The 134,918-nt window shown below is 41.0% G+C and overlaps 1 protein-coding gene across 1 annotated transcript; it reads left to right on the top strand.

Moving 5' to 3' along the window:
• The first annotated feature begins 36,255 nt into the window (after window positions 1-36,255).
• FER1L6 (fer-1 like family member 6) lies at window positions 36,256-102,428 on the top strand. The gene is made up of 41 exons (XM_077781566.1): window positions 36,256-36,290; window positions 44,093-44,175; window positions 44,860-44,986; window positions 45,597-45,651; window positions 45,747-45,878; window positions 46,599-46,661; window positions 51,180-51,258; window positions 52,816-52,972; window positions 54,006-54,192; window positions 55,762-55,954; window positions 56,971-57,320; window positions 59,971-60,079; window positions 61,825-62,005; window positions 64,953-65,073; window positions 66,393-66,493; window positions 67,162-67,252; window positions 68,052-68,171; window positions 69,225-69,377; window positions 70,662-70,848; window positions 71,393-71,517; window positions 73,449-73,583; window positions 74,122-74,271; window positions 77,633-77,743; window positions 78,359-78,520; window positions 79,501-79,684; window positions 79,871-80,055; window positions 80,612-80,734; window positions 80,858-80,897; window positions 82,621-82,736; window positions 83,772-83,903; window positions 84,836-84,961; window positions 86,007-86,134; window positions 87,440-87,610; window positions 88,771-88,931; window positions 91,788-91,930; window positions 92,518-92,606; window positions 94,507-94,605; window positions 96,089-96,330; window positions 96,645-96,808; window positions 97,998-98,098; window positions 102,242-102,428. The coding sequence occupies exons 1-41, from the start codon at window positions 36,256-36,258 to the stop codon at window positions 102,426-102,428; spliced, it is 5,598 nt and encodes a 1,865-aa protein (XP_077637692.1).
• Window positions 102,429-134,918: the final 32,490 nt, after the last annotated feature.

The raw sequence follows: 134,918 nt of genomic DNA, 5'->3' as shown, positions 1-134,918 counted from the left end.
GGTGCCTTACCTGTTTGCTTTGGCTAATGACATTTTTGACTAGGGACTTGAAAGAAATGAAACAAAAATTGCTTATGTAAGGTAATGCAGGCTGGGGATTAATTTTAGCAGTATAACTGCAATGAATGAATCTGATGGTGAAAGAAATCAAATAATCTCCTCCTGTGTTTAAACATTCCTTTATTCTAGCCTGGATTTTCTTGAGAATGTGTATGTAACTATCTTTTTATATGTTTTCCTCTTCACCATATTTTCCACTTGATCACTCCCAATATGTGTCTCTAGCTTTGTCTTTGTGATAGACCTCAGGCTCTTTTTGGACCACAAAGAAATGCATCTGGTTTTATTGTGCATTAAATGCATCTGGTTTTATTAGCATTAAAGCTAATGTTAATCCTTCCCCCAATTCCCTGGAACAAAGGCAAGCTTCTTAATGCTTCTTGGAAATGGCTTTGGGGGACTGATAATCAAGTTTGCTTTCTTAGGAGCTACTTGGTACAAAAAAAATGCCTTTTGGAAGTGGTCCCCTTGGTGAGGGCAGGTTGGGGCTGGGCAAGGTTGGAGGGGTGGGCTACACGGTGTTAGGGCTTTGGGGCTGCACGTCCCTCCTCGTGTGCACACTCATTTGTCCTTGATTCTGCAGAGCTGCACAGAAGTGAATCAAAAGTAGCACACTAAATGGGGTGATAGTGGCATTAGTTTGTGACAGCTTTAATATATTATTGTATTCAACTGGGAAAAAATAGAAATGAGAAGAAACTAATGGTGTTGAGGGGGAAAGAAGAATAATCTCGAAAAAGTGTTGGGAGAAGCGGGGGAAGCATCTTTCTGATTTATGTCCTAGAGCTTGCTCTTAACAGAATAAAGAAATGGAAATACATTTCTTAATTACCAGTGCTCAGAGACCCTTCCCTACCAAAACAATAAGGGAAAGAAGCTAGTGGCAGAAATGAGAAGTGCCAAGGTTGTGAGCAGAGTGAGAAGGAGTAAAAATGGAAGTGGAAAGTACTTCTATAGCTTATTTTTCCAGCTTTCTGAGCTTCAAACAATCAGCATTAATTGGCCTGGATTGTATATTCACGAGATGTATTAAACAAAAGTTGAAAAAGTGTATGAAGTATTACTCAAGTCGTCTGTAAATTAATTCTGATCGAGTAGCTGTTGAACTCTGAAGCCATCTGCTTGTTTAACTGTGCCACAGTGTGAGCGATGTAGGCCTGAACCAGAACGGGTTTCTAGACACACAAATGCCCTGTAGGTGTCAGCACTTCTCTTGCTATTTTCCTGACTTGGAGTAGCAGGAAAAAAACGGATTTTTTTTTTTTTTTTAAAATTAAAAGTATTCAAGCAGATATTCTTTTCTAGTGAGCACTATTGAAGCAAAGTTTTGTATAATTAACAGGCAGGGATCTGGATAAAGAGGCTTCAGAAAATTGACTTGGTTAAAATGCTACTTGCAGAATATCATATAGCTGTTTATAAAACTGTCTAAATAATAGGACTAAGCCTTTGGTAAATATTGAAACAAATGAAACTCACGAGTTGGAATGTGCTCTGCCGTATGTGACAGCATCTCTGAGGTTAAGCATTAGCTCCAGGTTGGCAGAGTTCTGACTTCTGAAGCAGTCATGAACATGGAATGAGACATAGGACTTACATGCAACTGGTCCGCATTCATGTTTGTTCATCTGCTGTAAATCCAACAAGGGCAGGCTTACACCAGCCCAGCCTTTCTGGAGCACTGAAGGGTAACTCAGCAATGAGTAAATTTGTGTGACTCAAGTGTCTGAGCAATGTGGGGAACTTGGGTGTGAGACACCTGGGAAGCAGGAGGAGAAACATGGTTTAGCCCAGTGCTGTTTACAGAAGATTTATTTTATAATCATGGTTGTGGAAGGATGGATTACCTGATGGATTACCTTAATTTAAACAAACTTTTTAATGTGTAGGAAGAAAATAGGCATGGAGCACCCTCTGTCTTGGACTTGGTACTCTCGGCAGCCTGGCAAATCTGATGATATTAGCATAGCCATTTGATTCAAAAAGAGATTTGGGATTTGTGTTTAGAAGACTGCTAAGTTCAGTTTTGTAGTATTCCATGCTTTTCTTGCTCTACATTGAGCCTGGTTAGCAATTTGTCTAGGTTGTCTCTGTATTTACGATCTCATGAATTACTAAAGAGCTCTTTTCCCTGACACTTGTTTCCAAGGCAGTCCAAGAAAGTATTAATAGCTGAATTTCCATATGGCTGTTTCTAAAGTATTGGTTTCTTTGGTTGAGGAATGTGATTTTGTTGGCTCATATTCTTCATTAGACCAACACTTCTTGCCCTCTTCCTAGAGAGCTGATGTCACAACTATGCAGAATATGTTCTGAGAGGACTGAGGGGATGTCAGTGACAAAACTGAGGTTTATCCATGGTAGCATATGTGATAATATTTCAGAAGGGGAAATTATCCTGAATTTTCATCTCTAATCTTCAGGACAGATGCATCTGAGATCCATTATTGAACACATGGCAAAATCTATAATTCAAGCATTCAGTGCACTTGTCTTCAGGATGCCTGTACAGGAGGTGAAGGTGCTGTGAGGTCTAAGTGAAGCTAGATAAAATAGAGCCAGTTCCTCTGGACAAGATGGTCTGGAGATTATCTTTGTGCTTACTTATGCTGGAAATAATTAATTTATCTTTGTCAAGCCTGCAGATTGAGTTGGTGAAGCCAGCAGTTCCTGAGGAGGTCAATAAACATGTTTTCAGTGAGGTAGGTTGAGCAAAGGCAACCAGCCCTGTGCAAAGCCAGCAGCAGTGAAGAGCTTGGTCTTGGCTACAAAACAGACCCATGAGGCTGCATAAATACATGGAGTGCCCAAGCCAACTTTTACAAGCAGTGCTCTACATAAAATGCTGATTTTCTAAAAGGGAAGAACTACTTGGGCCTGAGATGCCTGGATGTGTGCAATGAATACTTTTGATTGATGATCATCCACTGATGATCAGACTTAGTCTCTGCTCTGAACCAGGTGTGCCATTACTCTGAAGTAATATCATCATCTTTGCTGTAACTGTTACAATTCATATAAATAGCTGCATATTATGGAATAAAACTCTGAAGCAAGAAATTAGAAAAAAAATCAGCACGCCACAGAAGAGAATTGTTTATAGTCCTGACTCTGAGTTGGGCAGAATAGCTGCTTTGTTTATCAAGGGGAAAAATCTAGCTAGTGCTTTCTTAGGATGCAGAACAAACCTACTTTCTTCATAAACTGATTTTTAACTCCCAGCCAGTGGGACCAATGTGCTGCTGATACTGGAAGAGCACCAGTTGCTGCCTGATAGGCTTTTAAAAGGTTGCAAACAGCAGGCAGGACTTCTCCAGTCCTACAGAGAGCAGCCTTGCATTTAAAAAATAAGACTAATCTATTAGAGAAGTGTTGTTGTGTCTGATTCTCCTAGAGTAAAAGTCAAGAGCAGTTATCCAGGAGCTCCTGATTTTTAGAAAAATACTTGTTTTCCCTCTAAACACACCTTCTGCCCTCCTAGCTCTCTATTAATGACTCAATCTCCATCTGCAGAGAGTGGATGAGCTTGGTGTGGAGGTTTAAACGTCTGACTGCAGCTCCTGGCTTGGCTTTTCTTCGCCTTGCTTTTCCTTCATCTGCCCAAGTGCCCGGGGCTGCCGCGGGCCCGGCTGTGTGCTGCTGAGTGCCCGCAGCCCTGCTCCCTCGGTGCCCCCGAGGATCCCGGTGCTGTGCCTGGCAGCCTGAGCTGTGCCCCACCTGGCCAAATGCCCTCTCTGAGAGTGACAAGTCCATGGTGTTCAGAGTCCAGCTACCAACAGCTGTGTGTGCTTGTGGGTGGTGTTTGTACCCCCATGGGGGGAGCACCATCGCTCCCTTTGTGCTTAAAGGGGACCCCTGGACCATCCCCCAGCAGGATTCCCAGGGCTGGATTCCCTGCTGCCTGTGGCAGTGGGGAGGAGGTTGGCTGGCTCCCAAACCCAAGCTGGGGCCATAGCTGATGGATTACCTTAAGTAGTTTGTAGACAGCTGTCCCCTGGTTATGCTTTGCTTTTTTTGTGGGCTGACAGGCAGTATTTTGTGGGAGGGAGGAAGGAAGGAGTGAGATGGGAAGAAATGCTTCTTAGTGCATGGATCTTACTAGGGAAAAAAACCCAAGTATTTAATGCTCCTAATAGATTTCCATTTGCTTGAGTAGAGAACAGCTCAGGTGGATTTCTTAAAATACTTAGATGATAAGCGTAGTTTGATTAAATGCTATGTGGTCTGCTGAAGCTTTGCCATGATGGAAAAAATCTCCCCTTCTGAGAGCAATTAGTCTGTACTGAGATCAATCAGTTTGTACTGACATCAATTAGCAGCACTGGTGAGATGATTCAAGAAAAGGAGCCTAACACAGGAGTACCTCTGGGTTCTTAGCAGGGCCACAGGAAAGAAGCTTATAGATGGTACAATGCAACTGAGGAGACCCACAGGAATTTTATTGCTGATGCATTCTGTGCAGGGACTGTAGGACCAGCACTGCTTTTGCAGATGTTTCCACTCCATTTCGTCTGTCCCTGCTGTCAAACCCATGACTTGCTCTGTGCTGGTATTCCAGCACATAGCAGCTCTTTGGGAAGGGCTTTTCCCCACAGCAGAGCTGTGCTGTGTCTGTCAGCTGAGGCTCCTGCCTGTGCTTCACTTCCCACCTCCCTGTGCCACTCACAGGGCCTTGACCATGCTTGACAAGAAGAGAAGGAGAGCAGACGTGTCCCAAACTGCTCCTGAGCACCTTGGGGTCCTGTGGCCTCCAAAAGGTCTGTGCAGAGACCCACGGCTGGAGGGGCCAGCTGGGCACTGGGCAGCTGTGGCCCAGTTTTGTTTGAGAACCAGCAGAGAGGACTCAAAGGAGTGTAGTGTCTCTGTAAGAAGTGGTGTGCACTGAGAACAGAGGTTTCAGAGCTGCAGAGCTTATGTAGCCATTACATTTGGAAAGATTGCTCTGTGCACTACAAAAATTAAAAGATTGATGTTGTCAGAAGCCTTGCAAAGTAACAGAAGGGGGTTATATGCATGGGGAAAATGCAGCAAGCTTATTTTTAATTCTGTGGAGCTTTTTTCGTTCTTGTATTTGTGTCCCTGAAATAAATCTTTCCAATCATAGCCACTACAAAGATTCAATTTTTCTGGAGCAGGGAATTGAGTGGCATTTCAGGAAAAGGGTAATTGTTCTTGAAAGAGGAGACATAATTCTGAAATAGGGTTATTTTTAACCTGGGATTAGGTGTCCCCATGGAGTGTTACATGGCCATACCTGAGCCACTGGTTGTTCTACTGAAGCATTGCTTGCCCCTTCCTCTGTTCTCATGTCTTCTTACAGGTTTCAAATGCTTAAATTTTGCTTTGTCATACATTATGGTCCCTGAGGTTTTAAAGTGGAGCTAAATTAATAGCAATCTTCAAACTGGCTATCCAACTTTACATGCAAATGGAGGGGAAAATGACAGAAAATTTCAAGTGCTTCAAAGAAGTCATCAGATGAGCTTATCTGTCAAGGGTGTTTTTAATCTCATACATGTCTGGTAAAGACTGTAGCTATCCTCCAGGGTCAGGCTTGGCTTAGGAAAAAAAGAAAAAAGATTTTGCAGAACCAAGCTCCTACCTCCAAACTAGTTTGGACTTCTGCAGATAAACATATTGAAATGTACTGACATATGGAATACAACCACCTCTTCTTGTCTCCCGTCCCGTGTTCCTCAGTAAATGTCTGCCCCTGGGAGCTCTGCAGAGGTTGGACACCCTGCAATTTTCTCACTGTGCAAAGCTGCTCCATGGAGACCCATCTCTCTGCAGAGAGTGGCCCAGCTCAGCTGATTTCAGCCTGATTTAAGGGATCATTAAGAATGAGACTTCAGCTTCTGGGCTCACCTGGTTGTGAGTTAAAGAAATGGACAGCCTGAAATGGAAACCATACAGTTTGTAGGCAATGGCTTCATGGAGAGCGTGGTAACAGGTGACTTTTGGGGTTGAGATGTGCAAGCGTTGAGATGTAGCTTGTTTGTGTTCCTGTTCCTTCAGTTTTTATGGTGTTTTCTCTTAAAAAGTGTTTAAAAGAGGAAGGAGCGAATGGTAATACTGAAGTAATGGTAATACTGAAGTAATACTGGAGATCATGTCCCACTTGGGAATATTTCCTGGAGGTTTTGGATTTTTATAACAGCTCTAGTGAGCCAGTTTGATGTCTTCACTTCTCTGACACCCAACGTGCACACAGCAGGGAGATGGAAGTTTCCTCTTGGGTTTCATCAAACTCCCTGAGGAATTTGTGTATCCCCATTCTGAGCATGGTTTAGATACATATTTAAAAGGTTCACTGTGAGGATAAATATCTATCATCTCCTTGCCATGATCCTGTAACCAGATACCTAATGGTCCCCTGGATTCAAAAGTCAGTCCCAGGAAAGTGTGGTCTTGAATTATCTGGCGCTATAAAGCAATTACAGCTTTAGCACATTTTACCTTGACAAAATGGTCAAAATGTGCATTTGGGGAATGTTGTGCAATTTTAACTTGCCCTGATGTGGATGACTGACACGGGTGTTTTATACTGGAGGTGAATTAGATTCCTTTGCTGATTTACTTCTCTGTATAAAAATGAAAATATTGTCCCCAGAGTGGATTTACTTTTTCATGCAGTGGGTAGAGGGAGGTTGTGGTCCTGCCTTTGGAAACATTAGCCAGGAGAAAAGGAGACTCAGGGGTGACCTTATCACTCTCTACAACTTCCTGAAGAATAGTTGTAGTCAGGTGGGGTTGGTCTCTTTCTCCAGGCAGCAATTGACAGAACCAGAGGACATACTCTCAAACTGCACCAAGGGAAATATAGGTTGGATATCAGGAAAAGTTGTTCATGGAAAGAGCGATAAAGTACTGGAATGGTGGTGGAGTCACCATCCCTGGATGTGTTTAAAAAAACTGGATATGGCCCTTGGAGCCATGGTTTAGTTGAGGTGTTATAGGGCATGGGTTGGACTCGATGATCCTGGAGGTCTCTTCCACCCTAGTGAACCTGGCTGTTAGAGACAGCCAGCCCGTGGCTGCAGTGATCTTGCATCCTGTTCAGCTGCTCTTGTGTTGCCTGACTGATAAACCATCCCAAACTCTGGATGCAACAGGCAAGCACAGCCCTTTGCAGGAGCTTTCTCACTCTGCCACCCTGAGCTGCAGTGCTCTCTAATGTGCCCCTGCACACGCCAGTTATGATTGTGGAAGGGAAGCAGCAGTCTTGGTGCTCGAGCTACCATTCATTACCCTCATTTTTCTGCATCTCTATCATGCTAATGGTGAGCTACAGTGGCATGAAAGAAAAGAACCATAGTTGGCTTTGAATATTTAGAAATTGGAGAAGACTATTAATGTCTGTCCCTGGGATGTCCCCAGTCTCACCTGTACAGAACAGGAAGCATGCTCTGGAATTTCACAGCACCTCCTGTAGCTGTCTGTGCCCAGCCCTGATATAGATGCTAACATTTCTGTAGGTAATGAGTACAGTAACAGGATCCCAGCAGGCTTTTTATCTCCTCCAAACACATCTAAATTCCCATGTAATAATGAAGCCATCATGCTAATTACAGCTGTGGGAAAAGGTTGTCCCTATCTGCCAACAGTTCATCTGTATTGCGGAGGCACAGGTCAGTCTTGGGAAGAATTGATTTCATTGTATTCTAGGTTTTATTATTACAACAACACAGACACCCTCTATTAACTCACTATGTGTGTGTGTGTGATTGTGTGTGGGCTTGGGGCTCCAGGGCTCAGTGGCTTCTTGGGCTATGTGCGGCTGTCTGTGAATGGGTGATGTGGGGAGCAGGCTCAGGACAGCGATTACAGTTTTGAGGGAAGGAAAACCAAATGAAAATGGATGAAGGGCTTCTGTGGTTTGGGATATCTCATTAATGTTTAGAAATAGAGCTCCTAGCTCCAAAAGTTACAGAACAATGCTGTGTATCAAGTAATTTTGCTGCAGGCTAATCTTTGCCTCAAGTGGAACAGAAGACAATGACTGTGACTGCATTGTGCCTTTTTATTTTGAAATAAAAATAGTTAGGCCACCAGTGACTTTGCTATAAGCAATATATAACTTCTTATTAATATTTTTTAAAAAATGCTTCACCCATGAAAGTGGCATTTTTAAGGAGTTATAAGAAGGTCAGATAGATCTTCCAGCTGATAGTGTGATGTTTGCAGAGTACCTGCAGAACAGAGTGCTGCTGTTCTAGAATTGATGGAGACCTCTTCCCCTTGACTTACCCCTTCCCTGGGCTGCTGCCAGAGCTCTTGCCAGGGCTTGAGTCAGCAGGAGGTCAGCTGTGGGTGAGCGGAGGGAGATGAGTCAGGAGGTGTTCAAGCTTTGCCCTGCCTCTATGCTGGGCTGTGTCTAAAAAGCACCAAGCCTCAAAGGAATGAATTTGCTGTAGATTGCAGACTTGGCTGAACTTTTAATTGGCCAGAAAGCTGCTGGAAGGTTGTTCTGCATCCGGCATGGCAGACAAAGCCTTGTCTGTGGTGTGAAGAGCTCCCATGGATTGTCGCCTGCTGCTACTGACACCTGGGAGTCTAATGGATAGTTCTGGCAAGCTGGTAGGGAAGCTGTGTGTGATCTGTGCAGTGTGTGCACACAGAGCCACACACGTGCTCCTTTCCTCCACGCCTGCTTTCCCTTCTCTGAAGTGTCCCCCTGCCTCAGGAGGAAATGCTCTCAGGTGAGTCTCTGTGTGAAAAGCAGAAAAGCCTCCTACGTTATCACCCACCAGAGACCCTCCCAAGGGATCCACATTGTCTCTGTCTGATGCTGTTAAGAGAGAAATCTCAAGTATATAAATTCACAGCAAAAAATCATCTTTATCTCACTTGATAAGCTGATTAAAACTCCTACACTGAAATGCAAAGCAAAAAGAGGTGTTAATGAATAGATTTGAGCTAATTAAATCTAAATGTGGAAAAAGCACATCTTTCTATTCTAGGTTCTGTCTCATTTCATGGCAGATGAGTCTCATGAAGTGACTAAATAATTACCAAAGTGGTAATTATTTCAAACATTATCAGACATACAGCATTTACCTGTTCAGCCAGCATGAATTTCCCCAACCTAAAAAAGTTGTAAAGTATTTTAAAAATCCCTTTATGTTATGGAATTTTTGTCTTTGACTGCAAAATCATCAGTATATGCTCACATCATGGACAACAAGTAGGTTTTCTAAAACACAGAGATGAGAATCAAGCATAATTACATGGCTCCAGGAGGAAATACCAAAGTCCTTTTCATCTGTGGCATCAATTATGCTGCAAGACAGCTTTCTGAATTTTTCAGCAATAAAAAGCAGTTAATTGCATTGCAAACTCTATAGACTATAAAACATCAATTCACAGTCCATATCCTCTTTTCTTAATTTCAAAGAATACAAATTATTTTAAGAAAAGGAGAACTGACTTTTGAAGGCAATCTTTTCTCCACCACATTCCCCAGAACTTTCTCTCACAAATTCTTTAAATACTTTGCACAGTCAATTAAAATTATTATTATAACAATTTATTATGGTTCCACAGCAAAATACATGAGTGGGCATTTGACCAAGTGGGATTGTAATGGCATGAAACATGCAATTATACTTGGAAGAAACAAGTGAAAATTTGCAAATATGTCTTTGTGATATTCCTAAAGAGGCAGGTCAGGGACACAGCCTTTGAGCTTTTGAATGGATTTGGTTGAAAGCACTCAGGGAGGTAGCCAGGAGATTACCAAAACTGAACTGGGGCTGTCCAGGATGAAGAACTGTGTGAATTCTCAAAGCACAGAGCAGATCTGAAACACTTGTCTGAACATGGGACTGAGGCTACATTGAGGAACAGTATTTTTGTCATTGTATTTTGAAAGTTTACCATGGTGTCTGCAGATGTCAGCTGAGCTTCATGTAATTTTGCTGTCATATTTAATATTTACTTTTTTACCATAATTTTTAACTTCTTAGTGTGATTTTGTGAACCAGGTGCCCTTCACTTAACTTGATATTTTTATCAGACCATCCTGGTGGAAGACTAATGGGAAATGAAACTCAACACAAATATGTATGAAGCACAGTCGTACCATAATAATTTATATATTTTGACTGTTGTAGACAGGGACTTAGTGTGGCTTGTATGTTTATTTTATGCACAGGAACATTAACTGGTGTTAGTTGTTTTAGAAGCTCTGGGTGGAATTGCACCTCTGAGAATGTAATGCAGAAAGGATTGGAGGGTTTAGTATCTGCCTGCTAAAAGAGTTTTATTTAAGTGACTGTCTTCCCTGGCATTTAATCCCTGCCTAACACCTGCTGCCCTGATGCTGGTGTTGTAGTTCTCTACAAAGTATTCAGGATTTGTACAGGATGCTGGGATGTCTGTAAATGGATTTTAGTTATCTGTTCTGAAGAGGTTGAAAAGGCACCGAATTAGACTCTGGAAGAGCTACTCTTAATCTTACAGATCATTTGAGCGTGACACTCGCTTTTTCCAAAAAGGAAGTAACCTGAGATGAAAATTAATAAAGCAATGCAGTTTTCGTATTTTGAACAAACATTTTCAATGTAAAAAATCAAAATAATATTTTTAAGTTAGACACAAACTTTTCAATCTTTAGAAATTTATTGATTTGTGATTGCAAACTTATCTTATGCTTTCTTATGTGTTTGAAGCAGATAGTGCTGAAAACCTAGAAATATGTTTGTGAACCTGAGTTGCAGTCGATGCTCTATTGGCAACAGTGATACTTTTATGTTTGCTGCCACTGAGTACTGAGGTGAGAAAGGCCATTTTCAGGTTTTCTGTGTGTATTTACCTCCGTGCACGTTGTGCCTTGAGCGGTGATGTTGGAAGGAAATCCACCACGATGGTTCTGTTAGAGCCGCTCGCCGTGGGAGCTGAGCTGGGGCAGTGCTGTGCTGCCACTGAGAGCTCAGCCCTGGGAAACTAAACTAAAACTAAACTAAACTGCAACTAAAACATGCCCAGGCTGGGCTGCCAGGCTGATGTGGGTGTTTCATGCCATGGCCAGAGAGGAAAGCACGCAGCTTTCCAGGTCAGCAGTGAGGCATAGGGGATGGCAGGGCTGGTGTCTGGCAGGGAACAGAGGAGGCACCCAGGAGGTTTTCCTGCTGGGATGGGGCTGCTCTTTCTCTTCCCTTGTACAGGCAGGGACTGAGACTGTTCCTCCGTAAGATAAAATGTCCTGTTTTGTCCCTCTCGGGGGATGCCACGTGTTATTTTCTGGCTCTTACTTTGAGCTCAGTTCAGCCCTCACCTGCCAGAAACAGCAGCAAATCTGCAGTGAGCCTGGGCTGCTGCCTGCCTTGGGCAAAGCCAAGGGGAAATCAACTTCTCTGGTGGGTTTTGGAGCAAAACACACAAATATTTTATTGGCCAAGATGTTGGTGGCCTTTTGCTAGTGTTGTCTTTGAGACCTTTGGGGTTTTTTTAGCATCCTCAGTTGAGAAAGAGTAGTGGCTGGAACAGCATCATGTACATGCATTATCTGGTTTATGTTTTAACAGTGATTCCTCTCTGCAAAGCTCCCTACCTAGGGAGTTATGGCTGAAAAAAGTTTAGGAAAAATTCAGTAGACGGTTTGTGCTTAGGAGTATCAGAAGTTTCATTTCAGTGTGCTGTGAGCCCTGGGAAACAAAAATCACTTGAAGGTCTTCCTTTGATCATATTCTATTTATTCTGAAATAGGTAGAATTCCACTTCTGCAGTCTGTCATCTCAAACTCTGAAGACTGGAATAGTTTTTGTGGCTTCTTGGCCAGATATTGAGGAAGAGATCCAGCAGCCATGCCCTACATATCTTCTGCTGTGCTGCATACCTCTCCCAGGTGTCCTCCACAGGCCTGCCTTTTGGAAGCTCTTAATAATGATGAACACAGACAGTAGGACAAAAAATTGATTGTGTTCTGCTGCTAAAATTTATCTTGAGATTTCACATTCACCCAATTAAAAAATTTGCAAAGCAATTTGCAGTTGTGTGCAAGTAATAGGATGGCAGAAAGATTCATGCCTGCACCAAACTCTAATTTGTTTTTATTGCTCGCTTCAAAGAATACATATATGTGGTATTTTCTAGGGAGATGGATTTGATCTTTTCCTGCATCAGGTATAAACCAAAAGTAAACAGAAAATTGATAAAGACTTTTTATCTAAGGAAAAAAAATGCTTCAGATCATATATTTACAGAGGAATATTATGGTTTATGATCATCCCTGAAAGAAACATCATAGTTTTTAAAACATCAGGCTGAAGGGTCACCCCATTTCTTTCCTGATGCAAACAAGCCAGTTAAAACTGCAGACTAGAGCTGAGACACTCTATTTAAATGATTTTATTTGACAAATAGTTTGCCTGTTGAAAAAATTCAAATGAAATGGGCTTCGTTTGCTGAACTATTTTCAGATTTAATCTAAATGTATGCCATTGTGAGATATTTTGCCTATGTTTAAATTCTGGGGAAAAAGCCCCAAACCAACAAAACCATGCTAAAACAGGTGTTTGACTCAATTACAAACTGACCAAGGTTATATTTTTCATTTCACCCTCAGAACCAAGCTGCTCCTCTCCTTTTGGTTAACAGCACAGCAGGGGACAGCTGTGAGGCTGCTGTGTGTCCCCTGAGGATGGCAAAGTGCTGCAGTGAAGCTGTAACTAAGTCAATAGATTAATCTATTGGAGAGATGTAAAGGGCAAAGAGGTTTTAACTCCGTTTAATGCCTCAGTTTTCTTGGCTTGCTAAGCAGCAGTGCTGTGTCTATGTGGCTAATACCTGAAGCAATAGTACTTCAGAATAAGAAGGAAGAGCTGGATAAAAATAGAAGGACAGAAGTGATGTCCTAATTACAATGGTCCCCACCAGCCTCTCAGGACTGACTCATCAGCTTCACCATCACAGCAGTGTTATGGATTACATTGTGGTGGTCAAACGTTCCTTTTGTTCAGAGGAAAAGACCAGAGATCTATATCATTAAAATAGAGTGAAGTGAAAAACATTGTTTATTTCCTAATTGTGCCGAATGCAAGATTGCTGAAACATTCCAAAGCCAGTATGGTTACCACAATAGTTCATCAGGAACAACCCACCTAATCTGATCTGTGACAGTAAAAGAGGTGAAGTGTCCAAAGTGTCTTGGCTTTCAATGCACTAGATTAGTTCTGAAAATGCCAGGCCAGTTCCTGCATTGGGTAGTTTCAAATACAGCTGGCTTTGTGTACCTTGGAATGGCTCTTTGGCAGAGAGTATTTCTAAACAGATGCAAAAAATGCATAATGTTCTGCCTTTCTGGCAAATATTTGGTTAAATGTTATGTTTTTGGGAATGTGCCCTGTACTGCTGTTGTTGACACTAAGGATTTGTCATTGCAAGTTAGAGGACAAAATTGTGGGGTGGTTTGAAATTGTCAGATCACAGAGTGGTTTAAGTTGGAGGGGGCCTTAAAGATTATCTAGTTCCAGACCTTTGCCACAGGCAGGGACACTACCAAGATCCACATACCTGTCCCCAGTTGTGGTTGAAGTCGTTTTTTCCCACTGTCAGCCAAAATGGGAATTTTATTCCTGCTGTTTTCTTGAATTAGGGTAAAACCCCCCACAAATATTGTTGAATTTGCTGCTGCAGTCATTGCAATATAACCAGACAGATAACAGAAATACAAGGTCTGACTTTATGCCCCTCTGACCTGTATCTACAGGGACCTTTGTAGTCCTGAGTTATTCAGGCATCTCTTGCCAAGATTCAAACCTGAATTTGTCTTAGAAATCTGCTGGAGCTTTTAAAACCTCAAGCTACCAGGTAAGAGAGGATGAAGTAAATCTGGAAAGAGGACTGGGCAGGCAATGGCTCAAGGTTTTCCAAGCCAAGGGTTTGCTTTACAGGAACAGCCTGTATTTAAATACATCTGCAGAGTTGTACTAGTAAAAGGGAACTAGAATTGTGCAGTGGGAAAGCTCCAGCAATGTGGGAACTGCTCTCAGTAAAAATAAAGATGCTTTTATCGTTCTTACAGGCAAATGGGTTTTGAGGGTAGCTGACTTGAAAATAAAATAGAAAACACTTGAAAACAAAATATAAAACACTGACACCATCCCTCAAAGTCTTGCATTTGCTCTGCACTCATCCCCTGGCTGCCATTCTGTGCTCTGCTGCCATTGCCCTTCCTGGGCTGCCCAGGGCGGGCGATCCTGCGGCAGCCCAGCACTGGGGGTGGGTTTGGCAGAGATCTGAGTTCTGTGCTCTGGTTTGGTCTGTTTGGAGAACATGTTTGTCTGCTGGCCCTGAGACCCTCCCAGACTCAGCACAGCGAGGGCAGGGACAGTCACAGGTTGTACCGTGGGTGCGATGGCTTGAGGAGCCCCTCCCTGTGGCACATCAATAGGGGAGATGCTTTACAGAATGCAGAAGAACAAGGCCAGGAGGGACCAAGACTCATGTTTTGTGTTTACTGTCACTGGAAAAGATTGTCCAGAGAAGCTGTGGCTGCCCCATCCCTGGAAGTGTTCAAGGCCAGGCTGGATGGGGCTTTGACAACTTCTCCTAGTTGAAGGCATCACTATCAATGGCAGGGAGCTGAAACGAGATGATCTCTCAGTTCCCTTCCAACCCAAACAATTCTTTGACTAGTTACTGGCTTTAACCAGCCTCTGAGCAGTGGATATTTGGCTCCTGAATAAATATATATATAGATAGTGAACAAATAGAGATATGACATTATTTGCAGCTTACGGTCAGAGCTCTGCGTGTTCCTGATGCTGCAGCTGAGTTTCTGTAGCTGTGGTGGAATTGGATCTTTCCATTGGGAGTTCTGCTGCTGCAGCTTTTGAGGGGAAAGGGAGAGAGCAGGAGGGCTTTGGGCTCTGCTTGCCAAGGGTTCTATACCAGGAAAGAGAGAAATTAAGTGACAAAGGATTTTGGTTTTCCTTTGCAAAAAAGCATCAAGCTTTCTTCCCTCCCCTTCTGTGTTTTGGTGAAAATGTAATAGCACTTAAATGAGCTTTGCTAAATCTTTCATAAACCATGCTAGCTGTGGAGAAAGCAGAGGAGTTAAAAAAAGTTGAGTGTTTTCCCTGCAGACTTTCTTTCAGAGACTCCTACAGATACTGAGGTCTGCAAGTCCTAAAGTCCTAAATGCAGTTGCTCTTTTTTTCACTCAGAAATTCATACAAGTGACTCTTTTCAGAGAAATCTCACAGATCCTGAATTTTCCTCTATTCTATCTGCAGTCATTTTCACCCAAACCAGTTCCATCTGAAGTTAACTTTGTTAAATTTTCTCCAGCTTTAAAAAAATGCTGATTTTTTTGGGTAGATGGAATAGTATTTCTAGGTGCACAGTTCTTTTCATGAAGGATCAGCTAGTTATTTTAGAAGGAACCACACAGAGAAAAAGCAGACTTTTGGGTGCAGCTATAAATTTCTTAAATATTCCCATTTCCTGAGTATAAGTGGTTTGATAAACTACCCCTGCATATAGAACCCTGTATGAGAGCAATCCAGGTCTCTGTTTTAGAGAGATTTTGAAAAAAAAGCAAAGGCAGTATATGCCCAAATCTGGTGTAATTTATATTGCAGGTGACAGAGTTGCATTTCCAATTTTCACAGTTTCACAGTGCTGTTTGGGTTTGTTTTGTACTAATTAAATTTTATTACATCTGAAATTTCTTTTGTCTTTTAATTATAATAATATCTAAATTCATATTGAAACATGTGTCTTATCAGCCCACACAATACCTTTCACAAAACTGAATTAAATGTCTTGAAAAAAATTGTAATTCACATTTATCGAGATGAATGACAAAAGAGCTTATCTCCTCTCTCTCTGCTTTTTTGTATTTATATTCCTAGATGTTTATTTTATTCAGCTTTCAGGTTGCCAGTGTGGTGGATTTTTCCTGTTTAAAATAGAGCTATCCCTTTACAGGCAAATAAATGTTTTTCCAAATGAGAAAGAGAAGTATTTGGCTTTTGTGCCTTACTCACCAGAGCTGGTGCTGTGAGGAGGCTGGGCTGTTTTTGTGTTGATCCTGGCAGTGTTACTGTGTTCAGTAACTGGGCATTTCTGCTATAACTTATATGCAGTTCATAATATCAAATATTATCCCTAACTTCATTTTCTGCAGAATAACTGCCATGAAGCAATGCAGCTTTTTGTGTGCCTCCTTGTTTAACCAGGGCTATAATTTCTGCAGCATGTGTTTGGTGTGGGAAGACAATTTAATGGAGACATATTTCCTCCCATTTACAAATCAAACCCTCCTGATAAACAATGAGTCAAGTCACAGGGAGCTTAGGTAGATGCCTCATCTCTCATGTCATTTTCTCTTTGCTGGGTCATGGGTGATTTGAGGCAACAGCTACATTTTCTTCTCTGTCAGATGGAGCTCAGTGGAGTGTTGGCTTGAACATCTCATGGAGTGATATAAAATGAGCATAGATGTGGTTTGTATAAAAAGCATAATCTACTTTTATATTTGTTTTTGTTTTTACTGTCTTTTTAGTATAGTATGAGACAGTGATCTTAATGAAGATGCCAAACTTGCACTGTGAAATCACTTCATCCTTCAATCAGACTGTGTACTTGGTGTGTGGAGAGGGATGTGTATCCATATTCAAACTCCTTTCAACCCTTGGTTTGGGTTTAAAATTCTTAATTAAAGTCCTGGGACTTTAAAACTCTAAATTAAAGTCCTGAGACTGAAATGCTCTTGTCCATTCTTTGAACTCTTGGTAGGGAGAAGATGCTGCCACAAACAGAACTTGTGGCACATTTCAGCAAGCTCTGTTCAGGCAATTAAAGATCATCATCACCAGTTGAGAGAACAAAATCATGCAGGTGTGAATGAACAGGAGTCTGGTTATTACAATTATCCCTATTAAGGCTCAGGGTGCCCTGGGGCAGGTTTTGGGTAGTGCAAAGCAAGGGGACAGTCTGTGCCTCGCTGTGGTCCCACTGTCCATGGGTCACAGCCTGGGTTCAGCCCTTGCTGGCACCTCCAAGGCTTCAGCAGGGCCCTGCTGAAGTTGCTGCCTTGTTTCTGGCATTTCTAATGCTTCTGCTTTCTTCTACAGCTCAGCTCTGGGCTGCCTCATTCATTCTCTAAAGTGGGAGTTGAGAGCTCAGAGCTCAATCTGTGTGACTGTACCCCCCTCCTGTTCTCTTGAGCTCATATTTTTCCCAGGTTGTCATTTTGTCAATCAGTTTTATACTTAAGTGATATGAAAATCACAGTCAGTGAAGAGAAGGCCATGCCTTAGGGTCTGTTTATATGGCAGTGCACTTTCTTAAGCAGGCTCTGTTTGCTCACATTTTTAAGTTTTTTGGGAAAGGAACTATTCCCCTCTATAGGTCTGAATTGGTGTTAACATGGTGACACCCAAATTTTGAGTGCGGTCTTTAAGGAGTTGTCACTCTTGCTACAACTCAGACACTCTCCAGAACTTAGCAGTTACTGAGGCTGCTCAGGAAGATGAAAAATGCTTGTGTTTGGCCAACAGCAGCATCTTTCTGGGAAAGAGGTTTGTGTGACCAAGGAAAAAGGTATGAAGTGCAAACATGGAGCCAGGAGGTACCCACCAGGGGCAAGGCTGGTGAGATCCACAAGGATGACTCTGTTGGGTTGTGTTTGCCAGCCTTGCCATCTCCTCTGTGCCCTGATAAGGAAAGTGGGTTCTCAGAGTCAGAGAAACCCCCATCCTGGATTTGCACAATCCATTCTGAATTTGCACCTGAAATCCTGACTTTGTAAATATGCAATTTGACAAAAGCACAAGGAAAATTCTCATAACGGTGGCACTGAAATAACAAGATACTTCCTCAAATTTAGCTCCTTGTTCAATATTGACTCACCTGTGTCACAACACACAGTGTACAGGGGTGTTGACACACCAAACAACTTGGCAGAATTCCATGTTATAGCCCAATTTTATATTTTTACCTGGCCTACATTTTGATACCTATTATGTCTGAAAATTTTATGATAATTGTGTCACAGTCTCTGATGTCTTAGGACTTTACATGACATGTGGGAACATTAAAAACTGCACATCTCCTGGAATGGACTCCCACAATGGGTAAAATTTGGAGTTATTCCTTGATTTCTTAACCTGCAGGTGGTTTTGGTGACTTGGACATGTGGATGGATTTTGCTTTGCAGCCAAATCATACTAGAGGTGGAGAGGGGTATTTAAGAAAAGGCTGAGATTCTTGGGTGATATTATTCCAGAAGCTCAGGCTATTTTAAAAAAACCCAAATCCAAACCCAAACCCAAAAAGATGCAAAAGGAGGCTACAATACTTTGTTAGACCTTGAATGAGAAAACAATTACAAAACAAAGATAAACCCAGTCATGGAAATACTTGTGAAAAATGTGTAGCATTGATCCTGCCCATGTAATGACCTTGTGCCCTACCCACTAGCTAAAAAAATGCTTCCAACTTGTTGCTTTGATATCAGAAAATGTGACATTTGTTCATCATTCTCTTTAACTGAATTAAGCTAGAATTGGCCAAGTGGTTTTCAAGAACTAATGAGAGCTGAACACCGTCTGGGATGCCTAAATCAGGGCCAGGTTGTCAGATCTTCAGAAGTGCCAGTGTGGCTGTTTGTGAAGGTGTTTGCCATGCCCAGAAGTTGACAAAATCATTTGGAAAGCTTCTTTGGAGAGATGCTCAAGAGGCAAAGTTGGTGTTTCCTGGCCCAGGACAGGCAGTACCTAAGCTGAGCTCTTCATGGTGGGGTCTTTGCCTCCTTACAAAATCAAATGAGGGGGACAGTGGCACATCATATTGGTAAGTGGGGCCACACATGAAAAGTCTTTATCAGCAGGTATTGTGAAATATTTTTGGGGCTTTAAATCACAGTGTTTGGGTGACTGGGTATTTTAGGGACTGTAGTGCTTGTCCTCGAGGCTGCTCTTCAGACAGTCCCTCTCTGCAGCTGACCCTCTGCTGTATTTTGATTTCTGGAGCTGGTCTGCAAGGATTCAGGAACAGAGGCTACCTATTGCTGCTGTGAACTCTTGTTTAGCTGCAAGCAGGTTTGAAGCAGAGCCATATGAAGACATCACCATTCTGGTCTCATCCTGGTTTGAGACATCACAGAAGAAAATTAAATAAGGAGATAATGTGAAAACTGTTTTACAAATTATACCACTAGTATTTTGAAGGCAAAGAAATGCAGATAAAATACACAGAGCAATTCCAAATCCATTAGCAGTGGATGTGCTTAGAAATCCCATGCCCATTATGGAAATTTGTGGGCAGGTGTCCATAAATTGATAAAAATGCATTCTCTAAGCAATGCTCACAAAGCTGAGGCAGGAAGACTAATAGGGAAGTTGTGCAAGGCATCAGCAATAACTATCCTTAATAGCTATACACAAAGAGAAAAATTATAAAGCTGGTAAAATCAGAATTAATGTCAATCTAACTTTACAACGAGAAGTGAATGTCTCACAAGTGCATATAGAAGAAATGAAATCTGTTTAATACATAAATTGGGAAATAAAAAAAATCATTGGGTATAATCAGAGGCTTGGTCTGAATCACACCCAAGTGAAAAGCATTTCAAAGGTATGGCTGTCTTTGCCTTATCAAGCCTGTGCCATAGAATAAGGTTTAAACAAATAAAGAAACACGTGATGTTACAGGTGCAGTAACTGCAGTCTTGCAGAAGGGGAGAAAGTATACAAATAATTATAAGGGCAATGTTAGCTTTAAAGTAACTTGTAGAAAATTAGGTTCAGGATCAGCAGAGGACAGTAGCATGATAAATTTTGGAAAGGGGAATGGAAGACTACTGTGGGTAATGCTGTGTGAGGTTTTAAAGCACAGAATACATCCTCCTGCCTATGACCAAGCCACTGAGGCTTAGAAGCTTGCCTAGAGGTGGGATTTGAATTATGGACACTGCTGAAAAAATTCTGTATAAATTTGTTTCTGTTGAAGAGAAAAAAAACAAACCCAAAACAGACATCTGCTGACATATGGGCATGAAAATGTCACCCACAGGATTTCAAATTCAATTTAAATGAATAAGCTTGTTGTGGATTAAATAAACCAACAGAGCATATCTGTATGAAATATTAAGAAGTGCACATATTAAAAAAATATTCTTTCCCTTTTCTTGTGCAATATATCTGAGGAAGGAAGCAAACCAACCATACCATGTTTTTAATTACAGTTGTGAACACACAACAGTTTGAATGGTTTATACCGAATTGTTTCACAGAGAGATCCTAAAACATCTATAACTGAGTGCAGGGGAAGCTGTAAGTATATAAACCAGGAGAATTTTATTTGATTCACACGGGCAAAATAAATTCCAGTCTCTTCAACCTATATATAAGAGTGAGAAATGGATGCATATGAAGCAGAGATGTCTCTTTGTATGTTACTTTCAGTAGAAACTGCACATTTAAAGAATTGGAGAATCCAGGTACCAGCCTTTTTAAGCTGCTTTTGATTTTGTTATATAAGACTAAGTAAAGGTCATGGCTGAAGCTTTGCCTGTGGAGCAGGAGGATAAGGTGTTAGTGGCCACACTGCAGGACAGGTCAGTCTGGTGTGTATTTATGTGAAGTCCTTTCTACTTGATACCAGAATCAAACATTGCAGACTTCCTGGGAAGTGCCAGCTAAGATGGTGTGGGGACCTCACTGGTAGTAAGACTAGGGTGTTCTGATGTTTTGAGCGTGAAGGGGGTATAAAACAGGAGCTAATAATTAACACCCTTCATGGTGTTAATTATTAGCTATATCTTCTATGCCATTGAGTGTAATCTCAGTGCCACATGACTGGGAAGGATCTTTTATTCCACCCTCTATGCTGGGCCAAGGCTGCAAATGTTAAGTCTGAACCTGACAGGAGAGCTCAGGGGGGTTCCCTTGCTGGATGTCCACACCTGCATGAGCTCTCTGGAATGTGTTAGGTCAGCTAAGTCTCAAAATGTTCCTTTACTTCCACTGACCAAAAGGTTCTAGTTGACTATTTCACACATCAACATTTAGTCTGCAGACATGTGGAGTTATGAGAGATGTTATGAGTTATGAGTCTTCTCTGTCAGCCACATCAGGTAGATCATGACCTAGAAAACTGTGTCACTTCCAGCACAACTCCCTTCTCAGAGGAAAGAAGTGAGGAAACAACAGAAGAAAAGTAAGAAATCTGACAGCAGGTTCAAGTTCCTCCTTTTATGTTAGGGTTGGATTTTGCCTGACTGTCTTCACTTTGCAGATTTTTATTAGGTTAGAGGGTAAGAGGGGAAATGGATTCTTTTAAGATGGGATAAACTGATAAATGAAGTAAAAATGAAAGAGAGCCTCCCAGTCTCCCAGTTCAGCTGCTATAGACTAAGAAAATCCATCTCTGGGGGGGGGCTTGGCCCCTTGTCAGGGTTTCTCAGGAATGTGCTCTGCCTCTATTTCCCAGCAGATATTCCTCTTGCTGCTGTCTCTGTTAATTCAGAGAAAAGCAGGGAAGGCTTGGATCTCCAGATCTCATGCCTGAGCAACTTCCAGCACAAGCAGTTTCAGGAGAGGATGCCACAGGCTGATGCTTTGCCCAGGCTGTGGTTGGCCAGGGATGGGCTGCAGCCTCCCTGGTATGCTCCAGACTTCACACCAGCTTTGCTTAGCCAGCATAAAATTTTATCTGTGTGCCTCAGGGGGGTCCTGTTCTGAAAGCAGAGAGAAAGGGGCCATCAAAATTTTATGGCAGGGTGTAGTTAATTTACATGAGAATTTTTCTTCCATTTCAGAGCATGGAAAATGTTTTTATAGTAGCTGTGCATGATGTCTATTCCAATTCTTCTACATCAATAACCATCATTTCAGGACTGAATTTATTCATGAAAACTCAGCAAATTTTTCCAAGAGGTGTGAACTGCTAGAGAAGCCAAAGATGATGATCTATTAAATGTGAATTCTTTAAAACTGACCCATTATTTAAAAACTGACTGTATTTGAGAACCTTGTACTCTGTGCTCTGAATGGAGCTGCTTTACCCTTAATTTCTTCTGGTATCTCAATGTTACATGGTCATGTGCTAAGTAGCAGCAGCTGAATGGCTTTATTTGTTCCACACTGTAGCAGTGTCACTTCTTCAGTGATAAACTGTGAACAAGTGTTTCCTGCCCATCTTTGCCATTCCACTAATGATTTTAGATGCCCTAATGTATCCCACTCATTTTTCAAGCATCAATGTCCAAGCTGAAACTTGTCTGGAAGGCACCCCATGCCCTTGGTGACCTCAGTCACTCTTCCGTGTCCCCTGACAACTTCTATTGTCTTCTTTTGAGAAAACTGCACAGACTCAGAGTGTAAAACTAGATGTTTAGTGTGGCATAATCCTGTTTGTCACAAAATGAAGAAATGATGAATGCTTCATCCACAAAAGGGACTCTCAGACATGGCCACTGCATGAATAAAATGTCCTTGTAATTAAATCCCTGAGTGAATATTCTCAACAAACATCTTAATTTTTCTTTCTTTCCCCTTCCTTTCTGAAGTGCATAAGAAACTCTGCCAACTTTACATCTGCCTAGGTGGAGCCCTTTTCCTCATTGCCTGTTTTTCCCATTTCTGTCCAGCAATGTGCTTTACCCAGACTTATTCTCCTCTGCATTTTAGTGCACTACATTGCATTACCCAAACCCTCCCTTGCAGGTATAATGGCACTGTTCAAATTAATAATGAGAACCATGTACTGAGAACCAGCCACACCTTGTGGCTGCTCTCAGCTAAACTCAGCCAAATTGCCTTGTCAGAGGTTTGGGATGTCGGTGGGTAAACATTTCTGAGTCACAGTTTCTGAAGACAGCTGCCTGGGAAGCAGGAAAGTGCCCACATTTATGTAATCCCTCAGCCAGGGAGGTCCCTCCAAAGAGCAGCACACTGCTGGTGATGGGTCCAGACAGACTTGCTTTCATCTTTCCCCCCACTACTGAAACACAGCCAAGTTTTCCATGTTTGATCATTGGGTAGAAAAGTCAGGATTGGTAAATCTGGAGAGAGGGTCTATGCATGCAGAGAAGGAACAGAAGTTGTGTTAGTGCAGCAAATACCTTGACCACATGAAGCCTCTGAAAGGATATACACCTCAAAACCCCAAAAAGCCCACCCCAGTATACCCCATGTTGGCATTGTTGCACCCCAGAACATCAGACTGTTGTGCCTCTGGAGCTGTTTTGTGAGCCAGAACACTTGCTGAGCCAGGAGCTGATCCCACCCAACTGCAGCAGCGTGGTAGGAGGAGGAAAAAATGTCTTTGTAAAGGAGCACTATGAGCCAAAACCACAGACTTTTGTTAGGCTTCAGTAAGCAGCTAACAGCCCTTGTACACTTCAGTGCTTTGGGAAGCCTTATCTGCAATAACCATCATGGGTATAATTCAGTGTTTAAACAGCCTCACCCTGCTGTGGAGGATCTCTTGGTGGGTTAATCATAAACACAGGCAGAATCCCTATGGCAGCCAGAGGAAGAAGACTGGAGAGTCTGACATATGTGGGATGAGTTGCTGAAGGCCAGCTTGACACCAGAGAACAGGAAGGTGTAGGAGATGGAAGGAAAAAAGCCCAGGTAATGTCTCTTCTTGGCAGTGAAAACAGAAGACATCTGCAGTTAGAAAAAATAAGGTTTTGGAATACCTAGAGACCTAGAATTTCAACATTAAGGTGCTTGCATGAGTGTTTCATTTAAGTCAGCAAGTTTTGTATTATTATTTTTTTGGTTTGAAAGTCTTCAAGGGAAACTGGTGAATTCTAGTGAACTACAAATGGGAGGAGATGAATGTCTCTGGCAAGTGTATTTTCTCGTATCTTTAGGTCTTTCTTGACCACTGTTTTCTATAATTTTAGCATATTCAGGATCACTCTGTTTCACACTTGGTGTGCATTGACCCAGCAGTGCAAGTTAAGAGAACAGAGATCCCTTGGAGAACCCTGGTCCAGGGCTGTGGGGCTTGAATGTGTGAGTGGTTTCTGTGGCTGCATCAGCTGGCTTAACAGAGCTGTTATCTCTCCCTGTAATTTTGTGATTCTGACCTGAAGAAGTATTCAGAAACAGCATTGCTGTGTTTTGTAGGTAGATATATAGGGAGATACATAAAAGCATCAGTTTATCCATTGAGAACATCTTTTGATTGCAATAGGATGCATCTAAAGGCAAAATATGGCACTTAAATCTTTTAATGCTCAGGTGCAGCAGCTGGAAATAATCTACTTTTGTGAAATTGATCTAATTCATGAGCTGGGGATTAGTTCTATTTTTTGAAGTGCTTGTTTTTCATAAGGAAACGTCACTGGCTTTTTGCTGAAAGAGAACAAAGGAATATGTGGTTGTGTCTGAGCATATGCAAATATATATATGCAAACACCATGTTTATTCATATGTTTCTGTATTTCTGTTAACAGTAAGATTATTTAAATAGGATATCCTGCTTGTAGCATATATTCTTGTTTCTACCTTCTTTTGCAGTAGAGCTGAATGTGGATCTAGAAAACAAATTTTGCCTTGGCTGTAGAACAAACCCAGAATTTTTTCATGGGTTTTATAGCATCTCTATAGACTCAGAGGTATGGAACTGAGACCAAAGCTTGGCCAAAGTTCTTAGAGAATTTGCCTTAGAATTTTATATAGGTTATATAAATAGTAAATAGATGGTAGTGATTAAATAAATTTAACATAGTGTCTCACCCCAAATTCTAGGACAACCTCACAAGGTTTTTCTGTGTGTAAAGAGAAAGTCATGTTTTGATTTAATGATATGCTTCCTTCATTGAAACAATATAAGAATATCTTCCTAAAACTAAACTAGCATTAGCAATTTCTCCTATGGAACTGCATTTGTTCTACTGATATATATATACACACACACACGTGTGTGTGTGTGTGTGTGTGTGTGTGTGTGTGTGTGTGTGTGTGATTTTGGAGTCCAAGTTATTTAATATTCTGTGGGACTGATCCCACAGACAAGGGATATCTCCATCAAAGAAGAAAGAATTTCTTGTTATTATCACACAGATATTTATTCTGCATTACTGTGGAATACCTTTAAAGTTAACAAAAGGGTTTGTCACAGAAGAATGGCAAGAGGAAGCTGTGTGGAATTATTTGAATTAATTTTAGGTACTATGTTGTATCCAGGCTGCTTGATGTCTTTGAGGGAAGTGTTCCTCCTGAAAACAATTCACATAACACCACATACACCTTTGTGGCTAAATGCCCTCTGGAAAAGCCTGTCTGTCCCCACTGGTCTTCTAGGAGGATCCTGCCTGCTAATATGCAGTGGGACCAAACCCTGGCTCCCTCCCTCAATCCGAGCAATGGTGAACATAGTGGGGGCCTTTATTTCTAACTTGGAGGTTTATTCCTGTTCACCACAGCTCAGCAGCTCTGTTAGGGACTGCAGCACAAAGCAAAGCAGTTGTGCTAGGGGTGAAAAGTTTTTGAAATAGTGAATATGGAAAATTACTTCAGAGATATATTGCTTTCCTCTTTGAATCATGCAAATAAATTCAGAAAGTTTGCAGACAACACAAAGCTGCAGCTGATTCACCTGAGGGAAGGGATGTCATCCAGAGGGGCAGGCTTGAGGAGTGGGTCTATGTGAACTCCATCAAGTTTCAGCAAGGCCAAGTGCAAGGTCCTGTGCATGGGCTGGGGTAATCCCAATGTCAGAATTGCAGAATGAGTGGGTTGAGAGCAGCTCCAAGGAGAAAAACTTGGAGATCCTGGTTGGTGAAATATTGGACACGAGCTGGCAATGTGCACTTGCAGTCCAGAAAGCCAAGCATGTCCTGGGCTGCAGCAAAAGAAACATGGCCAGCTGGTGATTCTTCCCCTCTGCTGAGCTCTGTGAGAGCCCACTGGAGTCCTCTGCCCCCACTGCCTCCAGCTCTGAGGTCTTCAACATAAGAAAGACTCTTGGAGAGGGTCCAGAGGAGGCCGTGACAATGATGGGGGCTGGAGCACCTCTCCTGTGAAGAACAGCTGAGAGAAGTGAGGTTATTCAGCCTGGAGAAGGGAAAGGTCAAGGGAGACCTTATTGCAGCCTCTCAATACACAGAGGGCACTTAGAGAAAAACAGAGAAAGACTTTTTACCAGGTCCTGTAGTGGCTGGACAAGGGCCAATGGTTTTACACTGAAGGTCAGTAGGTTTAAGCTGGACATAAGGAAGAATCCTTTGGATGAGGGCAGTGAGACACTGGAGCAGGTTGTCCAGAGGAGTGTTAGATACCCCAGACTGGGAAGTGCTCAAGACCAGGTAGGATAGGGCTTGGGGAAATCTGGTCTGGTGAAAAATGTCCCTGTCTGTGGTGGAGGGTTTGGGCCGAATAATTTTTGAAGTTCCCTTTCAATCCAAATCAATCTACTATTCTGTGATTCTGTGACTAGAAGATTAATTATTCCTCTGTAATTTTATATACAAAGAGGCATATTAGTAATTCCTCTATCAATCTTTCTTCATGTAATAATCAGTATCTTCTTTCATGTTTGTTTGCTTTTCTTCTTTATTAAATAGTCGTGGAAAAATATTAATTAAATTTGATGCAGACCTGATTCCTCACAAAAGGATCAATTTTTATGTGGAGGCAGACTCCTTGCTGGACTGCATGGACAGGTATTTTTGACCAGCCATTTCTATCTCTGACACTAACAAGGCTTGTGACAATTGCAGTGCTTCCAAACATCTTGAGAAATAGTGCAATAACCAGAAGAACTTGGTTCAACCAAATGTGCTTATTTTTGATAAAGTGTGACTCACACCCCCAAACAGCAAACTCCTTTGCGTTCCACCCTGTGAAGGGAGGATGCTCTCAAGGACATTGATGAGATGGAAATATTGGCACATAAAGATATTACTGTAGGCATTAGTAGTGTTCTAGACATTTTATACAGCCTTTATTTGAGCAGCTTCCCTCTAGCAACAGCGAAAGAAGTGAGTAATACTGATAAACAATGTTATATTGATGGCTGTGGTAAAAGGTGAGAGAAAAGATATTTGTCCAGAGCTTTCAGGCCCTCTTCTTTGAAAGATAAAACTGTCTTTGAATTAAAGGGTGATTTTGTGGAAAATCTGGACTGGTCACACACGTTCTTTTTACAAGTTTGGATTTTCTGGTAGCAAATGGAAACTGAGTTGCTGCAGCACCAGAGAAGACCCATTTCTAGTCCAGTTTAAAGGCATTTTGCAGCATCAGTGTGAAGCACATAGTCCTGGTTTCAGCTGGGATACAGTTAGTAGCTGGTACAGCGTTGCAAGATTAGTATTTAGGATTGAGAATAATCTTGTTAACACACTGATTTAGTGGTTCTTGAGAAGTACTTACACTCTGCCAAGGACTTTTCAGCTTCTCTCACTGCCCTGCCAGTGAGGAGTCTGGAGGTGCACAAAAAGTTGTGAGTGGACACAGCTGGGACAGCTGTCCCCAGCTGATCCAAAGGATACTCCATAGCATATGGCATCTTGCTGAACAATATACTGGGGGAACTGACTGCAAGTGGTGACCTGCTTCTCAGGGACTGGCTGGGCATCAGTCAATGGGTGGTGAACAAACTACATTGTGCATAATTTGTTTTGTAAATAACAACAACAATTATTATTATTATTAATTATTTTTATTATTTCCCCTTCATTTTTGTCCTATTAAACTTCTTTATCTCAATGAAAGAGTTTTCCCTTTTTTTTCCTGTTCTCTCCCCTGCTCCACTGAGGGGTGGTGAGTGATTGGCTTTGTGGTGTTACCCTGCCAGGGTAACCCAGAACACATGTGTAGTGTGGCACTGCTCAGCACTTCCAGAGGGTCACTTGGGGCTGGGTGGCAGCAGCCCTGTGTCCCACTCATTGCCTTTGGAGGCTCCCTGGGGTTTCCACAGGCAGTTACCCTCACGCTCTGTAAGTAACTGTTCAAGGCATTATTATTTTTCTCTCTCTCTTATGACTGGTTTGGGACTGGAGAATAAAGAGGTTTATTTGCCTGGCGGGGCACAAGCTATCCATAGTGAAAATCAAATCACCTTGAAATGATTGCTGTCTGGACCAGAACACAATTACTGTGGCAGCTATTCCATAAAATATTCCCTTTAAACTTGATATCTATAAGAATGCTGAAGGCACCATCCACTCTTCTGGTTTTCAAAAAATATGTCTGTTATGAAGATAATCCTCTAAAATCATACTGAAGATTAATTTGAAAGTTTTGCAGAACAGGAGGTTATTCTGGAATATGTGACTGATAAGCTCTAGCATTTCACAGCCCTGCTGAGCCAGAAATAAGAGTCCTTTGCACTTTAAGATAAGTGAGATACTCATCCTGTTTCAAGAAATGTCAGAATCTCAAGCTGCTTGCCTCTTCATCTAGGAACATCTTTTACGTTTGTCAATAATGGTCCTTTCACATTTTTGGGCTGAAACTGAGGAAGGGACAATAAGAACAGATTTATAATGGAAAAAGGCATCTAAAAAGAAAAGAGATCTAATGTTGATAGTGTGGGATCACAGGGACATAGGAAGTGAAAAAGTGTTGTCAGCCTGTGGACAATGCAGAAATCATAATCTCAAACATAGGCATTTGTTAATAGAGAACTGTATTATGTGCTCAAGAATTGTCAGTAGCTTTTGGTAAAACTCTGAGAGGTCAATGTACATTCCTTATCCTCCACATTTGCTCACCAGGACCCCTGCTACTGGATGTCTGTACTCGTCTTGGTAAGGTGAGATACAACCTTTCTGAGGTGGGAATAAAGAAGCAGCTCTGTGCTAGGTGTAGTGACTTCAGAGCTGCTTTGTGCTCACAGCTTTTTGTTTATAGAAACCAACCTGCTTGTCCTCCTGAGCAGTGTTTGAACTTCATGTCTGCTTGGTAGAGAATCTCAGTGTATGTGGGATAAACTGAGATGCTTAGCACTTCCCTCAGCAAACAGTCTGACTTTATTCCTGTGTCAGAAAGGATTTATTTAACAGGGATTAATACTTCCCTGCCCACTAGTCAATGGTTATGTTCCAGTGCAGTCTTCTGATAAAGCAGAAGCATCTTTCCAAATGTCACTGTTTAATTGACATTCACAGTATATTTTATGTCATCACTAGAGGGAGCTGACCCAGGCAGCAGTCTCGGGGCTGTATTGGTGGGCTGCATTTTTTGGTGATAGCTGTACTGGGCAGAAGGCAGAGCTTTGTTTCCCCATCACAGAATGTGAGAGCTCGCAGCACTGCTGTTGGCATTGACAGGGTTTGGTACAAAATAGGGCAGCCCTAAGTGTGTTTCATATCCATGGCCCAGGCAGCCTTCTATAACCAGGAATGCAAGGCAGGGAGAGGAATTAAACCACTGGGATTTAACTCATACCTTGACAAGAGACTACCCTCTGACTTGGGATTGACAGCCACATCCAAAGCATATATAGTATTGTGGGCCAAGTGCACCCAGATGGGATTTATGATTCCTCTCCTTTTCTAGCTCCATAATAATTTGGTGACAAATCTTGGTAATGGACTTTGGTGTGGGAATCCAGAGCTTCCCTCTGGCTGCCCTGGAGGGCCTGGGACCCTGGCAGGGGTCAGGAACCCCCCTGTACAGAGCCCCCAGAGACACTGTCTCTGATCTCTGTCCATGGAAAAGTGTTTTCAATCTTACAGGATTAATTACAAGCTCTGAGTGTTTGATATAAGGAATAATTAAGTGTGGCATGGGTGCAAAAGTAAAATTTTAGGTTTCTAGATTAGGGGTTCAAAGGGGACAAGATGGAGGAAATTGGGTGTGTCTTGTCCTTTTTCTCCTTCTTCATGCCCTCCATGTTTCACTGTAGTGTTGGCATTTTTCTATTGGTTTGGGCTGGGGACACACTGTTCAACATAGATAATAGATAAAGGCACATTATTATAAATACATCACAGGTAGTTTCTGGTATTTAATGTTTGTAACATCCCACTGAGGGCAGAGCCCCACATGCTGCCCTGCAGGACAGAGCTGTGGCAGGGCAGCAGAACATATTAGAAATAAACAGAATAAACAACCTTGAAACCAGCACAGACGAATTATGGCTTCTTCTTTGGCAACGGGGCAGAAAAACAGAGACTTTTTACAAACTCGGAATCATCAATACCACGGATTCCGACACTTCGGAAAGTCAGAGACTAGGTATATTGTGAGTACTGTAAATAACAAGCCCCCTTGGAGAGGTAGATTGCACAGCTGAGCTGCAAAGCCTGGGATGAATACTGAGATCTGGCATGGCCTGGGAAGGGTTGAGCCACTGCCTGTGAGAAATGGCTCAGCAAGTGATGCTTGTCTGCCTGGCTCCACAGAGCAAAGCACAGAACAGTTCCTGCCCCAGGCTTGTTTTAACACTCCAGGGCACTAAGGTATCACCACTGACCATAGGCTGATTGCAGACCCTCCTGGCTGAGCTGGCACTGAGTCTGCTCTGTGACCTGGCTGCTGAGCAGGTTTCTTTTGCAGACCAGCACAGCCCTAAGTCTGTCACTGATGCTCCATTGCTTCTGCAGATACAGTAGTTTTCCTGACTGCAGAAGTAGAACCAAAGGCATTAGTGGGGTCTGAGTCTCTTTGTGCTGCCTGAGCCACGCTTCAATACCTGCTGTACAGCTGGAAGAGGAAGCGGGGGCACAGAGACCTTCCAGCAGCTGCTCACCTGCCTTGAGCAAAGCTGGGATTACAGTTCAGGGCTCTTCAGTACCACTTCCTCTGCCCTTTTGCCCTTTTGTATGTCTTTATCTCCCTGAAAGAAAAGTTTTTAGTAAAGCAGGTGCTGAAATATTGAGTTAGGGATGGTATCAGAACACAGAGGTACCCCTGGGCAGGGCCCTGAATGTAATACTTCACTTCCACAAGCACTTATATTTCTCAAATTTGAAATATTTTCTTTACATCAAAGCATCCATGTGACATTCACATTCTCTGGACAGAGAGACATAATTCTGTCTCTCAGGAGAAGAACAGAGAGAAGAGAAAACAATTTTTATCTCTGCTCCTTTGTTTTCCCCATGTGGAATGTGGTATGGAGATTGTTTACCTGAAGTGATTGCTGGATTGGGTTCTGGTGAAGGTTGTTTGGGTTCAATGACCAATTGGATCCAGCTGTGTCTGGGACTCAGCAGAGAGTCATGAGTTTGAGTTAGGTAAGGAAGAAGTAAGTATGTAAAATAGTATAGTATCTCTTTAAATAGATATTAATGTAATATAGCATAGTTTTGATAAAGCTATCCTTCAGCCTTCTGATCTGGAATCATAATTTCTTTCCTGAGCTGGGGTTCACCGCATTTTACTACACATCCATGTGTTCAATATTCAGGAAGAAATACACTCACTGAGGGTAATCCAACAGCATTGTCCCACACCAGCCAGGTCTTGCAGAGGTTGGCAGGTTCTGACTCTTCTTCCCTGTGTGACCACCTTGCAACCTGCTCCCCAAAGCTGTAGGAAGCACTGGGGAAATGCTCTTGCTGTGGCTCTGTACAGCCACTTCCATATCTGCACCTCTCTTGGCCCTTGACCAGCTTTGCATCATCACTTACAAAAGCCAAATTCTGCTCTTTACACTTGGCTCTATCAAACCTCTTTATTTCTTTTCAGCTGTATCATTAGTTAGATGATTCTGTATTATTTAAAAATTAGAGAAATTCCATTTATAGGGCTATGCAGTCACTGAGAGAACACACCAATTTACACCTGCTGAGTGGACAGCCTATTTAATGTCTTTTTCTAACCAAGTATCACTTTCTCCAAAAGAGGTTGTTCCAATGCTTTGAGGACTCCCTGTAAGCAATTTATGCTTCTTGTTCTCTGACTTGCCACAAAATGAAGTCACAACTGTTTATAGCTGTTTGCATTTGGCAGCAGCACGCCCAGTTTGGTCCCATCTGGAGCCATAGCATGGCTTGAGTTGAAAGAGATCTTTAATGGTCATCTGCTCCCAGTGCCCTGCCATAGGCTGGGAAACCTTCCACTAGATCTGGTTGCTCAGGGAATGCCCAGCCTGTCCTTGAATGTAGAGATGGGGCATCTACCACCTGTCTCAGTGGAACAAATGACACCAGGTCCCTCAGGGTCACAGAAATTATTGAGAGCAATATTCTGCACCCATTAAAGAAACAAACACAAAACATGTGGATCACTAAGTGCCTGAGGTGCTTGGGAGGAACCATCTTGTCCTCAGATGCACCAGCCCATCTCTAGAAATGGTTTGATCAGAGCACTTTTCAAACCACTGAAGTCTGACGCTCCTCCCATGGGACAGGTAAATCTTTTAAATCCATCAACTGAAGAGACCACTCACAGCTACACAACTTTATTGATATGGCAGGAATGAGGCTGGAAATAGACTCTGTATCTTGACTTTCTTCTCATCCCTGGCCTTCCCCTGGAGGCTGGCCTTAGCCCAGGTCTGGTCTATGTTTTTTTTTTTTTTTTTTATGACAGGAGAGGAGCTGAGTCACTTTTTAACATATTGACTTATTGAAAACCTCCCCTTATGTAAGCTTTCTATTTCTTGACACTCCTAAGTTGCCAAGTATGCTATAACTTGGTGCTGGGTACAGCCCCCACCTTGATTTATCAGACAGCTCAGAGAAACACCCACTCTGCAAATACAAGGGAGTTTCTGTTCAGCCTCAGATTCATAAAATGAACAAGCCAGAACTTTCTTTCCTTCTGTTCCTGTGGCACAGAGCAACCCATAAGGCAGAGAGACTACTGTCCTGTACTGCCTGGTGGGTGGGTTGGTGCTCACAGCTGGTGCAGGCCTGTTCCTGTTGAGTGAGAGTGGGAGATGCTGCTGCTTTCCTGAGTGAACACCCCAGCTGGAAACTGCCCCCTTTGTCTTCCACCAGTTTTAATAGGATGCTGTTAATCACTTGCTGATGAAAGTTTCAGTTTTGGCTGCCCCCACCCTGAAGCCTGTTCTCCAATCCCCAGGGATGGTGCCCTCACCCAGCACTCACTGTGTGCCACAGCAATCAGCAGAATTATTGTGGTGACCTGTTTCCCTGTCTTTGATACAATGGCAGGTAAAGACCAGCACCCCACTGTGTTTGGGTCAGGGTATGTTCACAGAAAGTCTCAGAGAGTCTCACAGCATCTCTGGAAGTCTCTGAGGAAGCCTTGAAGAGTTTTTAGTTTCATTAGCAAAGGGTGAGAGGAATGGAATTGTCAGAACTGTGCTCATACAGCTAGGAAGGATCACATGGTCTGATTTCACTAATTTAATGTCTAGCTTCTACATGGCACCCATGGCTTTTCTAGTGAGTAGCAATAAATGGAAAGGGTTGTTCCTAGAAGAAGACTCTCCATTGTACCGTGTGCTCTGCAAACATGGCTTGATTTCAGAGTATGCACAGATACACACACAGAGTCTGCTCCTGCCCTACTTGTTGCACAGCAGTTCTGGAAACATAAACTTCAGAAAACATGGATTGAGTTTGCATCTGGAACATGGTCTTTACAGCAACAAGAACAGGAGATACCACCCTCACAGCCTTTCCCTGCTGTTACAGGGCTCAGTTATAAAACAATCTGTGGGATTTCTTGCCAGCCCTGCCAGTCTGGAGGCACATAGACTGAGGAGCAGTGTACATGTTTACATCCACTTTAAAAACCCTATTGGCAGCTCAAGGCAGGCATCCCATATGGCCTGAAGGCTGCTTTACACCTCTACACAGTGAATCTTAACTGTTAAATTTTGTAAGTCTGAAAACATATCCTATAGAAAATGAAGCAGTCGAGACAGACTTACTCTTTACCTTCTCCTTCAGCAAAGAAAAAAGAAAAGAAAAGAAAAGAAAAGAAAAGAAAAGAAAAGAAAAGAAAAGAAAAGAAAAGAAAAGAAAAGAAAAGAAAAGAGAAAAAAGAAAAAAGAAAAGAAAAGAAAAGAAAAGAAAAGAAAAGAAAAGAAAAGAAAAGAAAAGAAAAGAAAAGAAAAGAAAAGAAAAGAAAAGAAAAGAAAAGAAAAGAAAAGAAAAGAAAAGAAAAATAATTAGGTCAGGGCAGCTGCCTCAGCTTTTGCCGCTCAGGTGTTGAGTCCTCAACACAGAGCCACCATGTCCAGCTGAGCAAAGGCTATTGGATTATTTGGATGCTATTGGATCAGTTCAGGTCTTATGGGAAGCTTTGTCCAGTCAGAAAATAAGCTTTTTGAAACCTGGATGGTGTAGGGGCCTTGCAGCCTGGCAGAGAAGCTCACTGAGAGGTGAGCAGAGTTTGGTTGCCTGACAGGATGTTGGTGAACAAAACTGATCATCCACTGAGTGTACTTGGGTTCCCAGGACACTCCCTGACAGCTTTCTCCTGCAGAGCTGTCAGTTCTGCATACTTGGTTGCAATTTCTAGGACAGGGTAGTGAAACCATTCTGTGCAGTCATGAATAGTTTCTCAATTCAACCCAGCAAGAAAGAATTTTACAATTTTTTTTAAATTTTAGCAGACCATGAGCAACCCCTCCACTGAAAGGACTCACTGGCCTCTCCTGATGTTTAGGATTTCATCTAGGAACAGGGTGCTTTAAAACCTCACTTTGGTGAAAATGCTTTGGAATGGCTGTGCTGTGTGGGGTGTCCCAGGGGACCACACCATTCTGCTGTCAGCCCAGTCTGACTGGTCTGGGTGTGCTGCTATCTGCAAAAACGTAAGAAAAGAAATTGAAGAAGAGTATCCCCAGTAAAAGCCAGCACAAGAACTCGGGGCTAATTGCAAAATTCAGGAGGATGAATGAAAAAAACCCATTTATTTTTCTGCTCCAGTGGAGAAAAGGGAATTCTGCATGTGCTTTCTAAAGATACAGGAGCATATGAGATATCTGATTTAATTACGATTTCTTCTTTGAGCAGAGCTATGCTCAATCACTTGAGTGTGATGGACAGCTTCTGGACAGCTAGGCTGGAATCTTCTTGAACTGAAGAAAAGCAAATAATCCTTACCTTCAGAGGTAGCCATCTCCCCAAATTCCACTGAAAAAAAACATAAGGATAGAGAATTTTGACCCTTATTGGCCACTTGGGTTAAGCTGCCTATTGCAGTTTAATTTCTCTGCATTTTTCACTCCAGCAAAATTACTGATACCTCACGTGGTACAGGTGCTTAATCACTGCAGAGATCTTAAGTATGTATTTTGTGAATAATGAATCCTCCTTTAGGGGTTCAAATATTTAATTCCAAAGGTGTCCTTAATGAGATGTTTGCCTCACAGTAATATAGTGTCCTCTTTAAAGGCCAGCTGCCATCAGACAAGGTTTAGAACAATGTGAAAACTGTCTGTGAGAAGTGCAGAACAAAAGTGGTTTTGTGCCTCTGTAATTTGGTCTCAGGGAGGGCTGAACTATGTCCAAGAGGAAATGTCAAGGAAGTAGATGTACTTACAGGACTGGAGACAAGAACTGTGGCTAATAACAGATATGAAGCCTTAGAACTGGGGAGGTTAGAGGAGTAGAAGGGGGAACCACAATCCAGAGCCTTGTACATTGAGCTGCAATACTGCAATAGAGAAAAGTTAGGCAAGATATGGGTGGAAAAAGAAAATAGAGAAAAAGAAATTATGTCTTTATTAAAAAAGAAGTGAGTGCAAATACAAAAATAATTTAGATAGGCATATTTTCTCAGAGAGTGGTTGGTTACTAAGACTGAAATCTAAACTTTTCTAGGTGTCTTGGTGGGTGTGCTAAGCCTGGTGGACTTTTAGCTCGGAGCTGTTGTTCAAGAGCAGTGCATGGCTGCCAGACTGGCTCCTGCAGATCTCTACAGAGCAAGAGGAGTTCATGTTTGCACTGAGATAAGTCTTTGTTCTTGTTCAGTGTTTACCAGATTGACTGAGGCACCACATTTGCTACCAGCAAGAAGCAAACTTAAATGCAAATAGAGCAAGAGGACACAACCTCAAACATAATCGGGGAGATTTTAGATTGGATATTTAAAAAAAATTTCTTCACTCAAAGGGTTATCAAGCAATGAAAGAGGCTGCCCAGGAAAGCGGCTGTGTCACCATCCCTGGAGGTATTTAAAAGACGTGTAGATGTGGCACTTAGGGACATGGCTTTGTGGTGAACTTGGCAGTCTCAGGTTAATGGTTGGACTTGATGGTCTTGGAGGTTTTTTCCAGCCTAATGGGTTCTATAAGCTTGGAGAGCCTGTTCACAATGTAAAAGGTAGAGACTGAAAGAAAAACAGCAGGATGGAGCCCTCAACAGTGGTACCTCAGGCCCACAGGTATGTCTAATACCCTCAGGAAATTCTTCCAAGGTTTAAATTAAATCCAGCTAATTACAGCTAAAGACGTTTTCTTGAGGGAAAAGAAAACAAGTCCTTTAATGCTTGTTTTAGCTGCTCCTGGGGGGAGGGTGATTATTATTCCTGATAAGATCTAGTCTATAATGCCTTGTGCTGTCTTTAATTATTTCTAACTGCACAAAGTCATGGGAAGTCTTTCACAGTTCAGCAGGTGAGGGGTCAAGATCACTGTAGAGGGAATTAAGAACTCTAAGAGGTGCAGGAACAAAAGGAAGGACCTCTCTGCATGTAACAACTGCATTCTTTATTTTGCAGGCCTGTGTTAGTATTTAGTAGATCTGTTACTCATCTCTGGTGTATTGACATGAGAAATGTTGTTGAATGTGACCAATAATTTGCATCTGTTCAGGATGTGGCTTCCTTGTCATGACTCATGATGCACGAGGATGCTAAATGTCAATAAAGTCATTGGTTTTGTGCAGGAGGGCCAGGGTTTGGAAGAACCAAAGCTGAATGTGCCAGGGTAGATGGGCAGTGTTTGCAGAGACACCATGCTGTGGTGCTGCTCTTCCTGAAGCCTTCTCAGAGTTTGGAGCTTTTGATCATTTGTGGCAGAACTGTGCACAATTCAAAAGTTCAAATTATAGGTTTCTCAGAGTGCATATCAGTAGACTTGGTATTTCTTCTTCTGCATCTAGGGAAATAATTTTTTTAAAACGAAAATGCTGAAAAACATGGAAGCAACTGTGTCAAACCAGTTTCTGCCTGCCAAGAAGGGACAAAGGTGGATAATTGGAAGTATAGTTTGTGAAAAAACCTTGCTAACTGGTATGAGCAAGGCCCTCAGCAGTTTTATAGACTTAGAAAGTTCATGAGCTGGATGGGTATCAGACCCTCTGTCCACAAACTCCATAAATGTGCCTGAAATCTCCTTGAATTCTCTAACTCAATGACCTTCTTTGCAATGTGTGATTTATGTGTCTCACAGAAGAAATCCCCATTTGTTCACACCCTCATTTGTTTTAAACTTGGTGCCTGATAATATCATTGAGCACTGTGGTTTTGTGGCCTGGGGAGTGAAACTGAGGCACTCCTTTTCTATCCATATTTCCATGTCACTCATTATTTTATAGCTCACTTCCAAAGAACACTTCAGGTGTGGTTAAACAATTTAATAAACCCAGATGCCTCTCAAAGACATGGTGATCACATGGGACTGTGATAATTGGGAATGAATTCATCTTCCTGCTAAGTGTGCTCCAAGAATGGATTCATTTTTTCACTATCAGGCTTTATGCTGGATTAGGTATAATTTTGGCAAAAGCTTGTGCTATATGCTTTGATCATTCAGACAGAAACATGATAATCAACACATACTTGATTCTAATCCATGCCAAGTGACCCAGCCATGCATGGATTTGGTATTTATGATCAGGGAATGACCAGAACAGGAGGAACATCCTATGAGGTCAGGTCTCATATCCATCTGGCACTGTGTTCTTCTCCAGCAGTGGCAAAAGCATGGGATATTCAGGGAGAGCACATGAGCCTGGGCACTTTCTGTGGTCCATTCCCCTTAGCATCCAGAACATTTTTATCATGAGTGTTAATGGGTACATCCCCATCCAGTCCTTTTAGTATTTTCAGTCTTGTTTCAAGTGCATCTTCATTCTAGTGTTGTGTGTTATGCTGTGTAAGAAGCTGCTCTGCTTTCACCCTATTTGCCAATTGAAATTTATAAAATTTCATCCTATTCCCACTCAGTCATCTCCTTTCCAAATGAAGAGTTACAGCTGTTTCAGTCTGTCATAAACTGACTTTCCCCACCCTTTTTATGTGCCTTCTCTAACCCTGTTGTCTTATTTGAGGTATGGAGACCAAAGCTGCACCCAGAATGTGAGATGTTAAACTGATTTATTCTGTGCTCCTGTGTAATGACCTTGTGTAGGTTCACCAGTAATTTAGAGGCAAGCTGACACTCTTTCTTTCTGACAGACATTCTGACAACACCAAGCACAGTGTGGATGTTTTTACTGATGCTGCACACAGCTGCTAATTCAGACACCACCAGGGCTGACTCTGGGACCATCTTCTAGTGTTTGGTAGCCAGTTCAGATTTTCTCACACATGCTTCATTTTTACCTCACTGCACCACCTGAAAAGCGCAAGCTTCCATCTCTTTCTTAGGCTAAATAGACTCTGCCAGGACCCTCTTTTGATCACACTTCACAGTGTTTTCTCTGCCTTGCTTTTGAGATGGGAAGACAAAGCAGCAAGCTGTAGCCAAAATGCAGTAATTTAGTGGCATAAGATGTTCCCTGCCATATTCTTATTTAATTTCTTATGCTTTCTAATGGCTGATTTCAGCCTTTGACTGCTGCAGTACAAGAAACAGAAGTTTTACACAGAATACCCCAAAAGACAGCAGAATTTCTCCTGAATAGCTATTTTAGAGCCTGTTTTGTTTAGAGCCAGTGTGTAACTAATCCTGACCACTGTATTGTCAACTTGCAATTTTGTTTTTTATGGAGGAGATATTAGTAGTTGAGACAAGACATGTAAAATCACAGTGTCACACAGATATGAAATACCCCGAGATTCAGAACTGACACCTGTGGCTGCCACAGCTGTTTTTTAAATTGCAGCTTGTCATACAGGATTCTCTATTCACCTTCTTGAAGAGCTAAACCTTTCCTATTGCAAATCCTTGGATCTGTCAAAACAGCAGAACCAAGGGGAAATCAGAAAAAGTATAAAAATGTTAAGACAGCTTGTAAAAGCTCCAAGCTTTGAAAGAACCACAACAGAAATGATGAACTTGGGGATAAAGGGAGGTTCTTTGCTGAAGCAGGATGTAGGATTTGACAGTATATTGAACAAAGCAACCCTGCACTGGGAAACAGAGTGAATTAAATTACTAAATTGGTGAAATCTTCCCTTAACTTCTATAATCCTGAGAAAAGAAGGCATGAAATGAATACATTTTATCCACTCATTAAGAATTTTTTCCTTTCCATATGCCCAAGATTTTGTTTTATTCAGGCCTCCTTGATAATTAAATGCAGTGCAATAAATTTCTTCTCTGGGACTTCACTTATCACAAATGACATAGTGTCTTAATAAAAAATGGTTGTGAATTAACCAACTGTGTTTTCGATTTAGTACTTTTCATTTTGAGGACCGCATCTTTGTGTTGTAATTATAGTTTATTCTTTGGAAGAAGGGATTTAAGTTATGAGATAATTTCCTTGACTAGTACATATTGTGGGAGTGTTAAAATGAGCTAAAAGTCATTCCTACATTGCAGGTTTATTGTTTCTTTTTTTTTTTTTTTTTCATTTGAAATGAAAATAAGTAACATTTTTGTAACTTAGTGTTTATTTAATGGAAATTAGAACTACTCCTGTGTAGATAATTATTCACCTAGTGCAGTATTGTTTGATCTACTGAAAGACTCTCTTGAAAATGAACTTACATTGAAAGAAGTGGAATTTTAAGAAGCTGAATAATAACCCCACCAAGGCATCTTAGAAAATTGCAAATAACAAAATCCAAAGATAAAAACCTACCTATCAAATTTTATGTTCATGTGTAGGAAGGCAGAAGGTTTTTTTCCTCTTTCTTCAGTTTCTGCTTCCCCAGCCAAGGCAATCACTGTACCCATGGCTTACAATCTTGAGGCACTGGAGCTGGCTCACAGATGAGGTGCACAAACCATCATCCCTGAACTAAATCATTTTGATGGTTCCAAAAGTTTTGCTGAGACTTCTGCTTCCAAGGAGGAAGGGGCTTGGGGGATAAAGCAGGGCAGCTGCTCCGATAAGGACTTTCTGGTGCCAAGAGCACTGGCAACTCACTCAGCCTGCCCATGTGAGAGCTGGATGGTTTTGGGATTTGTGCTGGATAAAACAGGCTTTGTACTGTGTCTGTCCTCTGTGTGTGCAGATCCCACTCCCTGGTTTCATTCCTCTCTGCCCACCAGGAGCACAGCTCACACACCAGCACAAGGGAAGGCATCCCAAGGCTACAGAAATGGAACTTGACAAATACCTTGGTCTAATGCAGCGAAGCCCAAGTCTGGGTTTTGCTTGACTGAGTTCTGGAAAACTGCACGGAGAGGGGGCTCTGAGGAAGGGAACAGAAGGTCCCTCCTTGAGCTATTTTAGTTAGTTTATTCTTCCAACTTCATAGGTGATGGAGAAGTGTTTTCTGCACCCCACAGTGAGTGCCTAGAGCGAGGTAGATAACCTGTACCCTAGAAGTGCCTGTTTGTCTCTGGATTGCTTGTAACCATTCCCACAGCAGGAGACCAGTCTCTTCTTAAATCAACTCTTCAAGCAAACAGACTTCTCAAAGATTTCACTGGAAGAAAATACTAAGTTTAAACAATGTGGCGAAACTCTAAGATTCAATATTAGTAAGGTCATTTGAACTCTCATGCTGACAGCTCTGAAGTAGATTTTTTTGCCAGCTTTCCTTTAAATTAGACTTCAAATTGCAATTATTGGATATCTAAGAGAATATTATGCTGTGCAAGAAGTGATCATAAAGCCTCTGTGATGATGGGACAGCTTAGATGAAAAGGAAGACAGACAGATGAAAAGGAAGAACATGAAAGCAATTTTTTTGAAAGTGGAGGCTGCCATGGATGAACCGTGACAAGAGAATGAAATTTGTGAGTCTTTTTTTCAAGGTATGAAAATTAATTCAGAGACCCAGTGGATCTGTGGCACTGATAACAGGAAATGAACACTTGTGTTTACAGAGGTGCAAATTCAACATGGTCTGAGTATAGCCAAATGCTGTGGTATGGTTGATGTCTCACTCTTATTTACTATTTATATCAGGGAAACCTCAATGAATCACAGTCATAAACTAAGGTCTACATTGTACTATGCATATGCAGGAAAGAAAAAGTTCCCTTAACTTCAGATTTTTTTACAATCCCCATGTGAAAGGACCTGGGACACTTGGTCCTCTTTGAACTAAGACATGGTCTTGATTAGCTGAGATGGCTGATTTTAATTGCTTCTAATCAAAGCACTTAAAACAGGAAACCTCTTTGTGGCCTGTAAGAATTCTTTCATCTGCCTTCTGTTTGAGCATGAAAATGCTTTATTCTATCTCAGATTAGGTTGTAGGATCCAGTAAGAAGCAAAACCTCTAACTGTGGGGGTTAAATCTTCACTTAAGTTTGTGAGTAATATCTCAACACAAACAACCTCCAACCTCCCCACAGGTCCATGACAGGTGAATGAACTTTTCTGCACCCCAAGTCTTTCCTGATTTCCCATGTTTGTGCCTCACTGATAGCCAGGAGGTCCTGGGGGAACACGGGAGACATTTCCTCACAATATCTTTGGGGTTTACCTAGAGGTTTATGCCTGGCTTAGGGATACAGAAGGGTATGGATAACTTTGGGGTCATTCTCAAATCTGGTATAATTGCACAGAAGATCCAAACTTTCTCTTGTTAAAATTTACACCAGCTTGAGGAAGAAGGGATGGAATAATTTTCAAGTTTTCAGCAGTTGATTGAATTTATGTCAAAACCACAGGGAAAAACATTTTGTGTAAATCTGAAGAAAATATACATTTTTTATTCCTTCCATGAGAACAAACTGTCTACCACAAAAAGCATATCCCCAGAATGCTTTCAGGAAGCCTAACTGGTTATATTAAGCAGTGTGGATGTTACCCATGTGCACAGTATTAGGGTGTACACACTGACACTGGCTGACAAGTGGTTTACATATCGAAGTGATGGAGCCTGTTGTGAAAGATTGATTCATTCAGTTCCCTGAAGACTTAATTTACTTAGTTTAGACCCTTAGAGAGAAGATTCTCTCTGGCAAATCCCATGTACAGGGAACGTCACCCTGCTCTCCTGCTGAACAAACCCACGCTCTTCTTTCCCATAGCTGAGCCTTGCAAGTGACCTGTGCTTGCTGCCTCTCTGGTGCTGTCGAGGGACATCTCTGCATGGTTACCTTGGCTAAGGGAACCTCTGGGGTCAGGGGTGCAGAAGAGCTCAGATGCATCCTGATGCCATTTGTGCCCAAACATCTGACAGACTGAAAACCTGAGACTGAAATCTGGTTTACTTCAAAGATGGATTTTGCTCTTGGCACCATGCAGTTATCCAAACCTGGCTAGTTCTCTTCCTGTTACCCTGTGGCACCTTCTGCAGTTCTGTCTTTAAGCAGTTTCAAATGTTATATAAACATAAGAATCATGGAAGAAAGCCCAGTTAATGCATCTGGATTTATTAATGGCCATTTTCTGCAGTCACCTGTCGCTGTTGAGGCAGGATGGGAATGAGAAGTCTGACTCAGAAGGCTGTGAGAGTAAAACTCCGGTTTATTCAAAATACACCGCTCTTTTGTACAGAGCTTTGTGAGAACCAACTCCATTGATCCTGAAGTGAAAACAACCCACACCATTTGTGCAAAGTGCTTGACGCACAGTGATAGAACTTAACTATAAACAATGTGAATAACAAGAGAGATAGAGAATTAATTACATTCTTCTCCAGCTCTTTCCCAGGCTTCTGCCTGGCTAGAAATTCTCAGTTTCTTTCTTTGACTGAATCTGAGTCCCACAGTCACCTCCTGACTCTTGCTTTGCTTGAACCCTGAATTTATCTGTGTGCTACATTTCCATTCATACTGACCAGACTTTAGGATTCTTTGGCCCAAAGAAATTGTACATTTTCTGCTATTGTACCCTACATTGTTGACATTCCTCTTGGGCGGGCCAGTAAGCATAATTTGCTTGCTCTAAATAAAACCTTTAAACATTATCAACTTCCCTTTCCTCTTTGCAGTATCTTTTCATCCACAGCTTGAGTTTGCAGATGATTTCAGATGTTTGAGCACTGGTCACTGTCAGATTTACTCAGCTTGTAGGTGCCTGCTGGTTTTGGCTAGTTGGACTGTGTGCTTCTGCAGGTAGATTTTTACACCTCCAATAATTTAAGCAAATAAATCCTCTCATGACAGGGGGAAGAAATTTGCTAAGTATTTGTCACTGCATGCTTGTGGCCAACAAAGAACCTGAAAAATGCTGCTGTTATATGAAATCCTTTGTGCTTGCCTCTCACCACTTGGTTTGTTTGTCAGTATTGTTAATAGCATAAAATTCTCAAGCAGCATAGATTGTTTCTCCCTCTGAAACATGTGGCATAATTATTTTCTTGGAAGAACTGATGCTAGGCAGAAGCACCTCTCTAACACAACTTGAGGAGTAACCCTTGTTGAGACTTGTTCATTGCTTTGCTGCTGAAGGGGAGTGAGAACCACCTGAATTATGTGGTGTATGTGCCACTGATACCATGGGTGTAATGGGTATCTAGGTATTTACACAAATGACTTTATCTCAATTCAGTGGAAAACTGCTTTTGTTCTGGATCCTCTAATCTGCCTTTTATCTCTGGTCTTGTCACAGGCATAAGGAATGAGGTACATGTGTGGGAAGGCAGTAGATTGGAAACTTATCTTTGATTTCCTTTCTTTGCATATGCCATCTTGGTTTGAACAGAAGTTTTGGCTCTTGTCACATTATGCTTGCCTGTACATGGCCAAAATGTAAAAAGAAACTACATTATATGAAGCAAAAAGTCAGAGCTTTCTCTTGTTTGCTGTTGATAAAAGGAAATTCAGAATATAGTGATCTTGCTTGGAAATCAAAACTCCCTCTTAACAAGTCCTTGAGTTAAATTAGAATCCAGTATAGAGAAAGGTTTGAAAATATGGCACTGATCAATTTTCTTTACTTTTTCAGAAAGGGGCTGTTTGGTGGCATGAAGCTGAAGAAGAAGAAAAAAGGCGAGAAAGGGCTGACTATTGCAAACAAAGATGCATTAGGTAAGCCTCATAAATCAATATTTCAACAGGGATGAGCAGGTGGTGGGGGATTATATTAGATCTGATTTCATGTGAACTCATTTGGATTGTGTCTCAAGGCTTAGCATTGATAAAACAGGCAGTAAACTCCTTATCACTCCCAAATAAACAGAGAGCTATTTCTTTTTACATTAACTGTTTCATGAAGTTCACATTCAGATTCTGTGAGTTCATACTGCTCTATCTGGTACAGTAAACTAAAAATGTCAGCCTGCCTCTTTCCATAGAGAGATAGCACATTTTTGAGGTTTTTTTTTTCTACTTTACAGGTAGATAATTTACTACTAGTGTGTGATTCCTCCCAAAGTTCTGCTTCTTTTAGAAAGCATAAATACACAACCTGCATAGGCTGTGATGGCTGGATGGGCTTGACTCAGTAGTGTGTATGTGCCTTTTGTAAGTGCACACAGGGTGAGGAGAGTGGCTACAGCCACAGAGATAATAGGAAATGGTTTTGCACAGCAGGGGAGCTGCTGCTGTAATCAATGCTGCTCAATACAGACCACGAGAGTGTCTCTAACTGGGACACCCAAATAAATAAAATACTCAGTTTATGATGATAAATTCACATATCTTCTCCAAGTGAGTTTTTTGCTACTAGAAAACAGATGTGGGCTTTACTTCCTTGTCTGTTTTCTTCATCAGGTGATCATGATGAGATTGCAAATGTTCTGAACAGCACTCTTGGAAGACAGGAAGAGGTAGAGGAAGACCTAATGAACAGTGATGCTCTGTCCACTGCTTTTGGATCCTTAAGCCAAAATAGGAAGAGGTGCTCCTTCATGTATCTTACCTAACATCCCCCTAAACATCTTTTCTGCCCTTCCCAGGAAGGGCATTACCCTTGAACAAAACATCTGACAGAAAATCCCTTTGCTGACAGCAGTGATCCCTTCACTCCTGCTCTCCCACAAGACAGAGTGGAATGCATTTGTCAGCTCAGTGGTATCACCAGATGCTATCCAGTGCAGGGAGAGGCTGAAGTGGATCCTGAGTGTGCCTCAACTGTGCTAAGGAGCTCTGCTAAACAAAACAAGCCAAAGGGAACAGTGATCTGTATAGCAGAGCTTTGTAGCTGTGCTTTTCATACAGGAGAGGAATGCAGTCTGGGGAGGAATGGAGTCAAGCTTGATGGGATCAACAAGTGAAATCATTGCCATGATAGGTAGCTGCACTGGTTTGTGTGGATGCAAAACATTTCCCTATCAAAAAGTATATGAGATGGACAGAGATGGTCTCTGCCGATGAAATCAAGCCAAACAGTTCACAACAAAGCTGTCTGCCATAAATAATAGTTTTTTACTGTTAAGAAGTCTTTCTAATGCATATCCAAGTACCAGCTCTTACCTAGAGATGTCTAATAACTTCTGTCATTTAAACAGGGCAAAGCTGGTGACCAGAATTCATGAAGACGAGATGAAATCCCAGAACTACCAGGTGAGCAGGGGGTGACAGCCCTTTTGTGACTGTGAAATCCCTAGATAGGCTGGACCTGATCCCAGGAGTGTCCATGGTGTCCTTGTGCCCCACAGATTGCCATCACCATCATCGAGGCCAGGCAGCTGGTGGGCGAGAACATCGACCCTGTGGTCATCATCGAGATAGGTGATGAGAAGAAGCAAACAACAGTAAAGGAAGGCACAAATGCCCCTTTCTACAATGAAGTAGGTGCTTTTCTTAGAGAAGACACTTTCTTCAATGGTTCTTTGTGGACTCTGACATTTGGTAGCTCATGAGGGGATGAGTTAAGTTTGCAGCACTTCCACATCTGAGCAGGGAGGTCTCTCCAGGAGACAAAGCACCAGCAATAGCTCCCTTGGGGTTTGGATCTGTTTGGTCTTTCTCAAGGTCTGTCCAACCTGTTTCCCACCCTCTCCTGCACATTCTTCTTTACTGTCACTGTTGCTGCAGTTTAAATCATCCATTTAGGAGCTCTGTCTGTACTGCACCCCCCCCCCCCCCCCCCCCCATACTTCCACTGCCTTTTCTACTATTTCATGGCTGCAGCCTTTCCTTGACATCTGTTTTTTTCCAATTGGTGACAAATGACACCAAAACAATCTCCAAAACCAACAGGTCCTTTGGGTTTCCTTGTACCTCCTGTCTCTTTTGACAATACCTTCTGATGCAGACTGAGGCCCATGAGCATTTGTGAAGCCAATCTTGTGCAGCCACGCAAGGAATAGAGTAGAAAACAAGTCTGGGCCACAGCAGAAACATGTCAGGGGCAAGGAAAGGATTTTGTTTTGTCCACCACTGCCCCCCTGCACCCCCAGCATCTCCCCAGGGCTCTGTGCAGTAACACAAAATGCTGAGCCATGCAGCTGACAGTGCTGGCTGCCTGCCCAGGGATGGTTTTCATCTGCTGTCCCCTCTTCCCACAGTACTTCGTGTTCGATTTTGTTGGACCACAGGTGCTGCTGTTTGACAAAATAATCAACATCTCTGTAAGTACCTAGGAAAGCTTAGCACAGTAAGTAAGGGTCATTGTTTTTGTGTCACTTCAACTCTAAATGATTCTTAATGTAGTTAAAAATAAATAATTTTAGGTACCAAGAGTGCTAGAAAGTCACCATGAAGTATAGGAAAGAGGATAGAGGAGAGGATAAGGAAGAGGAGTCTGCTGGCAGAGATTTGAAGGAACATACCCAAAAAGAAGATTTAGTCTGCATTTTCAGGGACACTCATCACTGGTGTGGCAAACTGCAAGGTAGAATGAGAAAATTCAGCTTAGGTCTCTCTTCTCCTCACTGTCTTCATCCATCTAATTTTCAACCTGCCACTTGATTCAAGTGTCTGAGTTGAAACTTATTGTTTACATCAGTTCCTCAGATATAGCTGTTTCTATCTAAATGAAACTAAACTAGTGCAGACACTTTTCCCCAGCAGGGGCTTGGGCTGTCTGGGAGTGTCACTGTTTGGTTGCCATTAGCATGGCAGTGCTCTCCAAGAGTTCAGTGCTACTTCCACTGCTCACTGCAAGTAAAGTTGCAGCAAAACTGTAGGGAGACCTAAATACCTGAAACAAGATTAGAGACAGGTATGGCTTGGTCTCTTCTCCCAAGTAACAAGTGACAGGACAAGAGGAAATGGCCTCATGTTGGACCAGGAGAAATTTAACCTGGACGTTAGGAAAAATTTCTTCACTGAAAGGGTAGACAGACATTGGAATAGACTGCCCAGAGAGGTGGCAGAATCACCATCCCCAGAGGGATTTAAAAGGCATATGGATGTAGCAGCTGGGGACATGGTCCACAAGTGGTGGACTTGGCAATGCTGGGTTAATGATTTGGCTCCATCTTAAAGATCTTTTCCAACCTAAATTATTTAATTCTATGTTTCTATGACATCTCAGAACAGTCCTGACACACATGCTCTTGGGCTTGGACATTAGATAATGATGTGCAGATTAGAAGGCCCAGTCTATGAAGCCATGTTAATTATCTTGTCCAAAACTCATTACCACATGAAGCAAAGCTGCTAAGGAGCTAGAGATCTCATGAGACTCTGGACAGTGCTGTATTTGTATTATTTGGAAACTTCAACAGTGATGTCCTTTATGAACTCTTTTTTTGGCTAAAAGTCCATGCATTTTGTCAGAGATTTCTCTGGAAAATAAACAGTGTATTATTGCTCCAGGAAAAGTTCTTTTTCTCTGAAGTGCTTTGTCCTTTTCAATAAAAAGATCTATGCTGGTTGAGCTTGACAGAAATAAGCAGTGCTCAGGAGCTACAGTACACATCACTTCCTTTTCTGAGCTGCTAATAGTGACTTTTCCCAGCTACAGAATAAAATGTGCTCATTTACACATGGACACCTGGACAACTAGGTTTGCAATGCTGGGAGTAAATTGACAATTGGAATCCTAAAGTTCCATTAACATCTTCTGTATCACACTCACAGCTCAAACATATGAAGTTCATAACTACATAAGGTATCTGCAGATCTGATGTCATATCTGAGGATGGAATTTACTACAATGGTATGGGAGTAGATACCACCTCACTGCTGTGACATATCACATCCTGTGGCCCCATAGGTGTTTCAGACATGGTTCCTATATCAGCACACTGCCAAGGCACCAGCTCTTGTGTGCTGCTGATGCTATTGGGGTTGTATAGTTATTTTTCCTTGAGATATGGCCAGTCTTTCCAATCTCACATTCTTTTGATAAAGATTCCATATATCCAGTGGTGGAGGGGAAGGTGCCAGCTTTCTTCTGACTGCAATGGGGGTGTGGGAAAAGTTGTCACCATTACCTGCTGTATATCTGCACAGTTTCATCAGGCTCAGAAAAGTTATTTTATTTATAGCTGATGAAGGTGCAACACTAAGAAATTAAAGGTCTTCTAGATAAAAATTATTTTAGGAAAAAGCTCAGTAACAGCAATGAACTAACCTTCATGTATGCTACTGAAAACCAGTTTTGGAGAATTCAATCTATTGGGACAATAGAAACAAAGAGAGGAAATAAGTGTGCTGGGAGTGAAGGAAAGCCTGAGGGATGGAAAGTTTCACAACACTTGCTTAGCATGAATCTCGCTTAAGAAGAAACAAAGATTGGCAGCCTCCATTATGAACTTATCTGATATGGAAGTTCAAGGAAAACAAATTAGATTAAAACTCCTGTCCATCAGTTTAGCAGTTAGCCTAGCTGTATTCAAACACTGTATTTGAGAGAAAAATGAGACACTCAATTTCTCAGCACCTTCTAATTACTAGGGTTTTTTTTCTTCATTATTATCTTACTGTACATTTCAGCAAACTTATAGTAAAACCATAGTAAAACTAAGGTGACCCTTGAGTGCTAAACCTGTATCTCCCTTACTGAAATATTCCCCAGCATAACACTATGTGTGTTTGTGCTCATTCCAAAAATCTGAAGAAAATCCTTCAGTCATCTACAGTCAAGTGTTAAAAGACATAAATCTCTAATTAGATATGGTGTGGATGTGATGCTCCCCCTCAGAGAAGACAAGAGGTGTTTGTTATAAATTTCATGCTCACTTGCTTTGTTGCATTAGAAGAAAATACACTTGGAAAAAAGAGGATGAGGAAAGATGTAGAGTGTTTGATGGAAGCAGTGAGTTTTTTCCTCAGCATTAAAAGCAACATGCACTGCAGGGAGTGGAAACCTGCATCATTTCAGGGGAAGAGAGGCATTTACATTTCACAAAGCAAACCTCAGGGACAGAGAAGTGAGTTTTACATATTTAGCATGTAACACACTCTGGATGGACTGTCATGGAGAGTAAATGAGCAAAGAGCCAGGAGACAGCACCACTTTGGACTCACCACTTACCCTCATCTTGAAGTTTTTGAGTCTTGAAGAAGCTGATGGGTTTTCTTCCCTACAGAAAGGCTACAGCCTTCTTCCCCCTTTAATCTATCCTAGCTGGATCTGTTGATTTGGGCATTGTCACGTATTTTCCCCAAAGCTATAACATTGCCTGGCTTCAGGGAGAAGCCCAACAGATTTCAAGGCTTCTCTGTAACCTTGTGTGTGCTGTCATCCAACCTCATAGGAGGGAGAGTCCAGTGCTATGATGGGACCTGACAGCACCAGGGATTGAGGAAAAGCAGTAATTGTGTATGAAGCACTAACTTCACACTAACTCCTCTTCCACATGAAGGTTGTTTAATTTTTCAGCTTAATAATAAAATAAAACTGCTCCTTTTCACTCTTGATTTTTCAGCTCTAGAAACTGCTTCCATGTTGAAGTGAGGAATTATCAAGGACAGCTGAGTGTGCTCCCTAAGTCACAGTGGCACAGTGGCCATAGGCCCTTAATGGGGAAAAACATTATATTGCAATTAGAAACTTCCTGAATTTTCTGGTGAATCTTGATGAAGGTGTCAGTTATCTTTACTTAGAAATATATGTCTCCTGATCTTGAAAAATGTTGAAAATAAAGTCACATAACCAATCCAATGCAAAATTGCAGAAGTCTTCCTATCCAGAAATATCCTTACCTACAGTGTGTAGATCCAAAGAGAGAATGTTATGTACTCCAGACTCCTGAAATGCTGTTGGAGGCTTGATTGTTTGCTTCCAATATTTAGATTTAACTTCTGTAGATTTGAAGTAACTTAGTTTCTCTTTGCAATTTGGGCAAAGTGTTCCAAAAAATTCAGCCTCTTTCAGAGACTTTTCTACAACCAAGGAATAGGTTTCAACCTTTTAAGCTATTCTGAAACCAGGTGAGACACATTTTTTGATAAATACAGTTCTAAAGCAAATCTTCCCTTAGAAGAAGCCTCAGCTGTGTCTGTAAACTGAACCATATGCAAGTATTTGAAAACGAGACACAGAAATACATTGGTCTGGGAATCGTGGCAATTGAAAATTATTAATTAAATTTGAATTAAATTAAATTAATCACTTGGCATGAAGAATACAGAGACAGACTTGCTGGGGCCTGCTTGCCTTCTAATATACATCTATACCACTTCTCTGTTTTCATTAATATTGTGGGGTAGTAGATTAGAACTGAGTCTCTTGGTTTATGCGTACATTACAATGTTGCTAAGAAACACATTCTTTCTCCTCTGAGCGTACTCAGTTTTTATGGCAATTCAGCTATTGCACAAAAAGTGATAGGATTTCTGCAGCCTAGTGTTTATATTCATTATGATTTAGTTAAAACTGCCAGGATAACTAATGTAACTGCACCTGCTCTGAAGCAGCATTGATCTAATTCCTGCTCTCTATATCCCAGGGACATGGGATGAACCTGTGTGATTCTACCCAGATGCAATTATATTGTTTTCTAAATTGGTACAATGTTGGGTAAAAAGCATATTCAAATACTTGCTGTATCTGCTGTGGCTATGTGCCCCCACTTTTGGGTGAGGCTGGATGTTGCTGCTTATTGCCTCTGAACCAAATCTGATCTTGGGATGCTCTTTCTTAGGCTGACTGGGAAGAGAGATAGTGACATTCTTTAATCAGCTTTTTCTAACAGGTTATGCACAATAAACTGCTTGGGAGTGTGCTGATAGGCTCCTTTAAAGTGGACCTGGGGACAGTGTACATTCAGCCAGGTGAGTGGTGCATTTTCTGCCCTTTTTGTCTGCTAAGAGAGATCTGAGGCAGGGAAGGAGAGGAGACAGAAATGTGCTGCTTTCCCACTCCAACACCACTTTCTGTTGGTATTGTGGTTTACTCCAACTAAAAGCTTTTGGGAGAGTTGTTTTCCTAATTGGATAGCAGTGTACCAGCCAAACTGTTGGAGAGAAGTTCAACACTGAAAACACCTTGGCAATCTCCCTATTGGTGGGTAGCATTTTGCAAGGATGGCATTTCCTTAAGTGGTCAGAGTGGGCAGCTGAATATTTCACAAAACCCAACTTCACTCATTTGTTACAGAGCTTCCAAAGCTCTTTCACCTATGCTGGGGTAGAAGGAGAAGAGGGAAGGAGACCAGGATGGAGAGTGGAAGGAATGGTGAGGAGAGCACAAGACAAGAGGAGAAGCAGACCATAACAGGAGAGAGAAGATGACAAAGAGGTGACCATGGGTCCACTTGACTTGTCATCTTCAGAGCTGTTCAGTGCTTTCTGACATTGGAACCTAAGGAAAGATCACTTACCTCTCTTTTGGTGTTTTTACAACCATTCACAAAACATGTACCTTTTTCTCTTCCATAATTACTCAAGGACATGGTCTCTTCTTCGTCTTTGGGAAAGAACATATTTAGGCCATTTGCTGTAGATGTGACATAGTTATAGCAAGAGTGTAGAGTCATTTGGGCCACCCTCTCTGCAGGGTTCCTCTTAAGAGTCAGAGAGGAATGGCCTATCTGAAATGAGCAGCCTACATCCATGCTCAGGCTGTGTAAGTCTTGAATTCTGTCCCGTATCTCCTGCTCACACTTTAACAGGAGGGTGGTGTCTCAGAGTTGATATTGAGCTCATATCCCAGGTACTCTGTGGTCTCTCCTTCCCACTCCTTTACCCACCCAAGGTGATGTCCAGTGACTTAACATGAGCTCTTAGGACCTTTCTTGATGGGATTGTTGAAACAGAGTTACAGGAAGGGCTGTTGTGGGTGAATTGTCTTGTACATTTTCCCCCATTGAAAGATGGAGCTGAACGTGCTTCTGGCTCATTCTTCTTGCTCTGATAGCTGTCCACTCTCCTTCCCTTTCTCAGCTGTCTGCCAACATTACAGTGGCCACAGCACCCAGCAAGGGTTTTACTGCCAGAGTTCTGAGATCTTCAGACAGTTCTCATCAAAGAGGTGGCCTTTCCTCATAAGGACTCAGCCTTAGTTCAGCTGCTAAAATCTCACCCAGGCTTCCACTGAACTTTAGTCATTGATCTCAGTAAACAGTGATGAAAATGAGCTCATTTCTAACAAGATCTGGATCAATCCTTTGCTTGCCTTTTTTGATATTTTAGACCCTCTAGAAGTGTCTGGTAAACACTTCTAAAAGTGTTTACTGTGTGTTTACACCTAAAAAAAACCCCCCAACATTTCAGCACAATCCTCCTGACAGCACAAACGTTGTTTGATGTACCTTTTCTGTGAGTGAAGAGGTAAACACTTGCATGCTTTTATATCCTCCATTTGAGTGTTTAAGCTTGTCATTCTTACAGGTCATCAGTTTTGTGACAAGTGGGCACTTCTCACAGACCCTGCTGACATTAGGACAGGAGCCAAAGGGTACCTGAAGTGTGACCTCAGTGTGACGGGGAAAGGTGATGCAGTACAAGCTACACAGAAAACAGCTGATACTGAGGAACAGATTGAAAAGTACTGCAAAAATTTGTTTGGTTTGGTTTTTATTTTACTGCTTTCTTCCTTACTAGGTACCTCAATAAGTCTCTGCCCTCATTCCAATCTTTTCCTTCTTAACTTGGGGTTAATAACAGGAGAACATTGTACACCTGCCTGTTCTCACATGCTCAAAGAGAGTTTTTACAATCCTCTCATCTAAATTGAAGACCACATTAGGTTCGCTTCTCTGCAGCTGATAGAATTGACCAAGTCCTGTTGGCTAAGTTCCAAGTTACCCCTGACAGAACATCCATTGATCTAAAATCAATGAATTATTTCTTAAAGCAGTGAAGCAAGAAGAAAAATATGAGGATGTGAGTGTATGGATATTTCCATATCCTTGGATAAATTCAAGCACGTTATTGTTCTCCTTATAAAATACAGAAGTTCAAAGTGGTAAATATGCTATCAGCATACATTATATTTTACTGAAGCAATATTTCTGGTCAGTAATGACATCCTGGACCAAGTCTGTGGAAAGTCACCAAGCTGATGGAACATGTGGTCTATGGGGAAAGGTGGTGGGTGTTTCATTTTTTGAGCCTAAAGGAGAGCACTCAAAGGGGCATCATACATGAGGAAGGCAGATACAGGCTCTTTTCAGATTAGTGGCTCTTTTCAGTAGAAGGACGAGAGGCTTTGGAGGCAGGTAAGAAAAATGAAATTTCAGAACAGACAGATTTTTACAGTCAAACAAAACAGGGGCCCAAAGAGAGTGAGAAATCTCTGTCCTTGAAGATATTAAGAATTTACTGAACAAGGTCTGGAGAACCTTATCTCACTGGACCTGATTCTATATAACATAGAAAAGTTTGCTGAGTAATGCCATATAATTTTCTTGTGGTAAAAAGATTTTTTTTTTTCTTGTTCAGATGAAAAAGCAAATTCATACACCTTTTTGTGTCTTCTCAGGTGCATGCTAACCCAAGATCACAGTGCTGTTGGGAAAAATATCACTTCATTGTCCAAGTTTTCAATTTTAAGAAAACAGCTTCTTTTTTACTTTCAGGAATCTCTTGATCCCCAAAGGCTTTCCATCTGAAAGACCATGGGCCAGATTTTATGTGAGAATTTACAAAGCAGAAGGACTTCCAAAGATGAACTCTAGCATCATGGCCAATGTCACCAAAGCATTCATAGGCGACAGTAAGGACCTTGTGGATCCCTACGTGGTGGTCATGTTTGCAGGTCAAATGGTAATTTGGATCCTCTTGATCACAAAAGTAGGCCTTCTTTCCTGTTAGCTGTGCTACAGGCAGGTGATTATGCTGATGTCTGTAAAACACGTATCTTGGTCATCAGAAAATGTTCAGTTCTTAAATTATGCAGAAATAAAGTAATGGAGACACTTAATGCCAGCAGATCTAATATCAGGCTCACAGCAGTAGGTTAGAGGCAGGCAGCAGGAGGGGAAAGAGAATTCTGTAGCACTAAAACACTGAGTTACTAAAACACTGAGTTACAAGGCAGTGATTTATGCAGTATGGTATTAGGTAACTGCTATGTTCTGGTCCCCCTTGAGTGAAATAAGTGAGCAGGGCTGAAATCAGTGAATATGGTTCAATCAGGGTTTTAGGGCTATGTATTGATTTCAGAATTACCCTGCTGAAATTCAGGAACCTCTCAGCTTTCCCGTGTAGAGTAAGCATTTTAGCAGACTGGCAGTGTTGCCTGGCTTCATTGCTCCTAGAGCAACTTCAGCATCAAACATGGAGTGACAGATTACTGCTTAGAGAGGCTTCTGATTCTGGTGGAAGAGGAATGCAGAGGAGGTCCAGGGCCTGGTTCCCCTGGGGTACACCATGAAACCCTGTGTCAGGGAGCCTGTCCTGGTGTAAATAAACAAAGGATCAAAAGGGAAACTATTTTAAGCCAGCAATGCTTTCTGTATGCAAGGAAGGCTTAGGGACAGCTCCAATCAGTTATTTTCAGACATTTCAGGCATGATAATGTGGCTCTTGATGCTGATTGCATGTTGGTCATGAATCCAAATTGCAAAGTACTACTGTTGGTTAAAACAGGGAAATGCATGCGGCACCCTCAGGTTCAATAGAGGGCTGAAGAAGACAAGAGTGGGTCAGTGATGTGAGTTTGGACACTGGGGTGCAAATTAGGGTTTTATAGAGAGGGTTGGTGGATTTTCTGACTCAGTTCTTTCCACTTAATGTGAAGGTCTAAGTTGTGCCACAACCAGTTATTGTACAGACTGTGATACAGTCCTGCCATCTCCTTAGGTTTGGAGGAATAGCTCCAGGACTTATCCCTTTGCACAAAGGCATATGTCCAGAATATGAACCACAATAATAATATTTTATGCTCGATAAACTGCCTCATTTAAGGTAATCCCATTGCTACAAACAGCCTGGCATCTCTAATGAATTTAGTCTTTTATGAGAAAAACTGTGCTGCATTACCACTACCCAGATATTTCAAAAGACATTTGAAGATGTGCAGTTTGTAGCAGAAATGCCAAAGTCTGACTTTACAGATATGTTTAGTGAATAAGGGTCCTGAAGTATTGTATTTTATTCCAGGCTCTGCTGCTTGCACATGAGAATTCTTTAGCCATAATGTGTTTTTTTATTAGATATGGAGTGCAAAATGAAGAAGCTAATAAATAGAAAAGCCAAAGTACTTTCAATATAGGATATTTGTGCTTTAAAAATGGCCAGAGAGATGCTGCTAAGTGCAATTTCTGCTGTGCTCCTTGCCATTCTCCAAAGTTCAACCCCTCTGGAGTTAAATTTGCTGGACTTTCATTTCAGGGCCGGACAACAGTGCAAAAGAACAGTGCAGATCCAGTGTGGCATGAACAGATTATCTTCAAAGAAATGTTCCCTCCACTCTGTCGAAGAGTCAAAATCCAGGTCTGGGATGAAGGCAGCATGAATGATGTGGCCTTAGCCACCCACTTCATTGATTTGAAGAAAATATCAAATGAACAAGATGGTGACAAAGGTAAAGGGGAAAATGTCTGTTCCAGGATATACCCTTAAGGTAAAATCTACTTGCATAGGATCTTGGCACAGACTAATCCTAATTCAGGGATGTCCAAAGTTTACGTGTTGGTTCTGAGACATGTTCTGTTGCTTAATTTCACATTATATTATATTGTGCTCAGCACATGGAAGGTCTGACATTGTTGTTCTTGTTAAAGGGCTGCTGCCTAATTTGTTACCATCTGTGTGACTGTGGCAATAGCCTAATCCATTGGGGATGACAGATGTAAATTTATAAGTCATGTGAGTTTCTATTAAGCAATGAAGCCACTAAGTGAAAATCACTAAAAATCAAAGGCAGAGCAGGCTTGTGTTTTGGATCTACCCACTGGAAGCAAAGTGTTTAGGTAAGGCTCAGCTGGGTGCTATCACAGCCCAGGGAGGCACCATGGACTAGTGTGTTATGCTGTTTGAGGAGAGGCTCACTATCTGGAGTCTTTTCACGGATGTTTGAGTCTACTTGTATAGCCTTGTTTATGCTGTGTGACCTATATGTGGAACATGGTCAGTTATCACAGCTCAGTGAAGGCACAGTAACTCCTTAAACCTGCCAATTCAAATGTATATCTCAGTCCTTAACCAGAAAATAAAAGAAAAATTTGTATAAATTGAGTGGCACAGAGTTGAAACAGTTTGACCTAAAGGAGAAAGCCTCCATCCTCTCCGATCATGGCCCAGTCTTTATTCTGCAACAGCAAGCTCTTTTTCCAAGAGACCTCCTGCCCAGCAGGTGTGGTACCATCATCTTCTGAGAAAGAGCTGCAGCCCAGCAGAGTTGGTTGGGTATTGGCAGAGGTTCCTTGGTGTCTAAGGATTGCCCTGCAAAGCAGTGACCTGTGTGAAGTGATTCCCACTGCCCAGAAATGGGTCCAGGTTTGGCTTGTGGGGCACTAGAGGCAAGATTTCTTGGAGCAGACAATGAGGAGAGCACACTAATACCCAACAGAAAAGCCACAAAATATACTTTATCTCCAGGGTTTTTGCCTACCTTTGGGCCTGCCTGGATCAACCTCTATGGTTCACCCAGGAACCACAGCATCATTGATGACCACCAGGAGCTTAATGAAGGTTTTGGAGAAGGGGTCTCCTTCAGGGGACGTCTCTTCCTTGAGATTGCTGTGGAGATACTTTCAGGAGGAGCCCGTGAGTCGAAGTTTTCAAGCATTGTCAAGGATATAAAATCGTCATCTAAAGATAAAGACTTCAAAGCACTCAAAGGAAAAGACAAAACTGACAAAGCAGGAGAGGACAGAAAGTCAGCTTCTCCCTCAGACAAGATGAACTCAACTGAAGTGGAAGTTGAGCCATTTGATGTACCTTTAGAGGTCAGTATGATATTAAGAGATTTGTCATATGTCTCTAAACCTCTGAGAATGGCACTGGTGTCTGTATTTGGGGTCAGGACACATAATACTGCTGTTTGTGCTCCCTACAGTTTCTCCATGCTTTCATAGAACTGGGACCTCCCCACATAATACACAAATGGAGCATTAATGTGCACCTGTAACTCAACTCTCAAGTAGGATTTGGTGTTCATAAAATTTAATCCCCTGTCATATAATCCCTTTTGCACTAGATGCACCCACATGTTCCTACTAGAAACTTATCTGACATAATATCTACTAATGGACAGAGAACCAGTGTGGACAGCTGGGAATTATAAAGCCTGACTTCCTGCATTCATTCAAGAAAATCTGTAGTTGTCAACTGAAGTCAAGAGAGAAACATTGACATAAAATCTGTGCAAATGCAGAGAAATAGGTGCATTCTAACCTGATTTAGTCTCTTCCTTTAATACTGCATTGCCAATGTAGTGCTAGTGTTAGGCTGATAACCTCTTTAGAAGAAGAGCTGAAAATTATGTGCTCAGTTTCAGCCAGTGATAACTGATGTTGCTTGCCTAATTCCATCTATTGTATAGGATTACATCATGGGGAAATGTGCACTCTGGTGCTTTGAGAAGGCTGGACAGTTGTGGCAGGGTGTGTGTGGGCTTTGGAGCTGAGCCAATGTTTGAGCTTTAATTCTCAGCTCCACCATGCGACTCTGGGAGCAGCATCAATTGCTGCACATGCAAGCTCATTTTTTTAACCCAATAAATAGGAAAAAAAATATTCTCATAACAAATTTTCATCCCACTTCACTATATCTACTACAACTACCTGATGGGAGATTGTGTGTGTGTGTGGAGGGTTGGCCTCATCTCCCAGTCAGCTAGCAATAGGACAAGGGGAAATGGACATGAGTTGTGCCAAAGTAGGTTCACGTTGGATATTAGGAAAGATGTCTTCACTGAGAGAGTGGTTAAGCTTTGGAACAGGTTCTCAAGGAAGTGGTGGCATCAGCATTGCAGGAAATGTTCAAAAAATGAGTAGATGTGGTGTTTCATTATATAGTTTGGTGGGCATGTTCAGTCAAACTGGTACTTGACAATCTTAGAGGTCTTTTCCAGCCTTGATGATTCTGTGATTCTTTGTCATTGATCAAAACTTTGTCTTTTGTATCCCAGCTCACATCTTAAGATATTTGTGTCCTTTTTTATTTCTGATTCTTGGTCTTTCCACTCCATCTCTACAAGTAAAGAGGAGAGGAGCAATTGCTCTTTGGTCTGGAGGCCTAGCCTTGAGAAGTGCACTTCCTTGGCCAGTGCCCTGGCATTTCTGCCCTGAGGGCTGGCTGGAGCGGGTCAAGGAGTGTGTTAGCAGAGAGCTGGAATGGGTAATTACAAGCCAGTTGTATGAACTTGTACTCTGCTGTTACTTTATTTATTGATATAGTTGCAAATTACCTCTGTCTCTCAGTTCTTCTCTGAAGACTAATAGAGGTGACATTTAAAGACATTTATTTCCATAGAAATTTTCCTTTATATGCAAGAAATCCATTATTATGAGTAGCTCAGAACACTATGGTATTGGACCTGGCAAAATACCCCAGGTAGAGAAACAAACCCTGCTATAACACCCACCAACAAAAATTAATAGCAATAATAAGGATTTCTTTCCAGCTGCTGTTTCAAATAGAAAATACATAAAAGGCAATAGCATGATACAGTGATGCTGATATTATTTTAGTTTTGACATTCAGCAATACTTTGTGCTACAGTAGACAGTAATTGCATTGCAGCTCTCTGAAAGGAAAAGCAGGAACTGGAGACATTACCAAGAATGCAAAAAATGTCTCATAGAGCCTCTGAGACAACAGAGGCAAATTATCCATCCCCACAGCACAACTTTATTGACCTATTCTTACAGCAAGAAGATATTAAAATTTGTTTTCTTTATAAGGGGAGATAGATGCATGTGCCATAGCCTCTGAGCCTTGGCATTATTAGGGTTTCATACTGGACAAGTATAAAAAACTAAAGTTACTCTGGAGCTGCAATCTGTTGAGGTGTTGACTTTGACATATGATGCTGCTAATCCTTTCACTGAAGACCTATGATATTTTGCTGTGTTTAGCAGAGGTTTTTCAAAATGAAGAGATCATAGGCTATATCAAAAACTGTTCCTGCTTTGTAGAAGTCAGGGAAACAAATATTCATGTAGAGCTGATGTTTTATTCATTGATGTTTTATTCATTTATTCACTCATACTGCAGAAGAATTAAGGCTGGTCTTGCCTAATGGGCCTCAGTTTGTAGGTGTTGTGAAATGAGAAGGGTTTGGATGGGAAGACTGCAACAGTTGGGTTGTAAATTTGGGGAGAATTCAAACTACAAAACGTATCTCCTTTGAGCTTATTCTTGGCTTGGTGTTAACGGCTTTTGTTGTTAATGACCCAAGAGCATACAAAGTGTTAGCTGGCCCTTCTTGACTGAGAGTCCATGCCAGGCACTAGCAGATGCTGGGTCTCCAATAGGTGTAAACAGAGGCTAGCAGAGGCTTAAAATTCAACAAAAAACTGCTGCACTTTTCCTTTTTGCTGTAAAAAATAGTAGAAGGTAAAATAAATGCCAATTTTCCTCCTTCTCTAATAGATCTATGAAGAGAAATTTGAAGAATTCCTTCTCTTTGGGACATTTTTTGAAGCCACGATGATTGATAGAAAATTTGGGGACAAGCCAATAACCTTTGAGGTTTCTGTTGGTGAGTGTGTTAAGGTCTTATCTAAAGGAGAGAGGCTGCCTCAGGAGCAAGGGGATGATAAGTGTTATTGACTGATGTGTCTCAGGGCTCAGGAATCAGCTTCAGAGTAGAGCCTACATTGAGGTAACCCTAATTATCATTTCTCTGGATAACAGTCAAGCTGAACATACAGATGCCTGTCTTATTCCCCAAATGCCCTGTATTAATGCAAATCCCCTCCCCCAATATATACAGCAACTTAGCCAGTATTTACCCTTTTCACCACATGGGAGATCAAGCTCAGATAATTTACTTCAGGCAGAGTTCATTCTGTGATGTCCATTTCAGCAGTTCCTGGCTGTGAGGGAGCCCTCTGGGGGGGATAATCCCCATCCATTGTCTTGGCCAAACCCAGTGAGGTACCTGTGGGTCTGTGAATGTGGCAGGGGGATGAGGTACAGCCAAGCCTCAAGTTGCAGGCACCACCTTGTTCTAACATCCTCCTGGTAAGTTCTTTCCTCCTTCAGGGGAAAGCAGGATCATACTCCATGAACTCCTCATCATGGAGCTAAATTATCCCTCAAAGCAGATTAAAGAGAAAATGAAGACATTTTCATTAATACTTTCAAAGCACAGGAACTTTCTCTTAAGAGAGAAGCTTGAATTGGCCTCATTTCCCTTGCAGGGATTTGATTATCTCTGTACCAGATTCACCAAGGGTCCAGCAGCACAGTGGCACTTCCAGTCTGTGCTCATGTCCATGATTGTGCTCAAATATAAGGCTATGTGTGCAGGCAGAGATGCTGTGAAAAACAGGGGAATCAATGAGTGATACTAATTCCTGCTGAAACTTAGCAGGAAGCTGAGCTGAGAATGACAAGAAACTCATTTAAATAGTTGGGCAAGGAATTATAGTGATTCTTGTCAGAATTAATACTAAAGATTAATCTGGCCTTGAATTCTAGTAACCTGAACATCTCTTATCCACCTGTGTAGCTGAAACTTGGACCCAAACTTGGCCAGTTGTCATTATTTACATGAAAGGCTGAAGCAAAAATCCAGATCAGGATGTCATATGGGATGATTCAGCACATTCTTCTCCTGCAGGGAATGTTTTCTGTCTGTCTCTTTTAAAGTCTGTAATTATCAGTTTGATGGATGTACCTCTTTCCCAGTGCTGATAATTGCCCTTTAAGGCAAAATCTTTTTAGGGAAGAATATTGTATCATTAGCAGAGTTGTCTGGCATTAGGCCTGAAGCTGAGGCTTCAAAGCATTATTATTACTAACTCTGCAACCCTAACGTGGAAAATTTACTTGTCTGAAAAAGAGTCTATCTCTTCTGAGATCACACTTTGAAATGATCATCCATATATTATGGAGAAGACATACATTTTCGGTGTGAATCAATCCCATATCAGGGCTCCTGAGTATAGAAGTATCAAGAGCAGTATTGTTTTGGCTTCTGAATTTCTTTACCAAAAGCTGAAGGTCCTGTCAGCAATCAGGATCACATCACTAAGTGATGTAATATGCTGGATATATGTCACATGGGACAGGCAAGGAAGCACTGTTCTAGAATCTGACATTCCAGGGGCAAACATAACCTGTTACATTTATAAACTGTGGTGTGGTTAAAACAGCTGAATGAACAGGAGGGGACAAAGATTTTCTGCTGGTATGACTGGCCATTTTCTTTTTTTTTTTTAACCACATTCATGTTTACCACCTCCAATTTAGACATCTCCTGTAACCCTGGGTCTCTAGGTAATTTTGGAAGTACTACTGATGGAGTGTCAGCAGGAGCTGGAGGGAAAAAGAAGACACATGATGGAGAAGCAGAAGAAACCTTTCTGCATGAAGGGGAAGATGACATTTCTCATGACCTTGGAATACCCCTGGTATCTACCACACCCTCTGAGAAGCCACTGATCACAGGTGGGAACAGGTGAGGATCTAAGTTTCAAAACCTCCTCAGGTAGGATTCTGGTTCTTACTTTATTATCCTGTGGGACTCACTGATGAACCCAGGCATCATTAAAGAGTTTGTGTGAAATGGAGGCTTTTAGGTCCTCAATTACATCTTTCACAACAGTAAATTTTCTTGTCTTCACTGAAATGAAGAGGCTCAGAGCTATTTTATACGCATCTGATCTTGGCCTCATAGGCCCTTGAATCCTTTCTGAAAGTGTTGTGTCTTACACCAGCTGTCAATTGGAAAGCTACAGCAAAATGCAACTTCCTTAGTGCCACCCCTGGTTTAGGGTCCCACTTCTGATCACAAGTAACCCCCAGCCAGTGTCCAGCTCCAGAAGCACAATGTCACATGAGAAATATTGAAATCTGGTCAGGGCAGAGTCACCTTCCCAGAACACTTTCTAGAGCTAACAATTACAGATACAGACTTAAATAGCAAGTAATAACAGAGGAAGGAGGAAATAGGATTTGAGAAAAGAAGCGGAGCAATGGATAAAACCTACAGAAAAGTTCTTCTAAATAACCTTGTTTATAAATTGTAAAGGTTTAATTCATTTGAAAGATGTTAATAAAAAGAAATATTTTTGTTGTTGTTTTGGTAGGTAGAACAATCCCTGGTATTGGTGACTGCCAAGACTAGATGGCACTGCTTCCTTTAGAAGGCCAAGCAGTCTGAAGATATAAGGACCAGGAGCAAAATATTGACCTGGATCTGTTTGATATCTGGGTGTCTCTAAATTTAAAAAGCACTTTCATTCTTTTCTGCAAGCAATGGCTCACTGAGATGAAATAAGAGCTAGTGAAAGAAAACAAGAATGAAAATATTGTGGTAAAAAATTCTGGTTTTGCAGCAAGCAAAAAAAGAGAGGAGAAAAGCACTTTCTATCAGTGCTTGATAGAAAGACAGTTGCCTTTCGTTGTTAACAGGACTGCAAATTTGGGTACATGCAGAGGGTTATTATCTTCCCTGAGAGAAGCTGGGATGTTTTAGTTCTCCATTAACAGGAATTTAGATTTAAAGAACGATTGTAAAAGAATGAATCTTTCTTGAAATCAGTTATTTGCTTCTTGACTTGCTCCAGAATTAATAAAATTTTCTCTCATTAAAGATCCCTTTTTCTCAGATTTATGTAGAATGCTGCATCTTTTATTCTCTCCTCTGCTATTTAAAACAGCTTGGTCAGCCACAGATACCAATTAATGAGTTTTTCACTGTCTTCTTATAATGATGTCTTGGTGGTCTCACCACTGGATATTTTTAGTATTAATAAATACTTAATGGGATATCCAGTACCTTAGATCAACTGCATTTTAGGTTCATAAATGAGCAATGGAAAACAAAAAGAAGAGTATATTTTGGAGATTAAAACCACTAACTAATTAAAGGAACAGGCAGAACAATAAGACTTCTAAAGCAGACACTATGAAACTCCCAGGAGTTTTCCATATTTATGTCAAAACTTAAACTAAGGATAAGCTAAAACTGAAAAAACAATTCCTCAAAATTGTAATAGTGGGAATAATAGACATGAATTTTCAGTTTTCCATTTGAATTTTTCATGGCTATATACTCTTAGTAAATCCAATTAAAAGGTTCATAAGCTCTATGAATTTCAGGTTAATAAGTTCAGGCCTTGGGAGATGGTTGAATTGATTTTCTCCCTTCTGAAAGCACCAGAATTAATGACACCCAAGGCCTGTGTAGCTCTGCTGTGCACCAAATTCAATGGGTAAGCCTCACCTTGTTGTAGGCTACTGAGGAGAAAGTAAATGGAAAATTCTCTCTCTTTTGATATCACATAGGGCAGGAAAATGAAGTTATAGAGAAGATATTAATCTTTTTAAATGGAAAAAAAATCACACATAAACCTCTTTGGGATGTGTGGAAGTTTGGGGTCATTGATATGACACTCAAGAGCAAAAAGTGATTTTGTTTCCATGGTCTCGGCTTGGTGATCTATCTGAAATCACTGAGACTATCTGAGGCCATTAGAGCCATGGCCAGAGGGCCATGAAGTGGTTTGCAAATGTTCATACACATTAAAAAGGTCTCCACTGTCCCACCATTGGTACAGAAGATGAGGAGACCTCTATTGCTAAATCCAGTGTGGCTGAGCAATGAAGTTTCATAAGGCTCTAGTATTTGTATAAAGGAGGACAATGTGCTTATCAGGTACATGGACTTGGCATGGTACCCACAGCAGATCTCATCAGAACATCAGCTGTGTGGCAGGTCTGCAGAGACTCTAGTTATGCTGCCCTCCTGCTCATTTTTTTCAGTGCAAGTCACTCCTGCAGCTGAACACACAAGGAAAGCAGAGTTACAAGAGTCAATATGACAACTTGGGCCTAAGATCAAAAGTGTGGGAAGAGAGAGCAGTGGATGCATTTTATCACTGAGTTATTATGAGTTTGCTATTACTTTTACTAAGCAGGCCTTGCAGATCAAGTTTTCACATGGAATGTCAGTCTCCACAAACCCTGAAAAAGAGCATCTTTTAAAAGGAATGTGGTGTTGAGACTCTGCCATGGCTCTCCCACTGTGCAGTGTGTGAAGCCATTGCTTTTGAAAATGTGATCAGATATTAATCTTTGCTCCTTTTCCCCTTGTAGTTTCCCACTATTAATAGTATTTCAGAGCTTCCCTGAATGCGTTTTTGTTTGGCTTTTCTCCCACCCTGGAAAGCACTGAAATTAGATCCATTGGCTTAAAATTGTTTCTGTTCAAGGATCTCACTGGTAGCATAATTGGTGTTTGTGTTTGCCCTTCCCAGGATTTACTTGATAGCATGTGAGAGCACATCCTGTTGTGCCTACAGTTTCTATGCTGTGAGAGCACCAAACAACTTTTCTTTGCTCTGCCACCCCTTGACCTGCTCTGTCATCTTTGTGATCTGCTCCCTACCTTGTTTCCACAGGAACTACCAGTACCTGCCATACGATGAGAGGAAGCCCTGTATCTGTGTAAAGAGCTGCTGGGGCAGCCAGACCTTTCGGCTGTACTCTTCCAACACTCTTGAGAAAATGGCAGATCACCTGGTAAGTGGCAACCATCCTCCCAGGCTCATTTATTCAGCAAAGTGTGGCAGTGAGAGGCCACACTTCCCAAATCAGGCCTTCAAAATTTCTCCCATTTGCATTTCTTGTTCCCTTTGTGAGAAAGCAGTTGATACCTTTTTATTTCCCCCAAATTGTTTTGAACTATTAGAGCTGCTCAAGTATTCCTGACCACAACAATTAATTTTGGCTATAGGTCTGCTTTCTCTCCTCAGCAATGTTTTATTCTTTGTAAAAACATTCAAATAATTAAATTATGAGAAACAGAGTAATTTTGTCTCCTATGGCTCTTCCTCTAATGTCTTCTTGCCTTATATTTATACTGGGCACTCCTTAAAGGACAATATTTTCTCTTCATTTTCCTAAAACATTGACAGAGGCAGAAAGATATATCATCTCATGAGCAGTCACTCTCATGTCCTCATCAGAGTGTTGTACCCCAATGATTTTTTTTTCTACCTTTGTTTGAAGCTGACTATCAACAGTCTCAAGAAAGTAGGTTTTGTTGTTTTTTAGGGTTTTTAAAGTGAGTCCTAATGTTGAATATTTTAATGTGGGGGACTCAGATTAAGAGTCTGATTCATCCCTCATTTATCCATATATATCTCATGAGCAACATCACTGAAGTCACACTTATGCAAGGCTGTAGCAGGAGAAGAGAATGGCTTATAACTGAACATTTTGAACTCAGGTATCTGAATATTAAACACCTGAATATATGTATGTGGAGAGATAATGTTTGTCAGTGTGCCCCAACACCCACAGGCCTTGCTGAAAATCCAGATATTTATTTTAACTTTTAAGAACAGGCTCCATTCCTCATGGATCACAGTAGGTTTTGTGATGGACCTTACATATGGATTACATATGGATTATGTAATTGTATTATGGACCTTACATATGGATTCAAGTGATCACTGAATTTTAAGATACTAATTCCAGCAACTTGCTAAAGTTAAGCAGCTTTTTAAACAGAAACAAGAAGAACTTTTTTTTTTCTTCTACCTAGTGGAAAAAAATTCCAAATTATTGATCTTCCTCAAAGAACTAAGAACACAAAGTTGCTCCAAGCAGTAATAGCTTGGACAAGTAATTGGAAAGACTGAGAAAAGGTCAAAATATATCATGCTACTGGAGTCTTTTCTCTGTGAACTTCAAGTATAGTGATATATCAAAAGTTCTTTCTGTCAGGCCACAAAATCACCTCCCTCATTCTTGCTAGTCATAAAGAGCACTGTAACACCGACAGAATGACAAAGTGTCCTCCTGTGCATAATGTCTTTCTTGTGTGTTTTTCATAGGAAGAATCATTAGAGCAAGTAAAGGACTTGATCAAGGTTTCAGAGACTGCAGCTGAGGAGAAAATGAAGAAAACCCTAAATGATTTTATCAATCAAAGCAGGTAATAATCTCTAGTAGATGCATACAGAAAATTAAATATATTGTTGGCTACAAATTCAAGGCTAGATAAGGAAACTGATGATAATTTTAAAAAAGTACAGTAGACTTACTGAGCTATGTATTTTTTTTTTTTGCTGTAAAAGCAAAGACCTTCCCAAATTGCAGTTTCTATTTAGACAGAGAAAATATTTATTGTTATTTTCCATATTCAGTATTGACAATAGATAGACTGCCAATCATTGCCATATTATGTTGGCTTTCAGAACTCTAAGAATATATTCTATGGGTGGTAAGTAGGATTTAATAAAATGTGTGATAGATACACTGTAAAAAAAACTAACCATGATTAATATAAAAACAAAGGATGCCACATACTGGTATAGATCCAGTGGGCTCTGTATCAAATGACATGATTTGGCTCAAACTAGATATAAGCCCTTATTTCTAGATACTATTAATCCATTTCTGAGAAATGTGGTGCACAGGTTTTGGACTCTGTTCCTTTAATCTTATAGGTACATAATATTTTAGAGATTTTCAGCACCTTTGTCTTCTGGTTCATGTACTGCAGCAGACACAGAACATTCCAATGTATTTTAGCACATTAGTATCCTCACACTAAAAAAAAAAAATAACAGATTTAAAGCCCCTGTTATTCCTGTATCCTAGGGCATTCATGGTCATTGCTGAAAAGAAACCCAAAGGGTTGAAGTGCACTGCTTTGGACAAAAAGAGGTTCATGCTGTTCAGGCAAGAGCTGGTATGTGCTGTTCTTTTTCCATAAGCATTGATGCAATGATAATGACTGAAAGCATACTGCTTTGGTTTTTCTCTTGTTTTATTTCCTTTTTTTTTTTTTTCATATGGGAATGCTTTTAAATTCATATGAATACAGTATCCATGAGCATTTATTTTAATAAATCCCACTGTGCTTAAGAAAGAGTTGTCAGATACACTAAAATGAATCAGAAGATGTTGATTTTAAATACCAATAAGTAATTTTAATAATGAGATTATTTTTCTTGTCTATGCATCTTAACATGGAATGATGCTGAGTTCAGTGGAAAAGCACCAAATTTACACTGCTGTCAGGCATCTCTCTACTGTGGTGGTGCTCAGCTTCAAGTCTAGCAAAGTCTGGCCTTTGCAAGGACCTTAGGAGGAGGACCTTACTGGACCTAGTAGTCTCCTCCAGGGAATGAGTGAGAAGAAACCAAACTGGGTGGAGGTCATCTGAATATTTATTACTTTTTTTTACTGTTTGTAGCACAAAAGATTGTGTCTTCTGTCTGGATCAAGGCTTGGTAATTCTAGGTGGCAGCCACATGTTTTTAGGGACTTCCATACATGCAGTATACAGAAAAACAATGACAAAATGGGCAAAATTCAATTTTTATGTTGTCCAGCTCCAAAGAGTTGATCAGTTTCTGTTGGAACAAAAAACATTGAAAATAGTGTCTCCCATCTTCTCTTTTCAAATTGAATCAAAGACTGTTTCTCTTTCAGTTCAAACTACTTAATAACAGATGGAGAGTATATATTGTATTTCCTCACTGCAGGAAGCAATGTCCAGTGATGCCAAGGGAATCATTCAGCAGCAGAAAAAGAAGATGCCAGTGGATGAAATGATTCATGAGACTCAGAACTTTATAGATAAAATTCGATTTTTGGCTGATGAGGTAATCCACACAGAATTCAGAAAAATTTAAAATCTAGGACTTGGCTTTGATTTTCATAATCTCATGTGAATAATAACTTCTGGATTGGTTATCCAAAGAGTTCTCCTTCAGATATCTGGTCCTTATTCTCTTTTGCATTAAGTGGAGCTGTTATCAAACCAGGGTAGGAAGTGTGGAGCTGTGTGATATGGAGAGGATGCACTACAGATATATTTTTTAAATAAGGTCATCCCATACCTGTGGCTTGCAGAAGCCAGATTTCTGATATGAACTCATGTCTCCACCTGTATGGATACCTGTATGAATCTGGACTGATATGAGCTCATAGTGCCTATATCATTTAGCCTGGGAATAACAGAAAAATTGATATATTTGGTTGGGCCAAAATCCAGCCACTGGAAAGCTGTGCCTCTGAGAGCTGCCTGTGCTAGCAAACCAAAGAGGGCCATGGCTACTGTCTGGCTCAGAGAGCAAGTGGCACAGTGGCATGGCACAAATTTTCTTCCTTCCTAAAACAGAGTGACCTTGCTTACAGCTCCTTCAGGGGGCAGCCCCTTGGCTGGTCTTTTCTTCAAAACACACCGAAGCTTTGTTTGAGGAGCATTATCTGAGACAGGGCAAGGCAGTCTCACTGAGCATTGTCACAAGCAGAAAAGATGATCATATGCCAGTGTTTGAGCCTGGTGCTGGTCCTTTTTGGTTTGCTGGTATAGATGAAATAGGTGATATTTCCATGGTAGTTACTTATGTGGTCTGTGGTTAAGTTAATTCCTGAGACAGAGCCATTCCCAGATTCTTAATTTTAGTTTCTCCTGAAATTACTTATGAAGTAATCCTTAATCACTCTACAAAGCTCTTACCTTCAGCTGTAATAGAAATTCAGGTATGGACTGCAAAGCATGAACTGCAATTCTTGTTTAGTTCAGAGGCATATCTGCCACTCCACAGGAGCCATGAAGGCATCAGCTCTTAGTAAGAGTATTTCAACAAAAATATGATGGTGGTGGCTCATAGAAAAAATTCAGTTTTAGTTCAATATGCCTCATTTAACAGCCACAGAATACAGTGCCTGATGTGTTCATCTGGATGATCAGCAACAACAAAAGAGTTGCATATTCAAGAGTCCCAGCAAAAAGCATACTCTACTCCCCAGCAAAAGAGCAGAGAGGCAAGGACTGTGGGAAGATTAAAACTCATTTCCTGAAAGTAAGTCTGTGGCACACTGAAACACAGGTAATGCCTGGGGAGCATTTGGTATTCAGATTTCTTACAGGAACAGTATTTTACAGATTTGTAATGTAAAAATATGTACAGATTTGTATCCACCATTTATTAATATTTGCTCCTTACATTTATGCTTGTCATTATCATTATGCTTCTCACTCTATCATTCTTAGGCTTTTGATGTATAAGTAATTAATTCCCTACTTGTTATGGCAAGTATAAAACATTGTTTATCAATGGCTGTATACATAAACAATAGAAAAGGTACAGCCTCTTTGCTGACAAAACATCAGAATGTAGCACATGAAAGCCTGTGAGGAGACTGGTAAGAGATCAGCACTCAGCAATCCAGTGAGGAAACCTAGGTATTCAGGGGTAATACAGGAATTATTTATACTTTCTATTTAAATCATGCTTAAATTTGCACAATATATGTCCAAAGTACTGCTATGGGATTATTCATGATAAAGGAAAACCCTAGTGGATATACACCTACAAAAGCAGTGTGACCTACAGTGGAATATTATGCAGTGTAATTGTTACTGTGATCATCAGGAAAAACTCAAATGCTCCAGACCAGAGTAACTTCATATAATGAGTTTTTTGTGGGTTTTCACCATGGCCTTCTGGGAATACTCCCATAGAGCAGAGCTAAAGAGCAGATAATAGGTACTTGCTAAGCAAAGTACTATTTTCCTGCGTGAAATAAAATATTCTGCAGTTAACTATCCAGCCCCTTCAGTATCAAGAATTACCTTAGGAACAGACAATACTAAACTCTGAACTTAGCAGATCTAGATGAAGTGAGAAGGAAGAAAAAGGAAATAATAGGTCAAGACTAGCAATATTTTATAGTGGAAATGTTTTCTGACCTACCCAATGGAGTAATATTTTTAGTAATACATGGGACTAATTACTGGATACCAGCAAAACTGCATGAAATGGAAAGTGGGCTGAAGTCTGGGCAAAGTAGGGCATAAAATAGCACTTATATGTGTGCAGCTGTAAGATAGTCTGCACAAACCTGTGCGTGTTAGGCAGTATGCAGTTTACATAGACTGTTAGTTGAGCAAACTACTAATTCCTTCCCTAAGAATCACAGAAGTTTCTTGTACTAAATGAGTTTCAGAGCCACTCACTGTGAAGAAATGCCATTTATCAGTATATCAGCTCAGAGAACGCTTCTTTATTTTACTCTGTCTTGGTAAGACTCAGCATCCAGCCACCTCTCTTGAGATTGTTGGTAACACTGGATTTTTTCTTCAGCTCCCAGGCAAACGCCCTCTGGGCTGGACTGTGCAGGCAAAGGTGGACATCTACCTATGGCTTGGACCTAGCAGCCATGCTCACAGTGCCATGGAGAATTTGCCTGTAGGATATGAGATTGAATTACCATCTAACACCAGCTCAGGGCACAGTGTTCTGCCCTCACCTGCTTGCCTGCTGTATAAAAGTAAGGCACTCTTTTTTCTCTCTATTAACAATTGGCCCCAAAAGCTCTAGTTCAGTGTGGTACAACCCCTGTATAAAGTAACTGTTCTAAGATGATGATGCCTTTGCTTCTTCTCATCAGAAAAGGCTGGCTTCATTGCCAAGTCATCAGTTCTGCCACTGCCACTTTGTAGATATCAGGGAAAGAAGGAACTTGTTCACTTGCAATTTCTGTTCCCTGTCCCATGGACCCCTCTCCTTGGAGAGGAAGCATCCCTCAGTTCTCCTGATGATGCATAGAAAACCTAGTAGATAAAAAAGTGGCAGGAGATAAAAACTGGCACTTAATAGCCCTGCAGTAGAGACCTACATAATTGATTTTGAGTGAATTCAGATTTCTTGCACAACTTCTGAGTGTCTCAGGTGCTTCTTCAGTGAGACAGCACTAGCAACCGCTCCCCTTGTCAGATCCTGGCTGGAGAGCAGCTGATGGCTCTTGCCCTCCTGCCCGTGTGCTGCACTGTTTCCATGGAGCTGATGTTGCTGTTTTCTCTGCCGTGATGCAGCCCCGCACCTCTTCCAGCTGCGAGCCCACATGTACCAGGCCAGGGGGCTCATTGCCGCTGACAGCACTGGACTTTCTGATCCTTTTGCAAAAGTTACTTTCACATCACGCTGCCAGACCACAAAGGTAAATTCCAAAGCCTCTTTTGGTGACTGAAAACTCTTTTTATTTTCTTGGGTTTGTTTTGTTTTGTTTTGTTTTGTTTTGTTTTGCTTTGTTTTGTTTTTAAACACTTAAGGTATGAAAAGGGAAAATCTTGCTTTTGCAAGGAGGTACCTAGCAGGAAAAGTTAGATGCCTACTCTTAAAGAGCAGATCCTGAAAGTCCACTGCAAACAGGAAAAAGTTTACATGTTACTCACTACTCTAATAATGGGTGCAGCAATACTAGTTTATTTTAGCTCAGATATCACATTCTCTGGGACTACTGGGGCTTCATAGTACATGTACCTTTCTTCACATTTTTATTTCTGTGTTTTGGACTGTTGTCATTGCTAGGTATCAATGTGGGTGTAAGGAGGAACCCTCGTGGTTCTCTTTTCCTCCAACCTGTGCATTCAGCCATTGAGCAGAGTGAAGACCTTTCTATGGCTTCTGTAGCCAGCACAGCCCTTTGTGATGGAATCTGGCAAAGCATATTGGTGCTTTTAGAGCATTAAAATGGAAATTAGCAGGAAACAGAGAGGTGGGAGACTTAAAGGCTGCTAAAATATGCCCAGTAGGGAATGGTCTCCCATCTCCCTCAGGAAACTCCAGGGATCAAATGAGCACCCATGGGGCCTCTAGAGAGAAGTGGAAACTTTTAAAGAGTTTCAGCAAGAAGGGTTGAAGTACAGCCTGAGCAAGTGAGCAGGAGGATGGTCCCTCATAGAACATGGAGACTTACTTTCAAAGGTCCCTTTACAATTGCCCTGGAGTTTAAATTGGGCAGGAATTCTGATAATCATGCCACAAACGGAACTTGCTGAGCCAAATGTAATCTTGCTTCACACCAAATACACCCTTGCATCAGAAAAAAATATGTAACCCTCTTATCCAGCCCCTCCCCACTAAAACTTCACAGAAGACTGTTTCAATTTAATTAATTCTAATATTCCTCTGACATTTGATTCTGTTACAAAGCAAGTTCTGTTGCATGTGCCAAAGGGAGCAAAAATAAAAGCCTTTCTCTAAATTGTAAATGCCTGCTTGTGCTACTTCTGCCTCAGGGTTATTAATTGTTTTTTTCCGGTAATGTGGTTTTAACTTCAAATAGAAGAGGGTGAATGAATCCAATTAAATTAGTGTCTAGATGCACCAGATTCTGGAAAGTAGAATCTGGCCCAGCAAAAATAGGTGTTTATAGGCACAGATGTGTTAAGTTTATTCACTACCTGAATAAAATATGGCAGCTGATAACTTGCATGTTTTCATAAGTGTCAGTTAAGAAGCAATAAATGGCAAAGAACCTTATTCCCTTTCAGAAGAATGATATCAGGTTAAGAGTAATTTTGCAGTTGGCATGATTTTCCTCTTTAACTGTTATCTTTGTTAAATATATTTTCTGTCTAGTCAGTTAAAACATTCTCTATGAGGAAATACTATAAGCATCCACCTAATTCAAATTACAACAAATTAAAAACTTCTGATTTCTTATGAGTGATTCACGAAAATATCTTCTTTTTCATAAAGTGTTAAGTGTCATTACACAGAACTAAAAATAAGATGTGCCCTGGATAACTGGCCTCAGTTGGGGCAAAAGCTTTATTTTAATAGTACTTGACATGTACCTGCTTTCCTAAACCAACAGCTTTCCTTTATACTGAAGTTTGTCTACACAGTTGTCATGTATTGGTTTGCTTTTAGGGATTTGTGAGGCAAACAGGGAAATGGAGAAACTGGAGGTACCAGCCTCACAGCAAAAGATTCATAATCTCCTGGCTGGGAGGAGCTGCTGAAAAATGTGTCTCAGACATGGCATTGTTCGGGTTGTGGACAAGGAGGTCACCAGCAGACGAACATGCCCTGTTGAAGGGCACTCAACCAAACAGCTCATTAAACATTCCTCTCTTCCATTAGATCATTTCTCAGACCTTATCCCCCACCTGGAACCAGACACTGCTTTTCAACAGCGTTGTGCTTCATGGTGACAAAGAGGAGATTGCCCAGTTCCCACCGGAGATTGTCATCGAGCTGTATGATGATGATGCAGTGGTAAACTCGAAGTTCTTCTCACTAAAAACCTGGGCTTTTACATCCTACTGCAAGCATGAAAGCAAAGCTGAGTCACTGAATAGCCTTTAAATGGATCACCTTGCTGAATAGAGCTCAGTGCTACTGTGGTTTGCAGTTTAACATCTGAGACCAGTCCTGAGATTCACTAAATGGCCTTGCAAAGATGTGGCCTTTTATTTTCACCAAGTGAATCTTGCTCCCAAAGACCAGCTTACAGAAATCAGAAGCATCTTGCCCCCAGGTCCCTTGAACACTTCTGTAAATATTGTGTCTAATTCTGGGTCAAAACTATGCAGACTCTGATGCAGTCTCTCTGATTAAATATAGACCTCAGAAATTTTGGGTACACTGAAGAACTAATAAGTACTCAGCTCTTCTTCTTCATAGCTGCTTTGCTTATCTTGGACTTCCCTTCAGAGGGCTTTTTTTTTCATAATACTAAGCTCTGCATCATCTCAGCTCCTATAACCATTGTGAAATCCAAATGCATTTGACCCCTCTATTCTCCTTTATTTAGGGTAAGGCAGAATATATTGGGTCTACAGTGGCTGCCCCTGTGGTGAGACTTGCTCATCAAAACTATGAACCACCAAAACTTTGTTACCACCCAGTGCACTGTGGAAGTCTTTCAGGAGGAGACCTTCTTGCCACATTTGAGCTTCTGGAGGTAAATTTGACTTTCTTGACAATTACATGTTACACCCTGGGGCTCACAAAAGCTGCCATGGCATCAGGCATGACCATCTTGAATTAATAGGAACTATAAGCCATTGGGCCTCATAGTTCCCATGCAACTCCTGTCACCCCTTCCACCTTATCAGGGGCCACTGCCCCCACACACCCACCCCTGCCAACCCTTCACACACTCTAAGCCTCCTTTGCTGTCACTTGCCCTGCCCTAAACTCTGCTCTGGCCTGAGAAACTGAAAACCCCACTGCCATTGCAATGACCTGCTGTTTGGAGTAGCACATGGCCCTGACTACCAGCCTTGAAGCTCCCAATACTGTTTTCACTCTTAGGGAAATGAAATAGTAAATAATAATGATTGGATTAGGGAGGCTGAGTTTTTAGATACCCCTACTATATTAAAAGAAACACTACATGGTTTCCAGCGGCAAGCCAAAAGGAAAATTCAGTCCTGGTAGATGCAGGGCTGGGGTCTATCATGCTGGAATTTTGGGCAATTTCACTGAAATTTGCAGAGCCACCAGTTAAAGGTAACCTCCATCTGCTGAAAACCTACAATAATTTATTCTGAAATCTGAAATGGGAAAAATGTGGAATGTCATAACATATTTTACAGATAAAACAGGCTTTTAATCATGATAGCTATTTATGTCTTTGGTGAAAGCCAGAAATGAACCACCATGTGGAATATTTCCTTATTATGGTGGTGTCAAAGGAGAAAGGGAGAGCTTCAGACAAAGTTCATTAGAGAAGCCCTCCTGTCAAGTCACCAGGTGCAGAAAGGATCCTATTGTTTTCTAAACTGCTTCTCAGAGAGGAGCCTGAGTGTGGCTGGGTCCAATCTTAGTCCCAGACTTTCAGTGGTTTAAATCTAAGGAATTATACAGGTGTGAGTGAACCTTTCTGTGATTTCACTTTTTGGTGAACAAAAAAAATTATATATTATATTTTGTTTTACTATCTTTTGAGATAAAGAAGAAACACCATTTAGGGGATCTATTCAAATATACTCCTAAGAATTCTCTAGAAAGTTGACAACTTCATTACATGAAAGGAAATTAAATCTTACAATTTAAGTGAGTACCCATTTGGTGAAGTTTGGTCCATTTTCCTGTACTTCATGTCATCCCATTCCATTGTGCTGTTTGCACTTTTTATCAGAATTTTCTGGGTTTTTTTGTTTTGTTTTGTTTTGTTTTGGGTTTTTTTCCCAAGCATTTACTTTCATAAATTTCTTCTCCTCTCCCTTTGTTTCACTTTGTTCCCTCATTTCAGAACTTCAGTGAGTATGATTTGGCCTCTTTTGGTTCTTTTCAGTGCACTTCGTTTCATCCCAATCCATTTTGTTGTGTTCAGTCCTTTTCCAAAATTCCTTTAATGTTTTTCAACTGCATTTTATTTCATTCTATATCCTTTCCAGAGGGCTTGTTACACTTTGTTCTCTGATTTCAAGATTTAATTTTCTTTCATGAAATGAAATTGCCTGGCCTCAAAGTACTCCAAGAGTTGGTATACTCTTGGTTTTTTCCAACATCAGGAGATTCCTCATGGTGCTCTGTGTGAGGAAGGAAAAAAAACCCTCTCTCATCACTGATTTATTCTCATTCTGAACCCATAACTTTTCCTATGACATAGCATTCTTGATAACTCTGATCTGAGGGTACTGTTTGGTGTTGTGAAGAAGTGAATGCTCCTTTCTCCTTTCAAAATTAATGCTGTGTCTTGCTGAAGGAATAAAATTAATCTTACAATGAAGCATCCTGGCATTCAGAGAAAAAGTGCACTAAAAAAATATGGACTAATGGATACTGAGAGTCTTGCTTTTGCTCAGAATGAGCTCAGGGTTTATTGATTTTTTTTAATCAAAAAAGCAAAATCCCTTTGTAAACCTTCATGCAGGTATTTCACTCTGTCATTTGAGTAGTAGATAATTTTTCACCTCTTTTTCTCTGAAGTTATTAAATTAATTGCTTTGGATTTTTATTGATAAAATGTAGATCACATGTGAACATGAATTATTGCTGCTAATTATGTGAATTATTGCTGGTAATTACGTGAATACTCACCTCTGCTGCAGGTGCTGTTCTAGATATTATATTTTCCACCCATTTCTTCCTCCACCTACAAGGTACCAAGGAACACATCCTTTCTCCCTCATAGTAATTAGACTCCCACACAACTATGCATAGACAGATTGCCTGGTTAAATGAAGCAGAAGACTTCAACTTCACAGACCCTTTGAGAGCTGTATCTCACCTGCTTCACCTCTCAGTAGGGACAAGTCAGCTTAGGAGCACTGCTGCACTCCAGAAGTTGTGTTTCTTTTTCCAGAAGCTGCACATCCTCAGGTACCACGCTTCAGGTGAAAGCTGAGAACAGCTCTGTTGTGGCTGCTCCCTGCTGCCACAGCCTGAGCTTCTGGCAGGACTCAGCATCAGGTGCTGGCTTCCACTGTTTTATGTAGGAATTTTCTAAATCAGGCCAGGCTTCAGATCTGTCCTGTTATGGAATGAGAAGGTCGTAGATACACACTTAAAAATAAGGAAGGTGTTGGGAAGTGAAGCCAATGAGCTTTGTCACAGAAGGTGCACCAAAGCCTGGAGCACAGCAAGAGGCAGAGGTGGTCACACCTCAGAGCTGCTCTGGAGTCAGCTCTCCTCCCACCCGGCTGGAACAGGGCAGTCATGTACACCCAAATATGCTCCTGAATGTGGGGCAGGTTCATGCACAATCACACATAAAGAACAGAAGTGCCACAAGAGTTTAGTGGCTGTACAGAGAAGACTCAGCCCTAATGTTGGAGAGGTGCTAGATAGTGAGAGCATGCAATAATGCTGGAACACTATTCCATAGCAGCTCTAGAATATTGTCTCTCCAGCAAACGTGTGTTTTTGCTGATGTGCGCTACCTGTTCACCAGCTCTTTTTAACTAGAATCACATTTATAATCTTCCTGTGGAAGTCTTCTATGCAGTTTTGCTCAGGATTTTTGTTAAATAGAATTACCATGCTTTCCATTTTTAGTACGTAGAATTACCATGCTTCAGTACATGCATGTCTGTAGGGCAAGCTATGTCCTACTAGGTAAAAAGAGCCCTTCTTTCAGAAATGCACATAAACCAATCCATTCAATAATTTTTTTTCCAGATGTTTTAGCATCACAGCATGAGAGAGAGCATTTCAAGTCACATTCCTTTCACAGCACAACAGTTCTGCTCTGCAGCTTGTCTTATAAAATGGATTGGATTGGTGTGTTCTATGTGCCATTATCAACATATACTTCCAATACTGATTTTATTCATCTGAAAACCAGCCTGAGTTAAAACTGCTTCATTTTTCAGATTCCCGAGTCAGATCCAGACAGACTTCCCCCACTGGATCCACCAGATATTGGCCAGATTTACCCAGTCCCAGCTAACATACGGCCTGTTTTAAGCAAATACAGAGTGGAGGTGAGATACTTTGACTATTTCCCTTTCCTAACCTCATCTCCTTTTATTCTCTTGTTGAACTACAACTGATGATTTTACAAATTTGATCAATATGATTCACATGGAAAATAGCATATAAGGGCATGCAAGGCTGTGCTTCCCCTGAGAAACAGTGGGGCTGTGTCTCAATCCTGACCTGCTGGGAAGGGATTTCTCTTGTGCAGAGCATGGCTGGTGGATCCACACTCCGTGCAACCAAGGAAGTGTCCACAGGAGATGGAGAGCTTCCCCTTGCAAATGACATCACTGGAGCTGAAGTTTGGCATCAGCTATCTATCTCACAGGCTTTTTCTGGGCCCTTGACTTCAGCTAAACAACTCCTCCTGCCTGTGTACAAATGTCTACACCTTCCCTACTCTCCTCTCTTGTACAATTTGTGTCCAAAGTAGCCTTATATTAGAAATCTGGGAAAAGCGGCAGCTTTTCCTATCACTGCAATGCCTGATGCTGCCCAGCCTCAATAATCACTGCCACTCATTCTGCAGCCTTCACACCACCTGCTTATTAGCCCATCTGGCCATGCCAAGCCAGGGTTTCTGCAGGCTAACAGTGCTTCTTTCTCTCTGCACACCACAGGTCCTGTTCTGGGGGGTTCGAGAGCTGAAGAAAGTCCAGCTCCTTTCGGTAGATCGGCCCCAGGTTCTCATCGAGTGTGCAGGGAAAGGAGTCAAATCCTCTGTCATACAGAGCTACAAGAAAAATCCCAATTTCACTGGCCTTGCAGACTGGTTTGAAGTGGTGTGTACAGCATGCTTCCCCTTGCCTGTCTGTTCTCTGGTTAGACAAGGTGTTAATTACCATTATCTTCCTTTCTTGTCAAATAATTTCTTCTGTGTCTTGATTAAATACTAAGGGATGTCAGTTCATGTGCAAATGCTATTGATTTGAAAATGCTTTAAAAGACTTCTACTACAACCATCTAATAAAAGAAGATTATGTTTTTCATGTTAAGTCCCAAGAAGATAAGAAAATATGTTTCAATCTGATTTTTACTGATAGATTGGAACATGTGGGCAGCTAACAGAAATATATTTAGTATTTTTCCTCCTCCTTTCCAGTTTTGCTGGGTAGTGTTCAGTTTCCTTTGTTTTCTTTCCATTTTTGCAACTTTCCTTTGTTTGTTACTGGGCTATTAAGGGGATTTATAATTTCTGGCTTTTGAGCTCAGGACCTTCTTACATTGTCACACCTGCTTTTATGAACTGCAAAGTAATGTACCACCTGTTGGTTGGGTTATAAGAGATGGCACTTTCAGAATCGGTCACCAACAGAATAAAACTGTAAATCTGTTCAGTTTGCTCTTGAGAAAAATATATCAAAACAATAACATGGGTGCTGAAGTACAGTTCCTACAGTATTTCTAGCTTCTGTTGTACTGTCCTAAGAGCTGATTTCCTCTTGGTAGTTCATCCTATACGGTGGTTACCCAGGGTTCCCGTCTCATTTTTGGGCCAACTGAGGCAGATTGGGCAGATAGCAGCACCATCTGTACAGTCCACTCTGTATTTTAAAGAACAAAGCTTTCTCCAGATTTTGCAGAAAACCAAAACCATGTTGCCTATGTTGAAAGCATTTTGCATTATGAATATATTCATTGCTAAGGAGGAGGAGGGAAGGAGGGAAGAGTAGAAGCCTTATTGTTGTGCATGAGAAATATTCTATATGTGTCCTATGTTCTCTAGCAATTCACTCATGCTGCTGTCTTCCACCTGCACTAGGAGCTGCCTGAAAATGAACTCTTGCATCCACCACTAAGCATCTGTGTGGTTGACTGGAGGGCGTTTGGGAGGAGTACTCTTGTTGGAACACACACCATCAACTGTCTTAAGCAATTCCTGTGTAAAACCCCATTAGGTCCTCAAGCTGCCCCTAACAGAGTAGACGTTGTAGAAACTGAGGAAGGTAAGTGTTCAATTCTGACCCCAAATAAAAGAACAAAGCACCTTCTTAGAGGTTTACACTTAGAAGTGTGCTTTACTGTGTTGAGCATAACGTCAAACCCTTAATCACATGATTATTTGATGATCATCAAATGCTATGACAGTATTTCTGCAAAACCTTACCTAACTTGCAAAGTTTCAATCTCAGCTTCCCCTGAATCATGCCAGCCTGCTGAGCTACCCCAAGAAGAAGCATTTTTAGCTGATGACATCTACGCTGAGGTGGAGCAGGGTAAATGGACGGTGGTAGAGCCAGACCCATCCCTCACAGCACTTCCTGCCACTGCAGCAGAGCACTCTGCCCCTGAGCCAGGGAAAGAGAAGAAACAGAAGGTGGGTACAGCTGAAGCTACCTGCTAACTTCCTCTGCAGTCTTGCAGACTTCAGCCCTTCCTTATAAAGTGGTAACCTGCTCACCCCAGGTTTAGAGATTTTGGGTATTGACGTTGACACCCACACTATCTTGCTGACCCTCAAAAGAAGTAATTAACAACGCAGCTTTGCCCCACAGAATTTCATTACTTCCACTAATATAGTTTTAAAATACTTGCAGATTCAAGTGGGAGAAGCTAATTTGTATCTAGATGTTTGCATCCCTTGAAACATCATTATTTATTATCTGTGTAGATTTGCCTATTGTATGGGCTGCTCTGTGGCAATGTCTCCAATGTTTAAAGTCATGACAGTCAGTAGAAAATACAGAGATAGCTTTAATAATATGATGATCACAATGAAGTGTCTTGGAATAAAAGACAGACAGGAATTCATATTGCATTTTATTTTACTCTTGGAGGGTGAAATTTTCTGTGTATACAGCTGTTCATGCTTAATGTCATGAGTCAGGTGATTAGTTTTAATCAGTTCTAGTGCTTTCACCATCATTTGGTAGGAGATGAAAAAATCCATCAGACGGTCAACAAAGAGGAGGAAAAGAACCATTGCAGATGAATCAGCTGAAAATGTTATTGACTGGTGGTCAAAATACTATGCTTCTGTGCTCAAAATGCAAAAGGTGAGTCATGCCCAAAACTCTCACAGATGAGCAATGTTGTAAAAGTAGATTTACTGCTGAATTATTCCTCTTTGATATTACACTCATAATGAGGAGTTTGTCCATTGTGTTTTCTTTTGAAAGGCAAAAGGAATTTTTTTCAGTGAAGGAAAACCTGATGACAGTAAGTAAATTATTTGCATTTTTCTGTTGCTTTGCACCATAAGTGTCTCTAGTATCACTTCTCTACTATTTTGCTGTCAACAATATCTGGTAAAAGTACTGTTGGTGTACTGGGCTCTTTCCTCTACAGAGGATCAGATGTTGGGTAGGTTAAAACTTCACAGCCAGTGTTTGGTTAACATGATTTTTCTGTCATCCAAGTATCATGCACAAAGATTAGCAAAGTCAAAGTCCTAAAGAATACAAGATAGAGATTATCCTGATCTTAGGCTGCACTTATAACAGGTTCCAGAAAAGAAATTCCTCTCAATTTTGAATCCAGTTCAGGATCAGTGATGCAGGAACAGCTTCTGCTAGGAAGCATACAAGTTATTTCCATAGCTGGAAAGCTTTATCTAGCTTAGGTTCTAGGAATTTTCTTTTTCACAGGAACCTAAAAGAATTGTCCAGAAACAGGCTCTGTATGTATGTCTCCATACATATGTGTTCCATGGTTCAACAGGTCCTGCCATAATCAAACTAAACTCTGGAAAAAATTATTTTTGGGCAAATATGACTGCTTGAGAGGCTGGGAAAATAAAGAAATATTTACTGTTTACACAGAGCTGCTATTCAGAATGAAATTAATCACCTTTTCGTGCCAGAGCTGACCACTCCCCAGTGACTGAGGTGATTTAAAGGTTTAAAGGGGGTGTTGAGGTTGTTCTGAATGGAAGACATGACCTAAATACATCACATGACAACATCTTGGGAAGAGCAGATAATGGTGATTCAGTGATCATCAGGGCTGCTGAGAGATGAGATCAGTTTCTGAGTGAAGCTCACTTGTGCAAATGGAGGAAATATTTACATAGAAAATGTTCTACAAAAATGTGATGTTCATTTACTTTTGTGACATCCATTCATAGGCTATTCAGGCAGTTGTGGCTTATTGGTGCTGACTGCTGATTTCAGACCTTGCAAATTCTCTTCTGATCATTTTTGTTACAAATTTTCACCTGTGATGATAAGCATTGTACATGCAAGACGTCTCTGGCATGAAATATATATCTCTAAATATTTAGTGCTGCTAAACACACAGGAACTACTCAAAAAATGAAAGTAAAGTGAACTCAAAATCCAGATTTCAGCCAAAGAGCTGAACCATCTCACTGTAACTTTTAAGGGCTCACCCTCTTTTTGTTGGGAAATCCCCTCTCAGTGTCTGGAATCTGACTTTAGTCTGGTGTACCTTCTTCTATTTCTTACACTTCCAGGCTTTCACCAGGTGAGACACACCCTATTTTGTGATATGTTTAAGCAGAGAAGGACTTGGATCCTGATATCTGAAGTAGCTGTCAGCTTAAACAACAGCTTTCCATTTTAAATAAACCTTAAATTTTATGTGAAAGCTGATAAAATCTGTTTATTTGCATTGGGTAGGAGTCAGAGAGGGAGGAAAAGGGTGGTCTGGGAGGTGGCCATCAGGGAGGGGTCATACAGGACACCATCACACTTGGTCCAGCAAGCTCTTTGTGAAGACTGGCAGCCACAGAGAGCATAAATTGCCACCTCTCTGCCTGGGAGCACCAGTGGTAAAAGAGAAGATCCCCATGTTTGGCACTAGAGAAATAAATAGAAAAAGAGCAAGGGGGACTCTTTAAAAATATATTTTGCATCCTTCTCTGAAGTGTTTTATATGCTTTCCTTACTAAAACACACATGATATCATTAAATTTCTGCAGATAAGCAGACTTCTGACCACATAGCATTGATCATAGAGGATGACTCAGACAAAAAGAAGAAGGATAAGACATTGAAAAGGATACAAAAGAAAACTCCAAACCTAGCCACACTGCAGGTAAGAGAAAAGTAAGGCTGAGGTAAGGCTGTTGTTACTTACTGTCTCTCCAAAGCTTGGCATCAGCAGCTGAGTTGGGCAAACCCTCCCTAGATATATTTGAGACACTTTAAATGAATAAAACACACTAAATTATAGTGATAATGCCTTTCAGCACAAGGGACACAAAGGAGACCATGGTCTCATCCAAGTGGATGTGGCCCACTTGGTCCTAGACTTAATTTATTGGTGTAGACAAACCCAGAGAAACTTCAGTGAAATTCAGTTTTGTTGTTTGCATGTAAAATACTGCAGCTGGAAATCCCAAAATATTGCAGCCTATTAAGAATGTCTTAAAAATAGAGGTGGAGAGCATTGCTGTGATGGCTGGTGCATTCTCCTTTATGGGAAATAATATTCAGCTCAAATTTTATTTGATTGGGTAATGACAGAAGGAATTCTAAGAAAACTATATGGGCTGTGCAAAATGTCTGAAGAGATGAGAGGTTTGAAAAGATTAGGACAGTTTGGATTAGATTGTGGCTGAATAAATGGGAATTTAAAAGTGCTGTTTCCATTTTTTAAGAGATAGCAGTAGCATAGGCCCTTCTATTTCACGCTTGATAAATTACTGGAGGAGAGTATTGAAAAAACATGTTCTTTGAAAAATTATTTGGTCTTTTGAGCTATCCTAAAGCTCTGTCCCCCCAGCAAAGGCAAAATGCAGCAAGGAAACAGAAACAAAGAGCAGCACATTCACAATTTTTCACTTACACCAGTGGCTACAAATGTTCATTTTGGCCCCTCCAGATTCACTTCCACCTGCTACATTAATGTGTTATTTCAATAGTTGGGAAAATACTTTGGTTGAGGACAAAACTGGTCCTGTTTTAAATGGGGAATTAACTTTTTTCCTCAAGGACTTTTGCAAAACCTTGGTTTTTATTAAAGTCTTCATTTTGGGTGAAAATGAATTTCTATTCATTCTCTAATAAAAAGGTTGCTATAAATATATTCACTGCACCACGAAATATTAGCGTGCTTCTATTTTCAAAGATTTATGAAGGAGACTTGGAGAGTGAATTCAGTAACTTTGAGGACTGGGTGAAAACTTTCCAGCTCTTCAGAGGAAAATCTAATGATGAAGTTCATACTGATGCTGAAGACAGAATAATAGGAAAATTTAAGGTAATCTTTAATGTTGATTAAATGGGTAATCATTTAGAGACTTTAGGCTTTAATACATATTTCAGGTATGCCAGGGATGAACAAAATAAATAGTCTGTTGTAAATAGAATTAGCTTTATTATATCAAGAGTCAAGTTTTTCCTTTCCCATTATCTGATAGAAAAAAGCATCATCCAGTATCAGGTGTTCACTTCTGTTTGAAATAAGGAATCACAAGGAGTTAGAAATTACAGAAGGGGAAGAAGAGATATTACATAGTCCAGATTTCACAAAAGTATCTTGGTTTCTACACTATCAGTTTCAGAACCTTACATGTAATTTTGTGTAATTTAAGTGTAGGCCCTCACAGCTACAGCCTCATCTAGGGCTCCATGAGGCAATCTGAAAAGTTCAAAGCCTGAGCAATGTTATTAGGATTTGTTTGTAGTTTAGAGGAACTGATTAAAGTAATTGATATCTCAATTAGCTTGCAATGCAGATTTCTGTCCAAATGACTTGTTAGTTGGTTTCAGGCAGTATGAGCTACTCAATAACATGAGTCTATATTAATTTATATGAGCTGCAAAAATACAGTTAGATTCCTGTCACACTGTTATGAAACTTCCTCAATGGAATTATTAATATACAGTTAAGGTCAAACTATTAGTTTTAAAATATTAATGATAAGAGAACTAGGTTTAGAACACCTACAGGTATTAGTTTAAAACAGTCAATAGGCACAGAGGTACTCCTTGTAAATATCTAGATATGATTGTACTATATTGTATAGAAAAGACATTTTAAAAGGTGATGTTTAGTGCAATGCAGTTTGGGTTCCCTGTGAAGGCTACCACAAAATAAGTTGCATGAGTGATGTTTTTTTCATTCAAAGGGTTGTTTTTTTATTGCACTTGATCTGTTTTCACAGGAGATAAAAGTCAATGTATTTCCAGGGCTCCTTCTGCATATACCCAAGTCCTGAGGATGGCAGCTTTCTGGATGGAGGGCAGCCCCGCATCCTGCAAGGGATACCCCCAAACCACTCTGTCAAAGTGCTTATCAGGGTTTATATTGTGGCAGTAAGTAGACAGATGCTCTTTTAACCTTGAACTAACTTGGATTTTTATTTTCAACTCAGTTTACTTTAAGTGTCTTTGCAGTGTAGATTCTGAAAATCTTCATCCATGGGGTTTGGGCTTTTTTCTGGTCATATTTCAGGCAACATTTCATACTGTAGAAATGTTTGTTCAGAGTAGAAAATATTATGTATATTCCTAACAATAAATCTGGAGATTTCTACAAGATTGGAGAATCATGTAATTTGTTCAAACTAAAAGGTCTGGATACATAACTAAATTACAGATACTATAGATCTATAGTATCTAACTTGTAGATAACCTGCTCCAGCCACAATTATCCAAATGCAGCCAGTTTTAATGAGTAGAGTTGTTAAAAATGACACACATTTCAACAAAATCTCAGTAAGGGTGAAATGGTAGTGTATTTTCGAGGGGCTGTGAATAGCATACTGTAGAAGTTCTACATGTAAATAAATTTGGGGTTGATTAAAGTAGAAATACAGAGCACGAGGTGAGAGAATGATGTTGAGAGGTAAAATTGGTAGAAGAAACTGGTATTTCAGAGAAACAAGAGAGTTTCAGGTATCTGAGACAGAAAGATGGCATGCAGAGAGACTGTGGCAACAAAATACAAAGAGATAGTTTTACTTCCTGAATGCATGAGGACCTTGAGGTCTTTTCCAACCTTAAGAATTCTGTGATTCTATAAAGAATTGGTTTGCACTGTTCAAGGATCTGGAACAATATTTGTGGGTAAATCTTTCCTGAATCCTACCTGCACTTGTGCACCCAGCTTCTTCTAGCATTGCCTCTCCTGCTCAGCTTTTTCTGTATTAATGATGAGACATTTCCAGCTTTGCAAACTCTCCAGATCATCTTTTCATAGTAGTCTACAAAGCCACAGCCAAATTTTACATGACATGAGGCAGGCAAAGTCCCTGAACTTCCAGAATCCCCAGGACTGGGCAGGAAATCCATAGTTCTGTGTAGGGACCCTGATGTATTTAAGCAAACTTCTTGAGGACACAATTTTTCTTCTTAACAGGCATTTAACCTCAGCCCAGCTGATCCAGATGGGAAGTCAGATCCCTACATTGTGCTGAGGCTGGGCAACACAGAAATTAAAGACAGGGAAAACTACATCCCCAAGCAACTAAACCCTATATTTGGAAGGTCAGTTATGACTTATTTTTGTATTCAGTATAATTTCTGCTTTATCTCTTCCTACCACTGTTGCCATTACTAATTGTTTGCTATGTGCTGATTTCTGCTTGTTTGGATGTTTTGTAATTCTGATGGTTAAAATGTTGGGAATTGGTGTAACACTGTATGATAATAAAATATTTCATTTTCTTACCCATCAAAACATACCAAATAATGCAATCCATGAGAGGTTTTGCAAAATGATGTGTCAGAAGAAGTGAGACAACAAATGATAATTTTCTGTGCAAATTAATACAATCGTTGAGTTTAAAGCAAAATAAGTATCAGAACAATAAAGTGTGATTTCACAATCTTTGTTGCTGTTTCAGATTGAATAGAGTGCTAAATAAATCTCATAATTCTAGGACATATGAGTTTTTTGAACTCAGACAGCCTTCCAAATAGGGGACCTAGGGGCAAACTGTCAGTAAATATCCAGTTTCTTATTATCAAAGCTTTATAGTTATTTGTATTTTTATGCTAATAGCTGTGATTTTTTTTTGTCTCCAGTAAATTTCTCTATTTTAAGAAAGTTGAAAATATTTTCAATTGGGGTGGAAGAACATTAAGACAGAAAAACAATACTATTTTGGACTGAAATACCCTTAGAATGTGAGGAAAGGCAGAAAACTATTCCTTAGGAGACAAAGCTCAGTTTTTTCTGTGCTTTGGAGAAATCTGTGTTATAATCAGGATGACCTGTCTTTCACTAATTTGTCAAATCCCTTTTACAATCACATTTATATTTTCAACTTCTCATCACATCTCAAAAATATTGATTCCTGAAAAATGCACCAAGTGAAAAGGGAGTTCTTATCTTTGGTTTTTTTTTTTTTTTTTTTTTTTTTTTGAGATTTATTTAAAACTTTTGCCTGATCATTTTGTTGGGTGTCCCCAAATTTCTATATTCTATATTTAACCTGCAGTTTTTGCAAGAAGACAGAAAATACTTAGATGTCCCTTTTGGGGATTCTGAAAAATGTGTGAGAACCATTACCTACACCTATGCTACAATAATGCTAATGTATGCGCATTACTGGAGTCAGAATTGTAGGTACAATCTTAGGACTGTACACAGGGTGGTAGGGAAGCTGGAGAAAGATATGGTTTTGCACTGTGTGTTTTCAGCACGTTCATGTATTTAATTGAAGCAAAAAGCACTACCAAAAAAGCCCACTACATTTTAGAAGAGACTGTTTGCATGGCATTAATCAGCCTAGACTTTGAGACTCCAAAATTGATTTGACTTCATGTAGGTCTCAATTTTTTCTGTAGATCATTTGAAATCCAAGCTACATTCCCCAAGGATTCGTTGCTCACAGTCTTGATCTATGACCACGACTTCATTGGAACAGATGATCTTATTGGAGAGACTAAAATTGATTTGGAAAATCGTTTCTACAGCAGACATCGAGCTACCTGTGGGTTACAGAGTCAATATGAAATGTAAGTACTTCTTCAGGCAGCACAGAACTCACAGTGAGTGACTTGACGTAGAAATTACAGATGTGTTCCGGTTGTGCTCCAGGTGTTTGCGCTTTCTCCAGCACGAAAGTTTCACAGAGGGTATTTTAATTAAAATTTACCAAAGAGCTTAGTGGTGGCTTTGGGTAGCTGCCAGCCTCAGTGGGAAATGGATATTTTAAAATTAACAGCACTGTTGGTTCAATAAGTATTTTAGATAGTAAACAGCTGATGTTTACAACATACCTGCTTGAGTAACTGCCTTGGACAGGCATAAAGGGCAAATGGGAAAAATATCTCAGAGAAATTATGCCAGGGCTCTACTTTGCTCTGTGTTATTCAGCTGCAGCTGGAGTGATAGCAGCAAGGGGCTGGGGTGGCACTGGTGGGAGCAGGAACAGAAACTGCTGACATGACCTCTGTGACAGGGTGAGCTGTGGGGCAGTGAGGCTGAGCTCCTGGTCCCTGCCAGAAAGCTGCACGCTCAAGGACCTTGTGTATACAAATTAATTCATGCAGAGAAAGTCAACCTAAAATAACTCAGCTGCCCTGGGGTGGGGCACTAACCTGGGAGATATGTGTTTGGGGTTCTTCTATGATTGTTTCTCATTTTTTTTCTAAAAAGCAAGAATGGACAATGTCAAAAAGCAATCCAGGAACACAGACCAAACCCCAAAGCTTCCCTTGCCAGCTCAATCTCCAGTGTGATATTTTTCTTCATGTGCTAATTATGTGTCCCAAATAACCTGAGCTCATCCTTTGCATCTGGGAGCTGCAGAATAATTCTCCTTAAATGGAGGCAGCACATGTAATCTCAAATCTTTCAGGTACAACAGGGAACAAGGCCTGTTCCTTTTCCCCATGGGAAGTATGCCATGCTATTACTTTATTTAAACTGTAGGCAAGGCTGCCTCAGCTTCTCCTGTGTTTTAAGAGAAAGGAGTGGTTGATCTCCAAGATCCTGAGCAGAAAGAGGCAGTGTTTCAAATAAGAAGCAGTGCTGGAGAAAGGAAAAGTTTGACCAAGCTGGTATCAGGCCACTGACCACAAAGCAAATTTCTGCATTGAAATTCCTGATCTGTCAGTGCACTATTCTGAAGGAAAACCTCACCCATTCGCTTCACTCTGTCCCCTCCTTGCAGAGAAGGGTACAATGCATGGCGAGATGCAACCAAGCCAAGCGAGATCCTCACTAAGCTGTGCAAGGACTACAGAATAAGTGGACCCTTCATGAGGCCAGGAGAGATACAAGTAGGAACAAAAATCTTCAAGGGACAGACAGTCTTCACAGAAGATGAGAACGGTAACAAAGGAGTAGTTCAGCATCCTCCCTTTGCATTGTAGCAGTACCAGGAGCCTGCCAAGATGTGGCTGGAGCTCTGCTGGGCTGTGAACTCTCAAGCTGGATTACTCTTAAACACTCATGTAACTCTGGCAATGAAGGCTGTGTCTGTATTAGCTTTTGCTGTAGCTCAATTGCAAAGAATCTGTAGAGTGAAACAGTTGCTGCTGATGATTTGACATCCTCATGGTGGCTATTGGGGAATACCCTGGACTAGCTTCTACCTGATCCAAAGGATGGGATGTCCAAGATTGGTTGGAGTGTGGGGGACCCTCTTGGAACATGTCTTCTGGCTTAGTGTTGGTCTGTGCATGCTCTGAAATCCTTCCCCACAGAATATCAAAGCATGGGAAGCCAGGAAGAGTCTTTCAAAGAATGTATTCTCTGTCTAAATTAAAACACTGGAACAGACAGACCCAGGAAGTGAGAAATAGAGGGAAGGGAAATACTGTTTTGGAGGGAGTTACTCAAGGTCAGACAAATTTCTGACCATAGTTACATTCCAGGCCACTTACCAGCCAGTCCTACCTTACCTTACCTACTTGTCTTTCCTCTCTGTTTTTTTCCTGATTCCCCTTCTGACATAGCACTCTATAAATCTGACACAGCACTCTATAAATCCAGATATCTGTGGGGTCCGTGAATCTTGGTGACAGGATGTAATTTATTGTCAGAGCTCCCAGGTTAAAAAGAGGTCAAAGCAATTGGGACCTCCAGTGTCCATAGCACACTGGGGTGGAGTGGGACAGAGTCATCAGTGAAAGGTGCCCCTGCCCGTGGCAGGGGAGATGAACAAGATTGTCTTTGAGCATCCTTCGAACCCAAACCATTCTATGATTCAATTTTGTACTTAGAATAAGGAAAACAGATGTGAAGATGGAGCCTTTCAAGAGGGTGAAAGAAGCTGGTCTAGGAGACAGTAGTGGACACTGTGGCAGTGTAAGAAAAGCTCCAGTTCCTTATCAGTGTTGGTTTGTCTTTGACACAATTCTTCATAGCAACTGCAAAATACAGCTCACACTTTGAGTGGAAGGCTGCCAAGGAAGTACTGTTGAAGGGAGAAGAGTTGATCCATTTTTGGTTTCTTGGCCTAAAAGAGATTTTTTACTCCAGTATTGCTGTTTGTTTTCCTCACTAGCAGATGACTGAGTGTGACTACCAGCAACAGGATGTCTCAATCAAAATTCTGGTTCACTAAAATAAGATTCAGACAAACCAATGTCAGATAGATGATGGAAATTAGAAGCAAGGAAATACAGGACCAGATGGCAAAGACCAAAAGACTTATGTACACAAGTTTTTCAATATTGTACAGAAATAGTTTATCTCATGCAGTCTTTACATAATTTCTATTCAGATTGCTGTTCTGACAAGTACATCTGGGTCCTTATTTCCTGATGGATTTCTGTGGTGGCCATCATTTGGTCTGTAAACTAACAAAGGCCATAGAATTGAGCTCTAGAGACATACTGAAAAGGGAAAGCAATCCTATTTCCACTGTAGAGATGGAGAAAATTATAATTATCCATCCAGCTTTAATTTGCAAGGGAAGGAAAAATTTAACTTTGCTCTAGGAAGAAAGAAGTTGATTAGGATAGGATAGGATAGGATAGGATAGGATAGGATAGGATAAGAATAGTCTGTTTGGAACAGACCTACAACAATCATCTAGTCCAACTGCCTGTCCATTACTCCCAGATAGTCTAGAATTGCCTGTAGCCAATGGGAAGAAATATGCATCCCCAGAGGTTAAAAAAATATATATTTAGAAAGGTTTCTTTGAGAGGATACAGGATATTGTAGGATAATCTGTGTCATTGTTACGGAAGCTGCCTGACTGAATAGCAGCTAGACGCCTTGTTTTTAGCTGGCTAAAATTAGATGTTGGTGCACAAGAGGGAACCAAGATTCATAACCACAAGATCATCCTTCCTCACTCTCTGAGCCATTAGGAAGGGTTTAATATCTACTGTTTAAATTCCAAAAGAGTCTTTTGCCAACGATCAGTAATTCAGACACAGCAACATGCGTAGGAAGAGTGATAGCAATTTGTTGACACAAATAAATCTTAACCTTCTTCTCACTTAGGGACTTCTAATCTAGAAGATATCACTTGTCAAAATTCTGGGCTCCTTTTGTGTGGAGCCCACACAAAAAGGGAGGAAAGAGAAGCTCAAGAGCTCAAAGGGCTTTCTCTGCTTTCTAGCACCCACACTATGTTCAATATTAGCACTAGTCCCTCCTTGAGGTGCCATTCTCTGGAATTCTCTGGGTATCCCTTCCAGCGACCAAGGTGAGAGGGTCAGGAGGTGAAATGTTCTTGCCCATGGACTTCAACTCTCTTCCTCTGATGTGTGATTAAATTCTCTAAGGCAGTCTTTGCTGTTGCCATCAAAAAGTAAAAGGAGGCATAGTTAACTCCTAGTGCCTATTTACTGTCAACTTTGTCAAATCAAAGTCTCCTTGTCTTTCACAGGCTTTAAAACTTTGTAATTTTCTGCCAAAAGAATAACTGACATGTTTCTTCCATCTTCCTGTTAAAAACTGATGCTTTAGCAGTGGAATGATTTGCTGTATTTTACAGAAAAACTGCTGCCTGAGTGCTAATCTTCTAATTAACCCAGTGGGTCCCCTTAGTTATGCAAATTAGAAGCATTTCAAGGCCTTTCTTTATTTAGCTGGAATACATAAAACCGTCCTCTTAGCTCAAGCAAAATTTTAATGAGTACCTCTAATAACTAACGAAACATATTACCAAGGGGTTTCAACATTATAATTCAGCTCTCATTGTTCTTTTTGTTTCACTCTTTCCTACAGAAGAGCCAGTTGAATCATATGAACATCTCTCCTTAAAGGTTTTACGTGCTTGGGAAGAAATCCCTGGAGCTGGCTACAAACTGGTCCCAGAGCACATTGAGACTCGGCCTCTCTATCATAAGGACAAGCCAGGCATGGAGCAGGTAGAACAGCTCAAAGGTGGTGGTGATGGAGCAGTTTTCACTCCCTCCAGTTATTGTGCTTTCTATTTGTAACTGCAAACCTACAGAATCAGCACTCCGGTGCTGCACCAAACATAACACTTTGTACAGTATTAATCTGGAAATTGTCACCCATGGGTGTACACAGCCACTTACCCAAATACACAGTAATCACACAAGGTGTAACTGCAAATTTTTTTCTTTTAGATGCTTTACTTTATTAAGTTAACAAAACCTCTGCTTGTATCAAATCTTGGTTCTCCTTTTTCTGTTCATCACATACTATTTTTGCATGTATTTTGAATGTGTTTTTTTGCATGTGTTTTACCTTGAAGCTGACAGTGTTTGAGCTCTACTTCAACTTCACCAAATACCTGAAAGATTGAAAGAACATGTGCATGAAAAAGATATTGTATAGAAAGTTCCTAGATTAAACCATAGTTACAGGATATTGAGCTGGTTGGTGCTTGCAGATGAAGTGGTGATTTTGGATGTCAGAACTACACTGAAAGCCTTTTAAAGCCTCTGTAAAATAGGGTTACAGGGATGTTTGTCTCTTTGTTTTCAAGGGTCGTGTACAGATGTGGGTTGACATGTTTCCTAATGACATGCCTCTGCCAGGACCCCCTGTGGACATTTCACCAAGAAAACCCAAAGGGTAATAACTCTGTGCTTTCCTCCCACCACAGTGGCAATAACTCTCCAAAGACTGAGTCTTTCTTAAATGTCTGGAAATAAACAGAAAATTAAATACTAAAACAAACCTCCCCAGTCCTGAGGAAAGTTTTCTTAGGTTCACATGACTTAAAGAGGAGCATCTAGTTTGGTTTCCTCCATTAAACAATTCTAAGAACTGTTGGTGATTTTTCAGCAAGAGCTATCACACACCTCTTACAAAGATATCCTTTTTTATCTTTTATCCATTTATTCTTTATAATAAAGAGATTGCAGGTAGCTAGAGGCAAGTAATTCTGATGTTACTATCTACTTGTTGAGCTGCAAGAATCAATTCTGGTTTCACTAGCTTTTTTGCTGAGATAACTTCCTCAACCCTGGTTGAGCTTTTTAATCTGCTACAATAGCATTACATGTGCTGGATTTCCAGCAATTTGTTCAAGGATAAGATCGAGAAACACATAAAGCAGTAATGGATAAAAGAGATCTGTTTGGAATAGCCTTCTTCCATTTCCTTATGCTTCTTTACATGTAATGTAAATAGTTGTTCAAACAAATTGAATATTGTAAAGAAAATGCAAAAATGAGAATCAGAATTCTCAGCCCATCCTGTGTTTTAGCAAGGCCTTTCCTGAGAATTTCATGAGTGAAACATCATCAGGTACTATTCCTATGTTTTTTGATTAGACCAACAAAGAATCCATGTAGCAATCACTTCTTTCAGACCAGCACTTTCTGTAAAACCCCTTAACAACATTTTCCAATCAAAAAATATTTAAAACTAATCAAGCCCATAAAACCAAATTGTTGCTGCCATTTTTGCAGTCTACTGTAGCAGGCGAAAATAATGTTGAACATTCATCACAAGGAAAAACAACCAGTACATGTAGACACAAGTTGCACATCTTGATGACGAATACATATTTGATGCAGCAAAACAGGCTCCTGCCTCTATAAAACTTCAAACATCTTGTGAAAGCATCTCTTATTGATGATCTTTGGTTGAACAAGACTCAGGTGAGGCATTGCAGATTCAAGTTTTTTTGGCTATTGCAGAGGCTTGATTTTCATAGAGCTCCTTAAGAGATCCATGATGTAGAGCACCTGGTAACTTCTGAAGCAAATTGTGCCACACCCTGAGATTGAGGCTATTTCCAAGACAGGGAAACTGTATGTTGGTGTTATCAAACATAGTTAATTTGTCTTTTTTATGTATTTTGCAGTTCATACAATGACTTAAAGAATACCTAAATTTTTCAGTATTAAATTTTTATGTCACCTGCAATATTGGTATTTCAGCTCAAGTTTTGAGAGCTTTGGATGGCCACCATAAATGTTTGCATATAGGGTGTGAAAAGGAAGGAGAAACTTTAATTCCTTTTATGGTTGTTTCTAACGATGATTGTGCCTGCTTAAATGCAAATATTTCCAAGCAGTCCTCTTCCCTTTTAATGCCCTAGATTACACAAAATGCAATGTTTTTAGGTATTTCTTCTAAAAAGCATCTCTCAGGGAACTCTATTCTTTATTAGCAAGCTGATCACTCTTTTGGAGACAGCTCTGATTAAGTTTTTTCAGATCAACTTTGCCTTGTTCCACTGCAGGATTTTTGTGAAAAAAGTTGAAAATGAACAGGCATATAAAAAACAAGGAATTTTCCATCCCATTGAAGCTGGCAGTGACCCTGCTGTTGTCCCTTATAGTCCACGAGATGAGGGGAACCAACATCCCCACTCTATCACCAGACTCTTGTAAACAAAAGAGGCCTGAGACTGATGCACAAACACAGTATTTCTCACTTTATAAAAAACATGATTTGATAGAGGTTGGTTTGCATTAGGGCCTGACCAGGGCTTTACACACAATCCTTTTTTCTTTTTCAGATACGAACTGAGGGTAATCATCTGGAATACAGAGGATGTCATTCTAGAAGATGAAAATATCTTTACAGGGCAAAAATCAAGTGATATCTATGTAAAAGGGTAAGCTCTTCACACTTCAAAATAACATGCAATATTTCATTCAAAAATCAGAGGAAAAAATTATGTTGTGAGAATATTTGATGAGCTATTCAGTGACCTTTGCACTTTGCACTAAATACCTGCCAAAATTACTCACCCATATTGGATACTTCTCCTTAATGGTCCTGTTTTACTTCCTCTGAAAATCAAGTCACAAAAATGACACTAATCTTTAATTCCTACTCAGGCAGAGATAGCTCACAAAAAGCACCAAGCTCACAGTTTAGCACAGGGGATCAAACACTTACAGAACTTGAACTGTAAGAGCTTACATGGATGCAGAGAGATTTGACATAATCAGAGAAAAGACTACTAGGGCTGGGAAGGAATTATGGGCATAAATGGTAGTACAAAGTACTGAAAATCTCAGGTGTCAGACTGGTCTTAGATTTCTTCCCATTTTTCCACTCCTAGAGAGTAAGTTTAATAGGCCAATATGAATTGAGTGTTCAGAGCAACAGCAGAGTAGCTTTGAGAACATGAATTTGAGAAATTAAATAGGGAGCCAGCCTTTGTGCTGAGCTGTGTGATGAGAACATCACCATCAATGCCAGAGTGCTCTGACAGAGAAGGCAGGAGTGGGAAACTTTTGCTTCTGTGCCTTAGTGATAAAGACACAAATCTCATTATGTTGAAACAGTACATGTGGCACTGTATCTGTCACCAGGCATGGATTTGTACTTGAGGCAGTGTCATGTTTCAGGTCGGTACCATTTTTCACAATTCTTTTTTGAAATATTGGGGTTGCAGGGGAAAAGCTGCTCTTTGGATACAGCACAAAAATGCTAATCTTTATTCAAGATGTGATAAATCATCTTCAGAACTAAAACATGGGTCATTACCTCTCTTCAGATGAGAAAATTATGTTTAAGAAAGCATCCTTTGTACCACAGTATATCTGATATTGTGAACACTGTAACAGAAACCAAGAGGAAATCACAAAAAACGAAGAGAGACTTCTCCAGCCATATAAATACCATGTTTATAACTGCAAACAGGAATTGCAAAAAAATTAGGCTCTAATACTGAGCACTGATCACAGTCTTGAGAGAGTGATACAGAATTTATTAGTGTGGCAAAACATTGATACAGGGTGATTAGTGCTGGATAAAAGACTGATGCTGTCACCAGTGCCTGTCTCAAAGAAGGGAGGTGTCCTGGCCAATAGCAAACTGGTACTGGCCAAGTGGTACTTTGGGGTCTGATTGAAATAAAAACCATGTTCTCATTCTCAGCATTTGATCACCACTGGTCATTACAGTGGCTGGTGTCCCACGATCCCCCAAGCCAGGGCTGCTGTTGCCTGTCACCGTGCCAAACACTGTCTCTTACTGGTTAGGCAGGAATTTGTAAATGGTCAGGCCTGAAACCAAATTACATTCTAACAATTACATTTCAAGATTCCCTGGTGACAGCAATGATTTCCACTGTGTGCTTGCTGTAGGTGGATAAAGGGCCTGGAAGAGGACAAACAGGAGACAGATGTACATTACAATTCCTTGACAGGAGAGGGCAACTTCAACTGGCGCTTTGTGTTCCCATTCCACTACCTCCCAGCAGAGAAACAAATGGTGGTTACTAAAAGAGAAAACATATTTTCCTTAGAAAAGACAGAACGCAAAATACCTGCTGAGCTGGTGCTTCAGGTGTGGGATTTTGAGAGACTCTCTTCAGATGATTTCTTGGGTAAGTATGCAATAGATCTGCCTGAACTCCGTCTGAGGTCTCACCAGACTCATGTTTTGCAGAGGTATGCACAAAGTGGTGTCTGAGCCCCAGCTTTTACTTTTTTTCTGAAGCATCACATTGCAAACTTACACATTTCTTAGAAAGCCAATAATTAGGTCAGATGAGAATGTCAGGGCAATACAAATGAATGACTGGCAGTACAGAGAGCTCCTCAGCTGCTAAATTCCTCCATGGATCTCATCTGGAAGCTGCTATTTGAATGTCTTTGTGTCTGTCTGGTCCTTGAGTGTTGTCAAATTATTTTTCTCCAGGCACTCTTGAGTTGGACCTGAATGGGTTCCCTCGAGCAGCAAAGACAGCCAAGAGCTGTGACTTAGGCACAGTTGTAGCAGCAAGTGAAGAAAACAAGATCTCCATATTTCAGCAGAAGCGCATCAGAGGCTGGTGGCCTTTCATCAAGGCTGGGGAGCTCACGGTAAGCAGCTCACTACAAATGAACAGCTTTTCTCTGGGACTAATATGCTAATTTTGGATTTTAAACAACCACCACTGGCAACCCATAAGATTCCTCCAAATGCTTTAGTGGTTCTCCAGATATTTGCTTCAGAAGAACCCAGATAACTGAGTACTAAAGTGGCTTTTCAGCTACATTCAGTTCCCTAGGGGGGACATAGACCAAGAGCTATCAGTTACTCATTTCCAGTAGTATAGCCCTTTATATATTCACCTGCTTTAATCCTTTTTTGGGGTTTCTTCCCCTGTCTCTAGACTTTCATTGATTCTCCAAGGGTGTTCCTAAAGCTCACCATTCCTTCACATTTCTGTCTATTCCAGCAAAAAGAATTTTTAATGAAAAGTGCCATCTTCAAGTTTATTGCCTTATTCAGCTTGAAGCTGTGTGCTTTCCATTAATTTAGTGAATGAACTCCACTTCCAAATCCCAGATTTACTTCCCTATTCTCAACTCTAGTACAATTGATTCCCTTTCTCCCAGTCCACTTTAATCACTCCTTGCTTCCACATTTATAACTTTATTGGCATCCTTCTTTCAGCCCTGTTCTGTGCTGAATCACAGCCAGTGGGCATAGATCAACACTTCAGATTCATACCATCCACAAAGGTATAGGGTAGGAAAATCACAAATATATGTAAAGTCATTTGTCTGTTTTTCATCCATCACAGAGTCTATAAAGCTGATTTGATTTATCCACTCTGAATTGTAACTGGATTCTTTAAATCCCATCTTCCTTTTGTGAGCTGAGACCCCACAGCTCAATGCTCCAGCACTTGTGACTGGCTGAATTTCCCTCTGCTGATGGAGTACATCTGGTCCATGTCAGCAGCACAGCTTCCAGCTCAGACATTCAGCTCTGCCAGGATGTGTGGTAGATAGAAAATGTGTCTTTTCAGATTAATTACATGATAATTTAAGAAGCAGAAAAGGTATTTGTGGGTCTGGAAGAAAATATCTGACCTCTCCTTGAGCATAAATCAGCAATTTGTGCCTTTGTGGTTTCTCTTCAACTGCAAAGACTCTCTTATTTTCCTTAATCAATTTCCTTTGCCCTCAATTGGTTCCATCATTTCTCCACAAGACAAATCCTGCTATGAATTAGTGATAGTAACCCAGGACTGGATGCTTACATATTCTCTCTCTGATCCAGGGCAAGGTGGAAGCTGAGTTTCACTTGGTCACAGCAGAAGAAGCTGAGAAGAATCCAGTAGGCAAAGCTCGAAAGGAGCCTGAACCCTTGGAAAAACCCAAGTGAGTAGGAGCATACTCATTAAACATGCTGGGGCAGGGGCATTCAGCAGAAGATGGGGAAGGGCAACCACCTGACCTCCCTGCAGGACACCTCTCTGGTCTCCTAGATTTTCTTCTCTTTACTGCTGCAACCTTCAGCAAGAAATTGTGCAGCTTGTGCATGGCCTGGTGGCTGGCACTGCTGCTGGCAGCACCTTCAGGTTTGCTGAAATGTCTTCCTCTGGAAGCCCAAATAAATTGCATTGCTGAGCATTTGCCCTCAGCTGCAATTCACACATGAGCTCATTCCATAGCTGACCTGGCACGTGATAACATCTTAAATCACCATAGCTTACACATACAGTCAACATCTCAGTTTGGTAACCTATAAAGATCAGTTTGCTTATATTTATTATAGTAGTAATCAAATCATTTAGGTTGGAAATGATATTTAAAATTATTGAGTCTAACCATTAATCCATCTCTTCCAAGTCCATTGCTAACTCATGTTTCTAAGCATGACATCTACAGGTCTTTTAAACACCTCCAAGAATAGTGACTCTACCACTTCCCTGGGAAGCCTGTTCCAATGCTTGACAGCCCTTTTGGTCAGTAAACTTTCACCAATACACAATCTAAACCCTCCTTACCCTCCTTGAAGCAACTTGAGGTTATTTCCTCTCCTCCTGTAATTTGTTACTTGGGAGAAGACACCAATTCCCACCTGGCTGCAGCCTCCTTTCAGGAGGTTGTAAACAGCAATAAGGTCTCCTCTGAAGCCTTTTCTCCAGAATGAACAACTGTAGTTTCCTCAGCTACTTCTCACAAGACACATGCTCCAGACCTTTCACCAGAGTCATTGCCCTTCGTTAGACACACAGAGGATGTGACTTACATCTCTAATTTTATTGTACATGATACTTGAAGAAGAAGATGCTTATTTTTCATCATAAGGCTGTTTAATGAGGACATTGTGTTTTAACAAAGGCAAATGATCTAGAAGGAGCAGTATATCTTTCAGCATTTGTCACATTAAAATTATCAGCTGAGTTTTTTGAGTTCAGGAAAAAGGAACTTTATTTTGGCTCAAGTGCTTTGTTCTACTAAAACACTTGAGCAGCTTTTTTTATGAGCTGGATAAAAAAAAAAAAAAAGGGTGTGAGAAATTGATGTTATATTTCCTGCTACTAAAGCTTCTAAAATTCAATTGCTAGCCATAATGGTAATGATTACACATTCTATTTAATTTTGTTGGTTTGAGATACATCTCAGGATAAACATGAGACAGGATAAAGGAATTATCAGATCAGAGGTAACAAAGCATTGTTTAAACTAGCTTTGGAAACACTTTAATCCTTTGCTTCACCCAACACCTTTACCCAAAGGCAGGATGAGCTTTGCCTGACAGGTGTCTGTTTGAAAGATTCCCAGTAATGGAAACTAAAGTACCTCTTTCAGAGGAGAGAGGACTGGGATAGCTCTAAATACATGTGGTGGAAAGAAATCAGCCTAGAGAGGTACTGTCAAGTGGAATAGAAGAATTACATGTCCAGAAGATTGTCAACAGGTTGCACAGGGCACTGCTTTATTTTCCTCTCATTGTTTGCGACCCAGCCCATGCACCCATGGCTGCCTAGGGCTCCCTGTGTTTTCAGCTCAAGGGCATTTTATCTGCAAATGTGCTGCTGGGCCAAAATCTTGTCAGCAGCCTGGTGGCTTCTTCTCTGATGCACAGCCTGGAGGTGTTTTGACCCAGAAGCCACAAAACCAGTCTTCCTCCAGATCTTGGACTGAGTAATCAGTGGCTTTTGTGGTGTGAATACACAGCCAATATATGGCTCAACATAATTCTACTCTCAACTGAGATGTATGCCTCAGTTAAATCAAATGAAGGGTGGGGATAGTGTCATTTGACACTACCCATCTCAGAAGCAAAACATTCAGGTTCCTTTTGTAGGTGCTCATGGTACAGGTGGAGGAGTTGTCCCATTTCCTCAGCACACATATCCTGAGATATGAGCTGGGGAAAGAGATGACTTGGCCTCCTGAAGATCCTTCCTCTCCCCATGCAGACAGCCCACAGAGGACCAGACTGAGCACCCAGGCTTTACATTTAGGCAGAATAAGCCTTAAGTTTACTAGAGAAATATCAGCATGTGAATAGTAAAAATTATTTTAGCTAGACACTCGCTGGAAAGAAAATAAACTCACAGTTGAAGACATAGCATGCCTCAGTTTCATTAAAGATATTAAGGATTACCAGCTCAGTGCCCCAGGTGATGAAATATGTGGTTCATACATGCAGAGTAGTCACAATCAGCTGGGAGATAAAAAAATAATTTATTCCACCGTTCAAATGACTTCTCTTCAGGAAAGAGCGGATCTCAAGGACCTCTTTTCTCAGGACCTCCAGATCTCTATGCCAGTACTCAGAGTCACAGATTCACTCTAATTTTTTTGATCATCATGTAGGAACACCCAGAGAAACAAAGAAATGTTCAGATTGTTTTGTGAAGTTATTATTTTTAATTAAGAAACAAAATAATTTCAAAACAAAAGATTATTTTCTAGGACCTATAGACAGTAGCAGATTCTTTAATGTGCCAGAGCAAAGGTGGACAAAGATTAAATGTCTGTGAAATAGAGAGAGGAACATGCAAACAAAGAATAAGGTTAAATGAGTGTAATTTCCTTCTGGCCAAAGCACTGTGAGGTTATTCATCTCTTCAATTCTGCTGATCAAGACATGATGCCTTTCTAGATGCAGTCTATTATAATAAATACACTGCTAAGCTGATGAGTTCTATTGACTACATTGCAAAGGAAACAAATTAAATAAGTAAGAGTATGGCTTTTTTTTTTTTTTCCCAGCCTTTAAAGGTTATGAAAAGTCCTCAAGCAGTTAGTACATACAGATTGAGAGTCTTGATACTCAAATAGTTTTAATCTTTACGTCGTCCAGTTTTTTAATAATTCCTTTTAACCTGGAGGGCTAATTTGATGATTTATTTCTGAAACATTTCCCCCTCAATAAAAAGCCCAGTCTTTCATAAAAAGATATTCAGTTGGCCTTTTACATTCACAGATTTTCTGTCACATTGGCATTCACTTCTACTGGCTTAATGCTGAGTTCAGTAGATCATTGGGACATTGCTTAAATTCCTGGAACTCCTTTCTGGAGTGAGACATAGCCACAGCTTGTTGTGACCTTCAGTTAATTTCATTCTCCTTATTGCTGCACCATCTGCACAATTACAGTGACCTTGGATAAAAAAGACAATCTGCCCAGGTTTTGCAGGTGTCAATGTTGCCCAACACCACTGCATTCATCAGATCATCCCACTGAAAAAGCTGGCAGAGGCTGCCTTGGGTAGGGCTGTTGGAGCAGCAGCACAGTGCCCTCCCAGTCCAGGTGTCATGCCAGAGGAGAGACCAGGACAACATTTTTCCTAAACAGAACATTGTTTTAATCTCTGTGTGCAGTCAGCTTTGTTGTACAGTGGGAATAAACTTCTGGGTATGGAGGAGAATACAGCATGGGACAATATTTGGAAAAAACTTGGATTGTGGGATGCAGATATTCTCCACTGGAACAAGGTGGCTCTTCTTTATGTACATAGGCAAACCATCTAGGTTTCATTTCATCATTTCCTGTTTGCATGAGGCCTGTGCTAAATTTCCTTCTGAAAATACATCATTTTGGGCCACATGCCCAACTTGAGCTGGCTCTGATTATTATGGCACCATGACAATCAGATTTTTTTGTAGTGGCTCAATTTGTAGTGCCTTTTGTGACGCTAAATTCCTCAAAATTACTAGAAAGCTTTTATACTCAAGTGTATGATGCCTGTATTTCTTCTTTAGGGTTTATCATTATCTTTTTTTAAAATTTTGAACCTTATATCATGACAGAAATTGAAGTATTTGATGGGTGAACTGGAATTTCATTACAAGTTGTGTGTGGAGCTTGGTTTGGGAATGGGTGGAAGAAAAGTGACCCAACAGCTTGTGCACATGGGTGGACATTCCCTCTAATCCCTGTAGTGGGTTCTAAGGAAATAAAGGTCCTTTCTAATCTCAAATATATATTTTGCAGTAGGATAACTTTGGAAAGAGATGGATCAGCCTTAACAAAAGATTTTATTTTTCTTTCTTTCTCTTTAGCCGACCAGACACATCCTTCTCTTGGTTTGTAAACCCTTTCAAGTGTTTGTATCACCTGATCTGGAGGAATTACAAGAAGTACATCATCATTGGCATAATTCTGCTTATTCTCGTTATCTTCCTGGTTCTCTTTATCTACACACTGCCAGGTGCAATTAGTGAAAGGATAGTTACAGGAAGAGGGTAGATCTTGGCCCTCATTCTAGACAATCAAATAAGAAAATTTCTGCTAAAAATAAGTCAGAAAAATGAATTCATTAACCTTAAACACATCTCATTCCTTGTAAAAAGAAAAGCAACTATTTACATCAGAAACTGGAGCTCTCAGAATATTGGAATGTCTTCTTTGAATGCTCATTCAGACCCATCCTTAAGGTCCATTATCATTCATGTACATTAATGTACATTAACGGTGTATATTAATTATGTACATCATTACTACTGCAGCTTTATCGACATTATTATTGAAAGTGTTATGCACCTAAAACTGAATTCAAGAGTAAATTCTTCAATGGTATGCAGAAATTAATTTCTCAGTCAAGTGTTTATTATTACAGATGCATGATTAAATATGAAGGTCAAAATCTTTACACAAAGATAAATGTATAATACAGTCTTTGCATAGTTTTGTAATTAATTCTTTTAACTGTTTTTCAACAAATTTATAATGGCATGATTATTTTTAGATAAAAGGTATTATTAAAAGAACTCTAATGTTAAATTGTCTCATTTGGTGTCATGTAGAATTTATCCTGCACCTCTCAGTAAAAATGCTGTGCCCATCTCACACACTCATATATGAGCTAAGTGCTGATGACAGAGATGTAGTAGCAGAGTTGAAAGAACTTTTTCCAGCTGCAAATTGAATATGCTGGTGATCTCTGGAGAAGAGGGATCAGGAAGATGAAGACTCGTCCATGGGCATTGTGGTAGCAAATGATCCTTGTAGAGGACAGGGAACAGGGAAAATTCTGCTGCTTGAAAAGCAAAGGCAAAGAGCAATGGAAAAGAGATGGAGTGCAGAACAGAACAAGCCATGGCATATTAAAGAAAACAAGGAATAAAACCTTACACTGTTTTCAATTTGAAAATCCTCATCTACGTAAGAATACATAAAATGTTTCCACCTGTGTCATGCACAAGGCAAAGCTTGATAACTCATTTACTCCACCTGGCCTTCAGATAAGTGGTTATGAATTTGAAATAGCCATCCAAATCTCCTCCAGTGTCACTCACAGTTAGATCTGTTGTAAAGACAACCTTTGTGAAAATGCTTTCCACTTTGCATCCCTCAAATAAAGTGTGAGCACCCTTTGCACATTTCAAATTATCAAAAGGCAACAAAAAGAGATCCTATGGATTCTGGTAATTCTACCAAGCTCAGGGTGCAGGAATAGAAAAGCAGGCACCTTGATAATTTTCAGAAGCCGCTTATAAGGGAAGCTTGTTTGGTACTGCTTGTACTTGGCCTGCTAAGGCTGTGCAATAAGCCTCTGTTCTCTGGCCTAAAACACAGGTAATTGCATTAGTCTGGAAAATGGATATCAGTGAAAATTCCACAGACAAGACATCTCACCTTTGAAAAGCATTTTAGAGACTTATTTTGGATGGGACAACTTGCTCTATAAGTGCCTCTTCCCCATTCCATTGATGACAGAGGCAGATGGCTAAAGACAAGTTGAAAGCAACCCACCCCTACTCCATCCACCAGACTGACTCCACTGTGTTTCTAAATTTCATCTTCTAAACATATAATAAATATAAATGAATTATCCAGATATGTGAGTGAGTATATGACAACTAGGCATGTGGCAAATGACTGCAGTGGGTGAGTTTTTCTGTTCTATCTTCCTTTAGAAGTTATTATTTTGACCAAGAAATTAAAACACAATTACATGGTTAAATCTGCCCCAGTTGAATGTAGCAAGACAATAATGTGAAAAGGTGTTGATCACCCCTGAGTCCCTCTTCATCTCATATCCCTCTGCACCAGGCCATTGTCTGCTGCAGTCTCTGCTTGCACACCATGTGTGACATATTCCTCTGAAACCATGTTTTTCAATTTTGTGCTATTTTGCAACTGAACCTGTGGGAAATAGAAAATAAAATGTTGTTTCTTCTAATATATTTAATCATACCATGAATTTTGGAACTGCAATTTAAAAGCTACAGTAAGAGTAAATAAAACTATTCTTGTGCAAAAGATGAGAGATAATTATTAATGACTGGAGTATGTTGTGATAGCCAAAAAGCAATGAATCTGAATTTTTTCCATTGTGTCAGGTCAGAGGTCCTGATGTTTCATGGCAGCTGTTGTGTTCATCTGTCCTTACTCTGCTTGTTCTCGTGCCATGGACTGTGGTCTGCTCTGTCCTGATTTTTAAAGAAAGTTCTGTGCCTTGCTCCCAGTCTGCAAACTGCACTGGACCCAGCAGATTGGTCTCATAGTGACTAATGACTATGTTAAAATGACTTTTATATTTGGAAGGAAGAAAGTCCTTGACAAGGTGATATAAGAATTTTCTTTTTTCATATTTTAGTCACAGAAAGGTTTTTGGTTGCCAGGCAGAGTCCTCATTGCTCTGTGTGCCAGCTGCCAGCTCCAAAAGGATTTTTATAATCTTAGCTGAATATCCTGATTGCCATCAGCTCCAAAGTGCAGAGCACTGTCTACTTCCAGACTAATTTATACTTTTTTTATCAGCTATTTGTGACTGGGGAAGACCTCAAGCCAAGATCTGGTTCCAGCCTCCCAGACAATTGGAATATGACAGCCACCTCTTCTTTCCATTTTCTAATTAATCTGTCTTAGTGGCAAACAAATTTTCATATATTTTCTATGGAGAAAGGATAATTTATAAAACTCTTCCAGACAGTCTTTCTTTTAAGCACTTCTGTAATCAGCAATGAGGACTAATCAGAACTACACTGATTAGCAGAAATTTGTGTCTGCTTCCTGGATGCCTCTGCTGTGGCTCCAGGACTCCACAACAGGAACAGAGACCTCCTTCATTAGGAACAAGCCAGATGTTCCTTCCCTCCCTCTGACTGGAGAGTGGCCCTGGCTGAATTTCTGTGATGCCACTGACAGTTCATTACCTGGCTAATTCCCTGTTCTTCCAGAGTGACCTGCTCATCACAGCTCAGACCTTTTTCCATACAGCAGCTCCTCAAGAGGGCTGTGCTTGATCCACCAGCACAAGAGAGCCCTGCTCCCAGCAGTGCCTCCTCCTTTTGCTGCAGGGGTGGCTGTAATTCTTTTCCAAGCAACTGGCTCCTGCCAGGAAAAAGCTGGAAAACTGCAAGTGCACTGCAGGCAACTGCTGCTTCAGAAGCTGGAGTGAAGGGGAGACTGACAGAGGGAGGAAAAATCACCTCCCATTTACATGTCATGTGCAGCCTGCATTTTCCCTCTCCATTCAGATACTGAAAACATGGCAGACCTGTAGGTGATATCAACAGATACTCTAAGATTTCTTCCCCAAATGTCTTTTGAGACAGGGACATACAGAAATTTGGTATCCACTAGTGGGCAAAATTGAGAATCATTGGAGATTGGAAAATACTGTGAGATATATACAAAATTACATAACAAATACAGATCAGAAACCTGTCAGCTACATTTCCAGGTGGGATGGTCAAACACTATAGTTGTACGGTCATCACCTTCTTCCAGTGGACTCCTTTTCCTTTAGTTCTTTGTCATTCTCTGAAGTTCTCATCCATTGAAGGTCTCTGTGTGTCCTCAATCCCTGAACCAGAGCAGTCAGCTACCCTGGGACACCACATCTCAGAGGAATCCTTCACCCACTTTTCTGCTTCCAGCCCAAGTGGCTACAGCTGGTCCTGCAGCCTCGTTTGCCTCTCCACTCTTCATCCTGGATCGAGGCATCTTGCACCCATGGGCAGAGGTTACAGCTGAAATTCCTGCTCAGCCAAGGGACATATTTCAGGGACAAGAAAATCCAGATAGGTTTGTCGTGCCCAAAGCATGCTGGCACACACTGCTTAGCTTTGCACTGCTGCTTAATGCCAGATTTTAGAAAAATATTAGGAAAAGAGCCAAATGCAAAAGCCCATAAAACCTAAGAGAAAAGCAAGGATTTATATGTTTGTTTACTTATTTGTTAGTAATGTTTCTTTTCCCTGACAGATAGTTAATCCTCTCCAGAAACCAGCACACAGGACTAATAAACTGACAAAGCACTGGCCTGTCAGTATGACTGTACAGCAAATAAACATTGGCTGCATTTAGTGCTTGTGATGAACTTTTAATTAGCCATAGCAATAAAACCTCACCAAAGCACTCAACAAAACACTTTTTAAAGCCTCTTGACACTGTCAATATGCTCTTGGCTCTTGGTGTGCGAATCGTTTCACCCAAGAGAGCAGCTTTGCCTTCAACTGACAGCTCTCTGGGCTGGTACCCACCATGCAGATGGATGCACACAATTTGTGCAAAAGTGCTACACCATAGCAGCTTCAAAGGCTGCTTTAGTGTGTGGAACACAACTGTGGGGAATACAGCACAGAAAAGTCAATATATTAACAAAAGAGTGATAATAAGAGCAAACCTTTAGGAGGATTTGTTCTGCTTAGTTAGGGCATTTCTTGCATTTCTTCTCCTTCGTTACGTTTATTTGGAAATGGTCCCAAGCTCAGCTTTGACTGAATGCTGATGGTAGGCAAATCACACTGATATTCCATCAGCATCTATGACCATAAAGTGGATTTGCACATGGCTCTGGAAATTGGATTTTGATGTACCATGGCCAGGTCTTCCTGTTCTTGGCACAAGGAGCTGCAGTAGCTTTTTGTGAGAAGCACTTATGGACTGAGTATTTAAAATGTGACAATATGGAGGATGGGTTTCAAAGCCAGACATTCTGATTTTCCCTCCCAGTGCCATGGTAGAACCTTAAGAGAGCTGAATAACCAGTGCTGCCAGTGTGATCCTGGCTCAACATCTCCCACTGGTGACAGATGCACCCCTGAAGGACATGCCCACCACAGACCTTTGCAGTGTGGAGCCAACACAAGTGCTATGAAAATAGTTGTTGGACAGCAAAGACTTTTCATCCTGGAAAGTGAAGGCTTAATGCTTTCTATTTGTATCTGTTTCTTTTTTTATAACATCTGTGATGGGGAAAGGAAAGATGGAAAGGCTTAATGCTTTCTACTGTCTCCACAGGTTCTGGTCAGGGCCTTTGTAGTTTGTAAAACCAAAGATTGTGCAGGCAGATAAAAAGGGAAAGTTTGGGAAGGACTATATTTTGTAGTTCAAATCCTATTGCAGTGCTCTAAAATTCAAGAGACTGTAGAGCCCCTACAGACCCTCAGGTCAAGGACCAAAGCATCTTTCTCTTCAAAAACCTCACTTTCCCACACAATAGCTCTAGTTTGGTAGCTGAAATTTTACAGATCAGCTTTAGTGGCTCCATTTCCATTTGGTGGTTTGAGAAGTCAGCTGAATTTATGGAAAAGGAAGCAGAGACTGATGAGAACTTGGTTTTAGTGTTTCTGTCTGGACTGTGAGCCATTAAAGTCATCTGCCCACCCAGCAAGAGCTGAGTTCTTTCATCAATCTTTGGGAGCCTGTATCATAAACACACTCCAGAGCATGAGATCTCATGTAGCTGAACTCCCCCTTGCCAAAGCCTTTTATTACTATGTTGGCCAAATGATTTCCTAGCAGATGGCAGATCTTCCAAGGTGGTCTTCCCATTGGAGCCAAAGAGGAAAGTTGCACCTTTAGATCTCCTGCCCCTGTGGTCACTGGGGTGCTGATTCAATTCCCTGTGGCATCTCAGCCTGTGTCAGACCCCAGGTGTCCATTGCTTATGCCACACACAAAACCTTTTTTAGGCACAGAATAAAAGAGGTCCAATAAATGCCTGAAAGGTTGTTCTGTTTCGTTATTATTCAGATATGCTAATTTATTCATGGAAAGAAAATGATCTTGCTGTGCACAAAACTAAACCCTGGTTCCTGCAATCACTTACATTTCATTATCTTCACAAAAAAGTGACAGGTTTGCCTTTGAATTTACTCCCATTCATTTTGCTACCCTGCAAGGAAGTCCCTCATGAGTCCCCATGAGCATCCTAAAGACTCCCAGACAGGTTGGAGGACTGACCCCTTGTGAGAGAAATGTGAGTTCTCTGTTTGAGTCTGGTCTTAAAATGGGTGCAATATTTAACAAGGCTTTCTGATCACACCTTGCTTTGGTCATTGAACCCATCCAGTGGGGCTGAAGGACAAGCAGAGCAAGTGATGTGAATCCTACCTGTTAATTACCTTTGCGTGATTCCTTGCCTTCAGACCTCTCCTTCAAGGGCACAAAGTTTTTCCTGCAATCCCTGATCACAAGACAAGGTTTCCAAATCAGCTCTCACTCACTCCTAAAATTAAACACTCACCATTGCCAAGTGGCCTTCTAAAACTCCTGTTTCTTCTCCCCTGTGCCACCTGTTCCCACTACTGCAAGAGCAGATAAGTCATTCCCTCTTTGGAAGAAAGCAACCTCTTGGGTTCTTCTTTCATTTTAAGTACTGATGGGGCAAGCTCTTCTTCCACAAGCAATGAAAAGCAGACACACACCTGGTTTATCTGTGCTTATCATTGCTTCCTGTGAGGCCAAGTACCCACAGCATGTTAATTACTGAGCCTGTATTATTGACTTTCTTCAGGTATTGGCTGTAAATTAAAATATAAAATCAGATGGTTCACATCTCTGCTATCCTTGGGACTGGGAATCTTGCCTGCTTGGGGAAAAGTGAAGCTTAGTTTCAGAAAATGCATTTTATGAGCAGATTTGGCAGCACAAATCAGACCCAGACCCGGAAACCAGCTCCTGTGCATTCCAACCCACAGCAGAAGCAGGAAGGAGGAACAAGGTCCAAAATTCACAGCTGATCCTGCTACCTCCAGGTTTTGACTGGAGCAGGCTGCCCTGTGGGATGTGAGGCTCTGATGGTGCCAAGGCTCCTCAGTACTGATCAGGGTCAGTGCCTGGCAGCAATAGCTAAACCCTACATGACCTGGTCTTGTCTAAGCTCTATGGGTCTGTGGGCAGTTCAGTATATTTTACAAGTTTTTCAAGGGCTATGATTGATTCAAAACTACTGGCAGTTTCTCTTGTAACTAAATTAAATAAATGATGATCCCTGTATCAGAAAAGCAGGCAGTATGGGGTGGTTTTTTTTCAGTGCTTTTGAGAGAGCAAGGCAAATTTGTCAACAAAAAATGTTCTTTTAACCTGGGGGAGCTGGCAAGTACTTCATATGGGACAGCTCTTTGATTGCACTGCTTATAATTAAATTAACTCAGAGCTTTTACCAGGTTCTTGATATATGAATGTGCATGACTGTGATCTCTCTTTTTTTTTTTTAATCCATCAAAATACCTGTCATTGCAGGGCAATAAGATTTTTTATTCAAGAATCCTTGTGAGTTTGTTTTACTTTACATACTTCACTGAAAAGGAAGCAAACCAAGCAGGGCGTGTGTGCATTTGCAAGGCATCTGCTGAACTGTGTGCAGCTGCAATCATCCTGCTCACATCTTGCAAAGCCCTGATAATGAGACCCACCATTAGAGAAGAGCCTCTAAAACATTGGGATGCCACAGCATTCACGCTCAATTAACTAATTAACAGACAATATGGCTTGTGTGGTCAATCATCCCTGGCACAGTTTAAACATTAAACTGAAATGACTCTCTGCCAAAGCATCACACAGGAAAGCAGTGCTGCTCTTGCTGAACACAATGGGAGTTCTGTTTCTGGTGTGTGTGAGGCATGAGAGTGTTAGATTTCAAATAATCAGCAGACTGAGAGTAGGTGACTTTACTGCTGAAGGCTTTGCAAAAAATTCTCTGTTGGGTCTCATCAAATATATGTGCTTCTCATAGTTTTGTATGTTGCAGGAAACAGTGCACAGTAAAGAGAGAGCCACTGTGATCAAATGCTCTGCTATAAAAAGCTGTAAGTAGCTTCAGTATTCCACATTTGCAGACTTCTGTAGTGCAGGACTCAACTTGAGGGCTGGGGAAAAAAAAGCCCTCAATAAACATCTCTGGGAAAAAAAAAAAAAACCTTCTCTAAACTCCTGCAGTGTGACTGCAGCCCTGGAGATCCATTTCTCCCATCAGGCTCTCATGGTGCAGATTGGAAGCAGTGGGTGGCATGGAGTGGCATCACCCTGGGGACATGGGGGCAGGGCTCCCATGAGATGCAATGTTTGCACAGGGAAGGTGAGCTGGGGCAGCACTGGGGGCAGAGCAGAGCAGCACAGTCTGTGCTCACCCCACCACCCCTCCTGCAGCACCTGATGCAAGGACCTCACCAGCCCATCCTCACCAGGAGACCTGCAGATGCTTATCCAAGCCTGGATATGAGCTCTGGCTTAACACCTTATGGGACATACTGAGATGGGGCAGGAGATGCCACAAAACATTTTTAGCAGCTAGTGGCTGCAAAATTGAACCCTCCTAGTCAAGAGCATTTCAATGCTGGAAGAAGGAACAAACAGTACACAGCAGAGCAATTTGAGTGCCGGTGAAGGGAGAGCTCCTGAGTTCAGATTGTGCAGCAGCACTGACCCAGAACAAGCTGTTTCAATACCCCTACCAATCAAACATTTGCAGTTACGAGATAGAGATGTGGATACAGATCCAAGTTTAGTCCCAGTCTCAGTCAACCATTTATATCTCAAGGGTTATATGGCACAATCAATTTTTTATGTCCCTTGGGTAAGATTTCAAAGTTTAGCATGCAAGTATCTGTCAGCCTCGAGGTATAACCTTGAGAGGCATCCCTACACAAGGGGAGATCGTGTCACACAGCCTGCTGCCCTGCAGCAGAATCCAATGGACCCAGGGCTGCCTGCTATTTATGGAGTAGGGTGATTGACTTAGTCATATTTATACACCTGCTCTCTTTTAGGTTGGCACATGCACAACTAGTCCTTGGCTGTTGAACAAGATTTATGGCCCTCAATTATTTTGTTGTCCTTCACGACCACCACCAGTGGCTATTGCATAAGAAGGAAAAGGAGGAGAGGGAAGCATGTTGTCACAGTCAGGGAAGTGGTAAAACTCTTCGAAGAGTTTGAGGCACTCAGAAAGTGTGCCTTCATAGTTATTTAAATCAAAGAAAAATTTGGTCTCTGGTAGTGAAAAGGTAATGAAAAACTCTTTCAGCTGCTTCCTCTGTACCCCATGACAAAATAAATAAACAGATATTGACTTCCCAGCAGGGCCTCTGTGAGAGGTGTGTGGGCAGGTGTGGGAATGAGCAGTTTGGACAACTCCAGCCTCTGCATTAGTCATTGCTCTCAGTCCCTGCAGAGAGATAAAGCTCAGCAGGGCCGTGGGTTTCCCATGGTGTTGGTACAATAAATGCATCTTACAAAGTGCGAGTCAGGAATTCAAAAGGAAAGCCTCAGCCTAAGAAGACTCTAGAACTGAGGGGCTGCCTAGGAGGACAAGGATCCTGATACATTTGCACATTATCCCTCCAGGACTGTCTTTTGGAGTCTGTCTATATTAGAGCAGATAATCCAACATAACAACAATCTGAGCCACCAATGCTGCCTTCCTGCCACAGGGAAGAACCAGCAAGCAGAATTCAAATGCAGATGGAAAGGGGGCCCATCACAGAGAAAAAGAGGAAGATGGAGCTCAGCCACAGCCATCACATGAGGGACAGAAGGTGTTTGTTCAGGGCTAAGACCTCAGAGCTCAAACCCCTTTAGGTTCAACACTGAATAGCAGTGCCCAGGAAGAGGAGTGTCAACACCTGAACTCCTTTCCCTCTGAGAGCCTCAGGGCATCCCAGCAACTACCAGGGAGGAAAGTTTCTGCACAGATATGTTCTGAGGTTGGGTTCATTTAACTGAGTTTAGGTTCATTCATTCTGCCTTTCTCTTCTGTAAACTTTTCCCCTTCTTAATTTGGTTTGGCTGAGCTAAACCTGTCATGTTCCCATCCCTACCTTGCCTTGTGAGAAGCCTTGGGAAAGTGAGAAGCCTGTGCATCAGGGGAGTTGGAGATGTGCACAGGCAGTACCACTGGGACCTGCCAGCCAGGACAAGGGAGGCTGTGCCTCCTGCAGACCTCCAAGGGCAGCTCACTGGGCAGTTTTCCCCAGGGCCAGCTCCCAGAAAGTTCCTCTCCAGCACCTGGGGGACAACTTCCAGCTCCACACCCTTCTCTCATTGTCTGCTCTTGGCACATGCCTCCCTTGTCTGAGGGAATGAAAACTTTTATGCAAGGCATTCCTCAAAGCACTTGTGTCTTTCCTCCTACAGAATGTATTTTCTGTGTTTTGATCCTGTGAGGCCACTGACCAGGCCCAGCACAACTGCCCCAGCAGGCATCTCTCTCTCCCCACATCTCAGTCAATGTTTGGTCATGACCTGTCTGAGATAACATGAAGAAAGTAGGAATTACCTCTCTATTTCCCCAAGGAAAAAAACTATTATCCTGCTATCATCACAGCACTTTTCCATCAATCTCTTTTGGACAATATCAGATATCTGTTTATTTCTCTTCAAATGGTGATATCACTGTCACATTGTCACAGCTGTTCTGATGCACATATTTCTTACACTCCTATCAGGAGTTCAGGGCATTGCTGTTCTTCAATAGCAGGAATTTCACTGCCGAGACTTCAGAGGCCAAGTAGGCTCTTCCAATCTGCTGATTACTATTATTAAAGCTAACTAGCTGAAGAATTAAACTGTGTTGCAAATAGGTGCATGATTGGAAAAAAAAAAGCCTATTTCATCATGAAGCCAGCCCAGAAGTTGGATGCTGGTTCCATGAATAGCAGCAGAGAGCAGATGCTGTTGAGAAAGGCTGACAGGATCTCAATGGCCATCTCCCCTAAGACAGGGGAAGGTGCAGAAGCTTTCTACAGCACTCTGGCAATAGGAGCAGCTGGTTTAGTGATCCTGGCAGACTGACATCCAATCAATAGCAAAGGTTTGTGCTTCAGCTCAGTTTCCAAATTCAAGAAGAGTGTTTGAAATAAGCAGAGATAAGGGCCTGAAATATGTTGTATACCAATTATTGGAGATGTAGCCACACTTGCATCACTTTTTTACTTCATTTACAAAGGAAAAATAGGCACATGTGAAACATTAAAGATCTTGTGAGCCTTTCACACTCTGTTACAAGTACCAATAGAAGGAACTTCTTCAGCACCTGCTGAAACATCAGTTATTTGAAGAGCTATTAGGGGCTGAGCTCAAGTCCCTGAATGCAATATCTTTTGTTTAATAACCACAAAATACAAATTCTGTTGGGGTATGTACTGAGGTTTGGGGTTTTTTTAAAGTAGCTCCTCCAGTTTGGATTGGATGTCTGGGAAGAGCAAAGACTGCAGTTTTCCCAACCCAAATCCTTCCAGTCCAACTTAGCAATGGAGCCAAGAGAAGTAGAACATAAAATTTAGTTGCAACTTGGGCTGAAAGTTTCACTAAAGCTCAGGCCCAGGGAGATTTCCCAGGCTGGAAAATTTTGTCTTGAACAGTTACAACTCAGCAAACTTACAAGTGCTTGCAAAGCAAATTTTGAATTTTGGGATTAGAAGGATTCTGTCTTCAGAGCAGGTGAGTAGGTAGTAGAACATCTAGCGTTCTCACAGAAAGTGTTTTCTTCTTTCCTATATGTCATTTCTTTCATGTTTCCTTGACTGCTTCTTATCCTACCCATCCTGAGAGGGAAGTGGGTGTTGCTCCTTTCTCCCTCATAGAAACCTGACACATTTCAAGACCTTTTTCTTGTTTCTGAGTCAATGATTCTGAATGTATCCAAATGCGTCAGCTGAGACCTCATTCCTGCTGAAAACGGCAGCAGGGTAACCTCAGGGGCCATGTAGTCTAACTGCAAAAGTCACCTTAATAATTATTCTGGTGTGACCTGCTGAGCTGAATTGCTTGGGGAGAAGTGGGGGAGTCAGGCAGATCCAGTCACTTGCTCTGTTGTCCCTGGTTCTCAGCCATGCAGTGCAGCCAGCCGTGGAGAAGGAGCAAAATGGTCAAAGAAATCAGTTTATTTTCTCCATTGTTAATCCCAGTGGATCTATATGGCTGTTCTTGAAGCTTTGCAGTTGAAAAGTACTTTGGGAGTGCACAATGCACTGAAGAGTGGAACATGTCTTATTGTATCAGGACACTTCTACATCTTTTTGACTCCAACACATCACTATATACAGAGTGACATTATGGAGTACTATATGCAGAATCTGAACAGAGGAGATAGTAAGAAAAAAAATTTCACTCAGAGAGAGTTTCAAAGACCAAGAGAGGGGTAGACATGACTTTTTACATGTCATCTAAATTCTATGTCTTATCCTGACCTCAGGTCAGATAGCAATTATTAAGTGAACTTTGTAGAGCAGACAAAAAATGTACCACATTACAGTATCCCCCAGAGACTGTCTCCAGTGCAAACTCAACTTCCCACTTCTGTTGGTAGTGGATTACTTGTGACAGGCTGGGCAGAAGATTTATTATTATTATAAATTATTTCATGATCCCTCTTCTGGTGCAATAAAAGGCAGTGATTCAGCTATACAGAGAGTGGCAAATGAAAAGAAATTCAGGAGTAGAAGTTTGTTGGTGGAAGGTTTTTGAATCCATTTAAAATTTCACTCCCTTCTTTTTATTTCTAATAAAGTCAGTAAAATGATACGAGCATTCCACTGTGAGAGGCTGCACCTTGACTAACTATAGTCAGTGAAGCTTTTCTGAACTGTTTCTGTTTTAATGTATTCTTTGATTTAATAAGATTAATATTCTTCCACATTGTTTACAGAGTGCTAAAGGTTTTTTATCTGTGTCAATGCAGCATGAAAATATTCAAGGCTAGAACAGAGGAAATGTGTAAGGGAAATTGGTTTCTACTAGTGGAAGAAATTAATTATATTAATTAATATACTGGTTGTGAAATTGATATTTTCTAGAGGGGAAATTGTAAGTGGATATTAGAAGGATATAGCTACATATTAAGTCATATTTAAAGGGTCAGACACAAAGGATTTTTAAGGAAAAAGTGTGATATTACATTAAGCAAGCCCAGGGAGTGACCCACCGTGGAAGAGTTAACAGAAGACTGAGTGAAGTCCATGAAGGGAATGGGTGGCACACACTATCCCAGAACCAGGACTCAAGCACTGGCCCCATCTCTCCAGCCCTAGTCCCAAGCTCAACCTTCAATTGTCAGTGTGATCCACAAATCATATTCCACAAATGCCACAGCTGTAAATAAGAATGGTGCCCTTGTGTTTTCTCAGGCACTACTTGGAGAAATGCTCCACTCTAGAGCTAACCTTTTCCCTCCTTCATCTTCCTCCTTGCTCCTCTTCCAGCCCATTTTAAGGAGTTTCAGTGCTGATATCTCTGTGCCCTTGTCCTGTGAGCTCCTGGGCAAAGAGGAGGCTGTGGTCCTTCCCTGAGGGTGGGATGGGCAACGAGCCCCAGCTCAGCCACACTGCAGCCTTCAGCCCGAGTCACACAGCACCCACAGCTTTATAAAGTAGCAGGAAAGACCAAATTAATCCCTCATTTACCACCATGGACAAAAGAGCTCAGAGTTTTCCACTGATGAAGATTCAGGAGGGACAGAATGCCAATAAGAACATCCTTCACAGCACCAAGTTTCTTATATCTAATTTCTTTCAGTGAGCAATATCTGGCATTCTTTGAGATGCCAAAAATTGGGAAATTTACTTTTTACTCTGAGTTTGCAGCATCGCATTCTTCAGCAAGAAAATTCAACTATTAAAAGTGTCAACCTCCTTTTTTTTTTTTTTTTTTTTTTCCTTTTCTTACCTTCCTTTCCCTTGCTTTTGAGGGTAGGAGGAAGGAAATCAGCAAAAGTTCAAAAGCTTAGGTGAAAGGCAATGAAATGTTCAAAAAGGAAGCAAAGAAAAAAGGTGGATTATCCTAGGAAAAAAAGACAGTTTTATGTGGAAAATGTGGATTGTGGAAGCAAGACTGCACAAGCAGGGGCACAATACACATCTACAGCTCACACCTAATTCAGAAAAAATTATATAGCAGACAAAAAGTACTCTAGAAATTAATAACCAGATAAAATATTTTATATACAGGGAAGAGAACTGATGAAGGAGAACTATATGGGAGGTAGGATAGGTGCATATGGGAGGGCCATTGTCCAGTCCCAGCTATGTCACTGGTCTTCTGGTGATTTGGGTCAGCTGCCTCCCTCTACCTGAGCAAAAGTTAGTTCCACTTAGGGGTTTGTGACTTGTTCTTCCTTGCTTTTAATTTTTCTCTGAGAAAAATAAAACTGTATAACAAATTTTCCACTTGAAAATCCAACATAATTCCTATTTTTTTCTTCTCTCCTCTCTAGGCTGATTTGAACCCTAGGGTAAAAAAATTTGTACTTAATAGAGTCTCCATCTATCTCCTCTCCACAGAAGTATTGGAATTTGATGAAAATAATCTGATTCATGCTCCCACCTAAATTTGGTTTTCTTTTTTTTCCCCCTCCAGTATCCTGGCTGAAATAATGTCTTTATTTCACAGTCACAAAATTAAATATCTTAATAAATCTCCATTTTAAAAAAATCACTGAAATGAAACCAGTTTTCTCGTTCTCAGGCTGTGTTTGGAGAGGAACTCAGGAGAAGTGCTGCCCTGTTAAACAGAACTGGCTCCTGGAGAGTGTTATCTCTGAGTCGTGTGGCAAGACATTGATGGGCCTGTTAACAGGAGATAAGGAAAACTGCCCAGAGGCAACTGCTGCTCAGATGGTAATAGGAAACTTCTTGGTGCTCCAATCTTGGACAACATGTCTCCCCAAAGACTCCTCTGTAGGATTCAGCTCAGTACCCAGAACTTTAAGGTATGTCCACTTTTTCAGAAACCTGTTACTGAAAATAGCTAATACAGTTATCTCATTTTTTTCCAGGTTCTCATGCTTGGTCTTTCCTTCCACATTTGGCCAGCAGATAAGGTCTAGAGAAGCCACCTCTCTGGCTAACAAAGGAATCCATTCATCAATGCTAGCTAGCTGACCTTTAGACAACAAGCAAAGTCTGAACTCTAAAACTGCTTGTCTTGCTTGTGTTTTTATGAAGAGTAAGCATGATCCTGTAATACAGCTGAGCCATTTCATGAGGACTGTGAGATGAGAGCAGCTCTAGCAGATCTGAGCTACTCCTGCTAAGAGAGGCTTATGTGCCTTATAAGATAATGTTGGTCCACTGGAACACTCAGCACATCAACTTTCAGACTTGGCTGAACAGAAGACACAAAAATCCTCTTCCTCTGGGCTTTGCGCTTTCTCTCAATTTTTTGTTGTGGTTTTTTTCTTGTATTTTTGTTTGTTTTCACATTCAGATATGAATTTAAGTATGTGCTCATCTGAAGATGACATTGGAATAGCCAGAAATTATGCTTACACAATTAATTGGTTTCAAGCCCAGCATGGCACAGAGAGAGCTGATTCTGTCCTACACAGAGAATCACAAGATTCAGATAAAAACCAAACATAATCTTCTTTACACTTCAGTTTACTGTTTTAGTTTTTTGTTTGTTTGTTTGTTTGTTTGTTTGTTTGTTTGTTTTTTTAACCTAGCCTGCAAAGCTGGCATCTCTGTAAGACTTGATAAGAGGAAAACTGAATTGATGATCAAGAAGCCATCTGTCCTTAATCTTCCTCTCATGGTATATATGCAAATAAGTGTCTTGATTTCCAAATACAATATTTGCTTCCCAGTATGACTTCATCTTTCCTGCTTGATTATGTCAGAGCTTTTAATCTCAATCATTAATTTAGCCAACTGGATATGATTCTTTAAACACACCCCTCCCTCTCCCTCCATTAAAATTAAATCTGAGCTTTGGGGTTTCTTTAATCTAGAAAAAAAAGATAATATTTTATCTCCCTGTTTCCCCTAGTTAAATCAAAATGTCCCTTTAAGGCATTGATAAATGACTTCTGTGCTACTATTACTATCATGAAGGACTCAAATGGGATTTGAGAGTAACTGCTTTGAGAAGATGTATATCCCTGTGGCTGACCAGGCAAAGACAGAATGACTGTAACTTCTTCCAGCCAAAGACAGCTAGCTGTGATGAGACAAGGTGTCTCACAATCTTAGGAGACTCTTTTGACACTGTTTACCCTGGAGATATGGCTTGGGTCTTCTCTGCTGTAAGATTAATGTGTGAGAAGTGATTTGATTTATGTTTATCATGCAAGATTGTAAAACTGAAAATAAAGTGGAAAGGAATATGACATTTTCTTACTACATAGATATCTTGGCTCTCAAAATTCCAATCCTACAAATGCTGTTTTCCAAAATATTCTGGTGAAACAGCTAACACTGAGTAAATTTGATAATCTGTGGTAATTCAGAACAGGGCATTTTTTACCTGGGATTGGCAAGGGCCTACACTTGGAAAAACTGTGTCTCTTGAGAGATGTACACTGGAATGTGATGGGTAGGAAGGACTGAGCTTTCAGAAGTTACAACACTCTACAAAGTTGTTTCCAGTTCAGTTGTTCTTTTTCTTGTTTGCCTTAATCAAGGCTAACTGGTTCTAAAGCTCTGTAACTCTGAGTCATATTAAGAAATATCAAAAAATAGTTCTTTCATCTTGTTTTCTCACTCTTTTACACAACTTATGGTTGGCAAATGTCCTTTGTTGTCAACTACCTTGGGGAACTTTTCAATCACCAGGTTTGTCAAAGCCATTAGATAAGACCTAGAAGTTACACCCCAGACCAAACAACATCAGTCTCATCCGTACCTTGTAGCTGAGTCTGAACATGACATTTGTCACAGGGCAGCAGGTAGTCTTGATAGTGTGTCAAAAGTAATGCTAGAGAATGCTGACATTTATCACAATGAAGAAAATGGTGCTCACTGCACATCAGTTTCCAAAACATCCACATCTGCTGCTAAACTTGTCACCACTGCATTACCTTTGTGATCAGTGAGAAGAAATGGGTGCTGTTATCTACCACAGACATGGTGAATCAGTCTGCTTCTGCTGCCTGGAAGGGGAAGCTATGGTGTCTAGTTCAAACTGAGACATCTAAAGTGCTGAGTGTCCTGCTGTTGAGGCTCTTAGTGTAGCCTCACCCTGAGCACTCTTGGCCCCAACAATTAAGAAGGAAGTCAAAGTCCTTCAGTGTGTTCAGAGTAGGACAACAAAGCTGGAAACAAGGCTGGAAGTCACATCCTGTGACACATCCTGTGAGGAGTGGCAATGGACTCTGGGCTTGTCTAGTTTGGAGAAGAGGCAGCTGAGCACCAACCTCATTGCTAGAGCTTCCTGAGGAAGGCAGGGGGAGAGGGCTGAACTCCTCACCCTGAGATCCAGTGATAGCATGTGGGAATAGCTCAAGGGTGCACCAGGAGAGGTTTAGACTGGATACTGGGAAGCATTACTGTACTAAGAAAATGACCAAACATGGGAACAGGCTTTCAGGAGAGGTGGTAAATACCCCAAGCCTGCCAGTGTTTAAGAGACATTTGGATAATGCCCTTAACAAAATGTTTAACTTGGTCAGCCCAGGGATTGGTTAGGCAGTTGGACTAGATGATTCTTGTAGGTCCCTTCCAACCAAAAGATCCTGTTCCGTTCTGTTCTGTTCTATGCCGTTCTATTCTTTTCCTAGCCAGTGTCTAAAGACTGCCACAGATACTTCCCTACAGTCCTTGGTTTGTCCTTCTGCCTCAGAGACCTCTGCCAAAGAAAAATGAGATGCCAGCTTGCAGACTTCACTGAAGTGTTTTGAGCAGCACAAGAATCTCAGATAAAAGGAGTTACTGTTATTCATTTCTCTTACAGGTGTCACAATGATATTTTTCTCCCCTGAGGATTGAACTTAAAGTAAGCAGACTGAGAGAGAAAGTAAGAGAAAAGGAGCAGAGGTCAGAGACCAGTGAAATCGCTCTGCAGGATGGTGTGGAAGATGCCAGTCAAGCCTTGTCCTGAATAGACTTTACCCTGACATGCAGCTGTTGCTTGCAGAGGAAATATTAGAAGGCCAGGACAGAGGTGAAGTGAGGTGATGCCTGAACAGTCCCCATGGGACTGGCTTGCTTGGCAGTACTCTGCTTTTGGTAGGACCCAGAAGATACTGAAGAAGTTCTTGTTCCAGTGCCCACAATATAAAACCCCCTGTGAGAGATTGAAATGTTATGGTAATTGGCTTAAACACTGCAAAAGAAGCTGCAACCACCAAAGGCAGTGGGTATCCCCACTCAGATACTCCTCCTGACAGGAACTGGACTGTGAGTCAAACCACTTCAGGTCTAACGAGAAGAGTTTATCCACAAGGAAAGCCAAAGCCAGCAGCTGTCCTGACATTCAGTCCTGGCTGGGTTCTTGGTGGGATGGGCCCATAGACTCATTTGCTGATGCCAGGTTTGCAGACACTCCCCCCCAAGCATGGAGGGAGAAGGAAAGTTTTTTGGTGTGTCGTGTAACCTCTGGTCAGAGGGAGTGAACACCCATCCTGCCTTACACAAACTGAATCTCTTGTAAAACCCTCCACCATGGGAAGGTCACATACACACAGGACATTTATGTGAAAGGCAGCTGAGGAGGTATCATAAACCATCAAAGACACCCAAAGCACCCCCAGATTCATTCCAGAGAGCTGCATGTGGTGGCAAATGATGCAACAGATCCAGAGGCTGTTGCAAGAGACCATTCCAAACATCCCCCTAACAAGGTGAGATACTTGTGTATTCCCACCCAGTCTGAACATAGATTATGCCACTGAACTCTGTGTTTAGCAGGACACCCAGCACTGAGAAGACCAGAAGAGGATCAACAGGACATTGCTGGGATTCAGGGATTGGCGATATTTTCTACTTAAACTGTCTCTCCGTCAGTCTCTTTCTCTTTTCCCACTCCATTTTTCTATTTCTTCCTCTCCTTCCTTCTCACATTTACTGTTAAATACAATCCATACTATTGACTTTGGCATATGATCTCATTTGCACCTTGATCAGGGCAGAAGCATATTGCTAACAATTTTAATAACTGCATCTTAACACCCCCTCCTTTCTGCATCCTGAGTATGGAAATATGTGCACACATACTGCTTTCTCTAACAGATGCAGTGAGCAAAATCCTTTTGTATCCTATCTTGCACTTTTGAGACTTCATATCCGTATTTTCTGTCTGTTGGAGAAAACCTCTTCAAAATTCCTTAATCAAATCTGTCTCTTTATAAACTGCACTGGTTTACACCAGAGATGTATCCAACATTTCCTTTGTGTCTTTGCCACAGAAAAGGCAGTAAGACGAGCAAAGACACTTCTTTACCATAAGAGGAAACATAGGGAAATTGTTCATCCCCTCTGAATGTGTACACAAGGTCATTACTGGCATGGCAGTGTGACATTTTTAAGATTGATCATCTCCTTTTAATTGCACAAACACAGAAGGTAGCATCATATATTATGACTAGAAGTCATTTGCCAGATAGACACTGCAATAGCAAATTAACTTGAACTTCCTTTGAAATTGGAAAGGTAGTCACAATTTATATGCTACTGTTTAGACCACCTACCCATGGGCTATCTGGGGAAAAGCTATTTGAGCAAAATTGGAAAATGCTGCAGAACAGCATGCTGGCAAAATAATCTCTCCTAAGCCAGTATCCTGCCAAGTGGATTTTGTGAAGAAATTTAGATCTGAATAAAGAGATAGACTTCATTTAACTGTGGCTGAAAATATAATGACTAATATTTTTCCTCTGAAAAATATTTGTTTTGCAGAATTCAAACTTATCTCTTAATTTCTTATCACACAGCCACAGGTGAAAATGCCTGTACTGGTATAAGATTTCAGATTTCCTGGTTGGTTTGGGTTTTTTCAGTTTGGAATAGGAGGTCAGAAATGCCAGTTTTCCAGTGGTGGAAACTGCCATTTCTGAGGAACTCAAAGGATGGAAATTAATTGGAAATGTCCTATCCAGACTCTGATTTCAGGCCTACTGCATGCCTTCCATACCCTCCTTGAACAGTTATAAATTTGCAAAGTGAAAACATTTTGTGGAAAAATAAATAACAGAAATGGCAAGAAGCTTCAGGAGAAAGATTAAAAGAGCAGGGTCGAGCTACAGAAGAAACCAAGTGGAAATTAGTCACCTACATACCAGAGTATATCAGGGTGTGCAGCTGAATACCAAAGGATTTGGGGGGAATTTATCTATACCTCAGAACTTTATAGGGTCACATACTGCTGTCAATACCTTTCTCAGTGGAACAGGAAAAGGAATAGGAAAAGAATAGACTGCCTGTCCTCCTGGTGATACACTGCAAAGTGCAGCTCTGGCAGTCCCTATGTAGTTTGGGGACTGAAATGTGGAGTGTTCAGGCATCCCTGAAAATACAGAGATACAGCAGTCCAGGAAAGAGAGCTGGTTCAGGCACTGCTGCCCCAAAGGCAGGGGTCATAATCCTCCCATTGCTAGCTCAATCAGATCAGTGATGTTGCTCCAGATGACTGTAAAACATTGCAGGTTAAATAAACCAGCATATCCACATGGGACAGGAGGTTGTTACTGGGCAGTGCTGGTCTACACAGGCCAAGGTCTCTTGGGTTAAACTGCTCATTTCTATGGGACCAGATGTGGAGAACAGTATGTCAGAGACATTCACCTGGCTTTTCTAAACAGTGGTTATACCTGCCCATTATGTCACTCTAAAGTCACTGTTTAAAATACACTATATAAATTATACTTAAAACTGCCCACTTTTTCTTTCCATTGGCAGTGTCAGGAGCTCAGATAGAGAAACAAGCATTATTGTCATCCAAACTTAGGAATGACATGTCTTTCCCTGTACAGCTATGGTATTTTTGATACAAAAAACTATGTCCACTCTTTTTAAAATGAATTATCTGCAAAAGCATGTACTTTGACAGTATGATTATTGGTTTACATGTAGTATCTAATAAATGAAAATGCTTTGTTCTTCTTGCAGTGCACGGAGCTTTATTTGGTTACACTGATGGCAATTCCTGCACAGAGTGTGTCAAGGCTGTGTGCTAAGAGCCCCTGGGAATCACTGATAGATTGCTCTGGCTGTTGCATGCCTGCGTCTGCCTGTTCCCATTTCTGACATAATCTGGTTACTTTAGGAATAGATCCTTTCCTTCCTTCCTTGCCAGAGGCAACTGTCTCCAAGTGCTAGCAGGGATGAGGATGAGTGTTTCAGAGCCCTCGAGAAACTAAAAAAACCTTTGACAGAGGCAGTAAATTACATTTTACATTTGGAAGAGTATCTGGCCACTAAGTGACCTTGCAAACTGTGGGAGCAAAGATAACATCAATACACTTACTGGAGAAGAGGCAATACTTCATATTGCACATTATCTTAATTTTTCCATGAAAAGGGGTGCTCAGTGGGAAGAGACTTCCATGAGCTTTCCTGGCTTCTCAATCTCAAGACACAGAAAGTTTGATGAAGATGGTAATTTTCCTCCACCTTATCATTTCAAACAAAAATCTGCTGCAGCCACCTGCTTGTCTCCAGGACTTTCTGTTTTGCCTGACAACTTCTATTTTTAAACTGGCTGAATTCCTCTCTGTAAGGAATTGCCACAGCCACTGAAACCCCTCCCAGTCATGCCTCCCAGTTCTACCCTGCTCTGGACTATGGATTACGTTTCCTCTTGTGCTGTGGTCTTGTTGCTATTTTATGTCTCTTTCTCTGGTTCCTGCTCAGCACATGCTGTGTGGAACTGACTGACATAAAGGAACAAAATCTAGAAATATGTCCCAGTTCCTTTTGCCTTCCTCCAGGCTACTGAGCACACTGGATATTTCTGTTACCTATTTTCTTTCCACTTCCTACCACTGTTCTTATTTTAAACATTATCTTCATATTTGGTTGCTGTAGTTTATAATCGCACTTGACTTAATAGTGGAAAAAACCACAGCTGTTCATTGTGTTAGCTTGCAAATGCTGGTAGCTTTCACAGTGATTTATACCTGCAGCCATGCTCCCCTAATACATTGGAAAAATGTCATTTGGGTACTATTGTTCATTCATGCACATAACCCTAGGCCCTGTGGGGCACATGCATGATCCAGGATCTTGTGGTCCTATGTCCATGTTTACCATGAAAGTATTTTTACCACAAGTCAACAACTGATTTGTTTATCATCTGAAATTTTTTAGTAATTTGCTTTTTCTTAATTATTACGCATGTTTCCTCTGAATGAGTGAGGGTGCAGTCAGTCAGGATCAGACTGAGCATTCAGCCAGGACAGGACACCACACTCTGCTGCAGATCTCCTCGCACAGCACACAAAATGTGGAGCATAATGAGATTTCAAGTGCTGTGTCCATATCTCTTTTGGAACACTACCTCCTTTTTTGTTTAAGACATTTTAAACCTGGATTTAATATCATTCCTTTCTAATGCATCCCATACAATCACACATTTGGGACCCACTTTTCAGAATCAAGAACCCCTGCCACTCAATTTTCCTCTGATTCTACAAATATGGTGAGAAACAATAGCTGTGGGAATCTGAGGGTAGATAGGTCAGGACCAAAACCTCAGCTCTGAACACAGGCAGGAGAGAGCCTGCATGTGATCTGTGCACAATGTCATTTGCATCTAGATGGTAAATTCATAACAGCGGGAATTTTATTTAGTTTTTTGTTGTTGGATTTGGGTTTTTTTTCCTCAGTGTTTAGCACAGCCTACTCCTAGTGTTCAAGACAATAATAAATCCTGAAAAGGAATTTGTCACATGAGTTCAGGTCAAGCCAAGCCTTAATCCTTCATTTCCCCAAAGTCTATGATTTCTGTGTCTTTAATCATCTATCTGGCTACATGCTTACCTATAATCTAAATAAAGAACAGAAGAAGGAACTTCATGTTCACAACAGCATTCAAGTCCTTTTCTATCTCTTGTTACTGCTCAGTCTCTGCTTAAAGGAAACTTTGCTCTACCTCACTGATAGTTTAGTCTTTTAGGCAATTATAAGGGAAAAGAGATCCCTTATCATAAAATGTGTCCTGCAGAATTCTATACCACAGAAACATGTCACCCTGTGAAAAAGGGTGATACACCTAAAGATAGGAATTGGATTAATAATAATATTTTCTGTCCTTATTCAACACTGAAACGAGACCATAAAATCATTTAAGTTGGAAAAGACATTTAAGATCATCAAATCCAAACATTAGCTTAATACTGTCTTGCTCACCACTAAACCATATCCCCAAATGCTACATCCACATGGTTTTTTTTAATTCAACGGATGGTGACTCAGCCACCTCCCTGGGCACCCTGTACGATGCTTGACAACCCTTTCAGTGAAGGAATATTTTAAAATATGCAACCTAAAACTTCACTGGCACAACTTGGGGCCATTTCCTCTAGTCTTGTCACCTGGGAGAAGAGACCAACCTCCACTCCCTACAGCCTCCTTTCAGGTAGTTGAAGAGATTGATAAGGCCTCCCCTGAGCCTCCTTTTATCCAGGCCAAAAAAACCCCAGATCTCTCAGCTGTTCCTTATCAGGCTTCCCCAAGATCCTCCTACAGCTTTGCTGCCCTTTTTGGACATGCTCCAGCACGTCAATGTCCTCCTCATAGCGAGGTGCCCAGAACTGAACACAGAATTTGAGGTGTCACCTCACCAGTGCCAAGAAAAGGGGACTGTCCTGGTCCTGCTGGCCATGCTATTGCTGATACAGACCAGGTGCCATTGGCCTTCTTGGCCACTGGGCACGTGCTGGCTGTCAGTGTCCCCAGAATGCAGATGGCCTGGTCCCACACTCCCGCAGGGTCCAGTTGCTGTGCAGGTCCACAACCACCCTGCAACACCAGTAATTTCAGTACCAAATCACTCCAAATTTGCAAGTCTCCAGTGCTCAGTGCATGAGCAATGCTCAGAGTTTAGGAGCATGGCTCAGAGAGTCAAAAATTGTAGCAGATTTTAGACAGCAGCTTGTCAGGGGATGAGCTTTTGTTGGCCTTTACTCAATGGTCGTTTATGTATCTAAATGTTCCTGCTTTGAAAGTCCTTAAGAGAAGACCTTCTTACCAGCTGCTCAACCCATTTCATCATCTGAGACATGGTTTATGTTTTGCATATTAAAGACCTAATATATCTTGGAAAAAGCTCTAATGCTTCCAGTTTGTGTCTTGGCTTCACAAAAGGGTCTTGGCTTCACAAAAGCATTGGGCATCCCTGTGTTCATGGCAAGCCAAACCCAACCCCAGAGCCCACAGGACTCCATCTGGAAGGTAACATGTATTTACTGCATAATTGTTTGATTTGGGTTTTCTTAGAGGCCAATGAACAGTGCCAGCCTCTATGATTGGACTTCCCCGTCCTCAAAGGATTTTCTGGAGGCTGTCACCCATCAGCTGTGGTTCCCTTGGGTCTGCACCAATGTGGGTGGTGAAGAACAACCCCCTTGGCACTCCACCTCACCCCGCTGCTGCCAGGAAGCTCAAAGCACTCTTTGATCACAAACTGGCAGCACTTGCCATGCCAGCGAGGCCGTGTGGGCAGTATCAAATGTTCTCCAAGACGTGTGGAGGTCACGAAACTCCCAGCTCACTCGGACACGAGGTCATGCAATGTGCTGAGCAATGTTCAAGGACACTTGGACATACTCTGCTTTCTGCTTGCACAGCACAGGGGGGGATGCAGGGGCCAAATCCAACGGGAGCAGCACCAGGGGCACAAATAGAGCCCGGCAAGCTCTGTGGTACTCCATCCTCCACTAATTTCAGTTGCTTAAGTCTTTTTTTCCCAAGTCAGATGGAGCTGCCTGAAACCTGCAAATAGCAGGAGCCTCTCTGAAACATGCTGCCTGGGGAGGAAGGGGCTGGTGTTTGCTAGCTCTCACAGTCCCAGAGACAGGAGGAGCAGCATGGGACAAGGAGGATGGGGAAATCCTCTCTATTCAATCACAGTTTCCTCAAGTCTTTTAAATACCTGTCTCTTCTGTACACAGGTTGTGAGGGGAAGGCAACAGAGATTTACAATTGTGTGTCCAGACTGTGTGAACTCTCCTGACATGATTTGAAAACCTAAACTACAATGTGTAGTCTGTTTTCTTGCCACATAATTCCATTGATGAAAGGAATATCTTTCACATCAATTGACTGGAACTTCTAAGGTGAAAAAATTGGTGTAGTTATGTCCTGCAAGTTTTAGAAGCTGAGTGATAGTGGTAGGGAAAAATCTAAAGTCACATTCACAGGTACCCATGATCATGGTCCTGCACACCAGAGTTAAAAAATGCTTTTGTTCATATTCAGTGATTACAAGACCAGACCCCACTTGTACAAGAAAATATACAGCCATGCATGTGACTGCATTGTCTGTGCATTAAAGTCAGGGCTATGTTGTTGTGCACATTTCCAAAAGGAAAACTAATGTGTGTAATGTAATTCGATTTCAGAGCACAATTACTACTAAATTACTTTTATCCTCTAAGTACTTTCCAACATAATAAATGGTACTGATGAAAATCAGCATGAATTTGTGGTAATAGTTTTACAGACTTAACTCTGGAATTTTGAGGCTGTGGGATTTCTGGTGCACACTTGTGTTCATATCTCAGACCTATCCAGTCTTTGGATAGGTATTTGAAAAATCACTCAATCTTTTTTTATTTTATGTGGATCAGATAATCTGAAATGATCCGAAGCAACTCATAGTCCAGATATATAGTGTGTTATGGAGCTTTAACTGGGAGGATTAACAGCCAGGATTCTTCTGACTAAATACTGGCCTTTATGTATCCATGTCTCCACCTCCAAGTCTGTGAAGTACACTAGGAAGATTTAATATTCAGGGTTTTTTTCTGCTTGCAATGGTGCTTAAATAAGCAGAATTACTCCCTACAGGTCTGTCTTCATTGACTACCAGATCAATATTCAAGAATGTTCTGTGGGCATCCAAAGTGACTTTGACAAACCTTAGTAAACTTGGCTATTAATAACTGTGTCTTACCAGTAAGAAGGTAATGTGACAAGCTTCTTTATGTGGTGCCTAAAGTTGGTCTGTACTGTCTTCCACTGAATTTTGACCTACTACCTCCCCTTTGGGGCTTTACCTTGTAGTGTAGTAACTTGGACAGTTCAACAGACCAGAGGTGACTTGTTCTATCTCCAGTGTTTGGCTACTATCTGAGCCAGACAGTCATCCTGAAAAATCCAAGCTCCACCTACAATAATCATTTGCACATGTGGCAATTCTTTTCTGTATCTACAGACAGAAACAATTTACTCTGCATTCAAAAAAATAGGCAAAGTGTGTAAGGAACATAGATTCCTAAACAGGCTTACATTTATTTTCCTTGTTTTTCTGTCTCATCCCCATATTATCACTTATACAGCTTAACATTAAAGACCCGTTTAAAAATCCACATCTAGCACAGATTATGATTGATTGCAGGGCCATGTAGATCCTCAATGGATGGCATGGCCAGTGACAAATACACATATTTGAACAAAAAGCCATTCCTGTCCTTGCAGCATGTGAAGGAAGCACAGGACTGTCATCTTGAAAATCTACTTAAACAATGAGATGAGAATTCATTTCCCAATGAGATGAGAATTCATTTCCCAATGAGAATAGTCCTCCAACTTGTTCTTCCCTACTATAAATCAGCTGAAGGAAGTTGGGGAGAAATTCTGTGGTATTGGTAAACCAAATGTCAATCAGCAGCAACAGCCATGTGTCATAACACACTTTGTAATCTGTGTGTGGTCTAAGCCAGACCATTAAATATGAAAATAACAGAAAATGTGGTTTCAGCAGGAGCTGAAGTGAGTTCCTCACACAGTTATGTTTGCAGACTGCAGCACTGACACAAAGAGAAAAATAAGACAATATTAACAATGCCCTCTCCCATCCAATGCTGTCTTTTCATTCTGTTTGCATGGGACCTACTATCTGTCATGTGCCATTGTAGTCCATGCCCAACATCTGACAGCAAAATCATACAGTCATCCAATCCAGAGGGAGAAAATGTGCAGGTATCTCCTGCATTCTCCACTCTCACGGGCTGGAGCAGGGCCCACTATGCAATAGCTCAAGAAGGTGTCCTGCTCATAGATCTATCTTCAGCCAGCTGCAGTAAACCATAAAGTGGTACTTGGTTAGCTCTGAATAACAGAGTTGAGAATTAGAAACAGGAGTCATGACCTTGCCTCCAAACTGGGAGACCTTGCCTCCAAATCAGGAGACCTTTGATTTGAAGGGAGCCTTTCTGTGGCAAAGCACTTTTTGCAAGTTAGATAGTCCCACTGCCCCTACACTGCAGCTGCACCAGAGATGGGAATGAGGCAGAAGAGTCATGGAACATTATCTTTTCCATCTGTACCAAAATGTCACAAGTTAAAAAATGTATGGGTGCATTTTTCATTTCTGTTAGGATATATCTTTCATCTGGTCTCAAAACCGGTTTTATTCATCTGTCATATACATCCTTTGTTGAAAACAATTATTTTCATTAAAAAATGAAAAAATAAAACCAACCTGCTTTGACACAGGGCTTGAAATTGGCAGGGGATGAATTCTTGGTATTACTCCAATCAAAATGTCTGGGTTATACACTCCTTGTCAGAGAGAGCATTTGTGTAAATGATCAGGAGCAAAAGTGGAAAGTCTTCACGAAATTAGAGGTGGAGACACCTGCTTAATAGTTCACAAGCAACACAGAAGTGAGCATCAGTTGTTTAAAATTCCTCTAGCTGACAACTCTCGTGGCTTCACAACATATTTTTCTGAAAGTCCCTGATGCTGAGTCATATTTAGCAATGAAAAAATCTCATATTTACCTGTAAGCTGTTCTCATTCTAAACCTTAGTGTGGACCTGAGACTCTTTTGCCTGTCTGGAAATCTGCAAAGAACAAGATGTGTTTCTGGAAGGCTTTCTTTACTCAAACACATGCTGTTAGGGCTCATCCGAGAGTCCAAAGGAGGAGGTCTGAGCTCCTTCCATTTAGATTGTCATAACGAAATATTCAACAGTCTTTGCTGGATTTAATATTTATGCATTTAAAGAATAAAAACTAGATGGCAAGTGAAAATAATCCCATTAGCTTTTGTTATTGTTTTCTAAATAATATTTTGGAGGTTTATCACTTTCTTGTTTATTAAATGGTTGGCAAAATTGATAATGGCTTTACTCTTGAGCCTGCAAATATTGTTCAATTTATTTTCTATCTAACACCTACAATACAAAGATATCAGATAAAACAGCCAGTGGGATAAATCTAGTGAAGAGTAGCATTATCAAAGGCAGTGGCCCTAAACTGTACTTTTTCATGGGAGCCAGAAGTTCATTTAGCCCCACAACATCTTCTGTTAAGCTTAGTGTTACTAATTTTGGTTTACAGATAGGGAAAAAAGGTACTAAGAAGGTACTAAAATCATTATGGTCACTCAGTCTTATATACAGCTGGGAGCTGATGTGGTTTTAAAAAGAAGGACATTTGAGGCCATTTAATGGCCCATATTACCAACAACTACAGTAGAAAGCAATCTGGAAGATCAGCTTTTTTGGTGCTGAGGTTTTTCCCTCTGTGCTGTATGGTGGCAGCAGAAGGGGTGAAATTCTGATGAGTTTCCACCTGGTCCCCTGTTTCCCCTGTCTCTATTGGTTGTGTTACCCCAGGCTCTCCAAGCAGATCTCTTCCACAAACATTTGTCCTTTCACAGGCTCTAAAAAGGTCTGCACCGAGCTCATGTGTGCCATGCCAGTGTCAGGAGCAAATGAACCTTATTGTCATCATTCATGGGGGCTTTGCAGTCCCTCATGTGGCTGGTGCCCTGCCTTATTTCACTTCACATTTATACAAAAATGTCCCATGCAGCCTTTGAACAAACAGGTGGTTTCATAATTTTGAAGGGGTTAGATTTCACTTTGGAAACAAACCAGGCTGTAAACTGACACAAAGCTTTTCTCCTGCCAAAATCTTAGGTAAGAAAACAGGAACAAGTGTCTCCCCAGGCCCTGATATATCCCTACTGCCTCTCTGTTTATGAGTCCTCTGCAGGATGTGTGAGCAGAGACAGGAATGCAGAACAGCTTCAGTGACTCTCACCCCACGGGCTGTCTGCAGCAGCACTCCAGAGCCCCAAGACTGGGAGCAGAGGATGTGGCACTACCAGCACTGCACTCTGTGGTCCTTTCTAAGCAGCAAGATGAATCTTTCATAGAATGAAAAATTGATCAGAGCTTATAACCACTGAATACACTGGTCTCTGGATAAAGAGCTCTCATCCAAATGGTTTCCATATTAAGACTTTGAGACCATCTTTCGGAATGCTAGTCCCAAAAGTTAAAATAAAGGAGCAAAAACCAAAAAAAACCACAAGAACCATATGCACAAATGGTGTCTTTGTGCTATGACATCTAGGAAAAAATAACCTTTTAATTTGCATTCTGTCTGATATTTAAGTCATGACATTAATTTTTAAGTTTTACTGCAAGCACAAAAGACCAAGGAGCTTGGTCTGTGTCAAATATAACCATCCAAGACAGGAACTAGGGACATGTGAGAACAGCCACCAGCAGATGGGATGTAGAATTAATCAATCATTTCAGACATCTTTCTGGATAATAACTGAAAAAAACCTAAAAAAATTACATACTTTTAATACCTCATTGCCTTTTGGCTTTTCCTAATGTCTACAGCCACTTTGTTATCACTTGTCTGCTCAGGACTCAAATCAACACAGTGAGAGTGTTGTTTTGGACTATTAAATACCATTCACCAGGGATAAAAATATGAGTGGAAACAAAAGGTAAATGATTTTAAATATGCTAATATTACATCCCTTTCTTCCTGCATCTTGCCCACAATACATAAATCATGACAAATCAATCCAATTGTAGACTATCAAGAAATGAAAGGTTTATAGCAATCCAAAACTCATCAACAACAAGGATTAGAGTTTTATCAACCTAGGATGTGATGATATACATTTCCCAAGAAATGTGAAACTATAACCAGAGTTTTAAACTTTAGCACTATGTTTTATAGCTGCTATGTAGTGGCATATGGAATTATGATTTTAACAATGTTATTGCTCTATTAAAAAAAATCTATTGGGTTCTGTTGAGGAGAAACTTATTAAATTAATGACCTGTAGTGGGTACACTACATTCCCAGCTATCCTGTACTAGCAAGAGCAAGAGACTTATAGGTATTGAGGTTCCCAAAAACTATTACTGGGACAGATAAAACTGTCTCATGAACATGCATGGTCAATCTTTGTAATATTTTAGAAACAGATACATAGAAATGTTTCACAGAGCTCAAAAGTATGCCTGTGCTTCAGGTTAGAGGTGCAGGGTGCAGGATGCTGGATTCATTGGCAGAGGCACATGGTTTTACATGGATGAATTACATACACTGTATTTTGAATGATGGGGTTGCCTCCTATTTGATGGATTTTAGTAATTTTTTCAGCATGGAAAAAGTTCATCCCATATGGATGTTAAAAAAACTGAGTTAGTCAACAACAATTAAGTCTTTGTTTGTCTGCCTGACAAGTTACACTGCAGTAACTGTGGGAGTGGATGTTCAACAACATCTCAGAATTCTTTAATCATAGGAAAATTATTTCCTTCAGTTCCTTCTTAGAAATGTTGAATGTCCAGCAGAGAATATATTTATGCAGACAATGAATTACAATAACATGCTGACAGTTTAGAAAAAGGCTCTTTCTCCTACATAAAGCCAAAATGGTAGAAAGGCAGGGTCACTCTGCATGCTGCCTCTGTTTGGGCCAATTTTGTGTATTTGTAGGGCTGAATGTACTCAGATGACAAAAGCATCAAACTGCCAAGAGTTGGAGCAGTCCCTCTGATCAGACATGAAGGGATGGAAATTTTGTGTTATTCTTAATATAAAACCCTTTTACATCTTCCTTTCAAACACATGCACCAACAGGGGACGTGCAGCTCCTTTATTATTTTCTCTTTGCTGTCTGTCTCTCTTGTGGGAACTTCAATTCTCAGTTTGACTGATTCTTCAGTAATTAATAGTTTGAAGTTCTTTTATACATCTCAGCAGCCAGCATGACTCAGGAAACAAACAACTTGTCTGAATAGATTGTTTAGGCAAAGCAGTTCTATCAATCACCCATAAAAACATATCCTGTTTTTCCTAACCATAGTTCTCATTTGGACTTCTGAACATGCTTACAGGATAAGAATGGAGGATGGATGAGCAGCTAAGGGGCAGCACAGAGGCCAGATAGGTCAGGCTGGATTCCTCCCTCCATCTCTCCAGTGGTAGAATTAATCTACTTGACTTAGACACAGGACTTCACAGCCAAAAAGGCATTAAAAGGTGTGTATGTGACTTGCAAAGATGGGGAAACAGACAGAGGGAAGGGATGTAATTAGATATGTATTTTTAATTTAATTCAACTGAAACTATAGATTCTTACTGCAAAAAGCCAAGACCCACATTTTCAAGGATCTAAGGCATGCAGCTTTCACTGATGTATGCAAGACCACCAAGAACAGTGAAACTGCTGCAAGGCTGGGCTGTTACCTCTGGCCTTTCCCATCCAGCAGTACTACCAAAAGCTGCAGGAAAGGGTTTGCAAAAATATTGGCTGTTGTTACAGGCAGACTGAAAAGAGCATTACTGCTGTGATCACTTGCTGAATTTACCTGAAGAATTACTTCCAGCATTAAAAGGCTGCTGAATAATTTTGCCTCAGTTTCGTGATGTATGATGATACATCTTTGCAAGACGGCTGTGCCGTGAAACAGTTCCAAACGGGTTGGTGTCTGAGTTAGGATCAAGGAAAATCCAATTGAATCCCATGTTCCACAGTCTCCAACGTGAGAAAAAGGACCATGGATCTGCTGAAGCAATGACTGGATTGTGTCTGAGTCCTTCCCCTGCCTATGGCACTGCTACCCACCCACAAAATAGCAGTGAGTGTGAGTGTGAGTGTGAGTGTGAGTGTGAGTGTGAGTGTGAGTTTGCGGGCCCCAAGCTGGGCACTCCCTGGGGGCTCCCCTGGCAGGGGAGACCCTCCTGGAGCAGTTCTGTGCCAGGAATGAGAGATGTATTGGACTTTTTCGGTCTTCAGCTTCTGTTTATTGTTATCTTATCAAAACTTCAGCACATTGTCTGCACCAGACACTGCATACAGGAAAAACAGCACAAAAATGGCTCACAATCCCATGTTACAAGGCTTTTTAAGTCTAATCAAAAACTAAGCTACCCAATTAAGAAGTGACACCTAAATTATTTTCCTTTCTAACCCAATAACTGACCCCTAAAGACCTGCAATGCAGATTTTTCTACCCAATTACAAGACACCACCTAAATCCAAGAAGAAAGAGGAAGAAAAAGAAAGAAGAAGGGAACTCAAGACAACACCCTATATTCTCCATCTTGAACTCATCTGCAACATACAAAAAATCCTAAAACCTAAATTTCTCACCCATGTGACATACTACACTACTCTCTACAATCTCTACAATCTGTTTCACACTTGTGGTTTCTAGTTTACCTCGAGGCTTTGGAAGTTTTCTCCATGAATGAGGGTCAAAGTCAGTGCTCCCCTGGGGGTCAGGACACCCCAGAGCAGACAGAGAAATATTCCTGGTGCCCTGGGATTCCACAAGAGAGAATAGTTGTTTTCCTGGT

The sequence above is a fragment of the Lonchura striata genome, chromosome 1 (genome assembly GCF_046129695.1).
Source record: "Lonchura striata isolate bLonStr1 chromosome 1, bLonStr1.mat, whole genome shotgun sequence".
Classification (NCBI taxonomy): domain Eukaryota; kingdom Metazoa; phylum Chordata; class Aves; order Passeriformes; family Estrildidae; genus Lonchura; species Lonchura striata.
The sequence above is the reverse complement of the archived record's forward strand: the minus strand, read 5'-3'. Positions and strand labels throughout refer to the sequence as shown.

Excerpts from the sequence above, each read along its gene's own strand:
- FER1L6 (XM_077781566.1), top strand. The coding sequence starts at position 36,256 with ATGGAGCCCTCAACAGTGGTACCTCAGGCCCACAG. Across the intron at positions 70,849-71,392 it reads TGCTTGCCTGCTGTATAAAA|CCCCGCACCTCTTCCAGCTG; the intron begins GTAAGGCACTCT and ends GCCGTGATGCAG. Across the intron at positions 96,809-97,997 it reads TCAAGGCTGGGGAGCTCACG|GGCAAGGTGGAAGCTGAGTT; the intron begins GTAAGCAGCTCA and ends TCTCTGATCCAG.